The 142842-nt window shown below is 46.4% G+C and overlaps 5 protein-coding genes across 5 annotated transcripts; all 5 read left to right on the forward strand.

Annotated features, from left to right (window-relative positions):
- Positions 1-255: 255 nt before the first annotated feature.
- On the forward strand, positions 256-11711 carry Bpifb6 (BPI fold containing family B member 6). Its single transcript, XM_059259691.1, has 15 exons — positions 256-530; positions 1602-1701; positions 2559-2663; positions 3126-3275; positions 3436-3490; positions 3981-4041; positions 4702-4793; positions 5471-5644; positions 7296-7346; positions 7700-7873; positions 8398-8465; positions 9911-9956; positions 10638-10701; positions 11046-11122; positions 11679-11711. Exons 1-15 carry the CDS (start codon positions 431-433, stop codon positions 11709-11711), a joined length of 1350 nt encoding a protein of 449 aa, XP_059115674.1. The 5' UTR covers positions 256-430.
- A 7119-nt stretch (positions 11712-18830) lies between these two features.
- On the forward strand, positions 18831-33497 carry Bpifb3 (BPI fold containing family B member 3). The gene is made up of 15 exons (XM_059259692.1): positions 18831-18942; positions 19708-19864; positions 21434-21538; positions 21863-22003; positions 23141-23204; positions 24156-24216; positions 25185-25276; positions 25402-25581; positions 27872-27925; positions 29314-29484; positions 29967-30034; positions 31165-31207; positions 31960-32023; positions 32446-32522; positions 33217-33497. The coding sequence occupies exons 1-15, from the start codon at positions 18831-18833 to the stop codon at positions 33244-33246; spliced, it is 1419 nt and encodes a 472-aa protein (XP_059115675.1). The 3' UTR covers positions 33247-33497.
- Positions 33498-41793: 8296 nt separating this feature from the next.
- Positions 41794-67673, forward strand: Bpifb4 (BPI fold containing family B member 4). Its single transcript, XM_059258963.1, has 15 exons — positions 41794-42061; positions 42482-42995; positions 43916-44020; positions 44679-44822; positions 47155-47218; positions 47591-47651; positions 48605-48696; positions 50171-50374; positions 52100-52153; positions 54437-54607; positions 57397-57464; positions 59068-59110; positions 61004-61067; positions 63994-64070; positions 67402-67673. The coding sequence occupies exons 1-15, from the start codon at positions 41794-41796 to the stop codon at positions 67423-67425; spliced, it is 1953 nt and encodes a 650-aa protein (XP_059114946.1). The 3' UTR covers positions 67426-67673.
- Positions 67674-102205: 34532 nt separating this feature from the next.
- On the forward strand, positions 102206-120131 carry LOC131907902 (uncharacterized). The gene is made up of 10 exons (XM_059258964.1): positions 102206-102230; positions 103570-103787; positions 105221-105531; positions 106096-106200; positions 109602-109742; positions 110779-110842; positions 111227-111287; positions 112617-112708; positions 113614-113656; positions 119821-120131. The coding sequence occupies exons 1-10, from the start codon at positions 102206-102208 to the stop codon at positions 120129-120131; spliced, it is 1371 nt and encodes a 456-aa protein (XP_059114947.1).
- A 13099-nt stretch (positions 120132-133230) lies between these two features.
- On the forward strand, positions 133231-140929 carry LOC131908657 (BPI fold-containing family A member 2-like). The gene is made up of 7 exons (XM_059259693.1): positions 133231-133351; positions 135657-135798; positions 136364-136471; positions 137465-137617; positions 139704-139785; positions 140364-140427; positions 140892-140929. The coding sequence occupies exons 1-7, from the start codon at positions 133231-133233 to the stop codon at positions 140927-140929; spliced, it is 708 nt and encodes a 235-aa protein (XP_059115676.1).
- The last annotated feature ends 1913 nt before the right edge of the window (positions 140930-142842 follow it).

Consider the following 142842-nt stretch of genomic DNA (forward strand, 5'->3'; position numbering starts at 1 on the left):
AGAGCATGGCTCTCTTGAGAACAGTGAGGGACCAAGATAGGTCATTACTCAGCTTGCCATTTTCTGGCTACGAGGCTTCTTGTGTCTCTCAGTTTCCCCATTGGCAAGACTATGTCTCAGGGCACTTCCAGGGGCTGAGTTGGACTTTTGGACTCTAGAGGTAAGTGAGGGTGGGCTGGAGTAAGTGAGGTACTTGGTGGCCGTGTGCACACTGCAGGGCAAATGCCTTGAGGCAGATGGGCGGGAGTTCCCTTTTGGGTCCAGCACTATGGCCACTGAGCTGCACTTGAACTCATACAGAGCTGCAGCTGGCTCTCCCACTACCCATATGGCAGCGCAGCCTGGACATTGCTTTATGCCCATAGGGAGAGGGAATTTATGGAGAGTACACTCCCTGGAGTGACTCCATGCACTCTGTACAGGTGGAGGCATGCTGTGGATCCTGTGCCTGGTCCTCTGCGGCCTGCTGGCTGGAACCCGAGCTGACCCTGGGGCTCTTCTGAGGTTGGGCATGGACATTATGAACCATGGTGAGTGGGTGTGCCCTGGGCTGGGGCCAGGGGGATATGGGACAGGTGATAGATAATGATTTCCCAAGTCTGTGGGGCTTGGACATCTACGATCTGCAAAGCCAGTCTAGAAGCAGCAAGCTATTCTTGGCCTTCCATTCTACAGAAGGGAAAGTGGAGGCCCAGAGAAAATGAGCCAACCTCCCAAACTCCCTCAAGTTAGAGGTGGAGTGAGAAATCCTGCTCCTTTCCAGTCCCTCCTTCACTTTAGTGGAAGGGGGCTGGTGCCCATGTTTGGTGGTGACAGGTTTGGGTCAAGTCCCAGCTCTGACAACTTGCTGTGTGACTCAGGCAAGTCTTGTGACCTGTCTATGTTGTTTGTGTAGAGAAACACAAACAAGGTGACCAGCTCTTCCCTGGCAGGATTGAGTGATATGCAAGAGTAACCTCCTCTAGGAACTGTGACGCGTTTTTCACCCCGAGCCCAGCTCCATGAAATAGTTGAGTTCATGTGCAAGAGGTCATTGGTGGCTTAGTATTTGCTTTCTCTCTGGGAATTAGCCTGTGGCTCTGGTGGGGTGGGGGTGGGGGCGTTTCTAACAGAGTATCATCTGAGGTTTGGACACCCCAGTCCTGAGAATCAGTCTCTCTTGGTGCAGGCTCAAACCTGTTGTAACCAGTGCCCAGAGTTGTTCTGGTCACTTACTATGCTGTCTTTCCAGGTCTCCATGACAATGTTCTATATTGCCTCCTCACCCTTTAGCAAGGTTTCTCACTGTACTCTTGCTGCCCTTACCCCTGGTCTGTTCCCTGCCCCTCTCCCTCCTTCTTCCCTTCCTTCTTCTCTCTCTTCACTCGGCCCTGCCTCAACATCCCCGTCCCCAAACTCCCACTGTCTCAGCACCCCCCTCCACCCACTTCCTTCCCTATCTTTGTCTTTGCCACATCCTCTGCCTGATCTGCTTGCCCTGTGTTTCTTCACGTCCAGTGGAGAGTCCCATTCTTCCCCTAAGGACCAGGTGATATTTGCCATCTCCTCTTGGCAACTGTCCCCATCTGGCTGAGAGTCAGTTGACACCCTTTCCCCACCAGAGGTCCAGAGTGCCATGGAAGAGAGCCACATCCTGGAGAAGATGGCTGCTGAGGCTAGCAATCCGCAGCCAGGGGGAAAGGCCATTAAAGGCCTCAGCAAGTAAGCAGGAGGTCCACAGGAAGGACAAAACATTGGGGGTGGTGGTGGTACATGCAGGCATTTTTCCTGCTTTGGCCTGGGACTCCTCAGTCATGCCTTGAGAACCATTTCTGCTCTGAGTCATTTAGAGGAGAAAGTGAGCTCACTAAATATACATGAAATCAAATGGAAACAAGTCTTGAAATAGTGGGGCTGAAAGGGTGTTGACAATCATCCAGTAATAGGAGGAAAGGGCTCCTTGCAAGCACCATTGTGGCTGGTTGGGGCTGCCTGGATTGCTGTCTTGTGGAGGGTTCTGAGGCATATCTAGATTTAGCAGAATAGGATAGATTAACAATGTCTGTCAAGAGCTCAGGATGGGCAGGTGGAGGTATGTGTGCCACATCCTTGTAATGCTGATTCTCAAATGGTGTTTCTGAACCAGAGGTGGCAGTGTCTCTAGGGGGGCATTTGCCTAAAGAGACTTTTGGTGGCCTCAATTTGCAAAGGAGCAGGACAGTGCTATTAGTGTACATGAGTTGAGGTCAGAGATATTACTAAGCCCCAAATATCAAAGGTGACACTGTTGGGAAATCTGGATCCAATTCAATCTCCCTAGTTTGTTGTTGAACTTGACAAAAGAGGGAAAGAGAAGAGCCCAAGGTCACATAGAGTAAGCCATGTGTCTCCCTTCACACATGAGGGTTTTCTGTACATAGATTAGTTCATGTCCAAGCCTTTGGTTTACGTTTCAGATGGTCCTAGTAGACGTAGGATATGTTTACTGAGACCCCCCAGTGAGGTGGTGGAGGAGTATGTTGAGGGCCTGGATTGTGTCTTCTCAGTTCTCATCACTGTGCATGTCTGTTCCCTCCAAGCATGAAGGTAAAGGATGTCCTGGAACCTGTCATCACATTGAGCTTTGTACCTGGAGTGGGCATCTTCCAGTGTGTGTCCACAGGCATGACCATCACCGGCAAGAGGTTGGTGTGGGAGGGGAGAAACAGGGGAAGGAGACTGTCCCCTTGTCTCACTCTCCCATGCACAATCACTGAGTACCAACTATTTATTATGTGGGTGCTGGGATCTGAGGTGACTGTAGACTTGGGTCCCCTTTTGATGGGAACCAGGTGAAGCAGAGCCACAGAGAGAATCATTGGTAGAAGGGGTGGGCACTGAACAGTGGAAGAAGAGGTCAGGGAGGCTCTGGGGAGGTGATTACAGTTGATCAGTGTTTCAGATGCATCAGAGTTCCATTAAAGAGGGGAAGTAGAAAGGCTGGTTGTATGACTATGAGACAGTCTTTCTGTTTTTTCACCATGTGGGGTTAGATCCTGCCCTCTCCCTTCTTAGATGCTGAGGTTGTGGGCAAAGAGAGTGGGGATAGCAGCCCCAGTAGCAGAGATACCAACAGTGCCCACCTGCCTGCCTGCCTGGTCTTCCAGCTTCACAGGAGGAAACATGGAGATCAATGTGGTCCTAAACATCACAGCTACGGATAGGCTTCTGCAAGATGAGGAGACAGGCACCCCCATGTTCAGGAGTGAGGGCTGTGAGGTCATCCTGGTCAGCGTGAAAACCAATCTGCCTAACAAGTAAGGGGTCCTGGGTCGGGGGAGCATAGTGGTCCTCCCTGCTCCTCCCCGTCATTCCTCTTCCTGAGCCACTGAACTACAACCATGTCCCTTTGTGTCCTCTCTCCAACTTGGTATCATTGATGTACTGTTCACCTGCACCCCCGTACCTGTGTCTCAGCAAGGCCATCAGCAAGTTTGTGGACAGCACCCTGCGCAAGGTCCTCCCTGGCCTGGTGAGTGACCCTGAGCAAGTCTTCATCCCTTCTTGGTGCAACTGCTGTGGCCAGGGCAGCCAGTGTACTTGCCTTTAGGCAGGGACCTTGGTGGGTTGATAGTGGCTAAGAAGAGTTCAGAGTCTGTGGCTGGCTCAGGAGAAGTGCAATGATCATCTAGTGATGTCTGCCACAGGAGAAGTGCAATGATCATCTAGTGATGTCTGCCACAAGCCCAGGCATAGATGACAAGAGCATGTGTGTTCCAGCTTGACAACCCTGCTCAGATGGCCAGCCCCAGGAAAAGAATCCTTGGCAATTTTGCATGGTGTGCTGTCATTTGGAATCTAGTCCAGTCTCTGCTGTTGATAGTCTCATGACTTGGGCCTTAGTGCCCCCCCCCCCCCGCCCTGGCCCTTGTCCTGCTGGGGGTCTTAGGATTCCCTGTGGAGTACTATGAAGTTTCCCTGTGCATGTAACCCACTCAGGTTGGTGCCTTTTTTGCTTGTAGATGTGTCCAGCCATTGATGCTGTCCTGGTGTATGTGAACAAGAAATGGACCAATTTGACTGGTGAGGACATCCCTCTTTCACACAGGATGTCACATTAGCTGGATTTCAATGCCCATACCCTCCATTCGCATGGCTGTTTCCAGCTTGTCTCCAGGACAAGAGGAAGGCTGAGAACATGGTGTCCCCACACTGTCTAGATGAGAAGCCTGAAACCCTGCAGGGTGCCTGGTCCTCTCATTTCTCTACCTGAATTCCATGACAGCCGCTCTGCAGACAATCCCTAATGACTCATGACCTAGTGAATTGTCTTAACTGGGCATTCCTGATCTTTTGCTGAGGAAGTCTGCTATCTCAACCACTTGGGGTCCACAGGGCCCCCCAGGGTAGGAGGAGGGAAATCCAATAGCTGAGCCTGAAGATCCTCCCCTGCCTTTGTGCCCTCAGCAGTGGGTCTGAGAGAAGTCACTTCACTTCCCCCCAGCCTCAGTTTACTCACCCGTGAACAGCCCACAATTCCAACCTCATATATATTATCATTGTTGCAAGAGCCCTGGAGAACGGATGCCCAGATTTTGGGCCAGCAGAACAACAGATTACCAAGGTCTAAGCCACTTCTTGGGTCACACAGAGGGATAGGCCGGCTCAGGACCAGTGACTGCTTCTGGCTTTTCTAGCTGCTCCTGGGGCTGGTGCCTATCTGAAAGGAACCTCTCTCCACAGACACCATGCCTGTGGACCAGATGGGCACTGTCAAATATGCCTTGACAGCCTCCCCAGCCACCACAGCTAGCCACATCCAGGTGGACTTCAGTGTAAGTAGTGAAGGTCCCTGGGGTGCGGAGCTCAGGCTTGGTGGGACTTGCGTGGCTGCTTCTGCCCGACAGGTGGCTGGGAGGGGATGAGGAGGAGGAGCCTTGCTATGAGGACTTCCCTCTCGCCCTGCTCAAAGTGAGGCTGCTGAGGCTGGTGGCTTCAGTCTCACTTCTTGCAGGACTATTTATGTTTCTCAGAGAGTGGCTGTGCCCTGCCATTGCATAGATAGAGACACTGAGATAGGGAAGAGACCCGGCTGGAAGAGGCTTCTGCAGTAAGTTAGTGGCAGAGCTGGGTCCTCACACACACGAGCAAGCCTCTTGCAAGATTGTAGATGACAGGGCCAGGAAGTCACCTCCTTGGGTGACTTTCCTCCTGCTGTGCTGGGCCCCCTTTCCTTGCATGTGAGAATGATGTGGTAGGGCTCACATCACGCTCTGCACACATAAGAACCCAAGACAGAGTCAGAGCCACTAAGGTGACCTAAACCCTCTTAGTAGAGACTGCCAGGGACCCAGTGGCTGATGCTTTTGTCCTCTCAAGCCGCATCTACCCACCTGCAATCTGCTCTACTCTAACACTGTCTTGCTGACTTGAGGTCTGACCTGAGCCCTAGTGGTTGGAGAACCAGGACTCCTGTGGCTTCATTCCCACATTGGCTCCTGTTGTACCCCAGCCTGTGGTGCAGCTTCAGGAAAGCCAAGTTATCCAGCTTGCCACTGATGGGTCAGCACTGGAATTCCCCGAGGGCTCAGCCAAAGACTCACAGCTGCTGCTCTCAGCCTCCTTCCTCACAGCTGAGCTGGCCCTTCTGCAGAAGTCTTTGGAAGTGAACCTCAGGGACAGGAGGGTAAGCCGCCACCACACCCCAACTGCTTTAGCCCAGGAGTGACAGGCTCTGCCTGCCTAGTGTACTTGGGAATGATTCAGGAGTCGAATGCAGAACCAGCACAGGGGATGTGGGGCTGCTTGGGGTTTCAACGGCAGTTGCTCCTCTGCACATGTGACCTGTGTCTACCCATCTGCACATCTGACTGTCCACACAACCAACCATTTAGTGACCTGCCTACATTTTTTTAAAGTAAGGAAAAAAAATGTTCATGTGGAGGTCAGAAGGCAACTTTCTGAAGTTGGTTCTCTTCTTCCACTGTGGGTTCAAGGGACTGGAATTGGGTCAAGGCTTGTGTAGCAAGAGGTTTCGCCCTCTGAGCCACCCCAGCACCCCTCTCCTTACAGTTCTCATGCCCTGGCAGCCACTACCTTCCTGTTACCCAAATCATCACCCACCCACTGTGTCTTCATGTCCTGGTTCTATTTCCCACCTCATGTCCTTCTGTGGCTTCATACCATTAATAGACTGATAGTTAAGTGCACCTCTCCATCACCATTCCCCACCACAGACTGGTGGATAAGTGTGCCTCTCCATCACCATTCCCCACCACAGACTGGTGGATAAGTGTGCCTCTCCATCACCATTCCCCACTACAGACTGGTGGATAACTGTGCCACTACATCACCATTCCCCACCACAGACTGGTGGATAAGTGTGCTTCTCCATCACCATTCCCCACCACGGACTGGTGGATAAGTGTGCCACTACATCACCATTCCCCACCACAGACTGGTGGATAAGTGCGCCTCTCCATCACCATTCCCCACCACAGACTGGTGGATAAGTGTGCTTCTCCATCACCATTCCCCACCACGGACTGGTGGATAAGTGTGCTTCTCCATCACCATTCCCCACCACGGACTGGTGGATAAGTGTGCCACTACATCACCATTCCCCACCACAGACTGGTGGATAAGTGCGCCTCTCCATCACCATTCCCCACCACAGACTGGTGGATAAGTGTGCTTCTCCATCACCATTCCCCACCACGGACTGGTGGATAAGTGCGCCTCTCCATCATTGTTTTTTCTGCCACTTACCTGTCCATCCAGCTGGGTACTCACCTGCGCATCCTTCCCCCTCCTCCATTGCTCCATCACACCACCTTACCTCCCATCCTATCACCATCTACTCAACTTCTACCAGTCAGTCCATCTATCTTCTTCCCCAGTACCATCTGGTTTCCACTCAGCTACTCAGCATTCCACTCCACCCGTTACCACCCACACTGGTGCCTTCCCCCACACTTCCATCTACTCATCTGCCCACCCTCCCCCATTCTATCACTCATCTGTTTTACTGTCCTCCCTTCCATTTGCCTACCTGTTCATAAACTTTCCTTGCCCACTCATCCACCACACCTGGCCATTCTCCTATCATCTCCCTGCTTTGCCTTTCAACGTTTTCTCAGCATTTGACCTTGGGTCAGGAGCCATGAGATCTGGGGTGTGTCAATGATGTTTGGGAGCTGGAGGTTCCTCTCCTAGTTGAGCGCAGGGTTGTGTGTGCAGGTGAAGGAAGATTCTGAGGCCCCACCTTCCTAAGGGAGAGAGGTGGATGTTGGGATAACTAGACTTTACACAGTGCCCACTTTGACTTTGATTTGTAGGTTGGTAAGCTGTCCCAAACCACTAGGACACTGGCTGGCTTCATCCCGGAGGTGAGTGTCCCAGTAACCTGTGACCACTGTACTCACTCTGTACTCCAGGCAAAGGGGACTGGCTAGGGAAGGCAATTGCTCAATGTGCAGTCCCTTTGCCCAATGTAGAGACAGCCCAGCCTTTCCACAGAGCACTCTCTGGGTCCAGCCTACAGACAGCTCAGCCCTAGTATCTTGTGAGTCCTGCATTCATCACAGAAAAAATTAAATGTCATATTTTACCCCTTTCCTTTCCTGAGAGGCACAGCCGGGCTTTTGCATATTGGACTTTCAGCAGAAATCAGCTACTTTCTGAGACACTCTTGGACCGAACTCCAAGGGCTGGCTCTGAGAGTATGCCTTGGTCTTTGCAGGTGGCCAAGACCTACCACAAACCGAAGCCTTTGCTGATCAAGGTCAAGATAAACAAACCCCCCAAGGTCACCATGAAGGCTGGAAAGAGCCTGATGCACCTCCACGGCAGCCTGGAGATGTTTGCAGTGCGTCGACATGGCAAACACCCAAAGTCACTCTTCCTCCTGGAGACTGTGAGTGGGGCTCATCGGTAGCCACTCTGACCTTGGGCATGCTCCCAGGCTGGAGGGTGCTGGGATTTTAGTTGAGAGTCAGGCACAGATGGAGTGACCTGACCTTAGGCATTACCACCTGCTGGATGGTGGGTCAGTGCTTCCTCTCCCTCCAACACTTCTCAGCCCCTAAGGACAGTAAATCCTCCTCCAGGAAAACCGTGGAAGCCTAAAGAAACCCCACACCCAGGGCTGGCTGAGAGATGTTTGAAGGGTTGAGCAGTAGCTATGCATGGGGAGGAGCTGATGTTGGGAACCTTGGGGACACCCTAGTCAGAGAGCAAAGGCCCAGACCGTTATCACCATGTGCAGACATTAACCATGGGTCAGGTGCTTATTAAGTTCATGCTGATGCGGAATAGGAGAGACAAGGATTGCAGGCTAGGGCCCTGGAGAGGTTGCTGGGTTCAGTTCCAGGACAGGACAGGAAGCAGAGGTGCCAAATGGAGGACCCACTGCCTTCTCTGCTCCCTCCTCTATGCCAGCACCTTGGTCTGGAAATACACTACTCAGTGCATGAGAACCGGCTGCAGATGGCCACCTCTCTGGACAGGTAGGAGCTTTGGTCCCGTGATGCCAACCCTGTAGTAGCCCTGGCTCTATTCCCCACCTCACATCATTCTATCTCTTCACACCATCTACAACACAGACTGACAGACAAGTGCATCTCTATGCCACTGTCACCACACTTCTCTGGCTGTTGTCTACTCTTCCTCTTGTCCATTCTGGTAACACTGCTTGGCTTCCAACTCCAGGTTCTCACCCAGATCCATCCCCCATAGCCCACATGACCAGACTGCTCTGATCATTCAGCCTGCTCTAGAACCCTCAAAGACTCCACACTGCCTACTGTCTTATCTTAAATCCTAGCTCGACACTCCGAGACTTTCTCAATCTCTGCTCTCCCTCTTCCACTTTGCTCTGCCATCATGGGTCTGGATTTGAACCTTGGTCCCCTCCATTCACATGCCTTTGTCATTTCTTCCAAATAGGTCAGGGACAGCTCAACTGCTACTTCCTTCAGGGCATCTTTAGCTCTATGTGCTTTGTCTCGCCACATACCTTACGTCCACTATCCTGTTCCATTCTTACATTCTCGGGGAAAGGACGCATTCCACCTGGTTGTACACTTAGCCACTCACCAATTCCTGTACTTGCCTCAGTCATTCATCTGAATTGAGCTGTGTCAGGATTCTTTCAAAGGCAAGAGGCAGAGTTTCAGCTGGAACTGCCTTACAGCCCAAGAGGGGATCTTTTGGCTCATGTGACATTGGGATCCAGGCACACCAAGTTCTCAAGAATCTGGCTTCCTCCTTCCCTTTCTCTGCTGAGCTCTTTGCTGCCCACATTCTCAGGAAGCCCCTCCCCACTAGATAGTAAAGGGACCTCAACAGCAAGAGGTGCCCTGGTCTAGTCCTTCTCATAGCCACCAAAGCTTGGAGTCTAGTTTGGGTCACGTGGGCAAGGCTAGACCAATCATAGTTACCAAGACACGGAGTGCTTGGGTGGCCTGGTCCTGGACTGTTGTCTCTGCTGGAGACTGTTTGCCCAGATGGCTAGCTTAAAATGACCGGAGAGATGCAGGATCTTTTGCTAGGATGCAGTGTGGACGGGCAGAGTTCAGATGACTGTCCATGGCTTGTCCTGCTGCTGGTGTGTCTTAGGGTCTCCTGGGAGTTGTATTGAAGAGGGGAAAAGAAGAACTTCCCTTGTGTCCTTCAAGGAGCTGAGTCTGGCTTGTTGGGTTGTGAATAAAGTTATGGACATGACCAAGGACCCAGAGTTTGGAAGAGCAGGGTTCATGAGAGGCCATTCAGGAGGGCTGTGAGCTGTGAGGACAGGATGGGAGGTAATGAGTGGTGGGCACCGTCCCACCACAGATAATATACAAACAGGCTGCACAGGGGCCACCTGTAGGGGGCTGTGAAGCTGAGGAGGCCCCCTCTCAGTGGCTTGCTCTGACCATGCTCTCTCCACACCCTGCCCTCTCCTTTACAGTTTACTGAGCCTGTCCCGGGTGTCTTCTTCAATTGGCAACTTCAATGTAAGTGTCCCAAGTGCGTTTGCCTGGCCAGGAAACACTGAGCCTACAGGGAATGCGCCCTACAGTGGAGTCGGAGTAAAGAGAGCAAGGCCACTCCTGTTCTCTGGGGGCTCCTGACACACGCTGACCCTGGGGAAGGCCCTTAGCCTTTCTGAGTCCTTGTTCCCTTGAATAACTCTCTGGGTTGATTCTAAAAGAATCACCATGGTAGCAGCCTGGCTGGCCTTGATTAAACAGGCTATTATTTCATTTAGTCTCTAGCCGCAGGGCCCCCAGCACAGCACTCAATCAAGTGGGTACTAACACGACATCAGCAACTATCCTTGTGGATATGTGAGTCCTCCTGAAAGCCTGTGAGTAGACGCTGCCATAACTCACATTGATGGGCCCAAAGAGCTGATGGATGCACGGCCAGTATGAACTCTGAGTTTTCTGTCAGATCAGGAGTGCAGCCCCCTGCCTCCTGAGTGTCCCCCATTCCTGCACCAAGATCCATTGCCCTGCATGTCACCCAAACAGGAATTAGGAGCAAGGCAGGGCCTAGCCCCCAGGTCTGAGGCTGGCTATACAAGCTGTTTGCTGTCCCTAATGTCCTCTTTTGTGTTTCCCAGGCCTAGGCGAGGGTAGGCTGAGGAGGGGTGCTGAACTGTGTTGGGGGTTTTCCCTGTCTTTCTCTTCCAGGAGACGGCATTGACCGGCTTCATCACTGATTATCTCCAGAAGGCCTACATCCCTGTGGTGAACGGTGAGGCTTCTCCAGGAATCAGGATGCACGTCATCAAAGGGGGCTCCCACTTGTGTGGTTTCAAAGCCTTGGAACTAAATGCCCAATGCCTAAACATCGAGGCCAATGTAGTCTTAATGTCGCCTTCTTGGAGACAAAAGCTCATCCCATAATTTGGGCTCTGACCCTTGACCTCTCATCATGAGTGAGATTTTGGCCTATGATATAAACACAAGGCAGATAGGTGTCCTCTGCCTGTGTAGCCAGCCGACATCATGAATTGATCATGACACTAATCCCTACCATTCAGCTTCAGGCAGCTTCTTAATTGATTGCCAAGCAATTTACCTGTGTTTATTTCTCAGATGTACTCCATGTTGGGCTTCCACTTCCAGACCTTCTGGCTATCAATTACAACCTGGCTGAGCTGGACATAGTAGAGGTGAGGATGGGGCTGGGGGAGGCCATGTCCATTAGCACTTTGGCCAATGGGAGATCAGCAAGAACAGTTCCACAACAAGGGCCTGGGCCAGGATTGCACAGAAGGAGAGTTCATTTTACAACTTTCTTGCTCTGCCACCATGATCTCTCTATGCCCCTCCCCCATTTCTGGGTTTAAGTGGGGGTGAGAATGTAGACATCAACCTCATAGAGCTGTCCTGATTTTCCAAGACAATGAACCTGAAGGCATATAGTGAGCACTCAACAAATACAAGCGTCTCATGGCATGTTAGGTTTTGAGCCTGGAGAGTTAAGTGAACATTTATCTCATGCCCTCTCTCTACTCTAGGAGGTGGCAAGGTGTGTTCCTATTTGACAGTTGAGAGAGTTAAGGCTCAGAGGGGCGAAGGTACCTTCCAGGTCCCAAGGCCTTTGCTTATGTAGTGTTGCTTTCATCTTCTGGCCATGGCTGGCTCCATCTGGTCCTGAGCCTGGGACTCAGTGACTTCTTTCATCACTCCCAATCCCCTCTTCACCCAGCTCTCTTCTCCCATCAGGATGCCCTGGTGCTGGGCTTGAAGATGGAATGACTGTGGCAAGACTCTGCCAACTGTCTTCAACTGCCATGGTTCTATACGAGCAGAGGAGCCCAGATGTGAGCCAGATGGGCCTGGCCCTGCAGCCAGAGGTTACTTCCTGTGACCAGGAGAAAGGAAGAGGCCTAGTGGGCCTCAGCAATAAACAGGAGGAAGACTCTCACACAATTCAGTGTTTCTGTCTCTTTTTGTAGCCAACAAACGTGTGTTTTTTGGTCCCCTTTGATGGGTTTTAGGGTCAAAGGCCAGCTTGGGATCTGAAGGGAAGCTGGCCCAACATTGGGGTGGGTTAGGCATGCACCAAGCATCTGCTAATAGTTACTCTCCATGGTTTTCCTTCCTCTACTCATCCAGAACCCATAGGAAGGATGAGTGAGGTCACCCCTATTCACTGAGAAGATGGTGGAAGCCCAGGGTAGCACACTTCCTGTCCAGGGCCTTTCTGCCTCAATTCTCTGCCCTAGGTCTTGGTAATCTGGAGATGTCTCTCTATTCATGTGGAGTCCGTGCCCCCAGAGTCTCACCATGCTGCCTCCTTTAATCCTTACGGCTGAGGAGACGACTGTCAATATTTCATAAATAGAGAAGTTGAGGCTCAGAGTGGCCTGATGAGCACATCAGGTCACATCAGGGCACATCAGGGCACAGGGCACAGGCGGCCTGCCTTGGCTCGACTCAATTCTGCCTCTTCTTTTCTATGTGTTTTGGTGAATCATGGCACCAGTGGGAGCCTCATTTTCCTCACCTGTACCTGTGCCAATCCCAGCAGGGCTGCTGTAAAGCTTATATATGACTGGCATCATAGGCAGTGCCCAGACATCATCTGGCATAAAAAGTGCTAGCTCAGGTGGAGTTCTGAGGCCTCAAGAAAAGTGAACAGGTGTTTCTGAGCCAGAGTATGGCTGGGCGTACTGAACGTTTGAGCATCTGGCCATGTACAGTGGGTTTGGGATATGGGGCCACCATAAGCACCAGCAGGTCATATGTAAGAGAGGCCTGTGTGTCTGCAGCGTTTTCCTGTGTCTGTATGTACCCCTCTATTTACACAAAACCTGGTCAGAGTGCTCCTGTGCCTCCCATCTGCCCCCTTTCTTGGGATTCTTTATATATATATATATAAGTTTCAGTTTTTGTGGTGTTAAGGGTAGAACCCATGCCTCATACAAGCCAGGAAGTGCTCTACCATTGAGTTACATCCCTAGCTTCATGGTTTTTAAATGAACTCTTTTTAATCTAAATGCACATTTACACATAGCTAAGTTAAACGTGTGTATTTTAAGTTGATGCTGAAAATTAGTATAACTGCTAGAATGTAAAAATCATACAAAACTATCCATACCTTTGAAAAATATGTATATTGGACACCTTCTATGACCTACTTTTGCTCAGCCCTAGAGATGATTAGGGTGTGGCTGAGTGTCTGTGCGTCCATGCTCTGGTGTGTACACGTGTCACAATGCTTGTGTCTGCATATGGCGAGTCTCTGATGTAGGAGTTGGGGAGAGATGTAGGTGTGGGTGGGCCTCAGTTTGGCACATGCAGGTACCTATGTTGTGCAGAGACTGGCCAGGAGGCCAGTGTTTCTTAGGCTCGTGGGGCCTGGCAGGTGGCTTTCTTCTAACCTGGCTTAGATCCATACCACAGAGGAGGAAGGCCCGGATGCCAGGGCCATGCCCTTGTCCCTCACTGTCACCTAATCCCATCAGCCATCATCCCCTGGGCTGTGGGACAATAGCAACCTTGAAGCAGTGCTGGCAGGTCCTGGTGTCTAGTTAATCCATGGGTGGGACTCGACACACCCACACTTGACGGGTGTGTTAGAGATTCCTCCCATGCTCTAACTGTTCCTGTGTGTTCAAGAACACACTCACAGCCACTTACAGCCTTACAGCCACATTCCCAGGTCCAGTGTGTAGCTGGGAAACCAAGGCACATTGTGTTGGAGGGAAGGCCTCGGTTCTACTGGGACCCTAGGCACAGCGTAGCCTCTCACATATGGCAGTTCCTGCCAGGGTCTCTGTTTCTTTGGGAAAGGTCTGGATGCTTGCTGTGTGGTCAAACCCCTTCAGATTGGCTCTGGGAAGAATAGGACCAGGCAAGGGACCCCGGTGACCCTACTCCTGGGGCTCCGTAACAGATGTCCTCTGCCTCTGGACTCTCACCTTTCAAAACTCCTACAACCCCAGAGAAATGAGGTGACTTTCCCGAGGGCCCACACATGTATGGGAGGCTGGATTTGAACTCATCTGCCTGAGTCCCACTCAGTCTCCTCTTCACTCCTCTCTAAGTTCTGAGCACTGCGTATATCATGCAGAGAAACTGAGATGCAAGGTCCCAGACAGACAGGGAGCTGAGCTAGGTCTTCAATGCTGATCCACAACTATCAATCCCCAGGGACCTGGCAGGGTAGCTGACCTGGGAAGGACACGATGATGCTCCTGAAAGTGGTGTCCCGCCCACCCTGCCTCTCCATTCTCTGTCCACTGCTTGCTCAGGTGCCTCCAGGGTGTTACCACCCTTGCCCCCCACATTCCCTAATGTTCTTGTCCAGCAGCAGTCTGCAGTAGGAGCAGTCACAGGAGACGAACCCACCGCGGATGGTGAAAATAGCTCTACAAGGCATGTCAGCCGTCAAGGACAAACCCTAGGAATGAACAGGTGTCATTGCCTGGGTGGTGGCGGTGGGGTCTTTTGCCTCCTCTGCCCTGATTCCTTCCATCGTTCCCATAACCACCACCGGGCCTGCACATCACCTTCCTAAATATGTAGGCCAGAGCCCCCTGCCCTCAGCCTGGTGGGTGGGGTCTGTGAAAAGTAGGACCCTGAGACAGCGTTTTAATGAGTCTCCTCCATGGACAGGCCCACTCCCTGATCCTGCATGAGGTGGTAGGGAATGCCTGGGCTGCAAGTAGGGATGGAGGCCTTGGGGTGGTGATGGTGGGGGGTGAGTAGACCTGGAGGAAAGAGAGAGAAAGCAAGGCAGGAAGCAGCAGCATTTTCCTGCCTTCCAAGAGGCTTCCAAGACCTTCCAGGTTAGAAGGGTCAGTGTGGAGGGAGAGAGCTCTGGAGTGTTGCTATTTTTTTTTCTCCTGGCAGCTTTTTGAGACAAGGTTTCTATAGATAGCCCAGGTTGGCCTTAGACTCACAGCAATCGTGACATGGCGAACTAGGGTCCTGCAAGGCAATAGTGCCTGCGTCCTTCTCTGAGGTTCCCTGGACCCTCACGTTCCTTCGTGTCTATGGATTCTTTGGGTGGCCAGTGACTTGGAGGCTGAGGCTGGGCCGTGATGGTCTCGGGCCAGCTGCTTCCCTTTGGCCTGGCCTCGGCTCCCCGGGGAGTAGGAAATGATAAGAAAGCCCACTGGGTCAGGATGGCACCAGATGTGGTTACACACGCAGAGACTGTGTGCACAGTCAGTGCTGGATAAACGAGGGAGGTGCTGTTCCTTCTTCCTCCTTCACCAACTGTTAACCCAAGACATGGAAAGTGTAAGTACACACACGTTCATAGAAAGATGTGACAAAAATGTACATTGTTGCTTCATTTGTAATAACCAACTGCCAGAAGGCCCCAGTGCTTCCAGACAGAAGATGGCAAAAGCAACTGAACCATGGAGCATCCATGTGTGGAGTAGCCCCCCCGCAGAAGAACACAGCTCCTCACATGGCCACGTGCAGCAGTTATGTGGCCATGGAGTGTTCAGGAGGACGGAGCTCACAGAAGTACATACACACCATTGTACTCTACACCCCAACCACTGTGTCAGGACAGCGGTCCACTTTGATGGGCCATGATTTGGAGGGGACGTTAGGGGGCTTTGGGAGCACCCAGTTTAAAAGTCCATCAAGCTACACACTTGGAACCCAGGGTCCCTTTCTGCTCAGGTCTCATATTTCAAGGTGCTTCCCGTTCAGAGAGCTGTGGTGGAGGAAAAGGCCAGCCCGGCCTCAGGAAGAAGGTGGGTCCCTGTTTCAGCATTGCTGTGAGCAACCGGGTTAGTGCCACTCCTCCTCCTCATCTCCCTGGAAGGCCCTGAAGGAGACCCCACAGACACATGATGGCCACCTGTGCTGTCACAGGCTGTCAGGAAGGCCCAGGGGACAGAGCTGAGCTCAGAGGTGGTGCCTCACTCAGTATAGAGTTCCAGAAGACTTCTTGGAGGAGGAGACGCTGGGACAGACACCTGCAGAACTAGTGCACATGAGCACCAAAGCCAGCTAGCCATGTGACTTACACCTGTAATCCAGACACTGGGTAGGCTGAGGCAGGCTGGTCACAAGTTCCATGCCAGCCTGGGCCACGGAAAGATCCTGTCTCAAAAAATGATTGAAACAAAACAAAAGAAAGCAAAACAGCCACAGCTCTTGGGTGCACACTGTAGCCTGCTGGTCACACCTCCATGACTCCCTCTGGCCTCCCTGCTGCCATGCGGCAGCCACCCTGGGGCTTGGTACTGATCTTCCTTCCCAAGTACCCATCACACTCCCTCCCACTTCCTCTTTGGGTCAAGCTGGTCCCGTTCCCATTTGGGATATCTGACTACCATACTCAGTACCCCAACACCACTTATCTTCTTATTTTATTTCTGTCCCTGGCTGCTGACTGGTGTGTGTGTGTGTGTGTGTGTGTGTGTGTGTGTGTGTGTGTGTGTGTGTGTGTGTGTGTGTGTGGTGTGTATTCCCTTCAGAGCTATGTGCTCACAGGCTGCCACCGCTTGAAAAGGAGAGAGAGAGCTGCTCATCCTCAGTGTTCTGCTAAGGACACATTAAATGGGAACATGCTGGCTATCTGTGTGTGGTTAAATCAATCACACTATGAAGATTAATTTTATCATCCTCTGTCACTTTTAATTCATGGCCTCTGAAATGTCAAAGGGTGTGCCAGCCCCTGGGAACATTGTTGCTCTTCTGTCCATAGGGACACCTCACATGAGGTAAACAGTAGGCACCCCACAAAGTGCCTGCTGTAGAAAGACTGATTGAATGAATGAATGTCTCTGCACCATTCTCCTGAAATTGCCTGCTCTGGAGTCCTGGGGGTCCCAAGCCATGGGGGTGGTTGGAGTTGGTGACCCTTCCCCAAATAGGCCCCAGTCCCTTTTCCCAGGCCTGGATTTTTCCATGTTAGGCCATGTGGCTGGATTAGAGATCAGGTGGGTCCAGTTGCTTTAAGGCAGCTTCCTTCTCTCTGGGCCATTTTAGAGGGTGGGCAAGGGAGGCAAGGTGGACCCTGTGCCATTGGGGTGGCTGTTAGGGACCTGAAGAGAACTCTATGGGGCTGCCAGAGCCCCACCCAGCCTAGTTGGGAGAGGAGCTGGCCACTGTGGCCCCTATGCATTTCATCCCGCCCCTGGGCACAGACCCCAGCCCCCGGCTCTCCCCACAGAAGGAAGGCTTAGTTCGGGCCCTCCGGGAAAACCACAATTTGCTGCTGACATGACATACTGACGGGTTTCTGGCGGCCGTGCCCCCTTTGTGTCCGCGAGCTGCTGTAGATATATAAGGGCTGCCCCTGGGCTCAGGTGTGGAGCAGCTGACAGAAGGTGGGAACCCACCTGCAGAGCAGGAGGAACAGGCTGGTAAGGTGGCCCCATGTGGCCCTAGGTGGCTCTAGGTGGTCCCAGGTGGCTGCAGGTGGCCTGGCTCCATCCTAACCCCCTTCACAGACCTAGTGATTCTTACTGTCTCATCTGAATAGTGGGTACAGAATGAATCACTCTCAGTGGGAAGAGGGGCTTGGGAGCATCTGAAAGGCAAGAGGAGGGAATCCCCCATCTTACGGATCTGTAGTCCTTGCTATATAACGCCATGGCAGGGTTGGGTGAGCTAGGGCCCAAATCACCCACGACAGAGTTCCAGGCCAGCCTCTTTCTCTAAATCATGGGATTTGACTGCCTTCCTACCATCCTGGTATTTTTTCCTATAAGAGACCCTAGGGTGGCAAGGCCACTCAGGGTCACATCTTAGTAAACAGGATGTAGAGTCAAGTTTGTTGCTCGGTCATGTGGTACCTATTGGGCACCTTTGTGCCAAGGAGAAGGTCTGGGTTGACTCAGTCTGTACTAGAACCTGCAACTTGGTGAGTGAAGAGCTACTGGATCCTACCCTCACCCATGACAGGTGCCCATGTAAGAGCTGCACGGAGGCCCAAGACACAGTCTCCTCCTTCCTGTAGCTTACAGAGTTGGCCAGTAAAGATATGGACACATTTGAGTAAATGCAACTTGTGAGAAGTACCTCAAAATAAATATCCCAGTGATTGGTAGGATTCTCTAGACAGGGCAAGGAGAGGAGAAGACAGCAAATCTGACAGACTAGGAGTCAGCCATGAAGTAACATGGAGACCTCCTAGCAACTGGAATAACGTGTGCAAAGGCCCTGGGGTGGGGCAGGATTTAGTACATTAGAACAAAGGTGGCTAAAGAGATTTATGGGTAATAATGAGGAGCCCTGGGCCTCATCCCTTGGGTAGTGGGAGCCACTGAGGGGTATCTAGTGTGAGGGAATAGATGGAGATACACCTAAAGGGAAATCAGCTCTGTGGATTTATAGTTATAACCAGCTCTTTACGCTCTGCCTTCACCCTGTTTTCCATGTCAGTGACAACTGGAATAGAGCTGGAAAGGAGGGATATATTAGACTGAGTGCTGTGTGTCTCTGACCAGCTAGTCCTGAAATGGCATTGGCAGCCCACAAGGAAGCAACCTGGAGCCACAGCTCCCTCCCTGCTGTCAAGGAGGGTCTTGCTGAAGCATTTACCCCAGACCCTGCCAGGCTTACAGAGCCACATGACAACTATTAAGTCACGTGGATTCAGAGTGAAATGTTGGTCCTACTGGTGGTTAGCTCTCAGTTGAGTTCCCTCCAGTTTCTGGGCCTCAATTTTCCCACCTGCAAAAAGGGATCCCATGCAGGCGTTGGAAGCTGAGCTGGGCAATGCGATGCTTCCCCTATGCAGTGGCTGGATAGGGCAGGAGTAAAGCCACACCTGGCTATCCAGGAAGGAAAGAGGGCTCCAGAGCAGCAGTGACAGTGATGGAGAGCAGGAGGGGACAGGCTGGGTGTGCAGATCTGGAAAAGTCTCCCCCCTTCCCCACAGGTGTGTAGCTGACGATGCTGGGTGTGTACACCCTGCTTCTGCTCTGGGGCCTGGCCACTCCGAGCCTGGGGCTGCTTGAGACAGTGGGCACACTTGCTCGGATTGACAAGGATGAACTGGGCAAAGGTGAGCCAGGGGCAAGTGGGCAGGCTGGGAGGGATCCGATCGTGACTGTTGGCATCACAGACAGCTATTCGAGCTGAGGCTGTCAGTGCTCAGCTGACATATTCTGCTGTGTTCTGTGAGTACCCTGGAGGAGCCAGCAGCACACTCTGGCTTGGGCTTGCTCTCCAGCTCCTCCAGTGGCCAAGATGCCTCTTCCTGGAGCAGAGAACTGGGCTGTGTGGAGCTGCCTGGGGCTAGGGACAGGCATGGAGAAGGGACTGGCTGTGTTGTATCCCCACCTCTTGTATTGGGTGTGATCATCTCAGGGACAGTGCAGGGCTATCCATAGTGGGGCCGCTTCACCCTGCCCACAGTCACAGAGTCAGGCTGTGGACCTCAAGATGGGGTTGCTCCTGCACTGCCATCAAATCCCTCGATCCACTCTCCATTCCGGCTGCAGGATAGCACTGGGATTTGGAGCCTGAGTTTGACTCAGGGCCTCACATTGTGTTTGCTCTGACACTAGGCAGTGTCTGCCCTTTTCTGGTCTTTTGTTTGTCTGTCTTTAGATGCAGGGATTGTCAGGGGGACGTGATCATTATTTCCCGACACTCCCTGGGTACCATAAGTGGGGCCAGTGGGAAGAGTTCCCACCCCTTGAATGTGACATGTCAATCCTAGTGGAAACAGCTCCTGAAGCTCAGAGGAAAGGGCAGAGGCTTCGGTCCTGGTCCTCAGGGTGGAGGAAGAGTTTATTGAATCTTCTCCTTCCCTCCTTCTCTGTAGCCATCCAGAACTCACTGGTTGGCGGCCCTATTCTACAAAATGTGCTGGGAACAGTGACATCGGTGAACCAGGGCCTCCTGGGCGCAGGAGGGTTGCTTGGAGGCGGCGGCCTGCTGAGCTACGGGGGCATCTTCAGTCTTGTGGAGGAACTCTCTGGGTGAGGCCTCAGGGCTCTGAGGGGCTCTGCAGGAAGGCTTGTCCCCACCTGCCACTGGGAAGAGGGGCTGTGATCACTGGTAGGCAGTGAGGGTGGTGCAGGAAGGTGGGGGAGAAAATAACCGTGAGCCTGGCAGGGCACGGATAGCCTCACGCCACTGTCACTCAGGTGTGGGTGGAGACAATTGCAGTGGCTTGCTGTGTGACCCTGGGAAGGTTGCTTGGTTTCTCTGGGCTAACCCAGGTGTCTGTGTGGCTCCTTCCTTCATTTCTTTTGGGTGTCTGTTCAGAAGACTCTGGCCCTGCCAAGCTCATCCTCAGCCCCTCCACACTTCAGGGTCTCTAGGGGACACTCACTCTGTACACACCACACATTTTACTGGTTTATCGTCACCACAGTAGATTATAAAACCAAGGAGAGGAAGAATTTTCATCTGAGCTGTTCCCTGCAATGCCCTCATTGTATAAACAGGGCTTTGTGATAAGTTTGGAATGAAAGAAATGAGCAAGTGGCTAATACTTAGAGCAGAACAGTCACCAGCAGGGGATTCTAGGTGACCCTAAGCGCTGCTGGTAAGTTGGTCTACCAAATGCAGAGATGAGACACGTGTCAACTCCCTCCGCAGGTGAGTGGGTGGAAGCCACACAGAGAAGGTCCTCGCTGTGCTCACTCGGTGGTGGAGGGGACCATGTTTTTGTAGGACTGCAGCCCACACGCTTGGCCATGGCCGGAGTGAATCAGGGCATCTAGTCGGTCGAGGAGCATAGGCTTGTGATGACAGAGGAGATGGGGGCCTGGCCCCCACATAGCACCCACATCTACGAGGGCGGCTGGTGACGGCTGAGAGCGCTCAGCTTCATTGAGTCACTCTGAGGTAGACCTTGTCAGTGTCTGGGTTTTACACATGTGGACGTTGAGACACAGAGCAGTGTGATGTTTTCCTAGTCACAGTTAGGTAGCCACAGAGCAGGGGTGTGAAGTGTCCTGGTTGGATACCACGATATCAGGACAACGTTAATATGTATGCAGCAGGCCAAAGAGGACCATGTATTCAGTGAGCACTCAATAAACGCTATCACTATTATTAGATTCCACATCTCTCCATACCTCCCTGGCTGAATGAGCCCTCAAATCGTCCTTGCTTCAAGGAGCTGTAGAATGTGCCAAAGCCTGATATGACAGGGCTGCAAACTACAGGCTGAGAACCAGGAAGGAGGACTTCCTGGAGGAGGGGATGTCTGTCTGAAATCAGGAAACCCAGGAGGACTCAGCCAGCTGGAGGAGAGTGCCAAGTTAAAGGGTGTCAGGAATGGGAGCTCCAGACAGGAACAGTGAGAATGAGCTGGAAGGATAATAGGAAATCCCTTGTAGGGTGTTCTCTGGGTGGTGCCCAACGTCACAGGTAGAGACCTAATTAGGGCTGAGGAGGCTGCCAGATAGGACAGGGCCTCCAACTGTGATGCTGGGGTTACATGGCTCAGCCTGGACCATACCGGGAATCTGCTGGTCAGGGTCCGCCCAGGCCCCGGCATTTGTAGGAGTGAGCAACCTACTCCACCCCTTCTCCAGGCTGAGGATAGAGGAACTTACTCTGCCCAAAGTGTCAATCAAGCTGCTGGCAGGGTTCGGGGTGCAGCTGACCCTGCACACCAAGGTTAGCCTGCACGGCTCCGGGTGAGTGTGCTTCTGGGAGCCCCCATCCACTGCCTCCCCCATTTTCCCTACCCTGCTTCCTTCCCAAGGGACTCCCATTCTGTTTCTCTTGGGCCCCACTCTATTCCATTCCCTCAGAGAACCCCACCTCATTGATGATCCCCAGACTTCCATGGCATTTCTCAGGCTCTCCTCCACTGCCTGAGGTGGGGAAGAGGGGGGTGTAGATGCTTGGGGACCAGGCCCCCTGCCATCCAGGCCCAAGGATGGAGTGGGCATGGTCTGGGCGTGGTGAGATGGGGAAGGCCTGGGAGGCAGGCCATGCTCATTTTGGGGGTCTTGCAGTCCCCTGGTGGGCCTCCTGCAGCTGGCAGCCGAAGTGAATGTGTCCTCGAAGGTGGCCCTGGGCATAAGCCCACGGGGGACACCCATCCTGGTCCTTAAGCGCTGCAACACACTCCTGGGCCACATCAGTCTGACATCAGGGTGAGTCTCTGGCTTGGGACCAGCTTGTTCACATCCAGCATGGGGTGCCTGTCTCCCAGCTCTGCCTGAGAATGTCATGCTGCCCTGCAGCCCCAGGCTTTGTCCCAGGCATGAAAACCAAGCCGTAGCTCACAACACACCTACTCCAGAGTGACATCCTTCTCCTGTTTCTGGGGTCCTGCTCAGGGCTCCCTATCTCCCAGAATCTCTGTCCCTGCTCTCAGCATGTAAGAGCCCCAGCTTTGCCTCTGACTTGTGTGATTCTGGGACCATTGCTCCATGTCAGGGCCTCTGTGTCTCCTTCTGTGTGCGTCGGCACACACCTTCACATCCACCTGCCCATACTCGTGACCAGCCTCACTCTAGGGAGAGAGCAGAGCCCCTGCAGGGCAAAGGGTCTTCCCAAGGTCTCAGACACAGATGAGGCAGGCACAGAAGCTGGTCTCTGACGCTGCACTGTCCTCCCCTGGTTCACTCCTCCTCTGTCTCCCTGGCACTGTCTTCATCCTAGGCCAAGCCCCAGCTCCCCGACCTTGCGGCTTGGTGTTAGCTCCAGTAAAGGATGGAGGTCCTCTGTAAAGGCTTTAACAGGGATGGGGGCTTTGGGCTTCTTAAATTCCAGTGTCTGTTCTGATAGTCTTTGGGTAGTAAGCCCAGGGTACTGCTGCTGTCTGGGAATGTGGCTTTGTGCTGGCATGACCCTGTATCCCCATGGTCTCCAGACAGGTCTGAGCCCAACTAATATCGCTTATCCTCAGGCTATCAACCCATTCATTCATTCATTCATTGTTTATTGAGCCCCATGCTAAGCCAGACATTGCTGCATATGCAAATGACCCTTGCCTACAACTGTTGGGTGGAACAGCGGGGGATGGGGGAGGGGGTGGTCGAACACTTCCGGAGCACAGGCTGCATAGTAGGCATGTGTGGTCCCTCTCTAATCTGGCAGTGGCATAGGATAGGGTGAGGCTGTCTAGCCAGGGAAGCTAAAGCCATGGGTGGACCATGGGAAGGCAGAGCCAGGGCTTAAATACAGGTCCCCAAAGCCCCTGGAACCTCACCAAAGGAAGAGACAGGAGAAAGGCAGAGCCGCTGCTCACCTGGCCTGCCGTCCACATTCACGTCTCCTCCACCCAGGCTGCTGCCCACCCCGATCTTTGGGCTCGTAGAACAGACACTGTGCAAAGTGCTGCCCGGACTGGTGAGTTTGCGCCCGCGCCCCACTCCCCCCCCCCCCCCCCCCCGCCCCGGGCTGCCAAGGGCAGTTAGCTGGCATCCCTAAGATATGTGAGGAGAACTGTGTGGGTGGAAGGGGATGGATAGTCTACCCTGGACTGAAGGAAGCAGTGAGGCCATGGGAGGGGAGAGGACATCTCAGGGGGACCCAAGGAGGTTCATGCCGGGCTCTGGGGCTGTGTGTGGGCACCTGGGGCTGTGTGCTGGAAGCGCTTTCGCCAGAGTCCTTGGCTGTTACTCTGGGTGGGGTTGTGCTGTGGCTTCTCTGTCTGGTGCTCCTCCTGGGCTGCCCAGTGCTGCAGGTTACACCAGCTGCCTGCCTGCAGCCTCCCCCCCCCCCCCCCCCCCCCCCCCCCCCGTGCCGAGCGGGAGCTTGGGCTACCAGTCTTGTCTCACCCTGTGGTATGTGTCTGCCGATAACTGTGACCTTGGCAGGCAGCCCTTCATCTCTGACCCCAACTGTAGACTGAGGTGCTGGGCTGGAGTCTCACTTGGGTGGGCCAAGTGCCTGCTTGGTGCACTCACAGCACAGGGTCCAGTGGGTGCAGGGCAGAGTGTGATGGGTTTTTTGGATGACAGGGACTTCTGACCACAGGTCTTCTGGAGTGGCAGGACAGACCTGCGACTGTAGAGGGAAGAATAGCTATTGTGCCCTTGCTTCAGTGATCTCTGTAATCTCTACCACACCCCCCCCCCCAACAGCCTTTAGCACTTCCTAATGGGGTTCATGTAACAGAGATGTGAAATTGGGGTGCCCATGTGCGCTGTGCCCTCTGTCCCCAGCCTGTCTCCACACTCTGCTTTTCTTTGAGCCTCAGCACCACAGAACCAGCCGTTTTGGAGAGAGGCGGCTGTCTCCTGCCCCAAGCAGGGTACACCCTTATCTCTCCAGTGACCTCCGTCTCCTCCTGTACAGCTGTGCCCTGTGGTAGACAGCGTGCTAAGTGTGGTGAACGAACTCTTGGGGGCTACGCTGAGTAAGTTGGGGCCCTGTCCCTCCTCTGTGATCCTTCTCTCACCATTGAGCAGGTGGCCATGGAGGGAAGTGGGGGTTGAGGGGACTCTTCCTCCTCAGAGTGTCCACTCCACTTTGGGGCAATCTCTGGAAGCCCTAGGGCGGAGACCTAGGAAGGGGTACTAAGGAGCATGTCTAGGGAGGAGTCCAGCTGGCACAGGGTGCAGAGCCTCAGAGCAGCCACATCTGAGATCTCCACCTGCTGGCTGCTGCAGACAGACAGACACTCACTGAGCACCCAGGATCTGCAGATAGACAGACACTCACTGAGCACCCAGGGTCTGCAGACAGGCAGACAGACACTCACTGAGCACTCAGGGTCTGCAGATAGACAGACACTCACTGAGCACCCAGGGTCTGCAGACAGACACTCACTGAGCACCCAGTGTCTGCAGACAGACAGACACTCACTGAGCACCCAGGGTCTGCAGACAGGCAGACAGACATTCACTGAGCACCCAGGGTCTGCAGACAGGCAGACAGACACTCACTGAGTGCCCAGGGTCTGCAGATAGACAGACACTGAGAACTTGGGGCTGTAACAGGAGGCAAAGGTTCTCTGTGGAGATGGAAGCCGCAGGCCCAGGGGCTTTAGCAAGGCAGCTACGGCCATGCAGCCCAGTGACTCCATCTCTCTGCTTTGTGGAGACCTCTGTACTTGGGGAAGTATGAGAAGGTACAGGGCAGGATGGTGCTCTGGCCACACCTCCATCTGGCAGGCATGGGTCAGCCACAGCAGGCCTAAAAACAGGAACACAGGCTTTGTCACTGTGTGGCCTCGGGCTGTGGACCTCCACCAGCTAGGTGAGATGGGGTGACAGCAGCACCCCAATGAGTTCTGGGTTAAAGGTAAGTATGCAGCAGGTGCTCAGTAAATGACAGTTCCTGGCAGCTGGGTTGAGGTTGTCCTGTCTGCCCTCTCTCCTGCAGGCCTGGTGCCCCTTGGGCCTCTGGGGTCTGTGGAGTTCACTCTGGCTACACTGCCCCTCATCTCCAACCAGTACATTGAACTGGACGTGAATGTGAGTGTCTCAAGACCAAGTCAGCAGGGTCAATGAGGGAGCCAAAGGTGGATGGGGATCCTGGGCAAGGCCAGGAGGCTGAGCAGTCACGGACCCTCCTGTTTCTGTTGTCTTCTGCCCTATAGCCCATCGTGAAGAGCATAACTGGTGATGTCATTGATTTCCCCAAGCCACGCCTCCCAGTCAAGGTGCCCCCCAAGGAGGACCACACCTCCCAAGTGACTGTCCCACTCTACCTCTTCAGCACCGTGTTTGGGCTCCTGCAGACCAACGGTGCCCTCGACCTAGACATAACCCCTGAGGTGGTGAGTGGGATACAGGGATGCTGGGTAGGGACACCTGCTCCCCGGCCTTGGCAGAGCTGGCACTGAGTTTCCCCATAGTCATTCATAGCCTTGCTTAGCCTGTTCTCTGTAAGTGAGGGCTGGGTGTGTTTAGAGCACACACACTGTTGTCTACCCTGTCCTAGAGGAGGATGTCAACAATCCTTCATACCTTCACTTCTGAAGCCTTCTAAACTCAGCCCTCCAGAAAGCCCCCCCCCCCCCCCAACAGCCAGAACTGGCATAGATGAAGCCAGCCTTCCTCCTGTCCTTGCACCAATGAACCTTCTTGAGTGTAAGCTATTTTACACTAATGTAGGAATGGCTAACATCTCGTCTACTTTCTTAAGAGTAGATTTGAGTTGGAGAAAAAAAAAAAAGCTACGTTTAGACTTTGCCTAAGGTCACTTTCACTTTTGTTCTAGAGCTTCTGGGACTTCCTTTGCTTCTGTTCCAGTGGTTTAAAAGGTCTGACCTTTAGAAGCCCCACAAGAGGCATATTCTTGGTTTCAGCTTACCTGGAAGAGTGAGCTTTGAGCTATGGGGAAGCCTCACATACAGCTTAGGCTTAAGGCAAGAGGGCTGGCCTGTCACCTCATGCAGGGTGGGAAGGGGTCTCCAGGGGACAGAGGTAGGAGTCTTTAGCTGAGCATAAGGCAGAGTCTAAAGGAGGGAAATGTGTCTGTTGTGGAATATTTGTTTACATTGTAAAGATGCATTTTTGCCAGGGTGCCTTCTGATTGGTTTAATAAAGAGCTGAATGGTTAATAGCTAGGCAGGAGGCATAGGTGGGACTTCCTGACAGAGAAAGAGAGAGGAAGAGGAATCAAGGAGACACCAGGAGATGTAAGACAAGTTGGAGGTACAGAATGAAAGAAGGGTAAAATGCCACATGTTAGAATGTAGATGAAAAATATGGGTTAATTTAAGATATACGAGCTAGTTAGAAACAAGCCTAAGCTATAGGCTGAGCTTTCATAATTAATATGAAATCCATGTCATTATTTGGGGCCTGGCAGAACAGAGAAAGACTCGATATATATGGTGCCACATACTGGGTGTCATATGTAGCAAGTCTTTTTCTGTATCACCAGCTCCCAAGTAACAACATGGAGACTTATAATTAATTACGGAAGCTTGGCCTTACCTTAGGCTTGTCCCACTAGCTCTTATAACTTACATGAACTCATTTACTTTAATCTACATTCTGTCACGTGACTTGTTACCTCATATCTCTGTACTGCTCATGCTGCTATTTCCACATCTGGTTAGTGACCCCAACTTTCTTCCTCTCTGAATCCTCTTTGTCCCCAGAAGTCCTGCCTAACTTCTTCCTACCTAGCTATCGACCATTCAGCTCTGTATTTAACCAATCACAGTGACACATCTTCACACAATGTAAAGGATATTCCGTAACGTGTGTCATCGGATGACCTATGACTGGGGCTGTGAGCCCAAGAGTGCTCTTGGAGCCCTGGGGTCAGAGTGTGGACAAATCTGTTCTTTTTTTTTTTTTTTTTTTTTTTTTTTTTTTTTTTTTCCCGAGACAGGGTTTTTCTGTGTAGTTTTGGTGCCTTTCCTGGATCTTGCTCTGTAGACTAGGCTGGCCTCGAACTCACAGAGATTCACCTGGCTCTGCCTCCCGAGTGCTGGGATTAAAGGCATGCGCCACCACCGCCCGGCAACAGATCTGTTCTTATAGGTGGTTTATGTGGGGTCACTATTGCTTAGCAATCTGATAGGACCATGGTGACCACTACTACCTAGCTACCCCAAGGGCCCAGTGTGATCATATTTCCTAACATTTCAGCTAGAGCTGGAAATCTTATCTGAACCCCCTGATGTATAAAGACTAGAAATGGTCATATTCATGAGTGATCACTGGGGTGATGGACAAGAATGCCTGGGGCCAAACCTGTACTTTCTGCTAGGGTCTGGCAGCAATGAGAGGGGTCTGATAACAGGCAGCTCAGTTGCATATCCTGCACATCCTGGTCTGCTGTTAGCCAAGGATAGACCCTGGGCAGAGCTTTAGCATCCCTTGTGTAAAGTGAGGGTAGTCTTAGCTCAGCTGCTGAACTGCTGTGTGGGCGGTGTAAGGGAAGCTGGGAAGAGCGCTCCACACCATCTGGCACCTGGTACAGGGTCAGTCATCACTAATAGGTGGGAGTGTCTGTAGCAAGGCAAGGTGGGAGGGACATATTCCTGTCTTGCACACATGCGCGGGGATTCCTTCCTTCTCCACCAACCTCTTGTTTGCTCTCACGTCCAGGTTCCCAGAAATATCCCGCTGACAACGACCGACCTGGCAGCTTTGGCCCCCGAGGTGCGTGGCCCTCTTAGGGGTTCCATCAGCATGGCTCTTTTCCCATGAACCTGAATGGACTCCAGAGTCTTTCCCAGGGCATCTCTCTAGACACCCATGATTAATACTGAGTCCAAATTCATACTCAAGTGTGGAGTGCTAACAATCATATTCTTTCCTGATGGCACAACTGACTGAGGAAAGACCCAGAGTGTCCCAGAAGCCACCCGAGTTTGGTGGTCACAGCCACTCCAGCAGGCAGAGGACAGGAGAGTCTTCCCAGGCCACTGATTGCTGTGGTCCTTCCAGTTACTCGGTGGACACTCAGTGGAAGGAAGCACTCAATTAGAGCATTCTGTGTGTCCCAGTGACACCTGGCTTTTGAGAAGTGATGGAAATCAGAATAACACAGCAGTTTAGAACAGAGTCATGCCCCCACCCCAGAACACCCACATGCTGGAATCTGAAGGCCAGTGTCCCAAGCTCAGATTCCTGAGTTACCGAATTATCAATGCAAGGAATCCTAAGATTTACCGTCAAGGGTCCCCCAGACCTGAAGATGTCCCCTGCTCTTGCTCTTCTCTGTCCTGGAGAAGACAGAGGAGAAGAGTCATGGATGGGGATAGTGATTAGTACAAGATCTTAGGGCCCAGCTTCCCCATAATTCATCTGGGACTGGACCCACCACTATCCAGCTGGGAGAATCAGAGATCATGCTGATGTTGCGATGACTACTATTACCTTAGGGATCTTAGAGTGGCGGCAGAGTCTGAGGGGGGTTGGACAGAGGGACAGAGGATGCAGGTGGCTGCTGCACTGGGTGTGAAGGACATGGTCTGTGAGTCCATGAAGGGGGCGGCTTCAGGCGGCCTCAGGGAGTAAGGGGGCACTTGCATCTCCCAGCCTTGCGTCAAAGCTGAAGGGCAGAGGAGTCTCAGGAGAGGAGGGGCCTGGGATGGACATTTAGGAGACCCTCTTGAGGGCAAGAGGCAGGTGCACCAGGAGTTGGGTGGCAAAGACAGCTGGGAGGGCCCTCGGGTTGCAGCGGTTCGTGTTTGTTGTTTTATTTTTGACCCTTGAACTTGTTATTTAGCCAAGGCTAGCTTTCAGTCTTGATCCTTTTGTGCTGGGATTTGTGATGTGTGCCACCATGCCCAGCTTGCTTGGGGAAGCTTTTGCCTGTGCATGAAGTCTGATCTGGTGGTCCCACGGGTTAGAGGCTTGCCACCTTGATGAGGCCAGGCGCCTGCTAGCCTAGGCCAGGCTGTACCCTTGATGCCAAGCATGGCGTCTCTTACCTAGTAGACGGCCAATGTGTCTGTCTGTCGACTGTCTGTCTGACTGGCTGTTTCTAATACTGAGCATCTAAGCTGTCTTCACGCCCGCTGTTCTCTTCTCGTCTCTCCCAGGCCCTGGGGAAGCTGCCCCCTGGTCAGCACCTCCTGCTCTCCATACGGGTGACAAAAGCACCCATGGTCGTCCTGAAGAGCAAGAAGGCCTCGGTCTCCATCCCAGCGACCATCCATGTGCTCTCTTCTGTCCCTCAAGGAAGTCCTGTAGCCCTCTTCCAGTTGAATGGGGTAAGTGGTTAAGAGGAGGGTGGGAAGCCTCATGTGGCACAGCTAGATCCCCCATATGATCTCTGAACTAAACCTAGCTGTTTAGTCAGCTTCCCACCAGCCCCTAATCCTTCTCTGGCCCAGTGGGCCCACACTGTTTCCTTGAGTCCTGGGAGTTGCTCCCCAGTGGCCTGCCTCTGCTCAGCTGAACCTGCTGCCTGCCTCAGCCTGCTGGTCCTGCATGCCTTGTGCTCCACATGCCCTGCTTGTCTCCTCTGCTATCTTTCTAGGCTAGCTCAAGTGCCCTAGGAAGCCTCTAGTTCCCCCATGGTTTAAACAGGGAGTCTCTCCAAGGTCTACAGTCAAGAACTCCCACAGCTCCTGCCACACAGTAGGACCCGAGCAACCCGTGGCAGGAATGACCAGAGGCTCTCCTGGCACCCAGGCTACTGTTCCTATGCCTTGCAGAGTCAGGGAAAACATCTGCTCTCTCTTCTCCCCAGGTTATGACTCTAAATGCCCAGCTGGCTCCATCCACTACCAAGCTGCACATATCCCTATCCCTGGAACGGTAATGTGGGGGTCCTAGGGTGGCCTTGTCCCTCCCTCTAGACACAAGAATCAGGAACTGGCTAACATAGGGGCTACCTGGTATTGGTTCACAACACTGAGCTGGGTGTTTAGTGGATTTGTCTCACCTTAAGCCCCGCAGGAAGGGGATGTGGTGGTCTCTGCTGATGAGGCAGTGGGGCTCAGAGGAGGTGGCTCTGATTAGCCCCGTCACTGCTCCCTATGCTCAGAGATTGCTCCTTACAGTGAGCCTGCCCCAGGACGTGGAGGCTGCACCCTGTGCCATCAGCCTGAGGCTGACCACAGGGACAGGAGCCCCAGAGTGCGAGCAGATGCTTCTGCCTCGTATGGACTCCTTCCTTAGATTCCCCTTGTTAACTGGATATCCAGAGAATCCAAACAGCCAAGATGAAGGCGGAAGACCATTCTCTTCATGCTTTCACACACTTCCCAGCACAGCACTTTACAGTTTGTAAAGTAGACTGTAACATAGACTCAAGCAAAGAACCTGTGATCTAGGCCTCCCTCTCCAGCTGGTGCTCTGGCTGTGAAGTCTGTCTGGCCCCTGTCTCAGTGGTTGAGGATTTCCCAGATGTCTTTGAGATTTGCCCATCCTGAGCCACAGCACCCAGTATTACATCTCCCTGCTTTAGCACCCACAACTTCCCTGTGGTTCCATTGCTATCCCCCTCCACCAGGTCTGCTGGCTGCTCATCTCTGCCTCCTAGTGGCAGTTCATGTCACAGCACTTCAGAAAAGAAGACAGAGATCTAGACTTGCCCTGGTACACCTGGTACACACTGCTATTAGTGAGCACCTGCTGGATGTGGACTGGTCCATGTGCAGTGTCAGGCTAGGGAAAGGCCACTCATACACACAGGCATATGGGTGCCCGCTGGGAGGGGTCTGAAGGGAGGTCTCAGAAGGGAAGTGAGGGCCTCCCAGGCCATTTCACAAGGAGGAAGACAGAGACCCTGGGCCGAGGCTGGAGAGAGATAAACTAGGCCTGAGTCCTGTTCCTTGTCCCTGGAAAGCCATGACTGGGGTGGGCCAGGGTAAGCTAGATGAACAGCTCTCAGCAGGAAGTGAGGAGCTGCTAGGACCTCTCAATATTTCTCTTCTCTCTGTCAGGCTGAGTGTCCAGCTGGCCTCCTCCTTTCCCCAACCTTTTGACGTAAGTCAAGGGAAGAAGGAGCTTGGCAGAGGGCAGAACATTTGGGTGGGGAGTGGGGGCTGAGTCAAGGTCATGGCTGCCTCTGTGTGGGCCCAGCTCCAACAGATCAGAGCAGAAAAACAGAGGGAGTGTGCTAGTGTTCATGCTTTGTGTTTGCTTGTGCACCTGTGTGTGTGTGTGTGTGTGTGTGTGTGTGTGTGTGTGTGTGTGTGTGGCACTGATCATTTTAGGAAAGCCAAGCCAATCCCAAGGTCGTGATTCTTCCAAGGTCTTGGATCTTCACTTGTAAACGTCCAAAGGCTCACAAGGTCCAAAGATCTGGAACTTCACACAAAGTCCTGAACCCAGAAAGTTCTAGCATTTCAGAGCCCCACAGAGCCCTGAGGCTCCTGATTCTCAGAGACTTCTGAGGTTCTGAAATCTCAGGGACAGTCTCAGATTCTAGAATGTTCTGAAGGCTCCCAAACTGTCTAAATTCTAAGGTCAGAATTGTGGTACTGGAGATGGACACATTTCCTTCTCCCTTTGTCAGCCACACCCACCCTAACCCACAGAATCTTCTAGAATGAAATGTGTTCTAAGATCCCAGGCCAAGGGTGAAGCTTGTATTAAGCAGAGTCTCATTTGGTGTTGGGTAGACAGCCCAGTTTAGGGGACCCATTACCTGCCAGAAACTATTTCTTCAGGCTTGCTGGAGGTTTCTAGGCCTCTCGTTTCCCATGAAGTCCCTCCCACACCATCCTCTGTTGCAGGCATCTCGTCTAGAAGAATGGCTGAGTGATGTGGTCCGGGCTGTCTATGTGCAGAGGCTCAACGGTATGGCTGAACTGGAGACTGATTTGCTCCTCGCTCCCCTGCACTGATGAGAACAGGCACTGAGGCCAGAGAGATGCCAGTGTTTCCGTTCATGCAGCAGTGACCAGCACCACCATGCTCTGCTTTGGGCCTCCAGAGTTAACCTCACCTGGGCCCTGCTAAAGTGCTCACAGTCAAGTGGGAAGCAGCTGTATCAACTAGAGCTGACAAAGGGTACAGGGACTGGTGCCTCTAGGAGATGTGGCTGAAGGGGAACCACAAATGGGACATAGAAAAGATGGGTATTGTCTTGTTTTGTTTGTGTATGGTAGGGTAAGTAGGAATTTGCCACAAGAAGCTGAGTCCCCATAGGGAGAAATGTCTGTCCATCATCAGGGTTTGAGACACCCCCATCATTGTCTTCAACCATTTTCTCTTCACAGAACACCTGGAGGTTGGGATACCCCTACCTAAGATTCTCAATGTCAACTTTGCCAATTCAGCAGTAGACATCATTGAGGTGAGCTTCCCTGTGGATGTGCCCCAGATGTCACTTAATCTTATGCCTGGAGAGACATGTTTGACACCTCTGAGGGGCATGCTCTGCCTCACCCTCTGACCTGCCTCTGTATCATTTCTATATAGCTTATCTCAGAAATAGCTAATATATAGCACATGTATTTCTACTGTTTCCTTCCTTGCCTGTGGCAGACATTGTCAATCAATCACCGAATTCTGTTGAATTATGACATGTCTGACCTGAAGAAGGAACCTCAAATATACTCACAGAACTCACAGTTCTTTGGTTCACAGATAGCAAATACTTGTTTTGATCTTCTCTCATCTTGTGCCTGTGGCAGGCATGACTAATAGATTGTGACACCCTCAACACACTTTTTTTTGGCCACAAACTTATTCAAATCAGCCTACTTCTGAGTCTTGGGACAGCTCTAGGAAGTGAGCAGAACAGGGGTTTCTGTACCAGTTTTTAAGCTGAGGAGGAAGACCAAGGGGTGTCAAGGTTATTCAGTATGTTATTTGTAAAAATGGCCCTTGAACTGAAGTCTGAGTCAGCACCCTGACCCACACCAGACACATTCACCTGCTCACCCCTCATTTAAGGCTGGGTCTCAGAGCAGGTGGCCAGGCACGAGGTGCAGCAGATATGCAGGGCTGGGGCTTGGAGGCCTAACTGAGAATTCCTGTTCTTGCAGAATGCAGTTGTGCTGACCGTGGCTCCATGAGGCGATATGGCTGCTGCTCTTCCTGTCCACTTCAGAGTCCTGTCTGTCTACACTCAGTTTTCCTCCCAGTCTCTAGCCTGCATTGGTGACAGTATAAGTGCCCCCTGTCCACCTGGGTCCGCCTTGCCCTCTGTCCCTGTGACTTTGCTTGTTTGAGGGTGGGGAACAGCTGGGCAGCCACAGGTCTGCTTCACAAAGCACACAGCACCTTGGTTCAGTCCCAGCTTCAATAAACTGATCCTTGGTCTTGTGCCTGCCTGCTGGTTCATTCCCTAATGATGCAGGAGCAGCGTTGGCCTTGGCTTCCATTGACCGCCCTCATTCTAAGCAGGAACTATTGAGAGACAAGGGGACCTGGGGCCTAGTTCTTGGAGTGCTGTGTCCCAGCCCACCTGGCTCGCCTGAGCAGCCTTTGGCCCTTGTCATGTCTCCCCAACTCTTCTCCCTGTGGTCCATTCCTCACTCTCCCTCCTCCATAACCTGTGTCTCTGACTTTTGGACACTTCTCAGAAGGATATATGAGCTGAATTTTGAGAGGTGAGTAGGAGTTTTCCAAGGAGAAAAGGAGCTGGAACTCCAGGAAGCAAGGCTGAGTGAGGCTTGCCCTGCCCTGGAGAGATGCCCATTGACCAAAGAGAAGACAGGGATGTCACTAGAACAAGAAAGTACGACCAAATGCTCTTGACACATGGCATGGTCAGCTTCATTCACCAGTGTGACAGCTCTCCAGGAGACACAGTTTAAAGAATTTATTTGGGCTCATGCTTTTGGAGATTTCAGACTGTGACAGGCTGGCTCCATCCTATGGACTGCAACTGAGGCAGATATCATGGTACTGGGGTGTGTCAGGAATTCCTTTCTCCTCCTTCCTGTCCTATTCCCTAGGCTTCTAGCCTATGGAATAGCGGTGCTGCTCACATCTGGGATGGAGTTCCCCTCAAGTTCATTGCTCAAACAAATTCATCACTAAACAAAAAAAGATTAGTAAGGTAGGTTTTACTAGTCCCTCAGGCATCACCCAATGCACACGGGAGGAAGCCATCCAAGCTCCCACTCTGTGGTCCAGGCAGTCTTCTATTGCAGCTAAAGGGGCCCAGATGCCTGGCCTTGGGCTCTGTCTCAGTCCCATATTCCTATATGTGCTGAGGGACTGCAACAAGATGTCTAAAACTGGCTGGTTCACAATGGACGGGAATTTACTGGCTCACCATTCTAGAGGACAGGACATCCAAGATGGAGGGGCTGAAGTTTGCTGGGGTTCTTCTTGATGTGCCATCCCATAATGCCAGACAGCAGGCCAAAGACAGGAATGAGATGAAGAGGGAGAGGAAAAAGGAGAGGGAAACACACACACACACACACACACACACACACACACACACACACACACACAGAGTTGGGGGCGGGGGAGAATACTTTTTTTAGGAACCATTTCCACACTGTGGAATTCACCGCTTGCCTGCTGGAGTGGTACTCATCTGTGCGTGAGGCTGGAATTCCCACAAACTCAACACCTCCCACTGGCCCCATCACACAGGGAGCACATCCAGACCACAGCAGATGCTTGTCTGTGACACAGGGAAGTCACAGTTCTCACCCAGTTCCTCAGAGGGCTGAAGTCAGCCCTTGTCAGGTGCTGGAAAGAGAGCCTGGCATGTGTGAGTGAGTAGCAACCTGGTCAGACCTTCACATGGCTTCCTATTCCTGGATCTTCTCCCTGAGTTAGGCTGGAACCGTTGTTCCCACCATTGGGGTGCTTAGTGTCCACATCAAGACACCTGGTCTAATTCTCACACTTGACTGAGAGTTCCCCAAAGTCAGGGACGGAGTCTGCTTACCACCCTACTAGGCACTGAATCCCACAGTGCCCAGGCTGAGGGGGCGGGGTTCCATGCTGCTGTGGATTAAGTATGAAATGTTTCCATAGGACTCATATGCTAAAGCTTGATCCCCAGCTAGGTAGCACTATGGTGGCATGGGGCTCAACTTTCCTTCTCCATGTTCTTCTGCCATGGTGTTCCACCATTCCACAGGCCTAAAAGCAATGGAGCCAGGTGGCCACAGACTGAGACCTCTGAGCTAAAAGAACCGTTCCTTCCTTTCAATCATTTTCCTCAGGTGTTGCATCACAGTAATGGGAAAACAGATGCTACAAATCCTGGTTTTACAATTGGGAAACTGAGGCTTCTGGGAAGTGATATCAGACAGATCCTAAGTGGCAAAAGCAGGAAGTTTGTGACTCAACCAAGATCCTGTTGACCCTAATTCCAAAGCTGGGCTGTTCAGTGTGATGCTGTGACCCTGTGATGCTGGTGTCACACACTCATGAAGGGCTAGGCACAGTCCCATATGCCTTTGCACTCTTATGTTCAACTTCTTGAATTAGTCCTGCTTTCTAGTGATTGTACAGGAAACTGAGGCACAGGGAATTAAAGTGACAAGCCAAGGCTACACAGATCAGGATTTGAACTCAGTGTCTCTCCTCCAGATACAGAACCCTGGTTCTGAACTTCTACTCTTGGGATAGGGGATAGGACATGGTGTGAAGAGTGCCCCCTATGGGCAGTTCTAGTGAACTGATCATTCATACAGGGGACAGAGCTGAGGGGAGGAGGCTATGGTGGAGCTGGGGCTTTCTGTCTCAACAGAGTGACCCAGCACACATGCACACACTTGGCTCCCTTCATGGCTGGGTCACCTTCAGGGTGAGTCACCTCCTGGGAGATCTGGATGTCCTTCCGCCATGTCGCTTCACGGCGTAGCTCTAGACAAAGGACCTTTTGGACACTAAGCTCATGTGATCTCTCTGGCGCCTCCACTGCACTAATCCTTCCAGGATAGCCAAGGTGGCCCCAGGAGACAGGCCAGCCTCAGAGCCACTGGGGCTGGGCTGGCTTCAGAACTGAAGGCAGTAAGAGAGCCTGGAGGGAGGACAACAGCCACCCCCAGGCAGCCACCATGCTTGGCCCTCAGCAGGTCACATGGGCTTCTGCTTCCTTGGGTGAGGAAAAGCATATTTGGATTCTTGGATTTTACTTGTTTAAATGGTGATAGATGTGTTTGCTTATCCAGTATCTGGGGTACAACTCCTTGGTGCCAGGCAGTAGAGATTCAGATTTTACACAGTGGAAGCCCCAGTGACACAGATGGGACCATCCACTGCAAATGCCACTCCTAACTTCTCATGACACAGAGGTGCAGAGAGAAGCACAGGGAAGGTCAGGCATGGTCCAAATTGGTGATCAGAGCAGGTGGGGTAGAAACCACTCTGCACAGGGCAGTTGCTCACACTTGGGGAACCATGAGGGGCTGTGGTCTCCTGGGGCTTCAGGCATAATCCAGACATTCCCTACTCAGCCTTCCACTCTCTTCACTGTGCAGAACCAGGCTGAGGCCAGAGAGGAGGAAGTCATCCAATCCCAGAGCCCTTCTGGCCCTCGTGGGATTTCTTCCTTATGCCCCGTCTGGCCTTGTGGAGCCTACCAGGACCCTAGAGGATGAAGCTGAGAAAGCCCTGTCCCTAGAAGCATTGTGTGCCAGGTCCCATCTTCAGTCTCATGGGCCAGGATGGATTCAATAACCAATTTGCTTTAAGCAGGCAGAAAGATGGCAGCAGAACTCATGCCCAGACTCTGTCCTTAGCCGTTCCATTGATGCCCCTGCTGCAGACAGGGAAACCGAGTCCTGAGAAGGAGCTGACCAGGAAAACAGACTATGCTGTGGCGATACAAGCCAAGCTTGTCAGGACTTGAATCTCTGCCACTTGCCTTCAGAGTCCCTTTGCTGCCAGGGAGGGGCAAGAAGCATCGCTTGGTATGGGGCTGGCAACGTAGGCCTGAGTCTGGCCTTGGCAGGAGAGAGAACACCCTGGCTTCTCACAGTAGCGAGTGGGAGGGCTGTGGCCTGGAGGAGGTGGTAGCAAGTGGATGTGGAACAGGGCCTGGTCTGGGGCGGAGTGTGGGGAGCAGGAGGGCTCAGCGAGTGCCTAGGCAGGTGGAGACTCAGCCATTGTCTGTGTGTGACACTGGCAAGTGTGCTTGTGTTGGCCTGAGAGCTGGGCACACTCCTGGTTTTCCTGGAGAATTCACATCTCAGATGAGGTCCAGGGATCGCCGAGTGGTCCGGGGGGGGGGGGGGGGATAAAAAGCATGGAGGACAGCAAGGCTGGCAGATGCAAAGGCCCAGAGGCAGGAAGAAGGAAGGATAACAAGGAACAGGGAGGAGCATAAGGAGAGGACAGGGGTGGGAGTGTGGGGTGTCTGGATGTCAAGGGGAGCCTGGGCAGCAGAGTGGTCAATGGATGCCTCTAGGGGAGCAAGGAGTGACTGGAGAAAGGAAAGAGGGGACTTTGGGGGAAGGGGATGTTGTATAATGTGGTTAAGATGCAGGCTACATGGATACATAAAATCTTCACAGGCTTGGCGCTTTCACTGTGTGGAAATTTATATAAAAAACAGTGGCCTGTGTGTGGAAGTGGTAGTGTCACGTCCTGCTGTCTGTCCCTCACTTTGAAATATATAAAAACAGGGCTGAGGATGGAGCTCAGTTGGGTGAGGGCTCACTAGCATCATACAGAAGGTCTTGGATTCCATCCATAGCATCATACAGACCTAACATGCTGGTGACTGGCTGTAATCCCAGGTAGATGGATAAAAGAGGCTCAGAAGTTCAAGGTGAATTTAAGGCCAGCCTGGGATACATGAGGCTTTCTTTGTCTCAATACATAAAAAGCAAAATAATAGTGAAACCTAAAGGTGGCTTTGTGGTTGGATAAAGTGTGACAGAGCATGTACCACAGAATGCAAATGTTGGTGAGGCTGATGAAAGCTGGCTGCTGTGTGGTGTTCACTGGATGCCTCTCTCAGCTTTTCTCATGTTGAAACATTTGGGTCAGCCGGGGGGAATCTTCTGTACATCTAAAGCATTCTACCTGTGAGCTGCCCCACATCTAAACAGTTGGAGCCATATCCACCTCCCAGAGTCCCCAAACCAGCCTCATGAGGCAGGTTTTTCATTCATTTGCCTCATGGAAATAATGTAAACTTGTAGAGGACAGGGTCACACTGGGTGAATCTGTGAGGCTGAGCAGGTCCAATCTACCCACCAGGCCTCCTGGAATGGGCAGTACCTGCCTTGGGGGTCTGCAACCCAGATATGCTCACCTGAAGGCCTTTCTGGGATCTCCAGGAATGTGCCCAGATCAGGGTGATAAACTCCAGCTCATATGACACCATCCGGGGCTGAACATACTTCTTAGAATTAGCCACAAACCACAAACTCTTGTGGTTTTGGGGCTCAATGCTCAAGTTGTAGAGAAAATCTGAATTCCGGTCTTATAATTCTAGTCTGTCTAGTCTGTCATTCTAGCACAGCCCTTCCCTGTTTGGGTCCCTGCTTGGGCTGTGGCCACTTTATAAGGCTGATCAGTGACCAGACTCAGGCCATAGCAGAGGCCTGGGCAACAGACCTCTCAGGATTGACTTGCACACCCCATCGACAGTAAGGAGACTCCCTTCCCTGTTACAGGTCCAGGTTGGTAGGGGAGGCTGAGGCCTTGTGAGGAAGCCCTGCCAGAGGTCAGAACCTCAGATAACAGCAAACAGGCCCAAACCAGGACACATGTATATATGCAATAACTGTGCCTGGCTTTCCTAGGAGTGTGAGCCGAACGGGACCTTCATTACCTCTATAGAGCTTTTCAGTTGCCTCCACTGCTGCCCTTTTTTTTTTTTTAATGAAAGAATTTTTTTTAACGCATAGTTCTTTAGGCATGGGTCAAGATGAGGCCAGGATGCCAGAAAACAATTCTTGGACATATTAGTTTTTCATACTCTAGTAAAAATGAGTGCTCCCAAAACTCCTGGGATCAGATGGGCGTATGGAGCTCAGAAGCTTTGTGAGATTCAAGAGTGGTTGGAACAAGTTGAAGAGAAGAGAGTGTGTGAGTGGAAGGTGTCGCTGTTAACAATGGGAGACTGTCATGTGTGTTGATACTCTGAGGCAGATGAATGAGTAGCCTGGGAAGATGAAGTGGGTGAAGGAGGCAAGGGCGCAGAGGCTGCCAAACCTTCTGGATGCCAGCCATCCGAGCCCAAGCCAGGCCTCACCCCACCTCAGCATGCCCCTCACTTCCTGCGGGTCAGAGGTGGCTGTCCTAAAACAAGAAGAACAACTGCTCTTTACTAAGCACCACTTGTGTGGCTTAGATACCTCACTTTTGTGGTTATGAATTAGAGGTCCAAAAAGGCAAAGTCTTTGCCTAAGGATCAGAATCTAGAGGGCTCTGATGCAGAGCCACGGTCTCAAACATATGGTATGGACCCCATTACTCGAAGGGAGGGAAGAGTGCTGGCTGACTGGAAGTATGGGAGAGTGCCTTGATGGATGTGTGGATGAGTGGAAGGAAGGATGAATGGATGGATGGATCAATGGATGAATGAATTGCAGTGGTTCTCAACCTGTGGGTCATAACCCCTTTGACAAACCTCTATCTCCAAAAATATGTATGTTATGATCCGTAACAGTAACAAAATTATACTTATGAAGTAGCAACAAATATAATTTTATGGTTGGGGGTCACTGCAATGTGAGGAACTGTACTAGGGGGTCACAGCATTAGGAAGGCTGAGAACTGCTGGATTAATGAATAGGTAGATATATGACTGGATGTCTAACTGCTTAGATAGCAGATAGATAGGAAAATGGATGTGTGGATGGGAGGTAGATACACCAATGGATTCATGGAAAGATGGATAGGAGAGTAGATATGTGTATGGATTGGTGTGTGGACAGACAGACAGATGGATAGATGGATGGACAGGAGGGTGGATAGGTTGGAGGGTGCATTGGTGGATGGTGTACAACTTAGTAGCTGTTTGGATAATGGGTAGACAGGAGGGTGGCTAGAATGTTGGAAGGATGCCTGGATAGGAGGAAAAGAATGAGCAGAAGACTAGGTGAATGAGCAGGTAGGTGGATGAGTAGATGGACAGATACTGGAGAGCTTTGCAGAACTGCTAGCTGCCAGAGTGCTATTTGGTTTGGAAATTCCATCCCTGCCCTTGCAGCTCAATTATTAAATTCCATCTTGGGTGATAGATTTCCATGCTCTGGGATCATTTGTTTAATGAGTGATCTTGTCACTAGATCAATTTTTACCTGAAAATTTTTAAAGTGGTATCAGGAATTCTGGACTGTGTCCTGCTGTGTGACCTCTGTCAGTTACCTGGGTCTTGGGATCTTATATGACTTCTAGGCCGAGGGTGCTTATCTCTGCCTGCTTGCCAGAGCTGGATGGATGAAAGACAAGGAGGATAGATGGATGATGGAGGGATGGATGATGAATGGATGGATGATGAATGGATGGATGTGTGAGTGGATATGTAGATGGATAGATAAGAGAATCAATGGATGGATGGATAGATAGGATAGACAGATGGGTGGGTGGGTAGATAGACAGATTGATGGGTAGACAGACAGATGGATGAATGGTGGGTGGATAAAGGGACGGATGGGAGGATAGTCATAGTGGTGACACACACTGTTTCAGCAGGAAAACAGCATCAGTATGTGGACTGCGTGGTGTGTGGCTGCTCTGTCTGTGGCAGCTGTGTGTGGTACACCTCAAGGCACAAACACAGTCCTCAGAGTTACGAAAGATGTGCTGAGCAATGGTGAGTCCAGCCCCACCGGGGATCATGAGTGGCATGGGAGGGGCAGGGGAGGGACCTGAGGACCCTCCCCATGCCATCAGACCCCATGGTTAGTGACTGGGTGACCTCTTCCCTTTGGGCTGTGGCTTCCCTTTCTCTTGGATGCCACTTTCTAGGCACCAGCTCATTCTTTCAAGGCAGTAGACAGCAGAGGTTAAGAACTTGGGCCCTGGAGCCAGCCTTCCTGGGATTCAAACCCTGGTTATACAACCTGAGTCTCAGTTTCCTTATCTGGAAAATGAGTGGATCCATCCCCACCTCCGAGGACTGGCGTGAGGAGGGTGAATAGGATGACTTCTGGAGACTTGTGTAGTCCCCAGGACACAGAAGGTCAGGTACAGGGGCCTCCAAATCTCAAATCTTTGCTCTGTACCCTGAGAAATGAGGACCTGCTGTGGCCCCAGTCCCTGCCCAGGGCTCCAGTGAAGACTCAAGATGACTTTTTACCTCGTAATCAGAGAGCTTCATAACCTTTGGTGTCGTCATTCCATCAAATGCAGGCTGTTATTCTGGCCCAGGTTGTTCCCTAGGAATTTATAATTCATGAGAAAGTAGACTTTACCATGCTGTGAAGTGAGGGATACTCAGAAGGGAGGCATACAAAGGAATCCCACCAAAGTTTGGCCCAATGATGTGGGAATCTAGCTAAAGGCACAGCGGTAACACCAGGACATGAGCTCACTGGGTGATGCTGTTTGCTTGGTCTATTTTTCCCCTGGGGGTGGGGCAGGATGAGACCCCACAAGTAGGGTGATGTTCTAAGGTGGTGCCTGGGAACTGGGTAGAGGAGCCCCCTGGCTGACACCTGTGCCTTTCCACAGCCATCTCAGGCACAATGCAGCAGAGTGACGCCTTCCGCTCCGCCCTGAGGGAGGTGCCCATGGGTAAAGCCCGTGGTGACGGTGGTGGGCCCTTCCTGGGTGGGCTGCTTGGTGGAAGTGGAGGGAGCAGTGGTGGGGGAGGGGGTCTCTTGGGGGGCCTGCTTGGCGGTGGGAGTGGAGGAGGTGGTGGTGACCTGTTGGGTGGAGGCCTGTTGGGTGGCGGTAGTGGCGGTGGTGGGGGGCTGCTGGGTGGTGGTGGTGGAGGGCTGCTGGGTGGTGATGGTAGCCATGGTGGGGGGCTGCTGGGTGGTGGTGGTGGAGGGCTGCTGGGTGGTGGTGGTAGCCATGGTGGGGGGCTGCTGGGTGGTGGTGGAGGGCTGCTGGGTGGTGGTAGTAGCCATGGTGGGGGGCTGCTGGGTGGTGGTGGTGGGGGGCTGCTGGGTGGTGGTGGAGGGCTGCTGGGTGGTGGTAGTAGCCATGGTGGGGGGCTGCTGGGTGGTGGTGGTGGGGGGCTGCTGGGTGGTGGTAGTAGCCATGGTGGGGGGCTGCTGGGTGGTGGTGGAGGAGGGCTGCTGGGTGGTGGTGGTAGCCATGGTGGGGGGCTGCTGGGTGGTGGTGGTGGTTTGCTGGGGGGCAGTGGTGGCCTTTTGGGTGGTGGTCGACACCACTATGATGACTACAGACGAGCTGAATTCCCCCGAGGTGTTGGTGGTGTCCCCTACAACGACTTCCATGTCCGAGAGCCCCCTCCCACATACACCAATGGCAGACAGCTTGGCGGCAATTACAAATACGGTCACGTTGAGAAGAATGAGAACACTGCTCAGCTGGGGGGCAAATACCGCTATGGGGAGATCCTGGAGTCTGATGGCAGCCTCAGGGACCTACGACATGAAGACTACCGTCATGCAGACTATGCCTACCACCGGAACTCCGGGCGGTACAGGTCTGCAGCAGACACGTCCACCGTGAGCAGGCTCCACCGGCGTGAGCTGCGGCCTGGAGAGATCCCAGCTGGGGTGGCCACTGGGGCACTTGGCCCTGGAGGCCTGCTGGGCACTGGAGGCATACTGGCGAATGAAGGCATTCTGGCAGGCCAAGGTGGCTTGCTTGGAGGAGGTGGTCTCCTTGGAGATGGAGGACTTCTCGGAGGAGGTGGTGTGCTTGGTGTGCTGGGTGAAGGAGGCATCCTGAGCACTGTACAAGGCATCACTGGGTAAGGAACTGAGCTCTGCCTCCTGACTGGTGAGCCACAAGCAGGTGACCATGTACTGAGGCTATCTAAGGAGATATAAGGACTGGACATCTTGGCAGGTCCAAGGTCCACAGTTTGCAGTGTTCATATGAAGGAGGCTAGAAACCTAGACCCAGCACTGTCTCTTTTACTTGTGTGTGACATTAGGGCATTCTTTTCATCTTTCTGCTTCACAGTTTACTGGTCTGTAGAATGGTCACAGTAACTCAATTTATGAAGGAAAAAAAAACCCAAAGATTTAAAACTGTGTGCCATACATAGTACGCCATATGCCATAATCTCACAATGAAGTACATTAGAGTTATTCCTTATAATTATGTGTTATAATTCCAGCCTTGCCCAGATTCCCTGCCATAGTCATTTAACTTAACAAATATACAGAGCTCTTATGATGTGAGGGACACTGTTGGCCTGGAGACAGGCACAAAGTCCCAGGGAGCTTGTTGGCCAGTGGGGTGTGTGGGCTTGGAGAAAGAGGCTAGACCCAGTCCCACAGTCACAAGGGCTGGCTTGTTGGTGAGCAAGAATGTGCAGAATGAGGGACTCATCAGTTTGGGGTTCAGGGCAGGTGGCTTCATGCATGGGTATGCTGGCTGAAGTCTGAGGAGTGTGCAGGAAGGATCTGGCAGGGAGCAGTGTCTTTGCAAAGGATTCAAAGGGAATGGAAGGCACAGATGTGCAAAGAGATGCCCCGGGGGTGGGGGGTGAGATGCTGGACCATGGAGCTCTACCTTGAACTTCTCTATGTTCTGCTCATGGATCTCAGGTATCTCCGTGGTAGGGGGACAGACTGTGGGGAGCAGAGGCAGAGGAGTGAGGGAGGGTGCTCTGAGGCAGGGGATAGCAGCAGTGGCTAGCTCACTTCTTTTGACCATATGCAGGCTGCGTATTGTGGAGCTTACCCTTCCCCGGGTGTCTGTACGGCTCCTGCCTGGTGTGGGTGTCTACCTGAGCTTGTATACCCGTGTGGCCATCAACGGAAAGAGGTGCGTGCCTGTGGCTCAGAAGGAGATCCTGTCAGGGGAGCTTGGACAAGCTGCCTCTTATCATCATCATGCATGTTTGCGATATCCATCATGGCGGGAGGAGCAGGGGGCACAAGTGTCTGAACTCCAAATCAGCCTGCGGTCCCTTTAGCAGGAAAGGCAGCCCATGGTGGTATTTAGGGTCTGGGAGTAGCTTGGGTTCCAACACTTAGACAAGTCTCCTGATGCCACTGAGTCTTCTTGAGTTCACTTGCCCAGGGTAGCAAAGCCGCTCCCCTTCCAGCTGTCTGCAGCCACAGGCAGAGTGCCTTCCTAGCCACCCAGTATGTAGACCTTGGAGGGTGGGTCTTAGCATAGAGTCATTTCCTTGGGGTGGGGTGCGGTCAGGTCTAAAACGTCAGGATGGTTACCTTACAAAGCAGAGTTTGTACCAAACCTTGTTCCTTGCCTTTAAAATTCTCATTGGCTAAGGGTGAGGGAGATCTATCAGGTTGCCTTGAGGCAGCAAAATAGCACTTGTCTGGGGCTCCCAATCCTGACGTCAAGAAGAAATAGTGCTGAAACCCGAGGCGACAGGTGCCTTGCAGGCCTGCCTAATCCCGAGACACCCGGTGGTCAGAGTGGCTCATGGTCTCCTTGGTCCCTTGGTCTCCTCCAGCCTCATCGGCTTCCTGGATATTGCGGTGGAGGTAAACATCACGGCCAAAGTCCGCCTGACCATGGACCGCACAGGCTACCCGCGGCTGGTCATCGAGCGTTGTGACACCCTCCTGGGAGGCATCAAGGTCAAACTGCTTCGAGGGTGAGTGCGAGAAGGAGAGGGACAGGGCAGGGCTGCAGGGCACCGCAGTCACCCGTCTCACGAAATAAGGTGGTCCCACTCCTACTGAGCCATCTACACTGTTGCTCGGGCCGTGGCCTGGCATCTGCTTGGTGGTAATTCAAGGGCTGGGCCTTTGAGCCCAGGATGTGGGCATCCACCCACCTTGGAGAGACCTGTCCAGTTTCAAATCTCAGTTCTGTTGCTGCTGTGTGACCCTGAACAACTCTGTTGCTCTCTTAGCTCTAGATTCGGAATCTGTGAGATGGGGTAGACTCTGGCTTTGGGAACCGAGATAATGAATGTAAAGCAGTTGGTACAGAATCTGGCACGTTGTCAGTTTATGAAAATATATCCAAGAGGGCTCCTGTGTCCAGGAATGTCACAACCCATGGAGAAATTTTTCATCTGTTTACAGCCACTGTACCCCTAACTGAGGGTGTATGTGAGATATTTTTCTATCTTTTCTACAAAGTGACCAAGCCCCTATCCTTTGTCTAGAGAGCTGTCAGGCATTCCTGTGTTGGCCAGTATGTTTCCCCAGGCCTGGGAGACCTTGGATGAAGACACACTCATGGCAGCTTAGAGCAGAGTGCCTGTCTGTCCACACCTTCTGTCTTTAGAGTCCCTAATCCCTGTTTTCTGTCTTGTTTCACTAAGGCTTTGGTCCCATCACCCCAGCCCTCATCTAATGTGGACTCTAGGAGTGAGAGAGTCACCGTGCAACCAGAGTTCCAAATCCCTGCCTTGTGTAGCTTTTCTTCTTGTTGCTTCAGGATAGGCGGGGAAAGAAAAAAACAAAAACAAAAACAAGGCTCCAGGGTCCAAAACCCAGATCTTCCCAGACTTTTGCATTCACATTGTTCAGAATGTCAAATGACAGAGGTGCAGACAGAGCCGGCCATGGCTAGTCGTTGTAGTCCCTCTCCCGCTTCTTTGAGTTATCTCAAGCAGACAGACACCAGTGTGGCTCTGCAGCCCCTTCCTGTGCATGCAAACAACACCTGCTCTAAAACCTGTTGAACATCACTCCTTCCCTTTATCAACTGGGAGACTTCTCTGCATCCAATGCTGAAGTGCCCTTGTCTAACTTCTCAGGGCTTCCTGCTGTTCCCGGATGAGCTGTCAATCATTTGCCATACATTCGTCTATCTGTTTCTTTGACATGAACAACTGTCTATAGATGCCGTTTTACAGGAAGCCTGATGTAGCTCATCACTTCTCATTTAGGATATATGTATATAGATCAGTGGCACACTGTCTCCAACACACCAGTACATGTGCACCTACCTAGTGATCTCACGAGAACCAGGACAGGATCAGCCCTTTTAAGGCGAATACGTCTACAATGAGGACCAAGGTGTACAGAAAGCATTGGGAGGTGTCTAAGCTGGTTCCACAAGATGTTGCTCCACAGCTTGGCAGAGAAGTGGCAGTTGGCTCTTTGTGGGGGAGGGGTCCAGGAACAGTGTGAGGGGTGAACAGGAGTGTTGTTAAAGAGTGAGCCTGTTATGGGGACTTTGTATCTGTCTGTCTGACTGATTAAATACCTGTGCACCATCTCTCTCTCTCTCTCTCTCTCTCTCTCTCTCTCTCTCTCTCTGTGTGTGTGTGTGTGTGTGTGTGTGTGTGTGTGTGACCTGTCTCTGGCTTTCACCAGCTGGGATCCAGGTGGGCATTGAGAACCCATTCTGGTCAGTTTTTTGGCCTCCCTCCTGCTCTATTAAATGGCTCCCACCCCCCAAGCATTTCAGTCCCATTTACCTTTCCTTGAGTGTGAGCCTAATGGGCATATTTTCATTGCTAGAGTTCTCCTGCCCCATCCACAAATGTTTTTGGAGCACATGGAATGTTCTAGATGCTATAGATAAAGTAGCAAATTCATTTGTCCCTGGAAAGATGACAAGCCACTCTGCCAAAGACCCTGGGAGTTGGAGGGAAGGTCTGGGCAGCTAGGAATCTGGGATGTCCCAGACTGACAAGACAGATCCCTGACATGTTTGGTTTGTGGAAGGAAGGAAGGAAAAATGAGAAAAGAAAGCAAGAAAGTGGGGGAAGGAATGAGGGGGGAATAGAAAGGAGGTTAGAGAGGAGAGAATGGACAGGGCAGGGAAAGAGAGGAAGGAAAGGAAAAAGGAGGCCAAGAGGGAAATAAGTTTGCTGTTGGCCTATGTGGGCAGGCCTAGGGAGAGCCTTCTGGCCAGTGCCACTGTCCAGGTCCCAGGGGCTCTCAGTGCTCAGAGCTGGAGCCAGACACCGGCATGGATGGGCAGCCGAGAGTCCCCCATGCCTCATCTTGTCCCTTCCTCTGTAGACTTCTCCCCAACCTGGTGGACAACTTAGTCAACCGAGTGCTGGCCAACGTCCTCCCTGACCTGGTAAGGATGGATGAGAGGGATTGTGCCTCCAGGGTCAGACAGGTGGCCCAGCGGGATGGAAAGTGCCGGGGCTGGCATATCCATGTGGGTTGGGATAGTTGAGTGGCAAGATGGGAGGTCTAGCCTGAGAACCCGCGGCTCTGGGCCCCAGCTGGGATACTTCTTGTTGTGTGACTGGTCTCATCACCTCCCTAAATTGGTTTCTCATCTTAAAGATGGAAATAAGGAGAGGTCCTTCTCCCCTGGGCTGTTGTGAGGGCAGGGCCCACAGATAACAGTCAATCCATCTACATCACCTGCTTCTTCTGTCATGGGCGCATGTTGCTCCCCAGCTTCCGCACCCCCTGAGCTCCATGGTGTCTCTCTCCACAGCTTTGCCCCATCGTGGACGTGGTGTTGGGTCTTGTCAATGACCAACTGGGTCTCGTGGACTGTAAGTATTCCCTCTTTCTGGTGTGGCCGATGTCTACTGATGCCTGCTTGACTTAGCCCCAGGGATACTGCAGCCCCTGGGAGGAGGCCTCAGGTGGTGGGTAGTCCTTGCAAGCTCGAGCAGTTCCACAAGAATAACCAGGCCTTCCACACTGGCTGTTACTGTTGCTATGCCCTGCTTAGGGCTTGGGAGGCCTGGTCTAGACAACAGCCAGAATCCGGGATGGAAGCCTGGCCCTGCCCTGGCAGCTGTGGAATTGGAGAAAGTCCTCATTCTCTAAAAGGAGTCAGTGTAGATACTGAACAGATCCCGAGGACCAGGATTCAATGCTACTGCCAGTTCTGGATTTCCTAGAGATCGTCCTGAAAGCAAGACAGTCCTGTGTGGCTGTGTATCATGGGTGCTGTATAGTCTCTCACATGGCAGTACCTACAATGCTTCAGTGCTTGACTCCTGCAGCCACACAGTGGAGCCCACTCTGCTGGGGAGCCCATGTCTTCTGGACACCTAGGCAGTTTGAGGATGATTTTCTGGGATGAGGAAGGAAAGCACAGGAGACAAAGGGTTTGTCGCAAGCAGTCAGGGGGATGTGGATCCAACCAAGCGGGACATGGTGCAGCCGTGGGCATTCCCTGGTACACTGTGCTTCACAGCTCACAGGGCTCATCAACACTGGGATTTCTCCCCCAACCCTGCCACAGAGTCTAAAAGGTGATGTTAAATATGCTTTACAAAGGAGGAAGTGAGTTCCAGAGAGGTCCAGGGACATGCCTGAAGTCACACAGCAAGGAAGAGGCAGAGCTGGGGTTGGAACAGAGCTGGCCCTGCCTTGAAGCATGAGCTGGGGCCTTGGTCTGCACCCTATGCCCCCACCACATCCATAGGCATGGGGGCACTGGAGGTGGGTCTGTCTGGAGAAGGGGACCGTAATGTGACTCTCTCCTTTGCCACAGCTTTGGTGCCTCTGGGGATACTTGGGAGTGTGCAATACACCTTCTCCAGCCTCCCACTGGTGACTGGGGAATTCCTCGAGTTGGACCTCAATGTAAGTGGTGGACTGGAAACCTTCTCCCTGAAGTTGAGTGTGGGATTACCATGGGCTCAACACACACACACACACACACACACACACACACACACACACACACACACGAGGCATTTACACATGCTGTGAACAACATTGAACAGGACCCTTTGTAGATTAGAGTAGGGCAGAGCTGGGAAGCATCCTTATACACCATTTGGTGCTTACTGTGAGCCAGGCACATCCCAAGTGAGTGCTTCTTGCTGACGAGCTCAGTCTGCTCTCCTAGGAACCACAGTGTGAGACTTGTTTACTGGCACAGAGAGGTGGCTCCATTTGCCCAAGGTCACAGAGCTAGTGATTGCATGCCTGGATTCTGAACCTAGACATCCAGCTGCTAGTGTCTGCAGCTGCTGCTGAGACCCTGGGCAAACAATGGTCTGCTGGCCATTAGTATGTTTGTATGCAGTTAACAACCTGCTCTTAATGATTTTTCAAAAGTTCTGGTTGGCATCGTTTGCTGCTTTCTGTAGTATAAACACTCCCATGGTGGCCGGTGATGACCTGGGGAACATGACTTCACTGGAGGTCAAGTTGGGAGACTGGATCTTGTGAGCTGGATGAACAGCTCCTCCAGCACTGCCTGGATCTGGCACTCATGTGCACAGTCCCTGTGCAGGCAGGCCATCCCTGGTTCAAGTGGCTATGGTGCTCCCCTGAGACTTCAGCACAGAGATGCAGCCCATGTCATGTGGCTGCACTGTAACATGTGCACAGACACACATGTCCACTGGAGAGGCGTGCTGCCAGGCCTGGGTCCTGTATTGAAGGCACAGCAGGGAGCAGGACAGAGCCTCTTTTGAAGGGAATTTCTGGTCTACCATAGGAGAACCCATGAGACTCATTTAAGCAAACAGTCAATTACAGACCCAGCGCCGTGACAGTACCTAAAACAGAGACTAGGACGCACTAGCAAAGTCAATGAGGGCTTCTAAGAGGAGGTAACCCTTGAGCTAAGTCCTGTCCAGTGAGAGGAATGCAACAACAGATGAGTAGGGGACGATGGGGGTGGCAAGGAGTGGGAGGGGGCTGGCCTGGTGGCTGAGATGCAGAAGGAAGGTGAGGGCAGAGCAGCTGGTCTCTGAGCACAGAGAAGACCTGGAGCACTGCACAGGGCATCGTCTTTGGAGACAGATGGGCCAGTGTGGACGGTGCAGCTACAGATGCATGCACACATTGACTTACTGTGATGGGCTGAGACATGGAATCTGTGCCATAGTGCATGTGTGTGCACATGCATATGGGTGTGTGCACGACTGTGTGATAATTGTAGTTGTAACGGATTATAAAGTAGGAGCTGCCATGACTCCCTTCCCTTTCAAGTAGAGGAAGAGCTGCCCACAAGAGTAGCTCAGAATCATGGGTACAATCAGGAAGGACTGCCCAGGCACCTCCTTCCAGACTCCAGCCTCTTCTTCTTCCCTCCCCTTTTCAGACTTTAGTTGGGGAGGCAGGAGGTGACCTCATTGACTATCCCCTGGGGCGGCCAGCTGTGTTGCCCAGGCCACAGATGCCAGAACTCCCCCCTATGGGAGACAACACCAACTCCCAGCTGGCCATCTCAGCCAATTTCCTGGGTTCTGTGCTGACCATGCTGCAGAAGCAAGGTGCGTTGGACATCGACATCACGGATGGCATGGTAAGTTCGCCCAGCAGGCAGGAAGTGGTTGGTCTGGGGTCTCCCTTCCTTCAGAGGGAGGACTGAGGATGGCCCTGTCCTTTACCCTGTACTCCAGTTAGGTCCAAAGATGATGACCCACCCACCCATCCACCCATCCACCCATCCATCCATCCATCCATCCATCCATCCACCCACCCACTCATCCATCCATCCATCCATCCATCCATCCATCCATCCATCCATCCATCCACCCACCCATCCATCCACCCACCCACCCATCCATCCACCCATCCATCCATCCATCCACCCACCCATCCATCCATCCATCCATCCATCCATCCATCCACCCACCCACCCATCCATCCATCCATCATCTGTCCATCAGAGCCTCTCACATGCCTCACAGGCTTGGCAGTAAGCTGCTTCTGGTCCCAGGAGGAGGCAGTTGCTCTCTTTATGGTGTGATTTATTTCAGTGCTTTATGTAAGGCATAGCATATTCACCTGTGACGCTAATACAAATACTTAGAATCCTCTCAGTTGGTCAACATGCATACACCAGTAATCAAAAGAGACATGAAAACAAAACACTAACACCCCAGAGCAGTGCTAGGAGCCACTCTCCCTAACTCTTTCAGAGATTTCTCACCTTCAGAACAGCTGTAGAATAGTGCAGTCTCAATCATACGTGCCTCACCCTGTTTACCAGATCATATTTTGCCACATGCGATTCATTTCTATCCATCCAGATACCTTTCTCATGAACTACCCATCCACTCACCCACCCACTCATCTGTCCATCTGCTTCTCCATTCACCATTTGCCCATGCACTTCCCATCCAACCATTCACATACCCATTCAGTCAGCTATCCACCAGCCAATTCACTCATTCATCTATTATCCATCCAGGTGCCCATCCATTATCTCTCTATGTATCCATTCATCCATCCACCCACCCATCTATGAACCCATCCATTCATTATCTGTCTTTCAATTTATCCATCCATTATCCACCCAGATACCTATCCATTCTATCAGTCTATCCATCCATCCTTCAATATGTTGGAAAATTTGAAGTTTTGAGACATGTCGTTATGATCCATAAATTTCGTTGCTTTTCCTAAGAATGGGATACTTGCAAACATTTCCCCCCCAAATCTTGAAAATCTGCAATTCTGCTGAGAAGAAAGTGTCCATTTAGGCCCAGTGCAGGTAGCACTCTTTAAGTGTTTAAGGGTCCCGTTTGAACATGTGACTAATGTGCCCTGACGGTGCACCTATGCAAGAGGTAATGACTGTTTTATCTGCTGCATCGGTTCAGTGGTCTCTCTCTCTCTCTCTCTCTCTCTCTGACAGGAGGCACTGAATTTCATTGTTTAGCATCTGGCATTTGGAAGTGAATAAGAGACATGAAGGGAATAACAGAGTGAGGTCAAGCAGACACTAGGTGGCGCACATGGACTTGGCAAAGCTTTTCTAAAGAATTCCACTAGAGATTTGGGCTTGCCTTGACTACATCAAGCCATATTTATGGATACAAAGCCTAAGTGGCTGCTCCCATCCATTTAGCCACGCAACTGCAATGTGGGCTACACAATGGCCACTCTGGAGTGTACTCTCAGATTGTGGGCTTTTCCAGGGGATCTGTCTGTTTTATGGTGCACTGGAATCTAAGAACTGTGTTATAGTACCTGCCTGTCCCCATCACCTCAGGACTCACATGCCCTTGTCCTTGTTTCACAGTTTGAAGAGCTCCCTCCACTCACCACATCCACACTGGGGGCCTTGATACCCAAGGTAAGTAAGTGATCCCAAGGTGTCTTTGTCTCTAGCTTCTTTTATGTCTTTAGAGGGAATGCTTCCATGTCACTGGAGTATATAGTTAGTGCTCTGCAGTTTTAAGTGGTGCCCTTTTGGTTAAGAGACAACAGAAGTCATGGTCAGAACCCTCTGCAGACAGTGATAACCGTGAAACAGGGAACAACCTTACCTCCGCGTTTGGGCAGGGTTCTAACCTGGTTCCCTGGAGTTCAGCATAGGTGTGGAGGTCAGATACTTATGAGGGGATACAAAGAGGGTGAGGATGACAGATCCTGAGCCCTGGTGGTGGACCAGCCTGCACAGTCTCTTCCTGGCTGGGCTACTCCTTGGCTGGGTATAGTATTGGAGTTTGAATTCAGGGCTTTGCATATTCCAGGCAAGTGACCTTGGACACAGTCTTAGAGTTTCTGAGTTTATTCTCCTCATTTGTAGAAAGAGGCTTGTCCAGGTTGTTTAGAGGGACATTGGTGTGGGCACACACATTCTTGTGGCAGCTGAATAGGGAGTTGGCAGGTATTCAGAGCAGGGCATGACTCAGCATGTCCCAGCCATATTACCCCTGCCAATGAACCACCTGTCCAGGCCTGTTTTCTCATCTGGAAATGAAGGCCCAGAGTGGGCATTTGGCAGATGTTAACAGCTGTTCTTGCTGATACTTACAGATTCCCTTTCAAGTGACCATGTAAAAGTATAACAAATGCCTCTCAATTCCCAACTCTAGTTCTTGGCCTATTCCCTGGTATTAAAGGACCCGGTGGATAGGAAGTGCCACACCAGGTGGAGGATACTCATTTACAACCCTCTGTACCTTTCCTGTCTCTTTCCATATGCCCCTTCTGGATCAGAGTGAGGAGAGATTGGGAACAAAACTCAGCAAGTGATCGCTACTGCCCTCGTGTGTTTGGCATTTGAATAGCAGAAGCACCCTTAGTCCTAAGCTTCTGCAGCTCCGCCAGGGACCTCTGATACTGGAACACTTCCTGTGCTCATTGTCCCTGGACAGCTCCTGAGATTGTTCCGGAATCCCTTCTTTCACTGGGAGACAGACTCCTGTTCTCAGATGGGCAACAGACACAGAGAGATCAGCCCATGTTCAAGGACACAGAGCTTTAAATGTCTCAAGATGGTCACAGAGTTGAGGCTAGACAAAGTGGCAAGTGGCTGGAGCCACAGAGAGCAGCTTGACCCAGGCTCTGGTGGCCTCCTGGGGCCCTGCTTATCTAGGGACACAGTTCCAACTGCCTTGGGGCCTCTCTGAAGGTGGTGTTGCTAATGTCTCAGAGACGCTGCCTGTTTTGGGGTAATGATCCTGAAAATCTCCGTGAAAAGCCAGTTGGTCAAATGCCTGACTAATTGATGCTTATGCCCTTGAGGGAGAGATATCAGGGTGAGTTAAATGGCTGAATTTACTGAGTTTGTTCATGGACCAAGAGTTCCTATGGAAGACTATCTGCCCAGTCAAGACCAAGACCTGTCTTCTTAGGCCTAATCTCCCTCATCCTACCCGTGGGCAAATGCTGCTTGAGAAACAGTTACTTCCCTCTCCCTCTAAAAGTGACCAAGGATTTGTGCAGTGTCTGGTGCCTGCTTGCCATATTTAGGAAAGAGTTTTATCTGGAATTAGCTTGGTATTTAGTCACTGTGATAAACCAGTCTTTTCAGCAAGTTAGCTTTGGGGATCTGAGCCGCAGAAACAGGCTGTAGTGCTCACAGTGGGCTTCTCAGGGGACCCAGCCAGTCCTTGCAGCTGAACTCTACCTTGAGATGGCTTGGGGCTACCTTCATATCCCAGGAAGGGTGCAAAGGGCCCTGTGCCCCCTCGTTGGCCACAGACTGTGTGCTGGGACAGCAGCCACTGGCCTTCCCTTTGTCCTCTAGTCCAGAAAAAAAAGTGCCCCCGAGTCTGAGTGATTGAATTAACAAAATTTTGACTGTCACTTAGCCCCTGGCTCAGGGCTTCAGGAGACCCCACTTGGATCTGAGCCACTTCCCGAGCATCTCCATGTGTCTGGTATTGAGCTTGAGGCTGTCTTGTCATATATAGTTAGTACGGTGGTCCTATGTGAGGGGATCAGAGAGGGCAGGCAGCCTCCACAGTGAGTCCACGCTTTTTCCTGGAGTGTGTAAGCCTCCTGTGATGGAGTGTGAGCCAACGGGTGTGTGGGGTGATGGGTGTGTGTGTCCCACTCTGTGTTTGGAGGTTGACTGACAAAAGTCTACTGCTTGTGACCCTGCCCACCCATCTGATGCTGCCCACAGGTGTTCCAGCAGTACCCTGAATCCCGCCCACTCACCATCAGGATCCAGGTGCCCAATCCCCCATCTGTGACACTGCAGAAGGACAAGGCGCTGGTGAAGGTGTTTGCCACCTCTGAGGTTGTGGTCTCCCAGCCCAATGATGTAGAGACCACCATCTGCCTCATCGATGTGGTATGTGTCTGAGGGTGAAGCTCCAATAGCTGTGTCTAAAGACAGACCCCCAGAGTCTCCACAGGCTCCATCCTCTTCACATTCCCACAGTCCCCACCAATGAGCTGTCCAGCTTTGGGACTAAGGGAGCTGGCTTACATCCAGCCATTACTACTTCTGGCTGTGTGACTTTGGGTTAGAGGCTCCCTGTCTCTGAACCTGACCTTTTTCCTCTCCTTGAGGAGTGGCAGCTGGATCTTAGTAAGGTGCTTAGAGCAGCTTTGGGGAAACCACGAAAGTGTAGCTGTCAGTGTTCAGACAGACCACATAAGCAATGCACTCTGGGCCCTACTGTGTGTTACACCTTCTGTATGGTGCCAAGGAAGAGAGAAACAGCACATGGTACTCATTCCCTTGTCCCTGGTGCCTAGGAAGGAACAAAATAGCTATCTCCACAATTATTTCACAGCAGAAAGCCCTCTTTATTTTAATTGTTACCTGATCACTGGATAAATTCCTAGGACATAAGATGTTTCAATGCACATATATTGTGTGCAGTAACAAAACCAGGGTCGTCAGCACACTCATCCATTCACATAGGCATAAGCTCATACACTCATCACACACACACACACACACACACACACACACACACACACACACCCCTTCATCATCATCATCATCTCACACACCCATCAGCTCTCTCTCACACACACATTAGCTCACACACCCATCTCCTCACACACCCATCATCACACATACCTAATCACCTCACAACCCATCACCTCATATACCCATCAGCTCAGACACCCATCAGCTCACACATGCATCACTCCACACACCCATCACTACATACATCCATCACCCCACACACTCATCAGCTCACACACCCATCAGTTCACACATCCATCACCACACACACCCATCATCCCACACACCCTTCAGTTCACACACCCATAACCTCACACACCCATCACCCTACACACTCATTACCTACCTCACACACCTGTCATCTTGCTCACACACTCACCTCCTCTTTGCACTTGAAAAACTGAACATTCTCTTCTCCATCTATTTTGAAGTATGATAAATCTTGTGAACACCTGTCACCTTGCCATACTACAGAAGACTTCTCAAGGAGTCTTCTACAAATGAAAACCATCCTTCTCCCCTGCTTTCCTTAACCCTCTGGAGGAAAGCAATCTCCTAAAAATGACCGCCCCCCACCCTGAAGTACTGCAAGGTCTCCTCTTGGTCATGTTTTGGCTCCTCAATGCTCTTCAGAAAAGTCGGGCATAGTCTAACCACAGGGTCTTTGCTTGGGTTGTTCCTTGATGTCTTTGCATGGCTCACTCACTTGCTTACTGTAGGTTTCTTTTCAAATACTACCTTCTCAGAGGAGCTTCTCACACTCCTCATCTTAAGCACAGCCCCTCTCTTCTCATATCACTCATCTGGAATACAACCCTCCCGTACTGTCTCTCAGGCTTGAAACTTTAACCTGATGTTACAAAATAAGTTTGTGAGTTTATTGCTGGGCAGAGATGGATCCCACTCACTGTCAGGTCCCCAGAGGCTGGCACAGGCTCAACACACAGCAGCTGCTGAGTGACCATTTTGCAAAGGAATGTGTGCTAAGGCCACTCCCTCCCAAGGGAGGCTTCAGACAGATACTCAAGGCTCCGGTCCCATCTGCTGTGTCTTCACAGTGCCTGTTGCTCCCAGGGTTGGGGACCAGTGAGCTAATTCTAGGCTGAAGGGTGGTTGCCTTGGCTGAAGCATGACAAGCCACTGAGGAAGGAGTGGGCAGGGAGTGAGGGGGCATTCTATCTGGATGCCATCTATCTAGAAATGGGAGCGAGTGCTCTACCTACCTCATGAGCCAGCTAAGCCCTCTGCCATAGTGACACACCACTGAGACTGTAGTCCTGGCTTCCTGGGCCCACAGCCTGGCCTGGTCTGGCCCAGATCATTCCACCTGAGCTTCCAAATCATCTCACCTCCTTGTTGTCCAGTCTTCTGTTATATAATACTTCCCTCTTTCCTGCCTCAGGACCTTTGCAGGTGCCCCCCTTCCTATAGCCTGGATGACTCTCCTATCCCTTTTCATCTGCTCAAACCCTACACACCCTTCAGTCCTCAGCACAAACACCGTTTCCTCAGGATGGCTTCCTGTACCAGCTTAGACCCCTGCCTCTGTCACCGGAGCCCTGGGTCTTCTCCATTACTGTCTTACCAACATTGCCCCCTTAGTTTGTTGGAGGCAGACTTTAATTTTCAGAAGGCTATTTTATTTTATTTATTAGGAGAAGGCTATGGGGGGCAATAAAAATTTTCCTATGACAACTTTTGCGGGGGTGGGGGCAGGGACTCTGGACACTTAATGCCTCTCTTATGGGGCAGGGCAATTATGATTGGCAGGGGTGTTGCCCAATTGCATCTTCAGTGACTCATTCCCAGCAAGTTCAATAGGCTGCAAGTTCCCTCCTGAAGGGATTTGGGGGTATCTGTCAACACTCACAGTGTAAGTCTTGGGCATGTCTCTGAGAAATGTTCACTTAGCCAGTACAGAGACATAAATGGAAACAGCACTGGGTGCTTGCTGACTCCTGAATGCAAGCCACAGCTTTTGGGTACTCTTGGCAGTCTCGTGCTTATGAGGAGGCCAGGCCTCTTGGCCAAGGAGTGGCCTGCCATGCTCAGGTGAACGGGGCACCAGTGGGCACTGAACACTGAGAGCTCCTGGCCTGCAGCAGCCTGCATGAGCACAATGATGCGTATTGTATCGTATCCTCCTCCTCTCCCTCCAGGACACAGACCTCTTGGCCTCATTTTCCGTGGAAGGGGACAAGCTCATGATTGACGCCAAGCTGGACAAGTAAGAGAGTCTATAGCCATGGGCTTCTGCTCCTCAGAGAGTGTCTTCTGTCCTGAGGCTGCCGGTGCTGTTTCACGCAAGGCCACCAGGCTTGGGGTCGAGGTCTCTTGTGTGGCTGTGAGGGCTGGCTAAATTCAAGGGGCTGCAGAGGTGACCACAGCCTGTCTGCTGAGATCACTGTGGGCCAAAGATAGGAATAGAGCCTAGAGAACCTGCTGTGGCAGGAAGTGCCTCAGGGCTCACCACAGTGCTGGTGACAATAAGTTGCTCTTGGTCCTTAATCCACGTATTGTGGCCTTCCTGAAGGTCCATGATACCAGGGTCCTCATTCTCCTGTTTTAGAGATGAGAAACTAGGGTTCGGAGAGGTGGATATGCTAGTTCAATGCTACAGAGTAGAGCCAGGAGCCAGTACAGGTCCAGGTGCCCACTGTCCTGAACAGTGAGCACTGTGTGTAGAGTCCATCAATACCATTTAGATCCTGATGTGATCACTGACTGACTGTGTGATGTCAGCCAGATGACTTCTCTGAGCCCCAGGCTTCCCATCTGAAGATGGGGACAACAGCCTCTACTTCATAAGATTCATGACAAAAGACTGCCGTCGATTGGGTGCCTCAGCTGCGGGACTGAGGAAGGTCCGGGAGGTTTCTCTGTTTAACCTTGACTTAATTCTGCAGAAATAAGGGTTATTGTCACCTCCATTTCAAGATTAAAGAGTTCCTACTTTGGACCCTCAGCACACACTTAGGTCAGGGTGAGTTTTCCTGTTGACAATCAGTGCTTAGGAAGTCCAGACACTCACAGGTGGTGCTAGCAGGCCACCCAGGATGGTCTGGGGAATGTGACATGAACAGTTTGCAGTGTCAAGGCATTTGGGTGGTGTGGGGAGGAGCGGGCTGGGTATGGACCTCACGATGTCCAGCCAGGAAAGTCTTCTTCTTGGGAGACTTCGTCTGTCCAGATGGAGGCTGAACCTTCCTGTTGAGCAGCCACAAACTCCCTCTGCCTCTGGGGAGAGTCTGAGTCCCCATAAGGCAGGGCTGTAGAGTGCAAGGAGACAGAGACCCTTTTGTTGTGGAGTGTGAGCTCACACCCAAGCCTCCCTTTTCAGAGTAACACAGGAGTGGGTTGCACGGGCCCAGGGTGAATCCTGTTACCCCTCCCTAGCTTTGTGGCTGAGCCAACAGAACCAGCAGCCTCAGGCTGTGGTGGGGGTGCTAGGAGGATTAAGTGAGATAGAGGCAGTGGGTGTCCACACAGGGCACTGGCTACATATCACACACATGGTTCTAATTACTTCATAGGGAGCCCCACTCATTTAGTCCTGGCAGACCTCCCCTTTCCCAGTGAAGAAACTGAGGCACAGAGAGATGAAGTCCCTAAGATTACACAGCCAGTCTGCGGCAAAGCTGTAATTTCAGGCTTACTTCTCTTAGCCTGGTGTCTGAAACGTTCTTAGTGCTCAGTATAGGAGAGTGAATTGCTGTGATCATTCCTGCCAGGATGGGAGTCTTCCCATGCATGCTGGCAGAGGCTTCTGACAGTTGGTCACAAGTCCTGGGCCTTTGCTGCTTTTAATGAGCTACTTCCTTTCACTGCAGGACCAGCCTCAACCTCAGAACTTCAAATGTGGGCAACTTCGATGTAAGTATTAGGGTTTAGGCATCAGAAAAGATCTTTTCAGGGGGCCATGTCTTCTGAGCCTAGCTGAGCCCAGCATGGTTGGGCATCACAGGGGGCTGGCATTGGCACTGTCACCCCTTCTCATGGAGGGAGACGGAGGTTGGATGGAGAAAGGGGCGGGGTGTGAACTCACAGCTCCTGCTTGTTGCCAATGGCACTGCTCATTTTAGTTGACACCTGGGGCCTCACCCAAGTCCCCTTTCTTCAGAACAAGGAGGATCCAGGGCAACCAGGTGCTTGGGATCCCTCTCTTCTTTTGACATTTGTGGGCTGACCCAAGTGTGACTGTGAACATTACCCACACATGCTAAGACTCCATTTTCTCCTACAGAAAAGAAACAGGTTTGGATTCATTTCTCTTCTAAATTTTGGGTCCTAGAGAGCTGCCTTTAAGGGTCTATGAATCTGAGGTACTCAGAGTTAGGACTGATTCCCAGCAACATTGCCTTTTTTTCACTCCTGGGTTCCCCAACTAAGGCTTCATAAGGGTGCCCCCCCCCCACAATCTCTCTCAAAATAACTGGCTTTGGCCAGGCTTGGATGGATTTCTGCACACAATGGGAAAGGCAGACCCATCATCCCATTCCTTATTTCTGAGCTTCTCCGGCTTTCTCCAACCCTAAACCCTGTCACCAGTGACATCAATGTCACCAGCTCAATTCTAGGCAGAGAAACTCTCCCCATCTTCACAGATGCCTGGGCATAGCTCCACCTAGAACAGACATCTTTGGACTCCCGGTGGGGAGGAGTACTACATCCCATGAGCATAATGGAAATGCACAGAGTCCCCAGGCACGCCAACAGCTCCAAATGAGCCTTTTCCTACTTGCATAGCTTTTCTCGTGACTTCTGCAGTTAGGAAACTGCCCTTTTAAATAAGAACTGTAAACTCAGTGACTTCTGTGACTTGTAGCACTGCCATGGAGGGGTGACCACACTCAGCCTGTGCAGAGCCCTGTAGCATGTGTTTACACACATCACTTGCTCTGATTTTCAATAATGTAGTAGGGATCGTCCACTCCTGTTTGCAGACAGGGAACCCAAAGCCTAGAGCAGTCAAGGGCAGTTGTGCAGCTGTTCCTCAGCATCAGTGAGGGATCAGCTCCAGGGCCCCCAGGATGCTCATGCCCTGTGCATGAATGGTGTGTTTCCATGTGGCCAGCCAATCTTTCTGTGAACTTTCCATCTGATCTAGATGATGTGACATGTGTCTAATTATTACCTACCTTGCTTGGAGAATCATGATGAGAAGAATAAATTCAAACACATTTAGTGCAGATTAAAAATAAATTTTCTTTTTTTTGTTGTTGAGACAGTCTTATATTGCTAGCCCAGGCTTACCTTGAACTCATGGCAATCCTCCTGCCTCAGAGTAGATGTAATTCTGTTTTCCAACATTTTGAAGCACATTGATGGAGTCCCCAGAATCAAGGGTTCATGGACACAGAGGCCTATGTGACTAATGGCTGAAAGCCAGGCAGGTGACAGGACCCCCACATAATCCCTAGAGTCCTTGCGAGTGGATCCACTGCACAGTCGAGGAAGTTCAAGGTTGGAGAGGTACAGAGCCTTTCCACAGGCCTCTAGAGGCTGAGCTGGGATGTGCAGGCTAGCTATGGCTCCTCCTGGGGGAGGAGCCAAGTCTTCTTTCCCACTTGCCTCTTAGCAGCCTTGATCCTCATCTTTCTTTACTGTGAGTAGGTAGACCAAGGGTACCAAGGGGCTGCCATCTGGGGTCTCTGGAGTTTTCTCAAGCAGCACCAGGTCTTCACATTGGACTCCAGGTCCCCCAGGTCCTCTAGGGTCTATCATTGCTGGCTGCATCCCTGTCTGAGCTCAGTTCTTCTTCCTTAGGTGTTCATCTTGGAAATGCTGGTTGAGAAGATCTTTGACCTAGCCTTTATGCCAGCTATGAATGGTAAGAGTGGGTATCCAAGTCTCTCTGGGGCATGGGAGTCAGGGGCCTAGTGAGTGGCTTAATGGGTATATTGAGTGTACAGTTATACTATATAGTGCCATTTCTGAGGATTTTATTAAAATAGATTAAGTTTCTGAAGGAAAATGCTCTTCAAGCTTACAAGTTAATAAGAATTATTCTTAGATTCTTTTGAGACAGGGTCTCACCCAAGCAGGCCTCAAGCTTGTGATCCTCCTGCCTCAGCTGCTTACATGTTGGGATTACAGTTGTATGCCACCATGCCCACTTTAACATTTATCTTTATGTAGCAAGTAATAAATGCCCACATTTCTGTTGACAAGGAACAGCATGGTTCCCAGCTCCCACATCTGCTTTCTGTTTGGCTGATGGCTTTATTTCTTTGATTCCTATGAAAATTGTATATGTGTAAATTTTATGAATCACAGAATAAATTTTAGAAGGCCTCATCCAGAGATGAGTCATCTGAACATCCAAATATTTAGTATTTTCTTTTCTTTCTCTTTCTCTTGATTTTTACACCCTCAAGTCCCCCCCCCCCCCGACTCCTTAAGTGCCGCAAAAATCAAACAGGGGAAGAAGAAAGTATCAGGATTGGGCAGGCCAGACACCTGGCTTGGTATCTGTCTTAGTTAGGGTTTCTATTGATGTGAAGAGACATCATGACCATGACAATTCATAAAGGAAAACATTTAATTTGGCAGCTGAAAGTTCAGAGGTTCAGTCCATTACCAGCATGGTGGGACATGGCAGAGTGCAGGCAGACATGATGCTGTAGCTGTAGCTGAGAGTCCTACATCTTGCAGGCAACAGGAAGCAGTCTAAAACACTGGGCAGTATCTTGGGCATATATGAGACCTCAAAGTCAGCCTCCACAGTGACACACTTCCTCACAGGATTTAGCTCCATTTCACTTCCTGGTGGTCCCTTTTCTCAATCTGTGCATTTTGTATTTTTATTTGCTCAGTTTGCCCCCTTTCATTATAAATCTTCATTAGAGTTATAATAACCACATGACAGAGTCTATATTAGGCTGTTTGAGATTCCCTCTGCCAAAAGAATTAATTCAAAACTCTTCACTTTAGCCTTAAGTAGACTCTTAGGAAAAGGGCAAAAAGTAGCTACATTCTTCACCAAAATATCACAAGGTGATCTCTAGGCCACATGTAATATTCCTGTCCTCTGAAACCTCTTGAGTGAGCCCCCAACAGTTCAAATCACACTTAGTACCTCTGTCTTCTATGCTCCTACTGGTATGGTCCATTAAGCAGTGCTTAATGCATTCCATTGCTTTCCTAACCCAAAATACCAAAGTCTAAATTCCTCCAAACAAAAATATGGTCAGGCCTATCACAATACCCCAGTCCCTGGTACCAACTTCTGTCTTAGTTAGCGTTTCTATTGCTGTGAAGAGCACCATGACCACAGCAACTCTAATAAAGGAAAACATTTAATTGGAGTGGCTTGATTACAGTTCAGAGGTTCAGTCCATTATCATCATGGTGGGACATGGCAGAGTGCAGGCAGACATGGTGCTGTAGCTGTAGCCGAGAGTCTTACATCTTGAAGGCACCAAGAAGTTGTCTAAAATACTGTGAGGTAGGTATCTTGAGCATATATGAGACCTCAAAGCCCACCTCCACAGTGACACACTTTCTTCAATGAGATCACACCTACTCCAACAAGGACACACCTCATAATAGGCACCACTCCATTTTGGGGCCATTTTCTTTCAAACTATCACAGTATCCTTGAGGAAAATCCTTTTAGATTAGAAAGTCCAAATGCAATCTATCCCCTTCAAAAGTGAGAGATTTGACTAGATCTACACTTCCCAAAGTAGGTCTGCAAAACAATAGAACCTTAAAAGGATTCTGTGGCCAAAGGAGAATGGGAAACAGTGTAGTTACCCCTGTAGGGCAGGCCCCAAGCATCCCCTCTTCAAGTTCTAGTGGCCTCAAGAAGGCAGGCTAACTACACTTTCTTCCACCTTTCTCTTTTCCTTTCTTCTTTCTAGAACATTAGCCAGCACATCTATATAGCCTCTGACTTTGTTTTTAAAGTTTCATTTATTATTATTATTATTGTTGTTGTTGTTGTTGTGTGAGGAGGTGTGTGTGTGTGCCACAGTGCATATGTGGAGACAACTGTGTGGAGTTGGTTCTCTCCCTCTTCCTTTATATGGGTTCTGAGGATTGAACTCACATCACCAGGTTTGTTCAGCAAGCCCCTTCTCAGGCTGAGTCATCCCAGCCTCTTCCTTCTCTTTTGCTCCTGACATCTTAAACCAAACAAAACTCCATGGTGACTCACATGTTTGGGACGCATATGCATCATTCTATTTTTTCACTCAGCAAATATTTTTACTGTTCTCTTATGCTAAGGACATAGTCCCCAAGGAACTGATATGGGTAAGTGTGACAAGTACAGAAAAACAAAATTAATGTGTTCTAGTTTCTCTAATGGCAGAAGTCAGGAATGGGGCAGAAGTAGCAGCTGCCTGGAGTTACTGGCCTAAGGTCTAGGAAGTACTGTAGATGACAAGACTTGGGAACCATCTCAGGGGAGGCACAGAACCCACCAGGGAGGGGCTGGGATGTGGCTCAGTTGATAGAGTGCTTTCCTAGTATGCATGAAGTTCTGTGTTCAGTCCCCAGCACCATAAACTGGCCATGGTGGTGCATGCCTATAATTGGAGATGGAGGCAGGAGGATCAGAAGTTCAAGTCAACCTCTGCTACATAGCAAGTCTGAGGCCAACCTGGGCTTCTGGGCAGGAACCTCAAGGACAAAGCTTGAGAGGCAGAAAAGAGAGCTATGGTCTTGCAAATGCTGGTTGCTTTTGGCCAGGATGCCACCTCTTGGCCACATGGACCACACCTGACTTGACTCCCCCACTCCCTTTACAGCTCTACTGGGTTCTGGAGTCCCTCTGCCCAAAATCCTCAACATTGACTTCAGCAACGCCGACATTGACGTGTTGGAGGTAAGGAGAGATGAAGGCAGTTTCGCTTTCAGCTCTTGCCATCAACTTTCCCCACTTTGAGAGGAAGTGTGTGTGTGTGTGTGTGTGTGTGTGTGTGTGTGTGTGTGTGTGAAGGGACAACTCAAGTTTTTCCCTTTCAAAGCACAGGACCAGAGTGAGGGAACATGGTACAAAGCTGAAAACTTCCGTGCCTGCTGCCCCCCTTTTCCAGCTGGGAAAGTTGAGGCTCCAAGCAGTGGCAGCTGTGCTGAGTTGAAGAGTGGCTGAGTTCACTGAACACCTACCTTGTGCCCACACTACCGCAGGCTGGAAGCAAGCTCAATCTTAGCTCCAATCTGGCTACCCCAGCCTAGCAGAGATCCACACTCATGAAGTAATTGGCTAATTGCACTGATAGCAGGTGCCTTGAAGTTCAAGTTCAGGGGCTTTGTTTTCATTATAAAAGACACGTGTGCTCAGCCTGCAGCGTGTGGGAAGTGTAGGCGAGGTTCAGTCCATGTATCTCTCAGGTCGGCATTCATTCTGATCTTTCTAGAATTTCTACCTCAGTCATGGCTCTGATCCAGAGGGCACTGGGCTTAAAGAATAAGGACCGCTGCCTGGTTCCAACCTCTGCCTTGGGCAGGTTACACAACCTCCCTGGTTTTCGCTCTTCTGGTCACAGTCATTAGTCACCAGGCCACTTTTAGAATAAAACAAGAATTCACGTGGAAAGAATTTGCACAGCCCTTGGCATGCAGTAGGCCTTCTGGAACTGTTTGCCATTACCAGCGCCACAGTATAATGCTGCATGAGGGACATCTGAGACCCTAAGCTCAGAGTTTATCTCCTCAGAATGCACTCCCAGAATGGACTGAATGACCCTTTCTTCCACATGGGGAATTATCCCTTGCAGAATGCTTCGTGTATTTGCACTGCTCTGGGTGTGCAAAACACACACACACACACACACATACACACACACACACACACACACACACACACACACACACACACACTGTGACTGGATCTTGGCCTGGGGAGCAATACTCCCTCCACATCTGGAGAGTAGTTCAGGGAGGTGATAGTGACCTTGGATGGACAGTGCATATCTGGAACCATCCCCAGGGGTGCCTGCCCTGGCCCCATCCTTTCAGTGTCCACAGGACTGGAAATATCTGAATCTGTTTCTTTGTCAGTCAGTGGGGAACAGCAGTTCCCATCTCGTGGTGTTTGAGGGAGAAATCACGTGACTCCACATTAGCAGTATGGCTGTTGTAACCAAGGGGCTGGGACACAGGAACAAGACTGACATGGATTTGGCCTCCCTGTCATCATTTCACCATTTGCTGGGCATGCGCTCCATGTACCATATTACGAGTTCAGCCCAGCCCCAGGCCCAGCGAAATCTCCAGCTGACTTTTGGATCTATACAACAGTGGCACTGGTCATGGTGGACAGTTCACACACTCGGAGGAGGACTGAGTGTCCACGGGGCAGGCTACTTACCAAAGTCACTCTCCTGGAGTTCAAGGGAGATAACATGCAGTGACTCCAAACACTGCCCCTCCAGGCATTTATGAAAAAGTAGGAATGAGTTTTTCCTTCCTGAAAAATCACTCGTGGTTATTTCCACATCAAAAGACTTATTACTTTATATTAATGACTTGTGTTTTAGTTCTCCTTCAAATCCCAGTAAGGGAATTGTGTTGATCTCTAAATTAAACTATATGATTTGAATTTATCCAGAATAATTAGGAAACAGCAAGGTACTGTAAAAAGGTGTAAACACATGTGAAAAGTTTGAAGGTACAGTCAGCTTTCGGCCTGACCTTGCAGCCCCTTGTGATGTTTTTTCTTGCCGTTTTTATACAAAGCTAGACATTTATTTTATCTTTTTGTTTTGATATCATTTTAAATTTACAGGAAAATTTGAAAAGAGAGTGAGACTAGATCATTCCAGCATGCTATTTCCCAGCTTCCCCTTGTGTTAGTATCTTATATAACTAGAGCTTGCCACCCAAAGCCAAGCAGTGAGCGCCAGTGCATGGCTCCACCAGCCCACCCACATGTCCTCGGTGCTGCTCAGGGTCTGCTCTGGAGTGTCCCAAATTGTCTTGTCTTGTCTGTTCTCCTTTGTGTCCTGCCATCTCATGCAGCCTCACCTTTCCTTGGCCTTACGACTGTGGCTTTTTCTGTTTGTGGGGAGGCCCTCAGCTTCGACAGAGCTGACACAGCCTTGTGATGGGGCTGGGGTGGTCTCTCCCACTGTCACCTCTCAGGACACTGTGTATCCACTTGGCTTCTCCTGGACAGTCTGTAGCTAGAATTTTCCTGCCTGGCCCACAGTCAGGACAAATCTCTCTCACCTGCCAGTCCCACAGCCGCTCAGACCTAACCAAGTAAACACACAGAGACTTATATTGCTTACAAACTGTATGGTCATACCAGGCTTCTTGCTAACTGTTCCTGTATCTTAAATTAATCCATTTCTATAAATCTATACCTTGCCACATGGCTTGTGGCTTACCGGCATCTTCACATGCTGTTTGTCATGGCGGCGGCTGGCAGTGTCTCTGACTCAGCCTTCCACTTCCCAAAATTCTTCTCCTCCTTGTCCCGCCTATACTTCCTCCTGCCTGACTACTGGCTAATCAGTGTTTTATTTACTAACCAATCAGAGCAAAACATTTGCCATACAGGATATCCCACAGCAACAGTCTCCCTGGTTGTTACTACCTGGCTCTTGCCAGGCTTCCCCAGTGTGAAGCCACCCTCTGTCACTCTGACAGGCAAACACACCTTGTGGGCGAATTGTGACCCTCACACACACCTTGTGGGGGAATTCACAGATACCCACATGTCCAGCTTCCTATTGCATCCCCACTCACTTTGATTTCTGTCAGCAATAATTATTGCCATGGGTTGTCTACTTCAGTTTTCTACATGTGTAATTCCCTTTATACTTATTAATCAGAATTCTTATGTAAGAAAGAGCTGTCCCTCAACTCTCATTATTTATGTGTTCATTCAACTGTCTGTAAAAAGACAGACTCACAATGGGCAATTTGTTAGGGTTACAATCTATATACTATTTATTTTGTTGTGTAACATCCTTTAAGTTATGTTTCCTGGATTTGGGAAGGCTATAAACAAAGACATAGGCCCGCTTCTCTGATTTGGGAGAAAAAGATGAGGGACAAAATGGGAAGTGTCCCCTACCTTGCCCAAGATCCTCTGTCCAGGGCACGATAAGGTCCAGACAGGTGGTCCACAGGCCGACTGACTGTTCATGCCATGGGATGCAGCTGGCGCCTCCTCTCCTCACCTGGTTATCTCTTCCGTCCTGAAGGACCTTCTGGTGCTGAGCACATGAGTGACAGAGGCAGATACTGTGAGAAGAAGTCAGAACCAGCTCCAGAGAGGATCGCCTGGACACCGTCCTGGTTCCAGGTCCTTTCAGTCTTCACCACAGGTCTCCTCCAAACTCTCCCACCCTCCTCCCCTCCTGCCTTCACCCTGGGAAAGGATCCAGCCACTGCCCATTGGCCAACAATGCCATGCTCAGGACAGCATGGGGACTGAGATCTTGTGCTTTCAATAAAACATTTCACTTTCCCTGCATTTGGGGTGTCTCCATGAAGGACCCTTCTGGGGCCCAGAATTTCCTCTGTCCTTGAGTGTGCTTTGGATATTGGCACTGGAGCTGTATCTGCCTGGATGTGACACACTGAGGACCCTGCAGAGGAGTGGGGGTGAAGGTAGGGACTTGGGTTCAGCTTGTAGTGACTTCCTTCTGCACTCACCTTGGCTCGTCCCTCTTGCCTGTTTCCCCATCACTGCTCAATGCACAGGGAGGGTCTGGATCCAGAAATAATAAATTCAAAGCCAACAGGGATCATATTATGAAAGATTGTCATGACCTAACTCCTGGTGCCACTATGACCAGGGTTTCCTGTCGCTTGTGCCTTTTGGTTTCTCCCTCCCTCTCTCTCCTCTTGTTTTTCAGCTGTGACTTGCCCAGGGACAGAAGGGTGGGCAGATATATCCCAGGTTCCCCAAACTAACACACACACACACACACACACACACACACACACACACACACACACACACACACTTTCCTTCTGACTCATCCTCTGAGAGCTTAAGTCTGCAGATTCAGAACAGGGCTATTAGGACTTGATGTCATTTAACCTCATGGGAGCACCAGGGGCCAGGAACCAGGATGACCCCCATTCACAGATGATGAAACTGAGGCACTGAGAAATTCGGGGACTTGACTAATGTCACCCAGCTGAGGCTTGGACTTTGTGGCTTGGCTCTGGGACCTAGGCCTTAACTGTTCACTGCTCTGCTGCCTCCAGTCCAAAGTTGTTGGTTGTACAAGGTTTCATGTAGGCTTAAAGTTTTAGGATCTTCACAGGAAGGGTAATAGCTCTGAGGACAAGCAGGTTCCCAAAGCAATCCTGTGGGTACCAGTCATTGGATTCTAAACACACAGCCAATGGCCACACATTCAATGAACTCTAGGCTCTGGCCACAAAATTATTCCCTCACAGCTGACATACTCCCAAACTTCTAGAAACACCAAAGGGCAATGACCATCTCTTCATCATTTAAAATAGCCATGCAGTGTTCTGTAGCAGGTACCCTGTGGACAGGCAGTTTTGTACTCATTATGACAGAAGCTCACTGAAACAAAAGAGTTTGGAATTAGAAAAAGGAGACTTAGGAGGCCGGAGGGATGACTCAGTGATTAGGAGCACATATTGCGTTTGCAGAGGACCTGATATCAGACTCCAGTACCAGTGCTGAGTAGCACATAACCACCTTGGACTCCAGCTCCAAGAAGATCTGACATCTTCACCCTCTCCTGGTCTCCATGGGCATACATTCTGAGACATATACACACATATACATAATTTTTTATAAAAATTAAAAATAGGGACTGGAGAGATAGAGCTCAGCAATTAAGAGCACTGGTTGTCTTCCTGAGGACCCACGCTCAATCCCCAGCACTCATATAGCAACCGACAACTGTCTGTAATTCCAGGCCCAGGAGATTCAACACCTTTGCAGGCATTGACAAATGGTGCAATCATACATGCAACTAAAATGCCCATACATATAAAACAATACACAAGAAAAAATACTTTATATAAAATTTCAAAAGGTCCTCAGCTAGAAATGCATTGTATAGGTGTATGAAAAATAATTATACTCAAAGAATTAATAAAAGTATTAATTAAAGCTGGGCAGTGGTGGCGTATGCCTTTAATTCCAGCACTCGGGAGGCAGAGGCAGGTGGATCTTTGTGAGTTTGAGGCCAGCCTGGTCTACAGAGTGAGATCCAGGAAAGGCGCAAAGCTACACAGAGAAACCCTGTCTCAAAAAAAAAAAGAGAAAAAAGTATTAATTAAAAGAAAAAGAAGACTCCAATCTTACCTGTGACAACTAGTAAAGTTCTCAGCCTTCCTGAAATTCAATTTTCTCATGTGCTTGTGGATGTGAGGCTACTAAATAAATTTTTCTCCCCTAAGATACTTAGCACTGAGGCCAGCACATAGTGGTACTCAATCTGTATTCACTGTGGTTAGAAACAGATTTGGCAAATGCTTTTTAAAGATTCCTTTATTTTATGTGTGTGAGTTTTGCCTGCATGTATGCCTGTGCATGTTTGTGCACTACCTGTGGAAGCCAGAAGAGGGCATTGGATTCCCTGGAACTGGAGTTACAGAGGGTTGTTATTTGTCTTATGGGTGCAGGGAATCCAAACCAGGTCCTCTGGCTTAACCACTGCCCACCTCTCCAACCCAGGTGAATCCCAAAGTAGGAAGCTATTAGAAGAGCTGAACTAACTGTATCAGATGCTTCTCCCACCCCTGTAAGAAAACAGAAATACCCTAAGGGAGGATGGCTTTTCTCAGCTCAGTTTCAGTCCATTGTGGTGGGAAGGCATAGTGCCTGGAGTCCGTGCTGGTGGGAGCCTGTGGCATGATGTTCAGATCTGGGCAGAATGGGAAGCAGAAGCTAGACTGGTACTAGAGCTAGGCTAGAACTTTGAAGGGCTCATACCCAGTGTCCTGTTTCCACCAGCTGAGGCTTGCTGGGTAAAGAAAGAGCCCACAGCATCCCCAAACAGTACCACTACCTTGGCATAACATGAGCATGTGGGAGGACATTTCAGATTCAAACTACAACAGTCTTCTTTTGGTTCCTGGAGGTTTATGACCATCTCACAGAGAAAAATGCATTAGGTCTAACTTCAAGAGCCCAGAGACCCTTATCAGTTCCAAATATCCTTGAAAAGCCCAGTGTCTTAGACAAACTCTTAGTTATGAACTTCTATTTAAACAAAAAAGTCACACAATTCCAGTATACAAAGCACAGAATAAACATTCCCATTCCAAAAGCGAGGGAAGGAGAACAGCAAGGAAAGACTGATCTAGAGCAAGACTCAAACCTAGTAGGAAGAAGTTAAACCCCAGCTCCATGTCCAGCATTTGGGGCATGTGCTGGCATCATCTGGGCTCCAAAAGGTCTTGAAGAGCCCAGTTCCCATTGCCCTGCTGTCTATTGCAAACATGGCCTCTTTCTAGGCTCTGCTCCCTGCAACGTCCAGCTTTCTTTGGCAGTGTTCTCCATTCCTGGCACATCATTGCCCTGTGGGCTCAACAAGAACTTAAGACTAATTTCCACACTCAGTCCCTCCTGATGAGAGCTTGAATGGATACAAGTTTCCTGGCCTCATTGGCTTTTCTCTGGAACATTGGCACAAGCCTCCAGTCTTCTTGACTCTTCCATTCTGCATGCTTCAAAACCAGCAAGATGCAGATGACACCCAGGTCTGCTGCCGGCTCAAGACATAGCCAGCCACACTTTCACCACAGCTCCAATTGCCTGTTTGCCAGGGGAGCCTGGGAAACACTTTGCTATGTCATCTTGTTGTAGCAGGACAGCCTGATGCTGCATGGCGGTTTCCTTTCAATGGAGACATTCCCTCCAGGGCAGTGGGGGAAGCTCATAAAACTCCCAGGGTCAATAGAAGATCTCTTGGAGGAATCTCAACCTGGAAGATCTTCTGAGCCCCATCCCCAGCTGTACTATAGGAGTAAACAGCTATTGGAGGAGGAGACTCTGGATCAGGGAGCTACAGAAAGGAGAGTGTTGCAGGATATTTTGATCACGCTGTGTATAAGCTAATGGCCAATAGCTTGGCAGGAGAGAATAGGCAGGACTTCTGGGGAGAGAGAGGAACTCAGGGTTAGAATCTAGGTGTGTGAGAGATGCCAGCAAGACATGGAGGGAGTTGGACATGCAGAATGGAGGGGAGGTAAGGAGTCATGTGGCAGAGCATAGATTGGTAGAAGTAGGTTAGTTTAAGTTGTAGGAGCTAGTTGGGAACAAGCCTAAGCTAAAGGCCAAGCTTTTATAATTAATAATAGGTCTCCTCATCAGTATTTGGGGGCTAGCAGTCCAAAACGATTCCAACTACATTTGGTGCCCAATGTCTAGCACTCATATCCACATAGGGACTGAGAAAGCTGAAGAAAAGTTCCAAACACAGATTTGAATATGGCTTCCTGGTGACTGTGGTCTCGTGATTTGGCTTGGTGCTTTCAGTGTACAGAGGCACAGCTCCTTTAAGAGGCCTTGCTATGTACCAGAGCACTTGAATAGCAAGTTACCAGTGGGAGACTAGTTAGAAACCACTGCCACAGTGCAGGTCTAGGAACTTCCCAGGACTGGAGGGGATAGACATGACTCCAGGCCAGGGCCCACAGAAATGAGGCTCAGCTATCACCAACCTGAAAGTTGTGGAGCCAGCTGACAGTGCCCTGTGCTAAGTGGAGCTGCACAGCAGTTGCCCTAGTTATTTCAGGTTTGGCTCACGTGGTCAGAGAAATGCTGCAAATATGCCAAAAAAAAATTATCTAGGTCCAGGCTGAGGAAACCTCCGAACAGGTACAGTATGCATAAAAATGTGCTTAGGTGCTGAAGAAAGCAAAGAAAATGGGTATAGATAGTTATAGAAAAATAGTATAAAAATAAAATCTTTAAAGAAAGAGTAAAGTAATATAAAAAGAATAAGCCATATAAGGATGGGATACAGGGTGTCTGGATCCTGTACGGTGCTTTGTTGACATTACATTTTTTAAACACCAATGAGCAAAAAAAAAAAAAAAAAGAAAGAAAAGAAGTTGAGAGATACTGGATTATGTAAAAAAAAAAACCCTACCAAATTAAACTAGCCTATATATTTTAATAATGTCTTAACTTCAGAATGGAAGTCAGAAAGTGTATTGCATTGGGAGAGAGAGAGAGAGAGAGAGAGAGAGAGAGAGAGAGAGAGAGAGAGAGAGAGAGAGAGAGAGAGAGAGAGAGAGAATGACTTTGTTTCCACAGGAAATAGAAAGCTGTGGATTCTTTCAAAATTAATAAAGACAAGATTTGATTTGGGGAGACCTCTTGAAAATCTTGGCGGCAAACATGAAGAAGAAAACCAAGAAAAACTAAAGCTACAAGACAGGTGACATATAAGTTGATACCTCTGTAGCAGGAATCTTAGAAGGTCTTATTAATAAACTCAAACCTGAGGCCAGTTATTGTGGTGAATGCCGGAAGATCAGAGAAGCAGAACAAGCCACAGCTACCTCGCCTCACCAGTTCCTCAGCTGATCCTGTTTTCTCAGACTGGAAACCTCTGATTCTTCATCCAGAATGGCTCTCAGCTGAACAATTGCTCAAAAGCCTAAAAGCTTAACCAGCCAAATGCTTCTAGTTTCTGGTCTTCATGCCTTATATATCTTTCTACTTTCTGCCATCACTCTCTGGGATTAAAGGCTCACTTCTTGGGATTAAAGGCGTGTGTCACCATGCCTGGCTGTTTCCAATGTGGCCTTGAACTCACAGAGATCCAGAGGGATTTCTGCCTCTGGAGTGCTAGGATTAAAGGCGTGTGCTACCACTGCCTAACCTCTATGTTTAATATTGTGGCTGTCCTGTTCTCTGACCCCAGATAAGTTTATTAGCATGCACAATATTTTGGGGAACACAATACCACCACATACCTCTACATGGGGACAGTTCTAAGACTGAATGAGACATGATAAATTTTGTTAGCTAGAGTCCTCATAACTTATTATTTCATTTCATCCTTTCATAATGCACAGATGGAGATTTATATTATAGTTTGGTTACATAGTCCAAATGGACTTATAAAGTTAACAGGTGACTTTTACCTTTTCAAATATAGAACAGAGAATCATCTTTAGCTGTTTTGTGCACAAGGCACATTCCATACTTGTGTTAATGCAGATATATATGTTACTTTTAAAAGTTTGTATGTTTTCAGAACAAAAGGACCAGACACCAATAAAGAAGATGCGTAGCTCAAGTGATCTGGCCTCACAGAATGCCTCTGTTACAGTTTCCTCAAAAAATCTGCATCCAGAATAACTTCAAAGCTGCTAGCTGAGATGGTCCAGCCTCACAGACTGCTCCAGTCAGGACTTCAGATAAGCCCTGCACTTAACCTACAACAAAGAGACTGGACAACAAATGATATAGCTAACTCTCAGGACTTGAACATTATCTCAATTTTCTCAGGGTCCCCTAAAGATGCCATTGCCCCCAGACAGTAGAAAGAAATTTTAAGAAAATGATGCCCACATTCCCAAGAGGCAGAGTGGGTGGTTTTTGATCATTTGGTGGATTATGGATGTTTGTTATCATTTAAGAAGGTTGGTTCCAAGTCACAGTAAGGTCACAGTAAGGGAGGAAACTAAGCAAAGGAGGTTACATTCAGGGATCTCTTTCTGAAAAAAAGGGGTTATAGGAATGATGGATTAAAGGGTAGATTATTGAATCTACTTTTAAACTGAAAAGGAACTATTAATCTCAAATATGTTACATAGGTATGAATTCAGGCATATTGATACAAATTTAAGCTTATTTTTATTATAGCATATATATATATATATATATATATATATATACTCTTGTTTAAGGTATTTTTGTTTATTGATACAAATTTAGGGTTATTTTTGTTTGAATGTACTGTATATATGTTACTACTTTTGTTTAAGATATTGTAACTGTGAGGATCATTTAAAAATGTAATGTAAAATTCTAGACCTTGAAAGATATTATTAGAGACTATTTAAGATAATTAAGAAATGTAAGTAAGTAATTAGTTATCTGTAACAATCAAACTTATAGTCATGTTAGGTGTGTTTTCAAGGTCAAATATATATTATAAATAGAAAGGTAACTTCAAACACTTCAGAGACCTACAGAATATGGCATTTAAGATGTTTTAATAACATAAGACTTTCCATGAAAGTGATTTCATGCCAATTATAATTATTATCAGTCTGGTAATTCATGTTTCATTCTTAATAGCTGCAGTGAGCTAGAGGTATTGATATTTCCCAATACCAGTTTCTGGGTGAAGGCAAATATGCTGAATAGCAAAGACAGTTTGAATTTGATGATTATATCTTGGCCCTATGTCATTTAGCAGCTTTGAATACTTGGGACAAGGAATCAGAAAAAAGTTCTGAGTCATTTACTAAAATTATACAAGGTCCAAAAGAAGCCTTCACCAACTTTTTTTTAAATTGACTTCAGCTGTAAATAGAATAGTATCAGATCCAGAAGTCAGATGAATTTTATTTGAATCTTTGGCTTTTGAAAATGTTAATTCAGAATGTAAAGTGGCAATTAGGGCTTTGAAGGCAAAATAGCATCAATAGATGAGTGGATTAGAAGTGCAGCTGGTATTAGATCCTATGCTTATGATGCTACTTTGATAGGAAAAATGATTTCTAAAAGTTTTAAGAAAAGTTAAAATGTCTGATGTTTTAATTATGGTAAGTATGGTCATCAGGAAAGGGATTGTAGGCAAGACATTCCTAGAAACAATGTTTTTTCTAGAAATAATTCAAACAGAAGACCCATGCCTTCTGGAATATGAAGAAGGTGTGGCAAAGGCCAGCATTGGGCTAATTAATGCAGATCAGCAAAGGACAGGCAAGGTAAACTTTTGCCATCACAAAATGGCTTAGGGCACCTTTTGCAAGACCTGATATTAAATCTAGTTCAATTATTCTCTGTCAATATTGGAGAAACTCATCCAAGGAGCAATTAAAAGACCAGTACTTGGAATTCTGTATTTGTCACTAAAAGAAAGTCTGGAAAATGGAGAACGGTAACAGATCTGAGAGCTAGAAATTAGATGATTCAGCCAATGGGAATCTTTACAGGCCAGAATTCCCTTGCTTTCTTTACTACCTAAGAGATGTCTATTATAGTAAGTGATTTAAAAAACTGCTTTAAAAAAACTATACCTTTACAAGAACAGGACAGAGAAAAATTTGCCTTCATGGTGCCTACCTATAATAATTCTCAATCTGTTAGAAGGTACCATTGGAAAATTCTTCCACAAAGAATGTTAAACAGCCAAACCTTGTGTAAATATTTTGTATAACTGTCATTATAAATAATACATAAATAGTTACTTCAATCTATAATTTCCTCTATATGGATGATATCTTATTGGCTGATTTAGATGCAGATACCCTAGAAAATATGTTTGATTGAGTAAAGAGAATTTTGCCTTGATGGGGATTACAAATTGCTCCTGCAAAATCACAAAAAGGAGATTCTATCAATTAAATAGGTTATAAGATAGGTTTACAGAAAATTCAGCTAAAGAAAGTACAAATCAGTAGAAGTCAATTACAAATGCTTAATGATTTCCAAAAATTGCTGGGTGATATTAACTGGCTACAGCCCAATTAATTGGATTAACTACTCAAGAGCTAAGTAATTTATTTAAAAACTTACAAGGTGATAAGGACTTAAATAGTCCAAGAACATTATCTTCTGAGGCTGAGAGAGAATTGGTTCTGGTAGAAAAAAAATTCAAGATGCAAATGTGGATTGCCTGGGTCAAGAGCTTGATTGTATTCTAGTCATTCTACCTTCTACTCATTTCCTCATAGGAGTTGTTATGCAGAGGGAAGATAATATCTTAGATAAATGGATAGTTTTAACACACAAATAGACTAAAAATTAAAGACCTATGTAGAAAAGTTTTCTGAATTGATTTTTAAAGGAAAATTGAGACTTTGTCAACTAGCAGGAATAGACCCAGTAGAAATTGTAGTACCTTTTACTAATGCTGAAATTGCCTCATTATCAGCAGGAAACAAAAATTAGCAAAGATCTTGCGGTAATTTTTTTAGAGATATTAACAACAAATATCCCCAAAGCAAGAGACTTCACTTTATGGAAAGAATTAATTGGTTTCCTAGTTTCTCCTTCATATAGTGTAGTCAGAAGTTTTCCTGTGTCCCGCCTAGTCCTGCATCCATTCAGACCCAAGTAAGCATATAGAGGCTTATATCAATTATGAACTGGATGGCCTATGGCTCAATCTTCTTGCTAGCTAGCTCTTATATCTTAAATTAACCCATTTCTATTAATCTATGAGTTGCCATGTGGCCATGGCTTATTGGTATTTTCATATCTTGCTTCTCCTGCTGGCAGCTCACAGCATCTTCTTCCTCCCCTTTCTATACAGTAAATGGGAAAACAATTTCTGGAGCCCCTACATTGTATACTAATGAAAATAAATAAGGAAAGGCAGGCTATAAGTCAGGAAAATAAGTAAAGTGGCTCAAAGCCCCTATGATTCTGTTCAAAAATAAGAATTATATGCTATTCTCATGGTATTATTAGATTTTCTAGAACCTCTTAATATAGTTTCTGACTCTCACTATGCAGAGAGAGTTGTTTTACATATTGAAACGACTGAACTTATTCCAGATGATTCAGAACTAACTTTATTTATTCAATTACAATAAGTAATCAGAAATAGAAATCATCCCATATATATAACAAATTCAGATTTCATTTGGTCTACCAGGCCCTTCAGCACAAGGTAATGATAAAATCAATCAGTTATTTGTAGGAAATAACTAGAAGCCTCAGAATTTTATAATGAACACTATGTTAATAACAAAGGTTTGAAGGGACATTTTTCCATCACTTGGCAACAAGCAAAGGAAATTATAAGGAAGTGTCCTACTTGTTCTTTGCATAACCACACTCCATTACCTGCAGGAAGTAACCCAATAGGTACTCAAAGAAATGAAATTTGGCAAATGGATGTGTTTCATTTTGCAGAGTTTGGAAAATTAAAGTGTGTTCACCATAGCATAGATATATATTCAAGATTTTAATGGGCAACTGCTTTAAGTTCTGAAATGGCCAATTTTATAATTACAGTTTTATTAGAAGTTATGGTGATTATGGGAATATCTTTACAAATTAAGACTAACAATGCCTCAGCATATGTTTCTAATAAAATGAAACAGTTTTTCACAACATGAAGCATATTACAGATATTCCACATAATCCTACTGGACAAGAAGTAGTAGAAAGACACAATTGCACTTTAAAAGATATTCTTAATAAATAGAAAGGGGAAATAAAGTCTCCCAGAGATAGATTACACAGTGCTTTATTAACTTTAGAATTTTAAAATGCTGATGAAAAAGGAACAATGGCTGTGCATAGACATTGGATAGTAGAAAAACCTGATCAATTAAATCAGCCTGCATGTTTTTTAAAGATGTGTTGACCTCAGAATCGAAACCTGGATATGTGTTACATTGGGGAAGAGGTTTTGCTTTTGTTTCCACATGATAAGAAAAACTATGAAAACCAACAAGACTGATAAAGTTTTGATTAGAACAGGAAAGATCTCTTGATTAGGAGAGGCAAAATTTCATCAAACAGCTTAGTCATTCAATCTGAACTAACTTATAAGACTAACAAATGCCTTTAATTTGATCAGTTAAGGATAAAATATCTTTGAATGGTAATATACTGAAAGCATAATTGCTTTATTGGCATGAAATGAAAAAAATGGGGTTTCTTAAACCACATGTCTTAATTCCATATTAGAATGTTAGAATGAAATTGCCACGTTACCAACACCATCTTGGACATCAGCTTTTGAATTTTCTTCTTAAATAAAAATAATATTTTTGTTGTTTGATATTAAAAACCCAGTGAAGAGATTTAAAATGTTTTAAGTAAATTCAAAGTGTTGCTTGTTGTTTGAATCTTAGATGATCTTTCAATAAAAAAATCCCAGAGCCAGATATCAGGGTGAAAGCTGAAAGATCAGAGAAGCAGAATAGTCAGCCACTAGTTCTTACCTCTATGAAATCCTTGGCTTAAAGGGAATGAGTTCCTGTTTCCTCATGTCTTATATACCTTTCTCTGCCCTGCCATATTACTTCCTGGGATTAAAGGCATGTGTGCTTCCCAAGCAAAGGCATGAGATTTCAAGTGCTGAGATTAAAGGTGTGTGCCACCACTGCCTGACCTCTATGTTTAATCTAGTGGCTGGTTCTGTTCTCTGATCCTCAGGTAAGTTTATTAGGATATATAATATATCACCACAGTTACTACAGTTTAAGCTTGTTTTTTTAATACCTCAGAGTTAGAATGATTAGGAGCTTAGATAAAACATTTGAGGAGGGCAATGATAGCCCATGCCTTCAATCAATCACAATAAAGACAGATGGATCTCTATAAGTTAGTTGTTTTCTAAATTCTAGAGTTCCAATAAATGAGGTGATGGTTTTGCATGCCTTTAATCCCTCCACCCAGAGACAAAATTCAGATATGGCTCCTAATAGGTATGTTTGCATACTAGGGAAATCACACACATGCCATATTTATAAATTGTTATAAAACCCTCTACAGGGTTACTAAGAAGATGGGCTAAAATTTAAAATGAATATCCTTTGTGATTTAAAAATAAATACACCTTAACCTTAAATTTATATCTATAAAAAAAAGGTAAATACAGGTATATTTATTCACACATACCAAGATATATTTAATTTCAAAAAAATTTTAAATTAAAATACAATACTTTTTCTATTGTCAAAAAACATTTAGCCTTAACAAAGGTATAACTTGCCAAAAAGTGAACTTCCCAAAGTTAGGGTTGGGGCAATGTTTTGTTTTTGTCTTTCCAGGAGAATAAAAGCGTCTAGCTAAGAAATCCAGAGACCACTGGACAAATGAGACATCTGAAGAAGGACAAATCATCAGGAGAAAATGTCTCATGACAAAGTAAATTGGCCTATTTGTATAGGCTACCTTCAACAGGGTAGAATTTTATAAATCTTCCCAATGCTTGTTTTTGCTGCTCTCTGTGAACATAAAAGGCAAATGATATTTTTGTGATCCAATTCAATTAAAAATCAAAGCTGGCTTTGGAGTTGGAGCATGGCTCTTTCCCTCTCTATACTCATGAATGCTTGTTAAAGGAAAAACCAAAGTCTCTGTCTCATGTCAGAAGAGCTATCTGGTGTGGGACAGAAGGAAAGCAAAAATAAGGGACTATTTTGTTGCTACTAATCTCATAATCCTTTGGTTTTATTTTGACTCTTTAAAACTTTTTCTAAGGTATAAATATTTTCTCAATATCTAGAATATTATTATATATATTTAAACCTTTTGTTGGGATATTAATAGTCATAAAGAGTATTAACTAATTGTAGAAATAATCTTCATCTAGTGTCCTATAATGTATTTTTGGGTTTAAGTCTGAAACAGGTAACTAGGAACTAAGTTTGTGTATATCAGATGTGCTTAACAGATTGTGGTCCTCTAACCTTTTGGAGATCTGTTGTATATGACATTTAAAAGTTTTCTACAGTGAACCATGACCATTCCTAATAGTAACCTTTGAGGTCTCCAAGAAGATGATGAGGCTCTGCAATGACAGATTCACCTGGATTGTGGTAATGTCACTAGCTGACAAACACTACCCAAAGATCAGCTTTGGACTACAAACCACTCAGGACAACTTCAAAGCAGTTAGCTGAGATGGTCCAGCCTCACATGCTACTTCAGCCAGGACTTCAGTTAAGCCCTGCACTTTCACACCACACAGAGACTGGACAACAAGTGATATGGCTAGCCTTTCCAGGACTTGACCATTATCCCAATTTTCTCAGGGTCCCCTAAAGATGTCATCACCCCCAGACAACAGGAATCAGTCTATAGAACACAATGCTCACTTTCCCAAGAGGTGGGGTGGGTGGTTTTTGATCATTCAGTGGATTTTGATGTTTTTCATCATTTAAGGGGGTTGGTTGCAATTTGTTATTGATCATGATCAGGGAAAAAAACTATGCAAAGGAGGTTAGATTTAGAGATCTCTTTCTTTTTCCTGCCTCTATTTTTCTTTCTCTTCTATCTAATGTTTATAAAAAGGGGGATTGGTGATGAAATAAAAAAAGGGGGTATAAGAATGATAGGATAAAAGAGTAGATTTTTTGAACCTAATTTTAAACTAAAAAGCAACTATTAGTCTCAAATATTTTTCATTGGTGTGGATTTTTGTATAGTAATACAAATTTAAGGTTATTTTTGTTACAACATACTTTATATATGCTTCTACTCTTGTTTAGGTATTGTACATATGCAGCTTTTTAAAAAATGTAATGTAAATTTGTAGTCCTTGAAAGATACTATTACAGACTGCTTAGGATAATTAAGAAATTCAGGTTAGTAGTTAGTCTCCTATAACACTCAAACTTGTAGTCATGTTAGTTATGTTCAAAGTTCAACAGTGGTATATTTTAGATAGATACGTGGTCTTCAAATACTTCAGAGATCTACAGAATATGGCATTTAAGATGTTTTAACCATAGAAGGCTTTTCATGACAGTGAGACACATCTGCTCCTGGTAGCACCAATCTACTTCAGAGAAGATGACGGGCATCAACAAACCTCCATATGGAGTTTGCTTCAAATGTGACAATGCTAGCTACTGGGCAGGAAACTGCACTTGCTTTGACTGCTGACAGTCTGCTGTCCAGATTGGATAATCAGGACACAAAATGAGTCTATTTCTGAACTTTTCCAAGACAAGGCAGGCCAGTCCTTCAAAATTCCTACCTCACAGAAAAGTCCGTCAGACATTCTGGGCCTGTAGGCCAAAAATGGATGTTCCAATGGTGCAGAGGAACCCTGGGTGGCTGTCCAGGCATCCAGATGTCTCTATCATTTCTATAGTTCTGGAATTTGCTTTTTCTGCATTTCCTGTTTACTCAGGTAACATTTTATCCTTCTCAGGTCTCTGATGGGGTTGAAGACTAGATAGTTACAGTTTTACCATTTTTTTGTTACCAAAGTCAAATAAGAAACTCACAAAAGAAATGTAAAGTTTATAAATGTTGAGAGACATAAAAGCTTAAGTTGTTTATCTAAGAAAATATTTTAAGGTCTAAAAATATATTTTTAGGTAATGTAAGTTATGATAGAAAGTGATCTAGGTATAAATCTTTGGACTCACCAAGATAGGACAGATAATAGTTTCTCCAAAGTTGCCAAATACAAATGGACTGGACATTGTGAATGTAGTTTTACCTGATAATTTTTATTGTATATAGTTGTACTGTGTTAGTTAAAACTTTTTCTTTTTATTTAGACAAAAGAGGGAAATATTGAGGGATATTTGATCACAATGTGAACCACAAGACTATGTTAGTTAAATGAATTCAACCTTGTGTCAGGCAGTGGAGTCAGCAACTAGTTGACAGAAAGTAGTCATAGAGAGTCAAAGGGAGTCCAGAAGATGGATCCAGAGACACACAGGAAGTAGTAGGGAGGAACTTTGAGTGTGGCAGTCTTTTATTTTTTATTTTGGAGCAGCAGCAGGATGCTTTCTTGCTGGGTAGCTGGCTAAAGAGGAAGGTCAGCTAATTTCTTCTTGTGGCCTCTCTGGCTAGCAGGTTTTCACCCCAGCATCTGATTCCTGAGTCTTTATTGGTAAATAGAATAAAAGAGATTTAGTTAAAAACTACATTTGGAGGCATCACCAAGAGGTGGTTCCAATGGGACTTTTGTGTCCTGCTGGGTCTTGGCCTGAGCAGTGGAGCAGTGAGTGTGAAACCTCAGCCAGTAGCTGAAATAGCAGTAGATCCAGGTGCAGCTGCAGTGCTAGTGATAAAAGAACATATCTGTGTGCAAAAGGACCTTGTGCTCTCTACACATGGATGCTGGGAAAGGTCATTTTGTGTGTGAAGTCTTAGGTTCAGTAGAGGCCTTAAGACACTGGTGATGCCATAAATTTGGGACACTCACTAAATAAAGCTGCAGGCATAGAGTGGTGCCAATCCAAGAGTGAGGCTGAGTATACCATAGTGATAGACCTAGAACACTTGATTTCACAAGGCTGTTGAGCCCAAAAGATTCTATCATGAGCCCCAAATGTAGGACATGTAGCTACAGGATTTTGTGTTTGTCTTGCTGGGTTTTGGTCTTGCTTTGTCCAGTCTTTCCTTACTATTTTTCTGTTCTTTCCCTTTAGAATGGAGAAGCCTATTCTATGACATTATATATTGGAAATATTCTAACTTTAAAAAAATGGAGGCAGGCAGCTGCCCCCTTTTCCAACTACAATAAGACATCCTACCATCTTGTACAGAATTCTGGAATGGAGTCTCAGTCTGTGGTTATATGTCACAGCCCACCTGGAAGTCCTTGACATAGAGTGGGCCACCTATTAGGAAATCAAGAAATGTGACACACCTGTAATCTTCAGTTTTAACCCTTTCTATTTTAGACATGGGAGAAGGAGACTCCAGAGGCAAGTGGAGTGAGCTAGGGGCTCTTCTTCATTGTGGTAGCCACAGCAGATGGTAAGATGCAGATTACCAAAGGTCTCTTAGCATTCCTGGCTCCAGAGTGGGGACCTGGAAACTGACTTAATGAGTGTCCATGTTGTTTGGATGCAGAGAGACAGGGGAAACACAGAGAACCAATGCCCCTATTTACCCAACCCATTTGGGGGTGACTGGCTGGCTTGTAAAGATGTTTTAGGGAGTTCTTCCCCACCCATATACCCCATTCAGCTACCCACTGTACCCAAGTAAGGGCTGACTGTGAAGAGACAGAGGGTTAGCTCCCTGTCAGTCAGCAGCCTGGCCACTTTTCAGGTAAGATGTGACTCTGGAAATGATAAACACAGGCTGGGCTTGATAAGACCCAGCCAGCCAGTGCCCCTAGGAAGTGGCAGGGCCAGCTCTAAGGACTCCTTATTCTAAAGGTTAGCTGACACTGCCAGCTGCCTCTTTCCCTTCCCCACCTGAATTCTGATGCCCTTCCTGCTGTACCAGCTAATCTTGCCATCCCGCTGGATCCTAGGAATTCTGGATTTCCTTCCTGCTATTGTGTCTGTCCACCTTCAGGTCTCTCAGTCTCCCCAACTTGCCATCATCCCCTGTCACTCATTCCTTCTAGGTAACTGCTCAAGTCACTTTGTTGTTAGTATCCTTGTTCTGACCTTTGGCCATGGTTTCTAGCCCTGTGTGGCCTACTAGTCCATATTCTTGCACAGTTCTCCCCCTTCCTGGGCCATAGACCACTTCCAACCAGTCCCAGATCAAGCAATAATCCAGATGTTCACATGGAGGGTGACACAGGTGCTTTGCTGTTGTCCCTGAAGGTTCAGTTCTGCTGCTGGGGGACAAGCTTGGCCTGGGAAATGGCTCCAAAGCATGCTGTCATTTTACTGTTTCCAGGGACAAATTAAGACTCCCACGTCACAAAGTGGATATTGAGGCATGAGAAAGCCATGGTTTTCATGACTACTTGGTAGGAAAGGTGGGGCTGGATGCCAGTCAAGCCTCCTGACCTCAGTGGCAGGCTTTTATGTTCACCCCTTGAGCAGCAATGGGAAGGCTTTGTTTGAGTTGAGTGCTGGCATATGACTTGGCCACCTCAACAACTCTTCAGAACACATGTAGTCACTGTCTCCACTTCACAGGGAGGAAATCATGGCCAGAGGTGACTTGCTCTTCCTCCATGTAACATGGATAAACCTGAGATTTGAAGTGGTTGCCCTGACTTCCCAGCATTTGCTTCCACCATGAGACACAAACACTAGGGATGGAAAGTAGATGCACCAATGTGGAGCTGGGACAGGGGCTCCAGAAGGTGGTAGCAGCTGGGAACCAGCCGTTCCTGTCCCATTAGTGGTCCTCAAATCAAACCTCTTTGTAGCAATGGAGAACCAGATGATAGTGTGATGTTGCAGGATAATGTGCTGCAGGACTGTGGGGTTTGGAGATCCTGCTCCTGGAGGTCTTCCTGGTCCCTAGTGAATGAGGATTGTCACAACAAGCATGTTGATGATGCTTCCTTAGCAGAAGATGAGGTGCTGTCAGGGTAGCAGTAAAGAGTCAAGGAGTCATCATTGTGTTGATTAAGACCCATTTCATTTTCTTATATTTCTTAAGACAGGATCTCACTAAGCAACCCAAGATGACATTGATTATCCTGTCTCATAGTCCACAGTGCTAGGATTATAGGTGTGTACTGCCACTTCTGACTATTCTTTGTTCTTTCAATATTTTTGCGCATGCATGTGTGTGTGTACAGGTGAGGATGTATTTTCTTACTCTTGTCCCCAATTTACAGATGTGGCACTGAGGCTTCATCAAATATGTAGTAAGTCTTTCTCTTTCCCACCTACCAGCTCCCAAATAACCACATGGAGACTTCTTACTAATTATGAAAGCTTGGCCTATAGCTTAAACTTGTTTTTAGCTAGCTCTTATAACTTAAATTAACCCGTGTATTTATTAATCTATGTTCTACCATGTGACTTTTCCTCCATCCCATTTTATGTCTCCATCTCATTCCATGTCTGGCTGGCTTCTCTGCCCTTCTTTTTTCCAGCATCCTCTGTGCCTGGAAATACTTCCTAGCTCTTGACTGTTCAGCTTTTTATTAAACCAATCACAATGACATATCTTCACAAAGTGTAAAAAATATTCTATAACCAGAGGCTTTTCTTTGTCTTGCCCTATCCCACAGCTGCTTTTAAGTAATCACTCAGAGGCTTATATTAATTATAAATGCTTGGCCAATGGCTCAGGCTTCTTATTACTAGCTAGCTCTTAATTTAAATTAATCCTTTTCTACCAATCTATGTATCACCACATGGTTTGTGGCTTACCAGTCTTTCACATCTTGCTTCTTGGGCAGTTCACAGCATCTGCCCCGACTCTGCCCTTCTTCATCTCCATCTTCAGTTTGAATACACTGCCTAACCTTATTTTGCATTGCCATTGGTCAAACAGCTTTATTTATCAAGCAATGAGAGCAACACATATTCACAGCATACAGAAAGACATTCTACAGCATTTCCCCCTCTCTGTCTAATCAAAAGGGAAGGTTTTCACTTTAACATAGTAATATTACATATAACAAAAACAATTATCAAGTAAGAATTACAGTTACAGTACATAGTCTATTTGTATTTGGCAAAATTAAAGAAAATACTTCATCATCTATTCTATCCTTGTGAGTCTAAAGTTTTATATCTAATTTACCTTTTATCGTAACTAAAGAGAACTGTAATTATAACTATTTAGTCTTCAACTCCACAAAGACCCCAGAAGGATATAATATTCCCTGAGTAAACAGGAAGTGCATTGCAAGCAACTTCCAAAACTCTAGAAATGACAGAAACATTTGGCTGTCTGGACAGTCACTCAAAGTTCTTCTGTAACATCTTCAGCCTACATGCCTAGAGTATCTGGCAGACTTTTCAGTGAAGCAGGAAATTTGAAAGATTATATTGTCCAATCTATATTGGAAAAGTTTACCAGTTACTTTCCTTTGTGTCCTGCAGAATGTCTGACAGTTTCTTCTGTGAAGCAGGAACCTGAAGGACCATCCTGCCTTGTTTTGGCAAAGATTAGTGATCACTTTTCTGTGGGTTCTGTATGTCAAGTTTATACAGCATACTGTCAAGCAGTCCAAGCAAGAGCAGTTTCTTGTCCAAATGGCTAGCCTTGCTACATTGAAAGCAAATTCTATAAGGAGTTTCTTTGATGCTCATCATCCTCTTTGAAGTAATTGGTGCTGTCAGGAGCAGACATGTCTCACATCAAAAGAATTCTGTTATTAAAACATTTTAAATGCCATAGTCTGTAGATCTTTGAAGTGTTTGAAGATTACCTATCTAACTGAAATATATCTTTGTATACCTAGAAAACCTAACTTAAATGACTGTAAGTTTGACTATTACAGATGACTATTAATCTGTATATTTTAATTATACATTACATTTTAAAATAATCTTCATAAACACAATAACTTAAACAATAGGCAGATGTAGAAATATACATACAATATAACAAAATTGACTTTAAATTTGTATCAATAAACTAAAATCCATACCAATGTAAAATATGTAAAATTAATAGTTGTTATTTGTATTAAGGTAGATTCAGTAATCTATCTTTTTTCCCATTATAATAATCTACCTTTTTTTCTTTTAGAAAGAGATTGACTATGTCCATTAACAATTTATAACCACCCCCTTAGATGAAAACAGACTGTAGTGGGTAGCTATTCCAGTTTTGGTCTGGAAGTTCCAACCCTCATTGAGGCTTTGGTAACTGTCACGCCTACAAGGCAGGGCAAAGAGAGGACCCTGAAGACCTGAGATCCAGTTGTGCCACCTCTCTTCCTGCTTGGACCAGGGACGCTAGAGGTAGACTGAGGAGAGTTCTCCAGAGAACACTGCCAGACTGCGCTGCGTCTTTCACAGAACCTGCAACCTACCTATCCCTTCATTTGTAAGTTATGGCCTTAATAATTTCACCAATAACAGACATTCATAAACAATATTTTGGGAATTTGGACGTAGTTTTCTAGACTACTTCCTGCTGATCAGAGGTGCTGGTAATCTTATAGGGACTTTGAGAAAATTTAGAATTGTGGTAAAGTATAGCTAGAGTTTTCCTGCCTGGCCCACAGTCAGGACAAATCTCTCTCACCTGCCAGTCCCACAGTCACTCAGACCTGACCAAGTAAACATAGAGACTTATATTGGTTACAAACTGTATGGCCATGGCAGGCTTCTTGCTAGCTGTTCTTACAGCTTAAATTAATCCATTTCCATTAATCTATACCTTGCCACATGGCTCGTGGCTTACCGGCATCTTCACATGCTGTTTCTCATCGTGGCAGCTGGCAGTGTCTCTCTGACTCAGCCTTCCACTTCCCAGCTTTATTCTCCTTCTTGTCCCACCTATACTTCCTGCCTAGCCAACAGATTTTATTTATTTTATTTATTGACCAATCAGCAACACATTTGCCATACAGAACATCCCACAGCAGTAAAGTCCTGACTAGGGTATTTTGTGATGCTGGTCCATTTTAGTCAGTAGCCTTGAAGCTGTTTTTGGTGCTAGATCATCTGGGCCATTGTTTTTATTGGTGTCTGGTCCCCTTGTTCTGAAAATATATGAACTTTTAAAGTTAACATACATATCTGTATTAATACAAGTAAAAATTCTCATTGTACATAAGCCAGTTAAAGATAATCTTTTTGTTTTATGTTTGGGTAGGTAAAATAAAGGGTATGTGTTTTGTAGTTACTTTAGGTTTATTTTTCCAAGTGTGTAGTCAGGATTTTCAAGGGGTCTTCCCCATTAAACCTGATCTATTCCAACTTGGAATGAATCCATAGACTTTCATCTTCTATGGAAACAAAAGCATAAGCTCTTCTCTAAAGTGACATATCTTTTGACTTAAATTTTGAAGTCAAGGCATTTTCAAAATATATATATTGGATTAATTCAGCAATATTTATAATCAAATGTCTCTTAGCAGCTCTTGCTTGTTTCCTCTGCAGTCAAAAAATTCAAAGATAACACAATAACATACAGTACCCAGACTTTCTGTGTATATTCCATCTTTACATGACTCATTATATTTTTTATTACTCTATTTTTTAAGAAATTTCTCTACCCTTTTTCTTTTTTCTTTCCCAAACATACATATATTTTAAACATACTATAGCCCATTTAGAGTTTTTTCTGTTTGAATCTGCTTTAATGTGTTTCTTAACCCCTTTTGTTTTTATGAGCAAAAGCTAAATCAGTGCGTGGTTGATTAGCTTCTCTGTAATGAGACCTGTGTGAGACTGTAGAAACCTGCCATGCTGCTTAGCTCATGGTGGCTGCCTCCATCTTGTGGGCAGCTGTTGGGAGACACTTTTCTGTGTTGCTGCTGGCATGAGACTGTGAGAGTAGGAACCACAGTGTGGCTCTGTTTCTATGCGTTCAGAACCTTTTTTAGGCTTTCTCATGTCTTACGTGGAAATTTCTGCCCCACATTGGACTGCCATATATAACTTGAGGCTTTTCTTTTTGTTGCCATGTCCCAGAGCCACTTTTAAATAATCATTCAGAGGCTTATATTAAGTATAAATGCTTGGCCAATGGCTCAGGCTTATTACTAGCTAGCTCTTACATTTAAATTAATCCATTTATATTAATCTGTGTATCCCCATATGGCCTGTGGCTTACTAATTCTTTCACATCTTGCTTCTTGGGTGGCTCACAGTGTCTGCCCTGACCTCACTCTTCCTCATCTCTGACTTTAGTATGAATGTACCACCTAACCTTATTCTCCATTGCCATTGGCCCAACATTTATAATTAATATAAGCTTCTGTGTGATTATTTGGGACCCAGCAATTAGGACAGAAAGGCTCTGCCTCTGGTTACATATGTCACCCTTCTTCATCTCTGCCTTCAGCTTGAATGCACTGCCTAACCTTATTCTGCCTCACCATTGGCCAAACAGCTTTATTTATCAACCAGTGAGAGCAACACATATTCAGAGTATAGAAAGATATACCACAGCAATATTCCACAACGTTTTCCCACTTTTGTCTAAACAAAAAGGAAAGGCTTTAACTCTAACATTATACAATTATATATAATAACAATTATCATGTAAGAATTACATTTTCAATGTCCAGTCTATTTCTATTTGGCATATTTGGAGAAAATACTCCATTATTTATTTTATCTTGATGAGTCCAAAGCTCTGTACCTAATTTACCTTCTATCATAACTAAGGAAAACTGCAACTATAATTACCTAGTCTTCAACTCCATCAAAGACCCAGAATTAAAATGAGTAAACAGGGAGTGCAGAACAAGCCACTTCCAAAACTAAGAAATGACAGAGACATCTGGCTGCCTGGACTTCAAGTCACTTCAAGGTTCATCTGTAACACTGGCACATCTAATCTTCAGCCTATAGGCCTAGAATATCTGGCAGACTCTTTTATGAGGCAGGAATTTTGAGTACTGTCCTACCCTGTCTTGGCAAAGTTTGGCAGTTGCTTTCTTGTAGATGAATTTCTAAACAGTCTTATTAAATAAGAATCACAAAGCCAAATACAGAGATAATAGCTGAAGAGGTCAGAGAAATAGCGAATAGCCATGACTAGCCTTAACTTACCACCACGCTGGCCTTAACTTACCACCACGCTGTAGCTTCCCCAGCATGAGAGACCTTCTTCCTGTCTAACCTGCACTTTTATTGCCTTCCTGTTCTGCCTTCTCATTGGCTCTAAGCCGAGCCACATCACTTCCTAGTCACTTCCTGTCTATACAGACCTCCAGGTCTCTGTGGTTGGTACTGGGATTAAAGGTTTATGTTGCCATGCTTGGCTGTGTCTTTGACCACACAGAGACTCTACCTGACATGTAATTGGATTAAGGGCATGTGCTACTACCGCTTGACTTCTGTTTATGACTTTCTATGTGACCCCTGATCTCCAGGCAAACTTTATTTATTAACATACAAATAAAATATCACATTTCAGCACAAATAAAATATCACCACACTTTCTTTTGTGTCTTATTTGTCCAGTTTGGACAGCATACTATCAACAGTTGAGCAAAGGCAGTTTCTTGCTCAAATGGTTAGTTTTGCCCTAGAGAAAGCAAATTCCGTATGGAGGTTCTTTGATGCCCTTCATCCCTTTTTGAAGTAGATTGGTGCCGCCAGGAGCAGATGTGTCTCATTATCAAGAAAAGCCTTATGTTATTAAAACATTTTAAATGTCATATTTTGTAGGTCTTTGAATTGTTTGAAGATTACCTATCTATCTAAAATATATTTGTATGACCTTGAAAACACAGATAACATGATTATAAATTTGATAGTTATAGATGACTATTAACCTATGTTTATTATCCTAAATAGGTTTCAAAGACTACAACTTTACATAACCTTTTACAAATGAGCTGCATAGGTATAATACCTTAAACAAGAATAGAAACATATATATGGTATAACAAAATAACTTTGAATTTGTATCAATATACAAAAATCCATACCAATGTAAAATATTTGAGACTAGTGGTTGTTTAAAAGTAGACTAAGCAATCCACCCTTTATTGCATTATTTTTTCCTTTAGAAAGAGATCCTTGAATCTAACTCTTTTGTTTACCTTTTTTTTCCTGTCCATGACAAATAACAACTTGTAACCAAACCTCCTCAATGATGACAAACATCTCTAACGCATCTAATGACCAAAAGGCATCCACCCCACCCCTTGGAAATGTGGGCATCATGTTCTCTAGACTGCTTCTTTTTGTGTGGGGGCACTGGAATCTTTAGGAGTCCCTGGTAAAATTGGGATAATGGTCAAGTCCTGAAAGAGTTAGCTGTATTATTCATTGTCCTGTCTCTGTGCAATGGGAAAGTGCAGGGCTTATCTGAAGTCCTGGCTGGAGTAGTTTGTGAAGCTGGACCATCTCAGCCAGCATCCTTGAAGTTGTTCTGGATGCAGAGCTCTGAGGAAAGTTCAACAGCAGCACTCTGAGAGGCTGGATTAGCTGGGCCACCCATTTTCATTGGTGTTTGATGTCTTTGCTCTGAAAACACACAGACTTTCAAAGATAACTTACATATCTGCATTAACACAAATATAGAATGTGTGGTGTGCACAAGTCAGTTAAAGATGATTTTTTGTTCTATGTTTGAGCTGGTAAAAGACATCTGTCACCTTTATAAGTCTGTTTAGACTACAATCAAACTGTAATATGTCTCTATCCATACCATATGAAAGGATGGGATGTAATAAACAAATCACAAGGACTCTGAAGTCAACAAGATTTATCATGTCTCATTTAATCTCAGAGCTGTTCTCATGTCAAGGGATCAGCTTACACATCATCTGTCCTGTAGTCTTTTTTGGCTTCCTCCCCCATGTCTGTAGTCAAGATACTCAGGAGATCTCCCCTGATCAAATCTGATCTCTATTACTCTGGAAGGAATCCACAGCCTTTTATTTCCCATGGAAACAAAAGCATAACCTCTCTCCCAATGCAACACATTATCTGACTTTCATTTTGAAGTTAAGACATTTTTTAAAATATATAGGTTAGTTTAATTTTGGAGTTTCCATAATCCAATGTCTCTCAGAAGCTCTTGTTTTTTGCAGATTAGTATTTTAAAAAATTCAAAGTTAACAAGACACTGTATAGGATCTAGACTCCCTGTGTGTTTTTTATTCTTATGTGGCTTATTTTCTTTTTATTACTTTACTTTGTCTTTAAAGACTTTACTCTATTATTTTTAAACTATTTAGTTTTTTCTATGACTGCCTATACCCATTTTTTCTTTCTTAAGCCTATGTACATTGTTAAATACACTGTAATCTGTTTAGAATTTTTTTTCATCTGAATCTGCTTTACTGTGTATCTGCAACCTTTTCTGTCTGCATGATCAAATCCTTAAACTCACCATGTGGCTTAGCTCATGGCATACTGGCAGCTCAAGCATGAAGGCAACTGCTGGGAGACATGTCTCTGTACCATGGCCAGCATGAGAGACACTGAAGACTAGGAAGCAGCTCCATTTTTGTGTGTTAGAACCTTTTAAAAAAAGCTTTCACAGATCTTAAGTGTATATACACAGCCAGATGTTGTGTGCCATTTGTAGTGAGTCTTTCTCTGTCCTGCTTACCAGCTCCCAAATAATTACATGGAGGTTTCTTATTAATTATGAAAGCTTGGCCAATAGCTTAGGCTTGTTTTTTAGCTAGCTTTTATAACTTAAATTAACCCATTTTTTTTATTAATCTATGTTCTACCAGGTGGTTTTTACCTCTATCCCATTTTGTGTGTCTGACTTGTTCTGTGTCTGGCTGGCTTGTCCATCTTTCTTCTTCCCAGCATCCTTTGTGCCTGGGAATCCTGCCTAGCTATTGGCCATTCAGTTTTTTTATTAAAGCAATCACAGTGACATATCTTCTCACAGTGTAATGGAATATTCCACAACACAAATCAGTTAACACTAATAAGAAGTAGGTGAGACAGTACTCACTGAAACTTCTTCCGCATTATGCCATGAAGCCCATGGCAGGTTGGAGCAGCATGATGATTGGTTCTTATTGTCAGCTTACCACAACTGAGTATCACCTGATAAGTGAGCCTGTCTTAAGTACCTGTTTTTATCAGATTGGCCTGTGGGCATGTCTTTGGGGGATTGTCTTGATTGTTAATTGATGTAGGAAGTGACAGCTCATGGTGAGTGGCGCAATTCCCTAAGCTGGGAGTCCTGAAGTATACAGGACAGAAAATAGCAGGCTTACAAACAAGCAGGCAACATGGCTGCATTCCTTTTGCTCTGCTCTTGACTGTTGCCTAAGTTCCTGCCTTGACTTCCCCTCAATGGTGGACTGTAACCTAGAATTGTGAGCCAAACAAACCCTTTCCTTCCCAATGTTGCTTTTGATTAGCATGATGTATCACAATGATGAAAATGAAGTCTGGGCAAGCAGGGATGGACACACAACACTTTCTGGGGCTTCACACAGAATAACTTAAGGGAAACTGTTTTCAGAGTCTTAACACTTCAGAGTTCTTTCTTGTCTCTTATCCCTATGCAAGTTCATGGCCAGGAATGCTGACATTTATGCTCTGAACAAAGGGCTGCCAGTAGCCCTCTGTGGTTAAGAAGGACTGCCAAGTAGCTTCCAGTTTGATTTCAAATAAAGAGGAGCATTGTGATTATAGCTGCTGTTGATCTGTGGTTGAGAGATGGGTTCTGATAACACCCTATCATGTGCTTCCTGGTGAAGATGCTGGAACAGCCCATAGTGTTGAGCAACTCTGTTCAAAGGCAATCCTGCTGTTCCTACCTGTCAACATGCTGAACAGACAGACATTTTTTGAGAACATTTATATCACTAATAATGACAGTTGGATCTATGATGGGTGCTGAGGTCCCACTATGTCTAGTATAATATAAATTAATTCACAGACAAAAGAGTAGATGAGGAGAGAGAGAGCGCTCCCACAGATTCCTTTGTGCTTAAGTGTTATTAAAAGTGTATTGATTTATTATATGTGCTTCTAATGATAACACTAACAATCTAAAAGATTGTGATAATTTTACATTTTCATATTTAATTTATTTTGTAGGTGGAGTGTATGTGTGCAGAGAAGCCCATGTGCCATGGCACTCATTTGGAGATCAGAGGACAACTTACAGATTGGTTTCCTTCTTCCATTATGTGGGTTCTGAGGATTGAACTCATATAGCCAGGCTTGTTGGCAAGCACTCTTATCCACTGAGCCATCTCATGGTCCAAAGACAGTTTAGATACTGAGTATCTTAAGGATAAGGACAAGGTTAAGAAAAATTTAATCAAGATATGTAATTTCCTCCCCTTCCTTTCCTTCTTTCCTTCCTAGGGTCTTCCTGTGTAGCTCAGGCTGGCTTCAAATTCTTAATGGTCCTGTCTCAGCTTCCAGGGTGCTAGGTGTGTGTGTGTGTGTGTGTGTGTGTGTGTGTGTGTGTGTGTGTGTGCATGTATGAAGAAGCCAGAGTTTGAGGTTTATGTTGTATTTGTTTAACTCTGTGGAGCTGTGTTATTGTGTCTGTGTAAGACACCTGATGGTCTAATAAAGAACTGGCCAATAGCAAAGCAGGAGAATGGATAGGTGGGACTGGCAGGCAGAGAGAATAGAGGGAGAAATCTGGAAAGGGAGATAGATCTAGCATCCAGAAGAGAAGGAGGACTCCAGAGGCTAGCCACCCAGTTACACAGCAAGCCACGGAGTAAGAGTAAGATTTACAGAAGTAAGAGAATGGGAAAAGCCCAGAGGTAAAAGGTAGTAAGGGTAAGTTAAGTTAAGAAAAGCTAGCTAGAAACTAAGCCAAGCTAAGACTGGGCATTCATAAGTAATAATAAACCTCCGTGAATGATTTATTTGGGAGCTGGGTGGTGGGCCCCCCAAGAAAGAGCAAACCCCCCCAATAACAGTTTTCCACCTTAGTTCTTGAGACACGGTCTCTCACTGAACTTGATGCTTGCCATCTAGGCTAGACTTGCTGGTCAGAGAACACCTGGGACCCATTTGTTTTTGGCACCCAGCATTGGGAATACAGGCTTGGGTAGCCATGGCAAGTTTTGTATGTGGATGCTGGGGATTCAAACTCAGGTCATCTTGAGTGTGCAGCAAGCCCTTTATCACAAGGGCCTCATTTGAAATGAATTATTTCTTTAAAAATCTTCTTTCAATTAGGGTATGGTGGCATATGATTTTAATCCAAGCACTTTGGAGGCAGAGGCAGGCAGATCTCTGTGAGTTCAAGGACAGCCTGGTCTACATAGTGAGTTCCATGACAGCCAGGGCTATGTAGAAAGACCTTGTCTCAAAAACAACAACAAAACATCCCTCTTTCAAGACTGTACTTCCAGGGACTATTTCTATATTTCATTACTAGAGACATTTCTCTGACTGTGTAGAGGACCTGGGAGGGTGGGGATGGGATTGTCCCTCATTCTGAATGGTAGCATTCTGAGATACAGGGGTAGGAACTCCAATTTAATAATCTGGTAGTACATTACTGTGTGTTTGATATGTGGGGTATCCTTGCATGAGTTCCTCTGTCTCTGCTCTTCTAATGTGTGTGTGTGTGTGTGTGTGTGTGTGTGTGTGTGTGTGTGTCTTTGTCTGTGTCTGTGTGCTCTGCTTGATGAAGGTATGATGGCAACTCAGGCAGAGGCTGCTGTAGCCACAGAGCACGGGCAGTACCTCAGAGGCTGCCTCTCAGGAGGCCTCAAACATCATGGCCTGCTTCCTCAGCTCTGACCATCCTCAGGCCCAACTCAGCAAGACTCATGATATCCAGTCCCTCATGCCAGGTGCCACCCACTGTAGCGGAGATGTTTTTCTTCCTTGTGCAAATTAAGTGGTGAGATAGGACCATGGGCATCCAGAGACATGCCAGCCCTGTCTAGTCTTATACCCCGTGGCCTGGAATACCTTGTGATTAATGTGTCCTCAGCAATCTGAAGTATTGGGGCTAGAGTGTCTGGAAGAGACAAATAGGTAGAGTAGGGAGGGTCCATCTGGGTCTAGAACCCTCACTGTGTGACCCAGCAGCATTCTGGGCTGCTGCTTCCCCGTGCTCTGACATTTCTCTCACTCCAGGACAGGCACAAGGAGAGCCACACTGAGGTGGAGTGAGAGGTGACTGAAGGACTCATCTTCTTGTCTTAACACCTTCCACAGAGCAGAGACACCCCACCCCCACCCTAACTTTCCCACACAGAGACACAGGCATTTACCCACCTTTGGACACACAGAATCATTCAAGCATGCATGTATTTTTGTAGTTCCAGGAAGTCATACTCTTGCCCAAGTCACTGATATGCATGACTTATGATCTCACTCTCCTCAGGTCCCCAACGCACAGCCCTACCTGCCTCACCTCTGTTCTGTATTAGCAGAAGCGGCCCATCTTCCAGCAGCCTGCCCAGGTCTCTGGTACTCTGACATGCCCCTCCCCCCTGTTCTTGGCCAATCCCTTGGACGGATTCACCTGCTACTTAAATGCCCTACATCTCTCTCTCGTCACTCTGGAGGCAGGTGCAGGAGACCCACGAGTTCTGGGTGGCCAGAGCTGAGACCCAGGTAAGGTTCTTGTACCCCAACTCTCAAGGCAAGGAGAGTATCTAGGTGAGGAAGGACTGAGTATTGGGGTCCATCCTGCCTCTGTCACTGACCTCCCAGGCCACCCTGAGGCCTCAGAGGGGTGACCCTCACCTTTTTTATACCACGCCTATCAAAGCAGCTGACACCATAGTTGAGGGAGACAAAATCTGGTTAGCTCAAGACTCTTGTATCCATCTCACTCATCACTGTGCATGTATTTCCAGGGCACAGACACATATTTCCCTGAAATTGCTGGCACCTAATATTGTTGGGACTAAGTTTCTTTCTCTGACAGTCAAAAGCAATGATCTCCCATAAGTGACTAAAAGCCAGACTAACTCCGTTGAACAGACCAAAGACAGAGTTCTTCTGGCAAGGAGGGGCCAAAGCCTGGTGTGAGCCAAATGCCAGCACAGGGCCTGACACTTGGCATCCTTGGCATCACTGTCATTGTTCAGTGGGTCCAGTGGGAACAGGGCTGCTGCTTCTTGCTACTTCAATACAAGTACCGGAAGCTCAAAGTCCTTTGCAGAACTGAGCTCAGGCTTGAGCAGTGGGTGGAGAAAGCTGAGTCAGGAGCCAAGAGCTGATGATGGGGCGATTACTAAGTTGGGTCTTTAACAACAGTAATAACTGCATGAGCTCCATTTGTCTGTCCAATTAATAGGAGGGATCATTTCCATTTACTTCATCTACAGGGTCCTTCAGAGGGGACTGAAATGCCATCAGTTACACAGCTGCTGTGCTCCTACATATGCATCCATTTGTGAAATGCAACTCTACTCGAGAGTAAAATAAGGACAAAATATGTCTTTGAGCTAACGAGATGCAGTAATGAAAACCATGATGGTGTGGTAGAGGTGACCAACCTCCTTTCCTTCAAGAGGCCATGAGTGACCCAGTCTCTTCCCTTCCTCCCTCCTTTCCTCCCTCCCTTCGTTCCTTTTTTCTCGTCATTCTATGTATTGAAAGTCCATGAATACTGCAAATAATGAGCATTTGTTGGCTACTTTGTGTATACTTAACTGACATGCTTTTCATTCCATAAATACTGATGCCATGAATACTGCAAATAATGAGCATTTGTTGGCTACTTTGTGTATACTTAACTGACATGCTTTTCATTTCATAAACTTTTGCAGAATTCTTGAACAAAGTTTAGTCATAAGGTTCTATATACTTTTAGTAAAATATACATATGATATTGATTGTATTAAAAATTTCTGAGTAAGTTCTTACAAGGTTGTTGTTTGAAATACTAGCATAAACAGACACTTAAGTGGCTCCTGACTTTGTTAAGACTTGATTTCCTGAGCAGTTCAAAGGTTGATGAAGTGAGAAAAAAAACACAATTATCTTGATAAAGCATAAACCTTTGTCCTCTAAGTCATTTTTTCCCAAATGTTACTAAGAGCAAAGCAATATTCTTGAGAACACTTTGTTACTTTAGACACAGATAATTATCTACCCCAGGTTTGCACCAGTGCATTGAATCTTAACCTTAGAAAACTTAAATTCATTTTGAAATAAATACCTTTATAACAATTGAATTTAGAATTTTATTACATACTTTATTCTTTATAGTTTTCTCATAAACACACCTTAATTCTTCATATTTTCTAAATATATTAGTTATATTTTTGAATTTTTATTTTATGTCATGTGTATGGGTGTTTTATCTCTGTGTGTTTATATGTACCACACATGAATAGTGCTCACAGAGGCCAGCAAAGGGTGTTAGATCCCCTGAAACTGGAGTTACAGATGGTTGGAAGCCACCATGTGGGTGCTGGGAATCAAACCCTGGCCCTGTGGAAGAGCAGCCAGTGCTCTTAACACTGAGCCATTTCACCAGCTCTGCTAATTAGTATTTACCTCAATAATCTTAGTCTTAGGGAAGACCTAGAAATAAAGCAATTTTAGAACTCATTTCTCTATGCATTATTAATTTATAAAAACACACTTGTTAATAATCCCAAATACACTACAAAGCAGAGATGAACCCAGATGAAATTTATGATGGAATGGGATATGTTAAGGCCACCCATCTACACAGGCAAGCTTGAAGATGCCTGTTGTAAATCTTTAAGTAATCAACAACTTGGCTTTAAAATGATCAGTTTTATTCTTTATCCTTTAACTCCATACTAACAGAGAAATCCCTGAAGAGTGAGGCTCTGGTTAAGACCTTGAGTAACAGGCAGACTCAGAAGTGAGAGGGGATGGACAAAAATGTAGAGGAAACAGCCTCTATGTATTAACGTTATGAGGAAGACACAAAACCATGTCCAAAATATTTATGTTATTAACATGCTTTAATTAATCATGACAAGAATAAGTTGAAAATATGTAAAACCCATATGTTTGCTACTCAGTTATTTTAAAGAATTCTATGAGGAGGGGAAGATTACCACCATGTTCTCTTGGGTCAGATACTCATCTTGTTGGAAAGACTTGATTCTAGTGAAGTGTTTTAGATCATTGATATGTGATAGAACATCTTTCCTGAAGTGTCACAAATGGGTCAGCTAGCACCTCTTTGGAGTCACAGTCTGTGCTCCAAGCCAGGTTTGGCCACTTGATCTTAGTAGGACAGTTAAAAGAGCCAGACATTCTACAGGGCACAGAGAGAAGTGACTGAGAGACTCTAGGCCTGTAGGCTGAAAAATGGATGCCCCAAAATTGCAGAAGAACTTTGGGTAACTGTCCAGGTAGCCAGCTGTCTCTGTCATTCTAGATTTTTGAAAGTTACTTACAATGCTCTTCCTGTTCACTTAGGTAATAGTATATCCTTCTGAAGTCTTTGATGTAGTTGAAGAATAGATAGTTACAATTATAGTTTTCCTTAGTCATGATAAAAGATAAATTAGATATGAAAATATAGACTCACAAATATAGGATATATGATAGAATATTTTCTTTAATTTTGCCAAATATAAATAGACTAAATATTGTAACTGAATTTTTGCTTGATAACTGTTTTGTTACATATAATGTTACTATGTTAAAGTTAAAACCTTCCTTTTTGATTAGACAGAAAAGGGGAAGTGCTGTGAAATGTCATTCTGTATGCTGTGAATGTGTGTTGCTCTGATTGGTTGATAAATAAAGCTATTTGGCCAATGGTGAGGCAGAATAAGGTTAGGTGAGACACTTCAACTAGAGAGAGAGAGAAAAAAAAGACAGATCTGAGAGACGCTGCTATCTGCAACCAGAAGAAGCAAGATGTAACATACTGGTAAGCCACAAGCCATGTGGCAAAGTGTAGATTATAGAAATGGGTTAATTTAAGATGTAAGAGCTAGCTAGTGAGAAGCCTGAGCCATTAGGCCATATGGTTTAAAAATAATATAAGCCTCTGTGTGTTCATTTGGGTCTGAGCGGCTGTGGGACCACGGGGCCATGGGAGCCTGGTGGGACTAGAGAAAACTACAGGCTAGTTTCATTATTTTGCTGTGTTAAAAAACTGTGATCACAGCAGCTTAGGAAGAAAGGGATTTATTTGGCTTATACTGCCAGCTCACAATACATCACTGAGGGAAGTCTGGGCAAGAAGTACTAATGGAGCAATACTGTTGGCTGGCTGCTTACTAACTTCCTTATATAGCCTAGGGCCACCTGCCCAGGGATGATGCCAACCAGAGTGGACTAGGCCTCCTGCATCAATTGATAATCAAGACAACTCCCCCATCGACATGCCCACAGGCTAACCTGGTAAAGACAATTACTCAATTTAGGCTTTACTCCCCAGGTGATTCTAGACTACGTCAAGTTGACAATTAATGCTAACTGTAATGTGAAGCATGAGGCAAGGGGTATGCACAATTGAGCAGGCCTGTTCAAGATGTAGTCTGGTTGACCATTGTCTCAGATCTGGTTCTGACAGTTGATCTGGTCAAAGTTGGTCTGCCACCACGTGAAGTGATCAGACTAGTTCTCACAAGATGATAATTTCTGCTCTGTATCTTTATGGATAATTGCCCTTACCTGGCAGGTGGGCATTTCCCTAAGACTTTTCTCTTAATACAAATTAACTCATGAGCCCAAGTGAGTGATGAAGTATTTTAGCAAAATCAGTGTCTAAGTGCCTGTTACAGAGGCCACCACGGCACCAAATATGTCCTCCTGGCCAGCTCTTGCTCTGCTGTGCCCACTCGCCTAGTCTGTAAGAGAAACTAATGGGATACTTGTCATGCCCTTGTCCCTCAGCTTCCTTGACATTTTAGGATGGAGGAGCTCCACAACCCACTCTTCCCAGCATTTGCTATCATCCCAACCAAAGCCACATATATAGGACCTTCTGAGTAGTGCCAGATGCATGCTTAATCCCACTGTTCCATGCCCATCATCCTCCTGCCCAGGTGGGTGAACTCTGCTCTATTTCTTCACCCTCCAGGCTCACTGAGGCTACCTCCTCCTCCATCTGGTGCAGTCCCTGAGAGGTAGGCTTAATAGGTGGCAGTTCAAGAATAGATGAGTGTAAGACATGTGTGTCTTACAAAGTATTTTAACTAATTTTTAAATCTTGAACAAATTGCCAGCATACTAAAATCAAGAGCTCCAGTCCCTTCTCTTGTTCTGAGAGCTATAACCTAGACCTTGCTTCAGAGGTTGCAAACACACAGGTGACCAAATCAACCTTGTCAAAAGGACCTGACATTTAGGTAGACATTTATTTGTATTAGCATATAAGCTCCTGCTTCTCCTGAAAGTACAAAGTGAGAGCATAATGGCTCCTTTTCCCACCAAGCAATAGAAGGGGTATGCCCTAATACTCTCTTTCCTTCATGTGGGTGGCTTGCCATCTCCTTATGACACTTGACCATTTAATGCCATCATGGCCAAGACTCTTTCCTCATGGCCTATACTTCCTCACAATATGGAGTTTGAAGGGAAGCAGGGAGGGAGAGGAAAAAGGAAAGACAGAGAGATCAGAAGCCACGTCATTTTGATGGCATAGCCACAGAATCACAATGTTATTTATGTGTGCTCCATTCTTTGAGGCAATCAACAATCACCACCCCTCTAGACTTAGGAGTAGGGAACATAGCACCTGCCTGTTGGAGGAAGAAGCATCAGTGATGTAAACACACACAGAGAAGGAGAAAATGACTACTATATGACTGTCTCTGAAAAGCTCAACCTACCTCAGCATCCCTCCCTCATCCTCTGGCCTAAGAAACTAAGAATGAATTCACACAATAACATCTCTTATGTCGTAGCTCTGTCATTAGCCACTGAGGGACCCTGGCCAGACCACTTTGCTTTCATTTCATCTTATGGTTATTAGAAGGATTTAATTCTGCTAAGCAGTGAATAAAAAGAATTTAGCATGGGAACTAGTGTAGATTAAGTCCTCAGTAAATGGTAGCATCTGTGCCCATCCACGTCTGCCAATTCACCTGTTATAACATAGTTGGGTTGTAGGCTCAGCCTACCTGGATTTGGATTTTTACTCTACCACTCACAAGCTGTATGATGTTGGGCAGGCCACTTTACCTCCCATACTTCATTTCTTCCCTGAATTCTGTCTTCAAAGAACTTGATATTAATGGTCACATAACAAAAGTTGAAGGAAAAAAATTCCCCAGTTTTAACTACTTATGCAGAGGAGCTCACTGCCTGATGGAGCCTCCCTCCATACCCAGTGCCAGGAAATTTCATGGATAGAAAGTAAGAAGTTGCTCCTTTTACAAACAGGGAAACATAGGTTTGGCTCATCCATGTAGAGAGTGATAGTGAGAATCGCACAAGACCCCAGGACTCTGGGGTCACACAGATCAGTGTTACCCAACTCATCAACTGTTGTCTCCACAGGTGCTTGCAATGAACACGAGACTCTTGTGGACATTTCTCTTCCTTGGCTGCCTGCTTAACAAGAGCTATGTTTCATCAGAAGATTCTAGCCATGGGTCAGGTGGGCCACCCTATCCTTCTTGGAAGTTCTGTCCAAGGAAACCTCCAAAGAGACAAGCTGTCATCTCTCCTTATATCTGACCTATCAGAATAACAAGATCTGTCAGTATCTCTGCAAGCTTCTGGAGATGTCTGTCTCTTTCAGGCCACATATTTTCATCCAGATCACCTATTTAATGTGAACTACTTTCTTCCCATTATTGACTGTCTTAACATAGTCTTCCATTTTTAGACCCACTTCCCAGGTATGTCTTTCTAACCTTCAACTCTAATGATCTAAGTCTCATTCAACTTTGCCCTGAAGAGCAAAAGCCTCAGCTCTGGCAGCCCCAATATTGAGGTTCAGCCACCGGCCACAATATGCTCATTAAAGACGTGAATAATGGTGAGCAAGGCAGAGAGAAGAGATTTAACTGACACATTTCAAAAGGAACAGATAAAGGGGTATAGTGACCCCCAAAGTTCATCTTTAGGGCTCCAACTTTAGAGTTCAGTAGAGTAAGACTGGGGCAAGAGGCAAGAGGTATGCATGATGAAGACTCAGGGTCAAGTCTACTTGGTCTACTTGTGGTCTACTTGGTCGTTGTCTCTATCCTGGTTCTGCAGGGTGTTCTGAAGTTGTTATTGGTGTCATCCCTCAAGGATATTCATCTGGTTCAAATGAGACATCACTTCTGCTCTGGGGTGTGGCCCCCCACTCTTAGACAGTTATTCTCATCTGTAGGGAGTCTGTCTTTTGAGGTTTGCTCTTCCTCAAATCTAAGATGTCTGCCAGTTTAAGACAAGGACCAATTCCTGTGCCTTCAACCTTTCAAGGGAAAGAGATAAGTTAAGAGGACAGATAACTTACATGTCCAGAAAGCAGGAGTCTGAGCCAAACTCAAAGCCCAGATGCCAGGCCAGGCTTCTAGCTTGTGGGCTCAAGTGAGGCATCTATTCTTTTTAACAAGAGCAGTCCCTAAGTGCCTGTTACAAGTACACAGGCAAGAGCTCAAGCAACTGCTTGGGGAGCACACACTAAACTTACAGGGACCAGCCCTTTACAAACAACTCCTTCCTCCTGGGTCTACAGCCTCGCCCCCTTATCTCTGAAGAGTTCTCACCTGGAGTCACACTCCTGTGACAGATTTTTGTCCTAGGCCTAATTTTGATGTAAAGAACAGAAACTTCATCTGCCAAAAGGAAAATATATAGTTAGGAAAAATATTGATAAAAGGGGAAAAGAGCTATCTCTAAGTTCAGATGTTCCCTGGGCCTCCTAGGGTGCTAAAGCCAAATTCTAGAAGTAGGAGGATATAGCTCAGTTCTAGAAATGAGTACTTGCCCAATGTTCACAAAGCCTTAGGTTTCATCCCCAGCACTTAACTAAAAGAATAAAGTGTGTGTGTGTGTGTGTGTGTGTGTGTGTGTGTGTGTGTGTGTGTATGTATGTATGTATGTGTGTGTGTGTTTGTGTGGGTAAATCGTAAATCAAGATCAGAGAAGCTGTGAGCAACCAAAGCAGTTCCTTTCTCTTTTCACCATAGATGACCCAGTGTGGTCCTCATGTATCTGACTTTTCATTGCTTCCTGAGCTCAGGTGCAAGACTGAACCTTGGTTTTCCATTTGTAAGAAACCTGGTTCCATGGTATGGCCACAGCTGGCCCTGGGTTGAACACTTAATTTCCTGGCTCCAATGGGAGCTTGTGCCCCAGGACTTAACTATATGTCTCTGTCTCAGCAGATGTTAAAAATGGAGATGATGATGGGTTGGATACAGAACTTCTGAATGGTAATGAAGGTGAATACACTCATATGGAAGATGATAGTGAAAAACTGGCTTCTATGACTGTTACTTCATCTATAAAGATCTCTGAAGTCGATCAGGACAGTGTAGATAAACTTGATCAACCCAAGATGGATGCTTCAGACTCCCTGGACACAAGTGGCACCACCAGCCAAGTATCCTCTGGGCAACTGGGTCAAAAAAGTATAAGCAGTCCTGGCCACTATGGCCACAAGTGCTAAAGAGAGTCCAGCCCTTCAGTGGTGGGTAACATGAGCTTTACAGGCAGTGGTTACCTTTATGATGCTCATTTAAGAAGTGCTTCCAGTCTGCGGTGGCAGCTCTGGTCCATCTGGGGCTGAATCATCTGGTGTCCCAGGTCAAACTGGAGTAGGGTCAACAAATGGTCATCCTGGGACTGGGTCATCTGGTGCTATAGATCAGTCTGAGCAGTTTTAACAAATGGCCTAACTGGTCATAGGTCATTCTGATTGCTGTGGTAAAGGTGATGTTGGATCAGTTTTCTGGAAGGTTTGGTCAGTCTGGAGCAGGACCAATAAATGTCTACTGTGGCTTTAGGTCATCTAATGGTTTGGATGGAGAGTCAAGTGATGGTCAGTTTGGAGCTGGGTTTTTTGGGGATTTAGTAAATTTGCAACAGGATTAGTGAGAGGTCTACCCGAGGTTTAGTTCATCCGATGGCCATGACCAGTCTTTTTTGTTTTGTTTTTTTGAGACAGGGATTCTCTGTGTAGTTTCAGTGCCTGTCCTGGATCTCGCTCTGTAGACCAGGCTGGGCTCAAACTCACAGAGATCCACCTGGCTCTGCCTCCCGAGTGCTGGGATTAAAGGCATGCAACACCACCACCTGGCGGCCATGACCAATCTTGACCATAACCATTCAGTAGTAATTGTTAGTTTAGGTTTAGGGTTATCTTTTGGCTCTGGTCCCTCTGGCTCTAGGTTACATAATGATTATGTGAAATCTAAGGCAAAGCCATCCTTGTGTTAGAAATTAAAGCAGGCTAATTGAAAGGTGCTGACAGGAAGATGCCTTTAAATGATTTTTATAAGGAGAGTTGCAGGCTCATCACCATAGGCAGCCATAATAAGGCTCTGATGTGGGAAAACATTTTGGAGATATCATTATGGCCATAACCAGCCATAATTTGGCCTTGAAGGGAGAGAGGGCCTTTCCTTAAAAACGATAAGACAAAAGTGTTTTCTGACTCATATATTTCCAGGAGTGGGTGGGCAAATTCCATACCGTGTGACCTAGCCTGGTCTATCTATGTTCCAGAGTCTGGAAGATATTGATAAAAGTAAAGTTACAATTCAAGATTGTCTTTGGTCTAGATATCAGGGGGTGTGGGTGGCCTCACAGCTGTGGGAGGAAGAGAACTGAATGTGTGAGAGGTTCAGTATGCTCTCTTATGACCTCTGTCTGGAGAGAGCTGTAACCTACCACCTTAGATCAAGGCTTGGTGTCCCTAACTGCCATGATCTCACTGGGGAAGTATCACCTGAAGGTCTTGTTCATATGGGGATTCCAGTGGATTATGGGGCTGCCTCCATCAGTTCATCACAATTCATGTGATGGTACCATAAGAGAGCTGGCAACCTTAACGAACAACTGTCAACACCTGTTCTCAACCAGGACATCCTGAGCCAGGAAGGGCTTCTGAGCCCTATTATCCTCAGCAACCAGAATCTAGCCACGGAGAGAGAAGAGCTACAGATGCTTCTCCTGGGTGGCAGTCTATCATTTGGTATCAGAAATGACCTCCTGGAGGCAGCAGGGACCAAGGCTGTGGAAGGCCTGATCTGCAAGGGCTCCCTGGGTGGCCTTTGTGGCCATGGGAGTCTCTCTGGCATGAATGATGTTCTGAAGAACATGAGTTCTGGGCAACTCAATAGTTGGTGAGTTTGAGTTCTTTATTAATAAAACAATTCTATAAAGCATTGATCAGAGAAGGTTCCAGGTACCTGAAAGACATTGGTCTGACTCTCTTTAAAAAGTTGGCACTGAGAAGTCACCACCTCCTCTTCCAAAGCCTCAATCACAGCCTAGTGTTTCTCTAACATAGTCTATCCCTTAGATTTATGTGGGCTTCTCTGAGCTCCACTATATTATAAGTTATACCAGGAAAGCATATTGCAGATGCTCTGACCACTTACCCCTTAGTTATCATCTATCCCCCAGTGAGTAAAAGAACCCTTTTGTTCCAAGCTAATCACATAGTTACCAGATGAAGCTTTCAATATGATATCTGCATTTTCACTTACCATCTTAATCAACTGCAAAGTCAGTTACTAGCTTATGCTTTCCTGGTCTAGGATTTGTAGAAATGGGACTCCGAATAGAAATCAAGGTTAGGGAGGGACAGGCATGGGACATAGGGAAGGGGAGCCACTACTGAGTGGAGAGCCAAGGAGACCAGGAAATTGACTTTTTCACGTTGCCACACTCTTCCTCTTCTGTAGGCTTAATGTCACCCGCTTTGATATTGTCCGGTTGTCATGGAATGTCTTTGCCTCATCTCGTCTTGAACTTAAACTTCAGACCAAGTTGACTATCAACTTTTCAGGGTGAGCAGTATGAGGAATGTTATGGTTTGAATCTGAACTGTCCTCTGTGGGTTCATTCTTTGAACTCTGGTGCTGTTTTGGGGTGCTGTGGGGCCTTTAGGAGGTAGAGCCTTGGATGGCTGAAGTGTCACTCGAAGCAAGCCTTGGAAGATCATAGCCTGTCCTCGAGCTCCAGCTGCCTCAGCTTCCTTCTCTTCCATGATGTAAGCAGGTGTCCTCCACCATATGATCCGATTGCCATGCCTTCCCTAGCAGAAGAATGGACATGTCTCTGAAATTGTGAGGTCTAAATAACCATTTATTTCTGTTGGGCACTTGATTATAGTGGTGCAAAATAACTAATATTGTGAGAGAAGCAAGTGGAGGAAATTCCTAGAGATAGATAGTGAGTGGTTTTATTGGTGGTGAGTGGTTTCCTTTCTTTCAACAGACAGGATGGCTTTGGTTTTTCTTAGCATTTTCCCAAGATCTTGATACTGTCTGAATAAGGACACAGTTTCCTAGGATGGCAGTGATGGCAGGACAGGAATGGAAGTCAAGCTTTTTGCTTTTCCACCACATTCTGAGGCTGTGTTGAAACAAACTTGGGGAGAACATTAAAATGCAAAAAAACCCCTTCAATCCAGAGAGGCTTCAATACAACAGAGAGGCAGTGGCCTTTAAGATCTCAGCTGGTGTCTTTTCAGTTCTTCTACCACAACCCTTCTGAAAGGTAATAAATGCTCCATGCTACATGTACACTGTGGTACTTGTGAGCTATCTTGTGGCTGAACACCAGGATTGTTCACCACACCACTCTTTTAAATAACTCTGTGATTGATACAAGGAATGAATCTGCCAATTCTCTGATTACTAGAAAATCTCATGAGCATAATTCATAGCTTGTCATTTATTTGTTTGTCTGTTTGTTTGCTTGCTGGGTGTTGAACCCAGGACCTCACACGTATCAGGCAGGCATTCAATTGCTCAGCAAACCACCACCCTGTAATTTATAGCCTTTGATAAACATGTCAAAAGTATCTTACAGAGACCTGGCAATGGTGGTAAGACCTAACATTCTTGAGTACTTCAGAGTCCAGGTTCCGGGCAGCAATTCCTTTGAGTGCCCTTCTCAATCCTTACTGTAGGCTTCTAAGGGAGGGAGCTATTACATTCATTTTATCAAACATTCAACAGAACCTCAGAGAAATTCAATCAGATTACACATGAAGACAGGGAGAGAGCTCAGTTAGAAAAGTGCCCGTGACAAGCTTGCTGACATAAATTCAGATCTGGTTCATGATCTGTGCCTGTCACCCAAGTGCTGGTAAGTACAGAGATAGAGGGATCCCTGAAGCTTATTGGCTGGTGGGCCTATCCAAATAGATGAGCTTCAGGCACATACCATCACACATACATACACATCATCACACACATACACCATCACACATACACACATCATTACACATGCACACACATCATTACACACAGATATCTCTCTCTCTCTCTCTCTCTCTCTCTCTCTCTCTCTCTCTCAAACACACACACACACACACACACACACACATTGTGCGTGGGTGGTTGTGAGTATACATATAACTCCAGGAGGAGATGTGCATATAATCTGCACAGTATTAATGTGCAACAATACTGGTGATGTGCATGAGTTCAGCAGAGCTCCAGGTGGACAGGGCTGGGGCAGCCTTTCACTACCACTTTTTATCTTTGAGTCTTGAGCTATGAATGAGCATTACCTATCCCAATAAACTATTTTATTGACTTTATATATACATATAATAAAACAAATTAGAAGTATATATAGGAAAACAGGAATGCCTTTTGAAGTATATGTATCAGTTACCTATGAGTTTTGTAACTCTGGGGAAAGATATCCTGACTACTTGGGAAGTCAGGCAACACCTTGAGCTGCTAAGACTGCTCTGACAGCTAGAGCTGGGATGAGATAGCTCAGCCCAACTTAGAGCTATCCCAGATACCTTGAGCTGCTTAGGACAGCTCTTCCCTGAGAAGTGAAGGTATTCTGACTACTTGGGAGAGTCAGGCCTGGAGCTGCTAGGACAGCTTAGTATGGGGAGGGTATCCTGACCATTCAGGAGTCAGGCTATACCTGGTGTGGTGGGGCATGGTTTCCCCACAGGATATAGCAATCCTGCTCCTCTCCTGGAGAGCCACTACAGATGAACTTTGCTCAGTCCCCACTTAAGGGGGCTTCCTAGCAGAGCTCTGCTTCTTCTCTGGACTAAGATGTTGCTTCTTTTGCTTCACTCTGCAAAAAGGAGAAACCACTGCAGAAATGTAGAAATCTCCTCTGGCTCTGGAGAAAAGTTGTTACTTTTTTAGCTCCCCCTTGCTCGGTCCACTGAGGGACGTCTCAGCAAGGTTCTTTTCTGTGCCAGTGAATGAAGATCTTTACACTCAAAACTCTTTTGAGAAAGAGATTTATTTGGGAAGGAAGAGTCCAGGAGAGTAGCTGCCTCTACCAGGGTGGAGAGAACAGCCCACAATTGACCAGGCAGGGTGGTTTATAAAGGACGTCTTGGGGGCAGAGTCAACCAGGGATTGGTTTTTTTTTTTTTTCTGCCCAGGGATTGGTCAGTTTTGTGGGCTAGGGGCAGAGATGGCCCTGATTTCAGGGCCAAACTGTTTCTTTCACTGGCCTTTCTTGGCTTTTTGATACTAATTCTAAGGCCAGGGAATATTTCCTTTACTGACTCTGGTTCTAGGGACCAATAATGTTTCTTGGGTACTGGTTTCAGAGTCAGGGCATATTTCCTTGGTTCTGGGTTTGGGAATAAAGCGTTCCTTTCTCTGGCTCAGGTCCCAAGCCCAGGCTGTGTTTCTTTCCCTGGTTCTGGGCTCCAGGGCCAGGGTGCTACTTTCCTGCTCTGTGATTGGTTGGTTTCACAGGTCAGTTGGCCAGGAGCAGAGATGGTTATGATCTGAGCCAAACTGTGTTTCTTTCACTGGCCTTTCTTGGCTTTTTGACACTAATTCTAAAGCCAGGGAATATTTCTTTTACTGACTCTGATTCTAGGGACCAGTAGTGTTTCTTTGGTATTGGTTTCAGAGTCAGGGCATATTTCCTTGGTTCTGGGTTTGGTGATAAATTGTTCCTTTCTCTGGCTTAGGTCCTAAATCCAGGCTGTGTTTCTTTCCCTGGTTCTGGACTCCAGGACCAGGGTGCTACTTTCCTGCTCTGTGATTGGTTGGTTTTACAGGTCAGTTGGCCGGGGCAGAGATCGCTCTGATCTCACTGAGTTTCTTTAGCCAGTCCCCTTTCCCTACATTACCTCTCACCCACAAGTACCTATACCTGTTTGCAAGTTACAAGTTACAGTGAAACCTTTGGAGTGTTCCCAGACATGCATGCAGCATCTAACAGCCCTCTCTCATGCACCCAGGATGCTCTCATTTCTCAGTGGCTCTACAGTGGATGTGGACATTGTGATCCCCTTGGATTTGCACCAGACTGAGCCTGGCCAAATCTCATTTTCTGTGAAGAGCTGCCAGGCAATATTCAGTGGGATCCAAGTGAATACAGGGTAGGTACAAACCCAGGAAAACTGGGCACCACCCAACAGGGCATGGTGTGGGATGGTGCTATGCACAGAATAGTTACCAATCTCCCTGGGATCTGACAAAGATGTCGGCAAACTATGCCACTAGTGTTCTCTATTTTTAATGCCCTCCTTCCAGTCAAGCTTCTGTCTCAAGGAACTTGGAATCACAAGTAGAAGGGGATGCCTTTGGGCCAGAAGCACCCACTTACGAAGAATATTGGCTGCTCCTTTTTCCAAGCTCTCATGGAGAGATCTTGGGTAGGAGCTTTGTAACATCACTTTTCATGCTAGCCTGCCATCTCCTGATGTGCCTGTATAAGCTCTTTAGGGAAGAAATTGCCTTATATTCATCATTCATTTATCCAGCACATATTAAGCTAATAGATACTGTTCCTGGAGATACACTGGGGAACAAGTCCATGGGAGATATGTGAGTGAAAATGAAGAGGAAATGAATGGAAAGCTGGTTGGATGAGAAGTGGATGGATAGATGGATGGATGGATGGATGCATGGATGGAAGGAAGATAAGTGAGTGCAAACATGTACGGATGGATGGGCATGGATTCAGGGATGGATTACAGAAAGAGTAGAAAAATAGCATATTAAAAAGGCATTAATGGTCTACCTGAGAGGTCTAAGCTAGGTTCACTGGGCAGGTCTGAAAAATGCATACTTAATTAATTTAACACAGTGGTTCCCAATCTTCCTAATGCTTTGACCTTTTAATACAGTTTCTCAAGTTGTGGTGACCTCTAGCCATAAAATTATTTTCATTACTACTTCACTACTATAATTTTGCTACTGTTATGAATCATAATGTAAATATCTGATATGCAGGATATCTGATATGTGACTCCTGTGAAAGGGTAGTTCAACCACCAAAGGGGTCACAGCACACAGATTGAGAACCACTGATTTGACAACAGAGACATAATCATTATTCAGATTGTATAGCAGAGTACTTCAAAGCCCTTAGTGATAATGATCATTGCTAATGATTCCTTTTCCCCTCCTCAGCATGTTCTCCACAACGATGGAATCGATGATGAAATGGTCCTTGAACATTTCCTTGCCCAACATAGTAAGTCTGATAACGCGGCCCTGACAGATCCTGAACATGAGCTGTGAGGTAGGCTCTGTAGCTGGCGGTGAGAGGGGACCAGCCCATTTCAGTAGAGGATAGCTTCATCCCTGAGCTGTGCAGAATCTCTTTCTGGCCCTTTGTCAAGGCCCCTACTTCTGAAGAAGGGATAGAGAAAAAGACAGTGGTTGAGGGATGACTGTAGCAGGCAGCTTAGGCCTGTGTCAGAGGGAGATTGTGACGGGCTTATGGTAGACTTTCTCCATCTTATGTGAAAGTCTTGTCCTACAAATCATCTTAGATTACAAAGGATTCAGCATGTATATACTGGTCAGGTAGATACAAGTACCCTCTTAGCAAGGCCTCTGATTCTTTGTGTTGCAGTTGTGCCCAGTGGTCAGATTCTGGTTCTACATCATCAACCAACAGTTGACCATTCTGAAAAGTAAGTAAAGCTGTTGCCTGCACATTGCTTTGTTGTATCAACTGCTGCAGTAGCCACCGTACCTACTCCTATACAGCTACCAGAGAGACCTTTCTAAGTCACAACTCAGAGCCCCCATTTCCTGGGGTATCAACTGCAGACCTCAGGGCATGTTGCCAAGGTCTTTCCCGAAGCTAAGTCTCCAGTGTTCTCTCATTTTCCTTTCCTAAGCCACCTCCATATACTTCACAAGGTTTGGGGACATAATGGCTAAGCTCTGCAGGACTTCCCCCTCCAGCTATCTATGCCAGAAATATCCCTTCATCCGCCACTGTAATCACCATGTTTGGTCCATCTCAAAGCCTTTGAAACTTTCTCCCAGTAGAGCTCCCTCCTCAGGAACCCTACAGCCTTTGGGTGCACCCCATCACCACTCAGTGAATTGTGTGAAATGTCTACTTCCTGGCTGTCTCTTCAGTAGCCTGGAGCTCCTTGAGGGGGACTCAGTTGCATTTCCCTTTCCATTTGTCTCACAGTCCAGATTGGGTACAGAGTAGACCTTTTCCCAAAAAAACTCTACTGGTGTGTGAAGTGGAAAGGAAAGGAGGGGATGTGGTAGACATGAGTGAGTGGGAAAGCAGAAATGTGGAATGAGAGCTAGGAAACAGTGGGAAGACAATGGAGGAGTGATGGCCACTTAGGAGGACAGGGTGGGGTTGAGGTGGATAGTGGAAGGCAGAAGGAATGATAAAGGGATATGAAAGATAGACAAATGGGAATGGAAGGAGAAAGGAAACACATATAAAAGAATTTGAGGAAAGGAGGAAGGAAGGCTTGATGGACAAAGAGTGATGGTGTTGCAGTGTGCATGTGTGATATATCGATGATGAATAAGTGATGAATGGAAAGAAGGGTCTGTTAGCAGATGTGTAGGAAGACAAGAAGAGGTGAGATGGACTGTGGCCAAGTCAAGGGAAAAAAGTAAGCTACTGAGATGGATAAAGGGGGAAGGAAAATGGGCAGATGAATGGAAAGAGGAGTAGAAGGGAGATGGCAAGTTCTGTAAGATGGAAGGAAGGAGTCTGGTGGGCCTGGAAAAGGAGAGGTCTACTTTGTAGGAGAGGTGGGTTGCCATTACCAGGCTGAGAGCACCCACGACCCTTCCTGGATGATGGTGGGGTTCTGGGTCCTCAGTGTGTACTCAACAGTCGGGGAATCATCTCTCTTCTAGACACACCTGCTTGTGACAGGCATGAACAAGAGAGTTTTATGAGCCTCTGTTTCCATCAGTTGAATGTCTCCCATCTTCTATGTTCTTTCTATTGTTTCCTGTCTCTTTCTCCCCATCAGATATTGCCTCACTCGGGATGTTGGGGGACAACAACTTGCCCAGTACCCCACAGCCCATTTTGTTCCAACGGTCTTATCACATGGACTTTAAGGTATGAACAGCAAACTCCTCTTGAGGACTCAGAGGAGCCAGGGCTCTGCACTTGAGGTCTTCTTGGCTGGGATATGTATTCAAGCTGTACCACCAAGAGAGCCAGAATGAGCTTTGATTTTGAATGACTGTGTAGCCACAAGCACCATGCCCTCACCTCTGAACCCCAGTTTTCTTGTGTCAAGTAGGGGTGATTTTCATAGCCACACACAGTTATCACTGCACGTCTCTTCCAGGATACATGTGTTCCTATGACCTGGAGTTGGTGTCTTCTATTAAAGGGGATAGCAGAGTGTAACTGGCAAGTTTTACAATGTCTTATTGGTCCATTAAGTAATGCATACTTGAATTGATGGTGTTCAGTACTGTGAATACGATTAGGTGAGGAAGGGCCTGGCACACATGAGAAGAGTAGGGACTCAAAAAACCATTGGCTTATTCTGTTTTGCTCTTGATTTAAAAAGACTTAAACAACCAATCAAGTTTATTGCTTAGCATCTTCATACACAGAGCCTTCAGAGTGCTGGGGCAGTCATCCTGGTGGCCTTGGCTATATCCTCCCACCCTAGCTTATTCCAGGCTGGGACATGGCCGGGAGCTTGGGGCAGTTCCTGGATCCTTTCACAAGGTGGAATCTTGGGATCAGCAGTCCACTGCCTGTCAGCCCTCAGCTGTCCAAGGGCAGAGTCTGAATTCTGGAATTTAGGAACAGTGTTGTGACAGTTTAGTGTTTGACCTGGGCAAAGCCATTCCCATCTCCAAGCCACCTTTTCTTGTCTGTTATCCTCATGTTGCAAAGTTGGTGTCAGGTTTACATGGAGCCTGACACACAATAGGTATACACGTAGTGAGTTTTTTTTTTTTTTTTTTTTTTTTTTTTTTTTAAATTTTGTTTTCTTTTTCCAGGACAAAAATTTCCCAGCCTCTTTCATCAACTGGCTGGTTAAAGGTAAGTTTTCTTTCTCACATCCATCTCAGAATCCTCCAATCCTACCTTCCTATTCAGTGTTGGACATCCTATGGGAAGGATACTGAAAACAGATATAAAATCATGGAGCCATAGAACCAATGCCTGGATCAACCTTACTGAAGCTGGGTTCCTGGAAAGTCAACTCTACAGTATTACAGTGGGGTTCCTGAGATAGCCCATTCTAGAAGGGTTAGGTTATAAGTGGGTCTCTAGGACAGTTCACTGATCTATGTTAAAAAGAAATTCTTAGAGTTGTCCAGTCCTAGGTAGTTTGTGCCTTGAGCAAAGTTTCTGAGTTATCTTATACTTCAGGCATTAAGGTTTCTATGATTGTAGGATATCCTCCACAGTGACCAATGTTACACTGAGGTTCCTGAGATAGCCCACTCTACAGCAATTATAATTACAGTGACATTCCTATTCACGGTGATTCTTGTTATATAGGGATTCCTGAAGTAGTTTTTTTCCATAGTGGTAAGTGCTAGAATGTAGTTTCTGGGATAGTTCACTTCACGGAACAGAAAGAACCTGAGCTGGGCATTAGGGATAGGCTTAAATCCCAGTTCAGCCAATATGTTAGTTACTTTTCTTAATGCTGTGACACCTGAGAAGAAGCAACTAAAGGAAGGAAGGGTTTATTTTAATTTAATGGTTTGAGGGTACCATCCATTATGGTGGGGGAAGGCACGCAGCAAGATCATGGGGTCACATGTGTCTGTAAGCAGGAAGCATAGGAGAATGCTAGTGTTCTCTTACTTTGTCCTGAAGAAGTCTTGAATCATAGCCTGTGGAATGATGCATGACACACTCAGGGTGGGTCTTCATATCTCCATTAACTCAACATATAAACTACCTACTCAATAGGCCCAGAGGTGGCTCTAGACTCTGTCATGTTGATGATCGGTATTAATCATCACAGCTACCAACTCCCTGTGTCCCTCCTATGCGTTCCATTCTCCCTCTCTCTGGCCCTCTGTTTCCATCTGTTCAGAACCCTCAGTCTCTGACAATTTTTATCTAATTGAGAGTATTGGGACATGGAGAGGGGAACAAGATCAGAGAGCAGAGAAGTCTCCACAAAAATCCAAGCTGTGATAAGTCTTCCTAATGGTGACTAGTGTCCTCTAAGGGCTGAAGTCCCTTACTTATGTCTTCTCATCTCTTTGGTGTGAGGTGCAGATGCTCAGTGACCCCCATTGCCTGTAGGATGTTGATGGGACCAAGCAGGATGATCATAAGGATGCTAAAACAACTGAGTGTCTCCATGGAACTCTCTGACCCCAGCTTGGGTGGCTCTGGCCTTGATCTCCTCTCCAGTGTTTATCCACAGCCACCCCCAGCGGTCCTTTCTCTAGAGCATGGGTTTTCACTCACCGAAGCTGACCAGTGAAAAGCATCCACAGACTATGTCAGCATGGGGCTGCTTCAGGAAGACCCATCTGTAAGAACCAACCAAAGGCATGTGCTTGAGAAGGGATAGGATAGTGAATGGCCTTTCAGTTCAGACAGTGGGCAGGGTTTACACTTCTGGCAACTACTGGGACCATCTGAAACTGATGCTGGATCCATCAAGGCAAGTGGCATTCCAGTAGGATTTGTCAACCAAGAGGTGCGCCCCATGTCTGAAACAGATGCTAGGGGAAATGCCACACGGAGCCCTGACACTGAACCCCAATTAGCTGTGCCTCTGCACATATTTCTCTTGTGTGAGAAATATGCTCCCAAGCCATTTTCTCTGCATGTAAGGTTCACTTTGGGGTCTGCCTGGGGACAAGTAGAAGGCCAAGATAATGTGCGTGTCTTAGTCATTCTTCCTATTGTTGTGATAAAACATCCTGACAAATGTAAATTAAGGGAGAAAGGTCTTGTTGAGGCTCAAACATAGCAATGATCTTCTATCATGATGGGAAGTCATAGAAGCAGCAGCCTGTCACATTGCATCCACTCTCAAGAAGCAGGGTGGTGAATACATGCTGGTGCTTGGCTAGCCTTTTTTTTTTGTAGCCCAGGGAATGGTACCACCCATAGTATGTGTGTGTGTTGGGTCCTCTCATCTCAGTTAACAATCAAGACAACCCCTACAGGCATGACTAGACTGGGTATCGTAAATTCTGCTGAGTTGACAGTTAACACTATTGGAACACTTTTTGTATTCCAGGAGGTTGAAAGGCCTGACTTTAGAGGTTGAAGAGGCCTTCATGAACAGGCCTATGGTTCTATACTGTTGAAGCCCGAGAATAAGGATAGCACCTGCCTCACTGGGTGACTATGAAAATATGCAGGACAAATCTAAGTTCAGAACTTGGGCAGTGCAGCAAACTGCCTCTAGAGCCAGATTGTCTAACCCACCAGGAAGGGAAGGGCTAGAGGAAAGATGAGAGAGGGGAGCCTCAGAGGCTGAGAGGGGAGGCCTCAGAGGCTAAGATGGGGAGCCTTGGGGCTGTGAGACCATGCACCTTTCTCCTACCCTTAATGACAGGCCCTGAATGAGCAGAGACTGGACAGTTTGTGCATTTGGGCTGCCTTTTTTCCTGACCAGGAAGAAAGAGTGCCTGACTCAGGCAAGGCACCAAGCCTGTGCTGGACTGGCCAGGGCTGGTCAGTTCCCAGATAGGCCACTAGGGGGAAGCCATGATACTGCTAATATGTTTCTCAGTTTATAACCAAATCTGTGGGCTGGAGTCAGAATTCCTAGTTTTCAATCCCAGTTCTTCAGAGAGTAGAATATTTAACCTCACTGTGCTTCATTGTCTCCACTAAGGACTAATAACAGAAGTAATTCATTCACTTTTACTCTCTCCAGCCAGATCATTTTTTATTAGCATATATTGATTGTAAAAAGTGGAGGTTTCATAATGGCATCCCCATTCAGGTGCTTTGACCATATTACCCTCCACCACTACCATCACCACCACCACCACCACCACCACTACCACCACCACCATCACCACCACACACACACACACACACACACACACACACACACACACACTGTCCTTTCCTTCACCCGCCACCAGCCCCTTTCCATTTTTATTTTTGCATCATACACATGGACACACACACACACACACACACACACACACACATTTTCGAACAGATTAAATATTATTAAGAATAATTTATCATGGGATAACAGAAAATTTTAAAGTGTTTGCGTAGCAAGGGAAGAGATCACCAGAGTGAAGAGACAACAGACAGGATGGGAGAGAATCTCTGCCAGCTCTGCCTCCAACAGAGGATTCATGTCGAGCACTAGAAAGAACTAAAAAATTAATCCCCCCCCCTCGAAAATTTTCAATCACTAAATGAAAATGATCGAATGAGAAGTTCTCTAAAGAAGAAACACAGAGGGGCTCCTTTAGGGCAGACTTGGTACCTTTCTATAGAGTGGCTGCTGAGAAGACTCCTGTACTCAGCTGAGAAAAGTGACCACGTTAGTTGAATGGCATGGGGCAGATGGTTCAGTGGGGCCCTGGAAGATTGAGAGGAATGGTTCACTTAGCAAATTGATGGGAGACAGGGATTGCCAACAAGGCTGATAAGTTTCCAATTTGATGGGCAGCCTGATAGTGAGACGGACACACCTGTACAGTTGGAAGTGAAAGAGGAGGAGGAGGAGGAGGAGGAGGAGGAGGAGGAGGAGGAGGAGGAGGAGGAGGAGGAGGAGGATAATGACGATGACAAGGCCTGCAGTAAGCAGGAGGTGTCTGCTAACAATCGAAACTACTACCTCATTCCAATACATTCTCAATTAGAAATGATGGTCAGCTCTACACTGTCACCACTACAGGACAATTTCTTTCCCTGTCTTACTGTTTTTTCCTACTTCCCTCCCCTTTGATTGGACAGAAAGTAACTGATCTTTGTACACAATCATATTGTTCTTAAAAAAAAAAAACTAAACTAAATGGCCAGTCTTCTGTTTCTGTTGACATTAAATGAAATGTAATGGATAAGTTCTGGTTCTGAGAACCAGAATTAGTAATTAGTGGCACACCCCTTCAGCTTGTAGCCTTTAGATTCCAATAAGTTGTTTTGTTCTCATTGTCTCAACAATAGCAAGACCCAACAGCATAATAACCCTTGCATACTTTGATTGAAGAACTTTAGTGTGTTTTATTTAATACTGTAAAAGGACAATTTTATAGCTTTTGTTGTACACAGCTGTACAACACAATACCACCACACACAGCTGTTACATGTGGGGCAATGCATCTTTAAGTAGGGGTAAAGTACTCTATAAAAAATAAGTCTTGGATAGTTTTCCCTTCAGATCAAGTGTCTTGTTTAAATAATTTTTATTTTGTTTAAAATGGAGGAAAAAATTAGTACAATAGCCAACAAATATTTGGAGGAAAATGTTTAGTATACTTAGCTGTCAGAGAAATATTCAAATCAAAACTACACCAAGGCTGCAACACATTCCAGTCAGGTGGCTATAGAAATGTAATGAAAGGGGAACTCTCCCTCCTTATATATGTGCAGCCACCATGGAAATCAGTATGAAGGGTCCTCAGAAAGCTGAAGACAGAGCTGGGCAGTGGTGACATACACCTTTAATCCCAGCACTGGGGAGGCAGAGGCAGGTGGATCTCTGAGTTTGAGGCCAGCCTGGTCTACAGAGTAAGTTTCAGGACAGCCAGGGCAACACAGAGAAACCCTGTCTTGAAAAACCACCAAACCAAAATAAAAAACTGAAGATAGGACTTCCGTATGACCCATCTGTTCACTCCTAGATACATACCTGGAGGAAGCTAAGCCAGCACACCTCACAGATACCTGGTCAGCCATATCCATTGCTACACTATTCACAACAGCCAGGATGTGGAACTAGCCTGGGTGTCCATAATAGATGAATGATAATTATCCTTTGATCTGAATAAAATTCTGTTGTGTATATGTCCCATATTTTGTTTATTCATTTTTCTTTATCAGGTGTCCATCCAGGAGTACATGATAGTTCTATATTTGGTCTCTGAAGACACTCTACAGTGATTCCCTTAGTTTACACTCCCACCAGCTGTACTTCTCTCCCTACCCACATCCTTGTTGACATTGTTTTCTTGATAACATCCTTCCTGACTGAGGTGGGATGTAACCTTAGTGTAAGGAAGTATAACTTCTTTTCCAAGTATTTCTTGGTCATTTGTGTTGCTCCTTTTGAAAACTGTCTGTTCCTGACATGTGCTCTTGTATTGATTATATGTTGTTTCTTTGGTCCTTCAGTTCTTGTGCATTCTAAATGTTGACCCCCTGTCAAAAACTCTCTCCCATTCTGTGGGCTGTCCCCTCACTCTGGTGACTATTTCCTTTGTGCTGCAGAAACTTTTGACTTCATGGAATCCCATGTGACAGTTTCCACTCTTGTGCCCTGAGCTACTGGAATGGTTTCCAGAGAGTCCTGGCCCATGCCTATATCTTCCTCTGGCAGTTTCAGAGTTTCATGTCTTACATTTAAATCTTTGATCCACTTTGGACAGATTTTGGGTGGGAGATAAGGATCTAGTTCATTCCTCTACATGTGGATACCTAATTTACTCAGCATCATTTGTTAAGGATTTTTAATTTTAATTTTTTATTTTACTTATTTTTAAATAATGTGTTGTCAAGCATTAGGTGATTGTAGCAGTGTGGGTTTGTTTCTTTGTCATCTATTCTATCCAAGTGGTCTACATTTCTGGTTTTATGTCTGTATCATGATGTTTTTGTTACTATGGTTCTATCCTGTAGTTTGAGGTCAGGTACTGTGATACCTCCAGCTTTTTTACTAAGGATTGCTTTGACCGTGAGTCATTTTATTCTGTGCTTAGAGATGCCCCAGCAGGTAGCTGTTACTATTTTAGATTACAAATCTGGAAACTAAGGCTCAGAGAGATTAACTGTTCTGTTATTTCCACACAGACAAAAGGAAGGATAACTGAGGGTCAAGCCCGGGTCTTCTTCAGAAGGCAGAAGCTGGAGGAAGCGTGAAGGATGCCCTGTGGTGTCCTAGTAGAGTGTGTAATCCAAAGTTTTATCCTCTCCCACCGGTACCCAGATAACCAGTCAGAGGCTTTAGCTTCGGTTCCCCCACAGTACCTCAATGGCTTGGGTATAAAGTGGGACTCCTTTATCATTCCCTGACTCTCTAACTCTGCCCCAAGGAAAATGCACTGTGGCAGCCCAGAGACCACACCTTGCACCAAAGGGGCAACCTAAGTCTCTGGAGTCTCTCCACCTGCACAAAGCAGCCAAAGCTAATCTTTTGAGGATAGCAGAGCCATGCTTGGTCAGCAGACGACAACACTGGTTTTTCCAAACTTCTCTTGTCAGCGCTCTCTTTGTAAGTGACTGCAGACACCCTGCTGGCCTGAAGGAGACTCCTGAAGCCAGACAACTGGGCGAGGACAGAGAAGGGGCAAGTGGAGTCAGCCCAGACATGAAGGCTCAAGTGGAAGGCAAGGCCTGCGCATAGCCAGCACCCAGGGATCTTCCAGGAGAGGCTCCTGGGAACCCCTCTACCATGACATGTTTTCTTCCTGCAGGTCACACTTGATGAGACTTTGCTCAGGCGAATCTGTCATGGTGTCCTGCACATTTTAATAAAGTGTCACGCTGTGAACAGAAAGTCAAACAAAGCAAGTCCGGTCCCCTGTGTACTGCTGCTAAGAATATAGCAGAAATAGACTCAAGTGTCTCTCAGTTCAGGAAGAATAAAGGTCACCCTGGACTTGTGCCCTCCAGCTTCCTCCTATCTCTGTCCCCAGTTCAGCCAAGCTCCCTGCTAAGCCTTGACCACCCATACAAACTACAGCTTTGGGCAGAGGCCCCGAGGTGGGGAGAGACTAGTGGTACAGGAGAAAAATGCTCATTTTGGGCACATCTACTTCTTCACCTGTGGTTCCCATTGTCACTCCCGCAGACAGGCCCAGTGAGTCTTCTATGGACAGCACATAGAGGGAGGCAGTAGATGGGAATACCCACACCCTGGCTATTTTACCCCTCGCTCTGTTCTCTGCTAGTTATTCACTCCTCTGCCCCCCTGCCACAGATTTCTCTGCAGGAACAGTTTCTTCATATTGAACCACAAGTGTTTTTGTCACCCTGGCTGCTATGTTTAGTTTATAGTTCAGCATGCCACTCTTATAGGGATGGTGGGAATGAGTTATAGAAGGCTAGAAGGGATACCAGATGAGAGATGTCTGCTTTCTGCTGTGGTCACTAAGTTACTGGTGGCCATCTCTGCCATCCCCTTGGGCAAAATCAGCTCAAAGTCAGGGCAGAAGAAACCAGAGCCCAGTCACAGAGAAAACAAGGGCCTGAAGATTTTCACTGAGTGCCTGGAACCCATAATATTTCATGAACCCTCTTTAGTCCTTAAGTCATTTGAGGTTGTATCTTCTACTTTACAAGTAACCCAAGGAGCCTGACAAATGCAAACACATTCCAGTTCATTCTGCATAAGTTGTAGTAGGAAATGAGAGAGGAGTGACAGGCAGAGGTGGGCGTGTGTGTGTGTGTGTGTGTGTGTGTGTGTGTGTGTGTGTGTATAGCAGAGAGTTAGGTGGCTACAGATGAGGTACTCTAAAGGACAGAGAGGATTTGCAGGTGTGACATGTAACATCCTTAGGTCTTGCTCTGGTGCTGGGAGGAACTGATGCAGAAAGAGTGAGAGGCCATTTTCTGGAGACTGTCACTGTGGAGAAGGTCTTCAAACTTGTTCCCTCCTCCATGAGAAGGGATTGCCAGGGTGCCTGCTGCCTGCCTCTCTGAGGACGAACACATGCTCTCTGTAGATGGAACAGAAACCTTGGGATGGATGAATGAAGGTTCACAGGAGGGAAGGTTCTGGGTCTCATCTCCAGCTCCCATCAATCCAGTCAGCTCATTCAGCTTATTTAGCAGCTTTCTCTTTCCACCTTTACCAAGTGTGGTGTTTATTGGGTCTTACCAGCCCCAGGCTGATGGCTATGGACATAAAAGGCAGAATGAAGGTCCTCAGCCTGAAGGAGTCTCAGGATGGCAGAAGAGAGAGACCAGCATACATTCCTTCAACCAACTATGTCTTGAAAAAGAAATATATTTGTAGGCAGAGCTTTTCATTGGGATGGTGATTAGCTCTGTTCCTCCAGCCACTTTCCAAATAACCACTCAGAGATGTATTATTAATTATAAATGCTTTGCCAATAGCTCAGGCTTTTTACTAGTTAACTCTTACAACTTAAATTAACCCATTTATATTAATCTATATTCTGCCACATGGCATTACCTGTCTTTCGTCTTACACTTCCTGTTTCCTTTCTATGTCTGGCTGGTGAATCCTCTGATTCTGCCCTTCTTCTTTCAGGCATTCTCTCTGTCCTGAAAATCCTGCCTAGCCATTGGCCAATCAGTTTCTTATTAACAATGAGAGCAACACAATTTCACAGATTATTCCAACAGCATTTCCCCCTTTTTGTCTAAATAAAAATGAAGGTCTTAACTTTAACATAGTAAAATTACACACAACAAAAACAATTATCAAGTAAGAATTATAGTTACAATATCCAGTCCATTTGTATTTGGCAATTTAAAGAAAATATTCTATTATTTATTTTATCTTTATGAGTCTAAAGTTTTATACCTAATTTACCTTTTTATCATAACTACAGAAAACTTTCAGTCTAATTATTTAGTCTTTAACTTCATTAAAGACCCCAGAAGGGTATAATGTTACCTAATGACAGGGATGTCTGGCTGCCTGGACAGTCACTTGAGGTTCTTCTGTAACATTGGGGCACCTACTTTGGCCTATAGGCCTAGTATATATGACAGACATTTTTGAGAAGAAGGGAATTTTGAGGGACTGTCCTCCCTTGTCTTGGCAAAGTTTGACAGTCACTTTCTTTTGCTGGTCCAGTTTGTATAGTATATTGTCAGCAATTGATGCAAGAGCAGTTTCTTTGCCAAAATGGCTAGCCTTTGCCATAAAGATAGCAAACTCCATATGGAATTTCTTTGATGCTCATCATCTTCTTTTGAAGCAAATTGGTGCTGTCAGGAGCAGACATGTCTCACTGTCATGAAAAGCCTTACGTTATTAAACATATTAATGCCATATTCTGTCAGTCTTTGAAGTGTTTGAAGACTATCATCTATCTATCTATCTATCTATCTACCTATCTATCTATCTATCTATCCATCTATCTATTTATCTATCATCTATCTATCTATCTATCTATCTATCTATCTATCTATCTATCTAAATATATCTGTTTAACCTTGAAAACACACCTAATATGACTACAAGCTTATTATAGGTGACTGACTACTAACTATATTTCTTAATTATATATTACATTTTTAAATGAGCTGCATAAGCACAATACCCAAACAAGAGTAGAAACATACATACAGTATAACAAAATTAGCTTTATACCAAAATCCATACCAATGTAAAATTTTTTTAGACTAATAATTGTTTTTTGGATTAAAGTAGATTCATTAATCTACCCTTTTATTTCATCATTTCTATATTATATCCCCCCTTTTCCTTTAGAAAGATATATTTGCATTCAACTCCTTTGTTTAGTCTTTTTTTTTACTAAAACCAATAACAATTTGTAACCAATCCCCCTTAAATATTAATAAATATCCATAACCCATCTTTTGGGAATGTGGATGTCATTCTCTAGACTACTTTCTGTTGATTGGGGGCACTGACATCTTTTGGGAGCCAGGAGAAGATTCAGGATAATGTTTAAGTCTTGGCTGGAGTAGTTTGTGAGGCTGGACCATCTCAGCCAGCAGCCTTGAAGCTGTTCTGGATGCAGAACTCAGAGGAAATTGCAACAAGGCATTTTGAGACGCTGGATCACCAGCCATTTGTTTTCACTGGTGTCTGTCCACCTTGCTCTGAAAATACATAAACTTTTAAAGGTAACATACATATCTCTATTAGTACAAGTATAGACTGTGTGTTGTACACAAGTTAACCAAAGATGATTATTTTGTTTTATGTTTGAGCAGGTAAAACATATGTTATATGTTTTATAGTTTTTATTTTTAAAGTTTATTTCTTTATGCCTGTAGTCAGGATATCAGGGGGTTTTCCTCAATTGAACATGATCATCTTTAACCTAGAATGAATCTACAGCCTCTCATTTCCTATGGAAATAAAAGCATAATCTCTCTTCCAGAGCAACACACCTTTTGACTTCCATTTTGAAGTCAAGATATTTTAAAAATATATAGATTGGTTTAATCTAACAGTTTCCATAATCAAATATTTCTTAGAAGTTATTGCTTGTTTGTTAGCAGTCAAAAAATTTAAAGACAACATAATAACATATATTATCCAGATTTCTGTGTATTTCCCATCTTTATGTGGCATATATATATATATATATATATATATAGTATTATTATTATAGTATTATATGTTTTATATATATATTTCTTTTTTAAGGACTTTATTATTTTTAAACTATTTTTTAATCTATGACTGTCTCTATCCTTTCTCTTTTCCCTCTAAAGCCTATGTATATATATATTTTTAGCACATTGTAACCCATTTAGAGTTTTTTCCATCTGGATCTGTCTTTACTGATCATCTGTATTGTTTTTCCATTGCATGAGATGAATCTTAAACTGCCATGTAAGCCACTGCCAGTGTAGCTTAGCTTAGTGCATGGTGGGTGGTGGCTGGCAGCTGGCTTCTCCTGCAGGCAGCTGCTGGGAAATGTGTCTCAGTACTGTGGCTGGCATGAGAGACACAAAACTAGGAAGCCACATTTGGCTCCATTTTTGTGTGTTAAGAACCTTTTTAAAGCGTTTGCAGGTTTTATGTGGATGTAGGTAACAGATGTTTGGGCACCATATGTAGGTGGAGTTTTTGTTGGGACTACCAGCTCCAAAATAAAAGCCCAATTATTAATTATAAATGATCAGCCAATAGCTCAGGCTTGTTACTAGCTAATTCTTACAACTTAAATTAACCCATTTATATTAATCTACATTCTGCCCTGTGGTGTTGCCTCTCTTTCATCTTGTACCTCCTGTTTCCTCTCTGTGTCTGGCTGGTGATTCCCCTGACTCTGCCCTTCTTCCCAGCATTCTTTCTGCCCCCCAAATCCTACCTAGCCTTTGGCCAACCAGCTTCTTATTAACAGTGAGAGCAATACATTTTCACAATGTACAGAAGGATCATTTCACAGGATATATTTTATCACATATATTATATATGAGATAGCTAAAATTTACTCATGTGGCATGTCTCCCTGTGGGAATCCCTGCAAGTGCCATGGCTGGCAGAGTAGCAATCTGTGTGAGGCAAGAAATATATCTGGTTCAATGTGGCTTAGTTAGTTGGTATTGGTTCAAACTTCTAGAGTCTGACCACAGGCAGTTTATTTTTTACATATTTAAGCACAGTACAACTTTGGAATAAAGTTTTCTCATGACAATTGTCACAATAAAGCTTAAGGCATGATTACATTGAAACTCCTTTGCAAATTGCATATGATGTTTTCCACAAGAAAATTGACTGAGAGATAGTGCTCAGGATAAATATCCAGGGAGGAAGGATCTGGGATAAGCATAATATTAAACTCTTTTGCAAAGTGCATGGGACCTCTTTCATAAGAATGGGTTCTATTGACTGAGAAACAATGCTCTGGAGACTAAGAAGAGTCTGGGATAAATGTAATAGTCTGAGGATTTGGGTGAAGCCTGGCCCTACATGTAGCAAAGATCACCAGGTTATAAACTATACCCATTCCCAGCTTTCTGAGAACAAACAGGTATAAATCTGTTAAAGAGAAAAGACCATGTGTTTAATACATCTGGTTTCTCTAGTGCCATGAGTGTGAGGACATTTTTTCCTATACAACTCCCACCTGGAATGGAACCCGGTTACCGCCTGTCTTCCATGATACATTACATATCTAGACCTATTCATCCCACAGACCTGGAACTTTGTTTCCTAATCTCCATTTCTGATTCCTACATCCCCGCCTCTGCCCTGGTATCCACCCATTTTCTTCTCTGCCCTGGTGACTAACATTTTGTACTCTGTTATATTTGAGTGCTGTCATATTTAGATCTTACCTGTATGTAAGGTCACACAGCACTTTTCTTTCTGTCTGGCTGTTTGTCTCTACACAATGACCCTTCACCATCATTGAGCTCCTCCTCCATGAAGACACGGTGCTAGATAGACTAGGGAGCTTTTCTTCAGTGATGAGCTAACTACTAGGACACATGGAATGTCCTGAAAGGCCCTCATTAAGGAACGAGAACTTAGAGTCTTCATCAATGACTCCAACACAATACTCAGCATAAAGTAGAAGCTGACATACAGTTATCAAAAGGATCAGGGGTTCAAGTGCAGGACACTTTGGAATGAACAAATGGAGGAAGGAACAGACAGATGCATAAAGGCTGGTCCAGTGCCCCACGAAGGACCAGTGAAAACAAAAAAGAGATTACAGGACAAAACCTTGAGTCAAGTGCATGGAGGAGTGCAACCAACTGGCCATGGCTAGGGGTCACTCACCCTGTCCTCCCTGTGGGAGCAGCTAAGCAGTCAGCCATGGGTAATAAACTGGTAGGACCCCATGGAAGACATGGAGAGCCCAAAGATAGTAGGGATTCAACCTTTAGTATCTGCACTCTCAGGACATAGCTGTTCCCACTACGATTGTTTCTTATTCAATTTCTTCTTCCTCTTTGTCATTATCTCTTCTTCCTCTTCTTCATTTTCAATAGCTCTTCTCTCCTTTTCTTCTTTCCTCCCTCACACCTTCTCTGTCATTCTTTCCTTCCCTCTCAGTTGGTGAAAGTTCCTCTCCTACCTGCCTGTTTCCAAACACCTGGCAGCCACTTCTTAAATAATTGATTCCGAGGCTTAATATTACTTAGAAATGCTCAGCTGGTAGCTCAGGCTTATTACTAACTAGCTCTTACATTTAAATTAACCCATAATTCTTATCTATGTTTATCCACTGGCTTGGTACCTTTTCTCAAAATGGCATTCTCATCTTGCTTCCTCTGCATTTGGTTGGTGACCCGTCTCTGCCTTACCTCTTCCCAGAATTCTCCTCGTCTGGTTGCCCCACCTACACTTCCTGCCAATCAGCATTTTATTAAGCCAACAAGAGTGACAAATCTTTATAATGTACAAGAGCATTATCCCACAGCATTTCCCTGTTTTTTCTTTTCACAACAAAAACCCTGAATCTAATCTCCTTTGTTTAGCTTTTTTCCTGACCATTATTTGTAACAATTTGTAACCAACATTTTAAACAAAGACAAAAATCCATAATCCATTTTTTTGGTCAAGTCCCCTTCCCTTCCTCTCCATCTCATAACCTTGCCGTTTCTTTTCTCTCACCCTTCTTTCCTCCCACAAACACTTGTCCCCAGCTGTAGCTCAGGAGCCAGCTCTAGAGACAAAGGTGGAAAAAGCAGACACCCAGACAACCAGCAGCTCAGAGGACACAGACCCACCAAGAAGTCTTTCTAGGTCCACTTTCTGGTTTCTTTGAAAACTTTCACCAAATGCTCAAGGAACAATCCACAGCCCAAGAAGAATCAAATCCTGGTTTAGAGTGGGCAAGACCCTTGGTTAGTTCCCTTTTTTCCAAGCCAAGGCCTGAAGGAGTCTGTGTAACCCAGATTCAAGACCAGGGCTTAGAGCAATGTTTTGGTTTTGGTTTTTAAGATTTATTTCTTTCATGTGTAAGTGTCTTTGCTTGTATGAGTTTATGTGCACCATGTGTGTGGAGTTCCCTGAGATCAAAGGAGAGTTTGATATCCCCTGGGACAGGAAGTTACAGACAATTGTGAGCTACATGATGGGTCCTGGGAATGAAACCCTAGTCCTTTACAAATCAGTAAAGGCTCTTTACTGCTGAGCCAACTCTCCAGCCCCAAGGGGCAGTGTTTTATGTATACAAATAATATTCCACCATGAAAGTGTCAGCATTGCTGAAAGTGAAATGAAAATCTTTAGACTCTAAGATTATAGAGTTTAACTAATTGCTACTTTTAGCTGTGATAAAATTGCATGTGCTTGAATTTTTATTTTTTAACTTTTGTTTTTCTTATGTGTAAAGACTACCCTGCTGGTGGTTCCATTGTGGGAACTGGGGTAAAGTAGATGAATTCTCTTTTTGTCTCTCTGTCTTTGCCTCTCTGCCTCTCTATCTCTCTGTCTCCCTGGCTGTCTCTCCCTCATTCCTAAAACAACATTGCAACTGGGTTGTAGCTCAGCAATGGAGAACTTGCAAAAGTGCGAAAGAAATTGCATTGGTGAGTGGTGTTTCAGATTAGCGTATTCTGTCCTGTGAGGAGGGTCTGGAGGCTGTTTGGTCCTTGTGGGTAAAGGAAGTCTAGGGAGCAGAGCCCCTAAGCTGTGTGATCCCAACCCCACTGCTTGACCTCTCTGGTCTCAGTAGCCTTTTACAAACAGGGAGCTGAGTTGTGTTTGGGAACAAATACCAGCTCATTGCTTAAGTGCTGGGGTCAGTGGGATCAGGAAGTTGCCATGATTGAGATTAGCAGTCATGTCAGGGATAAGAAATCTTAGTCTGGGACAGATAATCCTTAATACCTCACTGAATATTTTCAATGAGAAATTCATCCCATGACCAATATGGGCCCAGCCTTTATCCCCAACAGAAAAGTACTTTACATTCTAGGAGACTTCCTGTACACAGAGAGGGATGTGTTTTCCCAGGTGATGCAGAGGAGCCAGCACAGACCTGGGATGGCCTCTGACAGCCTGGCCTCTCCCCAACAAGAGCTCATTATGTATGCTATGTGATGTAATTGCAGACATTACTGTCAGCCGTGTGCACAGACCAACCGGTGTGAGGACAGTGCTATGTAATGTAATCACAGACATTACTGTCAGCCGTGTGCACAGCCTGCCCAGTGTGAGGACATTCACATGTGTTTCCCACCTGTTTTCTCTGCACATGGGTAGCAGGGAGGTGAGGGGCAGTTCCCAGTCCTACTTCACAGAGAAGGAAGAAGCCCCATCTCAAGTCATGCAGCCAGCAGTGGGAAGAGTGAGGATTTGAACCCAGGTCCTCCTACTCCCAGTGACAGGCTCTGACCTGACCCCTTGTAGTACCCTCACCACCGTCACGATGCCCCAAGCACTTCCAGGCCCATCATGCCAGCACCATCTAGGTACAAGTTGTTAGTTAACTTATTTAGCAGCTGGGGCAACTAGGACAGACCCAGCGCCAGGCCTGAGGCCGCCACTCCAACTCCAACACTCCCAGGCTGGTCCTGAGATGTGAAAACCCCTCTTAAAAAGATTTCAGCATGGCCCTTTCCTCTGTGTCTATAGCTGGGAACAGGGTTTTCATGGGTTTGTGGAACATGGTGGCAGGCAGCTAGGAAGAAGGTTTGCATACAGAAGCACACCTTGGCAAAGCCACAGCAGAGATTTGACTACCTGAACTATCAGAATCACAAGGTCATAATGTCCTTCACTATTGTCTTCACTGTGAAGGCTGTCTGCCATCTCAAAGCCCAGCTCCCACCTGTCTCTGTGCTAGTCTGGCTTGGCATGGACTCTGGGCTTGGTAGTGAACTCAAACAATGGGGCCTGTGGAAAACAGGATGTACAAGCCTAGGGACAGTCCTGCCCTGCCAACTGGCTGGGGCCTGATGTAGGTGGAAGGACCAAGGCACTGGATTTTTACCCTTGTATGACCTGGACACCTGTAGGCTTCTCAGAAACCTGTTTCTTCCACTGGAAAATGAGGCTTCTAACCTGCGTTTTGATGACTAGCAGGCTCAATAAAGAAGTGTATCTAACCTGAAGGTCAGACAGCAGGCAGATGCCTATGCCTACCCCAAGGGAGGAAGAGTACTGCTCACTGCTGCCCCCAAGAGGCTGTGTGTGCTGGAACAGCAGCTCCTGTGTTCTGCTGGGGCACAGACCCTGCCTTCTCATCTCAGCAAAGCCCCTTCCTGTCTGAACCTCCTTCAAGGTCACTGGGAGATACAACAAGACAAAGAAGGACAGTTCCTGGTGGCAAATAAAGGACAGTGGTCATTGCCAGTTGTCTGCTTATAGAGGACTGTGATTCTGCAGTGCACACTGTGAAGGGCTGTGCACATGAGCCACAGGGTTTGGAGGTAGAGTTGGGGCTCTGAAATTCAGAGTGGGGCGAGCTCACCAAATGTGAGATGGAGGTCACCTGTGAGTCCTATTGTTCAACTTTTTCTGTCTCTGACATTCTGGGGAGGCTGTATACCAACTTCAGTCAGAGTCCAAGAGACATAAGTCTTTTATTTTTGTTTTTAATATTTTGTGTTTGCAGGTGTATGATGGTCATGTGTGAGTGCAGGTACATCTGTGAACCATTTACCAGGTGAGGTCAGAGGGTAACTTTCCGGAGTTGCTCCCTTCTTCCACTTTTCTGTGGGCTCTGGAGAGCAAACCTGGGTCATTAGCCCTGTGAAGCAAATGCCTCTCCCACTGACCCATCCTGTTGACTCAAGGAGAGACATGGGCTAGCATGAATAAAACATCCATTATCTGCCTACGAGATGGAGTCTCCACCATAGGTTGCTTTGGCTTCTCACTGATGGAAATTAGCCACCTTTCGACCCACACAGGAGGTGGGGCTCCACACACCCCTTGTCTGTTTTCTTTTCTTTTTTTTAAATTTTATTTATTTATATTTTATATATGAGTGCTCTGCATGTATACCTGCACACCAGAAGAGGGCATCAGATCTTATTATAGATGGTCGTGAGCCACCATGTGGGTGCTGGGAATTGAACTCAGGACTTCTGGAAGAGCAGCCAGTGCTCTTAACCCCTGAGCCATCTCTCCAGCCCCCTCCCTTGTCTGTTTTCATCCATAAATTTTTCAATTATGTTTATCTGGCAAAGTCCACCAGAGAATGAATCCAATATTAAGAACATGGAATCATTTGAGGTCCTGGATCCAGCAATACCCAAAGCCAGATAAAGGTTATGAGTTTTCACCTCAAATCTTAGTTCTTACTAGCTTCTTTGGTCTATTCTCTTAAAGCAGGGGAGCTGGATTCCTCCTTTTCAGCCTACAATCATCCTGACTTGTACATTCACACATCATCTGCCTCCTTCCCAATGGTAATGTGTGGGTCACACAGCCACACTATAAAGATGGCTGATATCAAGGTAGGAAGGATGTGAATCATTCAACAAGCCTTGATGACGTTAAAGAAGAAGTACTCCTCCATGGCCATAAATTCACTTATTTACTGTTGCTGGAATTTTCTACTCTGAGAAATAATCACCTCGGGGTCAGATTAAACAAAACCACATAGGCAGCTAGTTTATAATACAGATGCTTCAGTCAGCGAGATGGCAAGGGGGCTTCATTATCACCCCCTAACAGAAACCGTCACAGTGGCTGACTCTGTCCAGGAGAGATTATCACAGCACTCAGATAGAGGGAGAGTGGATGGGAGGATGGGCAGAGGAACCTGAGACCCACAATTCTATCCTATTCACTGGACAACCAGAAGCTGGTGGCTTCTCTTCTATGAGTTCTCAAATGATGACTGGGCTAGCCTTGGCAAACACTAGGAGCCTTCTCAACAGAACATTCTCCCACTGACCCATTCTGGGTCTTCTTCCCAGCACTTACTGAATCGACCCCTTGTTGGTAGCCTCAGGTTCCATAACATGGGGCCTTAGTCTTGGCACAAGGCCCGTCACTGCAACGCAAGCATCCTGGGTGACCTTTGGGTTAGAGTAACTTGGCTAACCTTAAGTATTTTCTTTGGAGTCTCCTTGAAACATCCTGGAAACGGGGCTTGCATCTCATCGTGTCATTACAATATAAGGGCCACTGTCACCTCCAGCATCCCTGTAGAGAAGCAAGCATTTCCCGTGCACCCTTCTCCAGCCTGTGAGTATGAGTTCCTCTAGAGCGACCCCCTAACAGGGGTTTCAGGAGGCTTTGGGGCAAGAGGCAGATGAAAGGTGCTGTTTCTGTTAGGGAAGTTTGGACTCTAACAAATTTGAAGACATAGATGATATTGTGTCAGACTAATGACAACCTAGGTTCATGTGGGTTCTATTGAGTGTTCAGATTTTATTCATCAGTGAATTGTCTCAGTGTATGGACAAAGGCTTCTTACTGGCATCTAGGCTTAACAGTGACACAAGCCATAGCTATTTCCCTAAGGACAGTGATGTCCGAAGCTTGGTGGAGTCATGGTAGTGGGATCCTCAATCTGGTCTCTGGGAAGGGACCTGGAGTTGGCTTCATGGAAGGTGTGAAGTTTCACTGAATCTACAGAACAGATTTAGGTTGCAAAGCGAAGAGGAAATATATTTCAAGCAGAGAAGGCAGCAAGCACAGAGGACCTGAGCTTATAAAGCACAGCCTAGAGTCAGCTTGTCTTTCCAAGCTCTGTCCCTCCATTCCCTGACTGTGTCTCATAAGTTTCTCTACCTTCCCCACCTTGCCTGCTGATTTTCTTAAGTTATAACTGTATTTAATTATGTTTATGATTTTAAAATTTACCATACAAATTAGTGGGTTTGCTGTGGTATTTCCCTACATACTTAGTTCCTCTCCCTCTCCCTCCCCTGCTGTCCTTCCCCATCCCCTCCTTGCTAATGGCTTCCTCCTTTTTACTTTTATGTCACATGCGTTCCTTGCTCTCTCTTTCCTCATCTTCTCTTCTCTTAATATTTTTTCTTCTCCTCACATGATCTCCTTGGTTTATGACCTCATACACATTCAAAACATTCATATACATATATATACAAATTGGAATCTCATTTGCACTTGGCAGAAACTAGGGTATTTTATCTTTCTGAATCTGGCTAATTTTGCTAAGCACAATGGTTTCAGTTCTATCTGTTGTAGAATATGATTTCAAGGTGTGTTGCTTTTGTTTATGCTCTGGAACGTTTGTTTAATGATGCAAAGATGTGTTTGATTAAATAAAATTCACCTGCAGTCAGGAGGCTGAGTCAGCAACTAGCTGACAGGAAGTGGTAGGGAGGAGCCGGGTGAGAAAGGGTTTATAAGGAGGGCGAGGATCCACACAGGGGGTTTTTGGAGGACACGAGCAGGAAGAGGAGGTAAGCTACTTGCTATTCAGCCTCTGAAGAGCAGAACTCTACCTTAACCGTTGAGTCTTGAGTTCTTTGGAGGGACAGAGGTTTAGTTAAGTTCCCTTGTAGCTTTTCGAGAGTTGGAGCCGGAGGGAACAGATTTCCCTCTGGCTATGGCCCTTGCAGCCTAACCGCTGCTGGTAGCCCTCAAAGTCGTAGGTGCTGCTTCAGACAGCTGTGGCTTAAAAGGCAGCAACTATTTAAATAAAGGACAACATCTAACCATTTCCTGAAATGTCGTGACTTCATTTTTTTGTTAAGACAGAATAAAATTCCTCATTTTCTCTATCCACTTCTGAGGGTGTACATCCCTGCTGGTTCCTTTTCTTGCCTACTATGAACAGAAGCACATCTGTCTTGTAGGAAGGTCAAGTGTGAGAGTGACAGGCGTTCACTGTGTGTTCTTTCCTCTTCTTCCTCCTGTGACCTTTCAGGTGTCAGGACCAAAGATGTTCCAACTTGGGAGCCTTATTGTCTTCTGCGGCCTGCTCATCGGGACCTCAGAATCTCTTTTGGGTAATGTTGTCAATGCTGTGAGTAATTTGAACGTTCCGAATTCTGCGTCTGGAGGTGAGTCAATATGGGTCCCACCTGCCTGTTGGTCCCAGGAGTAATCTTAATAAACACTATGACTGCAATAGCAGAGGCTGTTGGGGGGGGGCAGTGTTGTCCTCTATGGGCAGTTTACTGAAAAATGTGCAGCCATTCAATTCCTGTCTCATTTACTTATCATTTTAGAAATAAATAGTACCATGATATTATATCCTAATAGAGTCTTGCCAATATATGTACAGGATAAATTTATCAAAGTGAGATTTCAAAATTTTAAGTAGTATGAACATCTTAAATAATGGCATCCGTCCCATTTTCTCTAGCAGTCTGTGGGAGCCTGTCCCCCAACCCTGCTTCCTTTTAAGCACTAACATGGACAGCATTAACTGGTTTGCCATTATCAGAAATGAGAGGATGTAAATCATCTCACTTTGCATTTCTCTAATTCTAACCATCCTCATATTTTTCATATCTTTAATACTGGTTTACATAATTTAGCTAAAGTGTTGTGTCAGAATTATTAGCATATGTTTCCATAGTTAGTTTGACCTTTTCTTACTGATCTGTGTTGACTGGCTGAAAGTAATATCAACCCACCTGGCTTGGATGTCCACAAACCACCCAACTTTCTATTTAATTGCACCTCTGTTTTTTGCTGTAGAGCTGGGCTAACTGACAGACAGGTCTTATAGGAACAGGAAAGCTCTGTGCACGCTGCCTTGCAACCTTGTCAATGTTTAGGCAACTTTCAAAGATGAAGAAAGGAGCTATCCTCCCATTCCACAGCTGGGGAACAGCAGCAGAGAGAAAAGGGTGTCATGTTCAAAGTTACTAGGGAGTTATATGGTGAGATGGAGCTCTCTAAGCAATGCTTGCTGAGGTGGCCTTGTGTGCATTGTTGTAACAGGTAGATCCTGTCCATCACAGGGCCAAGTTGCAGTATTGTGATTCTATCTGTTTGACTAAAAGTGTTCTTAATATTTTATTTTCAGTTGTATGAATTTGTCCCTCTTATATATCTGTGTGTGTGCCCCCAGAAGCCAAAAAACGGGTGTCAGATCCCCATGGGAAACACATGGTTATCAGCCATTCAACATGGGTGCTGGGAACTAAACTCGAATCTTCTGCAAGAGTGGCAAGCACTATTAATGCTGAGCCATCTCTCCAGTCTCACGACTACATTGAGAACACAGGCAGTATGTGGTCATATGTGGTAGTATGAGTGCCTTTCTTAAAAAAAAATTCAAACACACACACACACACACACACACACACACACACACACACACACACACAGCAAACATCCTTAAAGGAAGAAGTGAAATCTTTTCTACAGTACTGAAAGATACTCAATACAGACAGGAAAGCAGCCCAGAAACAAAGGTTAGTCTTCAGAGTTGCATGATTTCAGTAGCTAACGCTGGAGGATGGACTGAAACACCACTGTACAAATGGGACAAAACACACATGACAGCAAGTTTCTAAGCGAAAATGCTTTACACCCAGAGAAATGAAACAGGGTACAAAACGTGGAGAAATTAACAGGCAAAACTGTATTACCATAAATATATATATATATATTTTTTGTTTTTTTCGAGACAGGGTTTCTCTGTGTAGCTTTGCGCCTTTTCCTGGAACTCATAAATATTTTAATGCAGCATTTTAAGCCATGTGTCCATTTGAGAATAAGGGATTATTGTTGTTTTGTTTGGTTTGTTCCTGAGTTAATAATTGCTGTTTTTTTTTCCCACAGTAGAGATATTTTCTACACAAACAACCCTAACACTTCACACATGCCTTCTGGCACATGACATTTATTCTATTAATTCCCCAGTTATTCTCTGAGATCCTCTGTTAGGACACTCTATCTCCTTCTCCAATGTCAATTCATTTTCTCTCGGCCTGATTCCCAGCTGTCATTTTGGGACCCCTATTTCCCACTTTCACTGGTTGGAGCAATACTTTCCCTCTATACTCTTTCCTTCATTCTAGATTTTTCCATTTCTTGGTTTATTCTCTCAAGTGCTTGACTAAGTTTCTCAAACCCATGTGAGCATCTCATTAAGAGCAACAGATCCTCAAGTCATCCCTGAAAACAGGTATACATAACGAACTTCATCAGTGCACATATTCATCTCTGTAGACACATTCCTTAGGAGTCTCGGGTTCCTCTTCTGTACAATGGATATGGTGGCAATACTTTCTCACTGAGATGTTGCAGAGACTGAATGAAGCAGTGCAGAAAAACTGACTTCTCTGAGACCAGGAGGATGGGAGCTCATTCCCTAGTGGTGTAGACACTGATTGATGACTGTTTTGACAGATGTTCTTCAGAACCTGAATCTAGATGTGGGGTCACTTCAGGAAACCACGGATTTGTCATTAGCCAGTAACAACATTCTAGGAGCTTTGAACACACTGGACCTTGGCAAATTAAACCTCCTTTCATCTCAGAAAGGTTTAGGGTGAGTTGGTGCTTCTTTGCTCCCAGAAAAGGGACTACCTGAGTACCCAGTTTCAAAGACAGATGGATAAACCTTGTCTTCCCCTAGAGAGCTGAGGAGTTCTGAGGCAAGGTCCATTAGAACTTGAGTAAGTCTGAGGAGGGCTACAAGGTCATTTTGGACAGTTCACACATCTGGGTTCCCACAGTCTGTAATTTCAGGCTGAAGGTGGCTGTTCCATTTGTCCTAATATCCACTTGTATCTTGGTACCTAAAGCGTTTCTCTAAGAATGACACTGTTCCTCTTCAAATAAAGCTGGGAGTAAAAGTACAAGTTCCTTCAAGGGATGGGAACCTGGAATCCACTCCCCTTAGTCCCAAGCGTAGCTTCATGGAGCTTTGAGTCACACAGTCCTGGGTTCAAGTTCTGTCTCTGGTGCCTATTGTTTCCCTGGCTCAGTCCACTGCACCTGAGATTGCAGATGCTCACATTTCTGAAGAGGATGTAGTGAGGACAAGAGGGTGATGAGGAGAGGTGCAAATGCTTCAAACATGAATGACAAGAGGGCATGTGGGTTTTGTGCAGATTGCGAATCAACAAACTCAGCTTCCTGAACCTGCAAGCTGGCCTGTCTTCCGATGGCAAAGGCATCGACCTGAAGCTGCCCGTGGTTTTGGATGCCTCTGTGTCTCTGTGAGTATGTATTGCTTGGATTTAGGGGGTGGAGTACAATATGGCCTATTTGAGTTGGCACTTAATTCCCAGCTATTCTTTGGCCTCTGACCAAATTTCCCAATCTGTAAAAGATGGGATCCTCTGAGGTCTAAATCCCAATCTTTAAAGTATTCTAGTGAAAACATGCCATGTTAAGTAAATGAATGTTGTATACAATATGCTTTTGTGTGCATGTTGCATGTGTACACTTGTGTGTATAAAGTTTAATGTGCACTCACATGTGTTTGTAGAGTTCAGAGGTCAACATCATGAAACTGCCTCAATACGATGAGTATGCCAGGTTAATTTTTGAGATAGAGTCTCTCACAGTACTTGGAACTCATAGATTGGGGTAGGCTTTCTGGATAAGTAAAATACATTTTTTAAAGTTCTTCAATTTAAAATGAGAAACACAGAAAAACAACCAAGTCAAGAACCTGTGCAAAAGAATCCCTGGAGATTGGGCATATTCTTCACAGACAGCACTTGCCCAGTATGTGTGAGTCTCTGGCCTCAGTCACCCACACAGGAGGAAGGGGTGTTTGTATTCGATACACTTGTGAAGCCATGAGCTGTGATAGTTACTTTACTTTTCTATGACCAGGATTTAGTGCTAAAAAATGAGAGTGATTTATTTACTAGCACCATTATAATGCTTAGATGGATTATAGCAGGTATAATACTTTAAATTAATGCCCACAGGTAATTTGTGTTATAAAATGTTATTAATTCGTTTTTGTTATTAGTCTCATGCCAAGTAAAAATCTTGCATGTGCTAGAGATGCATGGCCCAGATAAGTCCAATTTAAACATGCAAATATTGTAGGAGTATATGTAACATGTTGACATTACTGTTATGATGTTAACATTACCCATAGACACCCTGAACTGTGTGCACCCACAGAGATGAAAACCAATGCAGCCTGCAAAGCCTTCTAGACCTGTGCCTGGTGTGACTCTTGTTTTCTGCAGGCCTATCATTGGCTCCATGGTCGATGTTGCTATTTCCTTGGACCTTATAACTTCACTCACTGTTGAAACCAATGCCCAGACTGGTCTTCCCACGCTGTCCATTGGAAAATGCTCAAGTAATTCAGACAATATCTCCATTTCCTTGTTGGGCAGGTAAGGCTCATCCATCTCAGCAGAGCTGAGGTTTCGGGGAGACTTTAGGAGCCTGACTTTCATCCTGTTCCTACACCTGGGAAGAAACATGGTGTACAATACAATCAGGCTAGACTCAAGTATCACCTCTGTCACAACTATCAGCTCAGTCACTCCTCAGCTTCATCTTTTGAGGCCTCAGTTTGTACATATGTGTATTAAAACAGTAGAGATCTGTACTAATCAGCTTCTGAGATGAAGACATGAGAAAATACATATGTTTAGCTGAGAGCCTGGAACATGCTAAGTGCTCAAGAGCCATGATATCTACACTGGCTCTATGGACTGTTCCTTTCCACTACTAAGGCAGGAGGATGGGCATTTCCTGCAATAATCATGCATTTCCCTATGGTACCTTTCAATTGGGTCAATGTGCCTCATGCCTTAGAAGATGTTAACATTGCATCCACCTCCACTGGGAGGCAGTTGGTAAATTAGGTGCTAGCATGGGATCTGATTGTCCTAAAGTAATCACTATCCTCTGGAAAATTCCTAGAGTGAGATCCTGACATCCCAATCTTGTCATTTTCCATCACTGATTCCAAATGATCCTCAAAATCTGCATCTTTTATTGTGCATTTAATAAAGCAGGTTTGACTCAAACAGGGGTTGGAGGAGGTGATGCTATCCAGTTTCCAGAGAAGGAAACATCACCTGTAAGCCTTGATCAGAATCAGAGGGATGGCCTCTGTTCCTAGCCTTGATAATCATGTCTTGAGTTCATCCATCTCCCTGTACCAAAGACCTGATATGATATCAAAGACAGGACGACAGTCTGCCAAGCAGAGCCAGGAAACTAATGTTGTTGCACTGGGTCTGAATATCAATGACCAAGAAGACTCTCATGATGCTCACTCTACTTTAGATATATTGGCTTTTGTTCTGTGCCTCAGGCGAGCTTTTTCCTACCACAAAACATCTTACCTGAATTCAATGTATCTTTTCATCTTTCAGGATGCTTACTAGATTACTTCTCTTGTCTTATAAGAATGTACTCTTAAACTTCAGATTACTTGTATCTATTGTCATTGTGTGCACACACATTTTGAGACAAGGTCTCACTTTAGAGCTCTGGGTAGCATCAATCTCAGAGACCTACCTGCTTCTGTCCCTGAGTTTTGGGGTCATAGTGGGTGACACCAGACTGGGTATGACACTGTCTATTTAACTAGACCTGTTCTTTGTTTATGTTGTGTGTTGGGAGGTGGGGTGTTTTGTGTGGGCACACATGCACATGTGCCAGTGGCTGGAGATCACCAAGTAGGCTAAGCTGGCTGAAGAATCTACCTGTCTCTGTCTTCACTGCTCTGAAATATAAGCATTTGATACCAACTGGCTTTTCCTTTTTTTTAAAAAAATATGGCTACTAGAGATAGAGTCCGGGTCCTCATACTTACAAGGCAAATACTTTGTGGACTAGGCTATCTCATTGCCCCACTTCACTCATTCTTCTAGTCAAAAATCTGCTATTTTCTAGGCAGGCATTGTTGTGAGCCCTGGAGAAGGATTTGGTGAAAATGAGTAGGTTCTTTGTCTCCTGCAAAATATCATGAGGAAAAAGCAGGCAGAGGACTATTTGGTCCATCATAAATTTAAGGAAAATGAGGAGCCCTACACAGGCCACCATACTTAGCAGGACACAAGAAGAGAAAATCCTCCCTTCAGTGAACAATCGGGATGGGAACCTCAGGACATAACAACTGGATGAGAGTTGAAGGGGAGGAGGCAACCTCAGTGAGACTTGTTTATGATGGAAGTGAAAGGCTGGCTGTTTTTTGCCCAGTGCCCAAAGCTGAGCCTGGTGCTCTGTAAGTAGAGGCTGAGTGAAGAATGCTGTGTCAGGGCTGGAATGAGCACTCAGGCGCTGAGGAGCTAACTATTAGGAGTGAGATGCTCAGATTCTCAGTGGTGGTCCATCCTGATATAGGCCACTGGGCACAAGCTGAAATGAGTACACAGAGCAGAGTTGTGGGTCACCTGCCCTCCAGAGGACTCTCTCATCTATGCTGAACTCTTGACCAAACTTTGTATGTCCCCTCTTTTCCAGACGAAACACCTTTGTCAACAGAGTCCTGGATAGTGTATCTGGTTTCCTTACAAATACTGTAACAAGCCTGCTGCAAAACCAAGTAAGTCCCCAGCTCTTTGCACCCAGAGCCAGGCCTGGTGGGGATCAGAGAGGTATCTGTTGGTGTGACTATGTGCTCAGGACACTGTCTCCTGTGAGGTCCAGATTTGTCTTTGGGAAGTCTGTGGGCACCTCCTTCCCCCCTCAGTAGCTGGACTGCAGAGAGAGGAGGCAGAAATCACAGATGATGCCTTGAGCTGTTTACCACATCCATGCCCCACTGTACAGTTTAGCTAATGTTTCCTTGTAATCAACACACTTTCATTTACAGACTGTGTTTGAGCACCTGTGAATGGGAATCTGCAGGGAACTTTGAATTAGGCTCCCCAAATTCAAAGGAGCTTGAAATTCCAGGGTTCAAGAGTTTAAGGAGTCTAGATGATAATTCTCAGCAGCCTGTGACATATCTGGGTCATGCTGCTTCAATTCCATAGTTCTAGGTAGCTAAGGTTAACTGTTCTCAGGTCCTAGAAATGAACCCCTCTGTCAGGGGAGGATGGTCATTGTGTTGTAGGCAAAGTCTCATCTGTTTTCTATCTCTCCCCCTCTTATTTCTCTCCACTTTTATCTGTCTCTCAGATATGTCCTGTGCTCCAGTTCCTCCTCAGCAACCTGAACGTCAATCTTACTCAAGACCTCCTTTGTAAGTCACAGCTTGGGGATTGGAGTGCCTTCCATGGGCCAAGACAACAGCTGTGGGAGTTCCCAAGGCAGGGACCTTGAATCCTGACCAAGTTGGGCTGTTGGCTTCTCTTCCCCTCATTGGAGCCTCCTTTGAGGCTTATGCTCCTCATGACTGTTGCTGGGGCAACAGGAATCAGGCACCCAGGGTGTCAGGCCCTGGGGGTGGCCCTTCTGTGGTTGTGGCCCTTTACACATCCTTCTGTTTCTTGTATGCTTTATCTCATTGGGTCATCAAGAGAGTCTGTACAGTCACTGCTCACTCTCAGGGGCACTGTCATTACCCACTTTCAGGTGAAAAGTGATGTACTTGATGTCACAGAAGGGAGGGAGTGATGTGCAGGAGGGAGGTGAGGAGTTGGGCGGGCTTCTGTTCAATTTCCCATGGCAAATACTGAGGTTTTAATCTTGACTTGGTTTTTTCAGCTAATGTACTGACAGGACAGTTACCAGTCTCCATCTGAAGAGGATGGAGCTGAAGGAGGAATGTCGTGATGCCCTGCTGGTACAGTGTCCTTGTTACTTTTCTATTGCTGTGACAGAACAACATGACCGAGGGAAATTATAAAAGAAAGGATTTATTTTGGGATTCACAACTCAAGAGGGTTAAAACCCATGACTGTCATGGTGAGGAGCATGGCGTCAGGTAGGCAGGCATGGCACTGGAGCAGTAGCTGAGAGCTCATGTATTGAGACACAATCACCAGGCTGAGTGAGCTAACTAACATGACCTTTGAAATTTTAATACCCATCCCTGGTGACACCCCTCCTCCAACAAAGCCATACCTCCGAATCTTCCCAAACAATTTGTCTAACAGGGGACCAAGTATTTAAACACATGAGCCTATGGTGGCAGTTCTCACCAAACCCCACAGGTAGACTCTGTGCCCTTGCACAGCAGCTTGTCAGGAAGCTAGGGACAGGCTTGTTTTACTTCTGTCAGAAGACAAGAGAATCTGAACCCTGATCCTGACTCTGGGCTGAGCTCTGAATTTGACTGTACTCTGAACCCTGGGCCTGGATCAATAGCCCAAATTCAGCTTGGGTCTTTGTTACTAAATTTACAGGATGGGGTTGACTGAGTCCTAATTTTGAGCACAGACACTTGTCCTTGGCCTGCCTCCTGACACTGGCTTTGTGTCAGGGCTTCTACAGTCTTTTCCCATCTGCCATTGTTCCAGAGGAAAGAATGAGAAGGGGTCAGGGCCAGGTGGAAGAACAAGACCACAAATCTACAGCTTTCTCTCTCCTCTTCATGGCCTAATCTATGCTGGCACTTCAGAAATGAGTGGAAACAGTGAGGCCAGGCTTCTGTGGATCTACTCAATGTCCAATGAAAGCCAGCTCCCACTGCTGCTGTGACAGCCAATGTCCTCACACCCTGTGTTCTCATTCCAGGTTAGTCCCCAGTGGCTTCATCTGACTTCCAGTGGCATTTCTCTCTAGAAAGTGCTACCACCATCCACACAAGGTCTGCCTGAGCCCACCTGGAGAACCCTTCTTGACTCCCTTTTTCTCTCAGTGGTCTCCACCCTTGCTATCACCACCTCAGCATTAAAAACCTAACTGCATCCCAGTGTGTGGCTTTCTTTAATTCTTGTGTAATAGAAGTTGTTGGTAGGGTGAGGTGTATGTGTGGGGCGAGATTGCAGCTTAGTGGATGAAACAAACCCACAGCTGGAAGGCCCATCAGTGCACAACTTACAGCTTTCTTTTATACACAGAGCCACGAAAGCATGGAGAGAGTAGCCACACAGCCACTGTGTGACTGTGGCAGGACACCAACCACCAGCCACACACTCACAAGTGTGTATTTGCACCTGCTGTGTGCTAGCCAAGCAGTGGAATTGAGTTACCTTGGGTCACAACCTTACTTAGAGTTTTGCCATGACACCTCAATGGTCATGGTGACTGGCATAGAATGAGGACCACCCCTGTCCAATGAGACCCAGAAGCACAGAAAAGCTCAGGTGGCTGTGGCCTTCCTTCTATGTCTCTTACTCAGGAGCACTCAAGCTCTTATGCTCTCCAACCTGACTTAACCCTCCACTGATACTCAGTTCCTTGATACCATTTTTAGAGTGATATATGGGAATCTTAGTCTCTTTGGGGATGTCATGGATCAGGATCATGGTGACACTCAGTGGTTCCTGATACCACCCTAGTCAGGGAATCTGCAACTAGAGAGGTCTTCTTCACTATATCCTAATGCCATGACCTTGAAGTACATGCCCCAGGTGGGGTTGCTTGGGGACTCTGAAGACCTGGGATGCACATAAGTGCTGCATTCTCTTCACTCCCTCATGGTTTTGGATGCTGGGACAGACCAGGCAGATCTCAGGTGGAAGAACAGCATGGCACCGTGCCTAGCCTTTCC

Source organism: Peromyscus eremicus, chromosome 4 (genome assembly GCF_949786415.1).
Source record: "Peromyscus eremicus chromosome 4, PerEre_H2_v1, whole genome shotgun sequence".
NCBI classification, from domain to species: Eukaryota; Metazoa; Chordata; class Mammalia; order Rodentia; family Cricetidae; genus Peromyscus; species Peromyscus eremicus.

Coding starts and splice junctions, on each gene's coding strand:
- Bpifb6 (XM_059259691.1), top strand. CDS start 431: ATGCTGTGGATCCTGTGCCTGGTCCTCTGCGGCCTGCTGGCTGGAACC. Junction 3,491..3,980: donor GCAAGGTCCTCCCTGGCCTG/GTGAGTGACCCT, acceptor TTTTGCTTGTAG/ATGTGTCCAGCCATTGATGC. Junction 5,645..7,295: donor TGAACCTCAGGGACAGGAGG/GTAAGCCGCCAC, acceptor TTTGATTTGTAG/GTTGGTAAGCTGTCCCAAAC.
- Bpifb3 (XM_059259692.1), top strand. CDS start 18,831: ATGCTGGGTGTGTACACCCTGCTTCTGCTCTGGGGCCTGGCCACTCCG. Junction 21,539..21,862: donor GTTAGCCTGCACGGCTCCGG/GTGAGTGTGCTT, acceptor GGGGTCTTGCAG/TCCCCTGGTGGGCCTCCTGC. Junction 30,035..31,164: donor ATATCCCTATCCCTGGAACG/GTAATGTGGGGG, acceptor TCTCTCTGTCAG/GCTGAGTGTCCAGCTGGCCT.
- Bpifb4 (XM_059258963.1), top strand. CDS start 41,794: ATGCAGCAGAGTGACGCCTTCCGCTCCGCCCTGAGGGAGGTGCCCATG. Junction 48,697..50,170: donor TCCTCGAGTTGGACCTCAAT/GTAAGTGGTGGA, acceptor TCCCCTTTTCAG/ACTTTAGTTGGGGAGGCAGG. Junction 59,111..61,003: donor CAAATGTGGGCAACTTCGAT/GTAAGTATTAGG, acceptor CTTCTTCCTTAG/GTGTTCATCTTGGAAATGCT.
- LOC131907902 (XM_059258964.1), top strand. CDS start 102,206: ATGCTCATTAAAGACGTGAATAATG. Junction 105,532..106,095: donor TCTGGGCAACTCAATAGTTG/GTGAGTTTGAGT, acceptor CCTCTTCTGTAG/GCTTAATGTCACCCGCTTTG. Junction 111,288..112,616: donor ACAGTTGACCATTCTGAAAA/GTAAGTAAAGCT, acceptor TCTCCCCATCAG/ATATTGCCTCACTCGGGATG.
- LOC131908657 (XM_059259693.1), top strand. CDS start 133,231: ATGTTCCAACTTGGGAGCCTTATTGTCTTCTGCGGCCTGCTCATCGGG. Junction 133,352..135,656: donor TCCGAATTCTGCGTCTGGAG/GTGAGTCAATAT, acceptor CTGTTTTGACAG/ATGTTCTTCAGAACCTGAAT. Junction 137,618..139,703: donor TCCATTTCCTTGTTGGGCAG/GTAAGGCTCATC, acceptor CCTCTTTTCCAG/ACGAAACACCTTTGTCAACA.